Below are 112,301 nucleotides of genomic sequence, written 5' to 3' on the forward strand. Positions count from 1 at the left end.
TTGTCCATCTTTAGTCCTCACATAATCCTCAAGCTCATTCCTCAGCTTTTCCAGGAAAGCATTCTTCTCCTCAAACTGATACTTAGCCTCTGAAAGCTTCATCTGGACTCTCTCTTCGCGTAAGAGATCAGCTAACTGAAGCATTTCCCTTTCCTTCTCTACCTCCTCGCGAACTTTAGCCGATTCCCTTTTCAGTTCCTCCACCTGTGCTCTATCTTCCCCGATGCCTCTAGCCAGTTCATCACAAATTTGCTCCAGAATCTCCTTTGCACGCTTCTCCCTTTCAAGCTCTTTGGATGTTTTCAAATGGGAAGCTTTTACACTGGCCATCTCTTTGGCAATCTTCTTGTTCAACCGTTCAGTTTGCCTTCTCAACTTCTTCTCCACCGCAAGCTCTTCTGCCACATGCTTTATGGCATCATGAACCCTTTCTCGTTCTCTTCTTTTCCAAACAGCCTTCTCTTCTCCGAAATGCTTCATGACATACTCCATATCGTTCTGGTTTGAACGCTGTTCTTGGATCAATTGATCAATTTGGTGGCACACTCGATCAAGCTCACTCCCCAGAGCCAAGACAAGGGGCATGCTTGATGCTTGCTGCTCTCTAAGGCACATTTGATTTAACACCTTCAGAAGCTTCTTCGATGTAGATAATCCACTTCTAGCTTCCTTCAGACGGTTCTTAACACCACCACTGCGTTTGCCACGATTCTTCTCGCTTTTTAACTGATTTTCCACCTCCTGCGTTTCAACTTTTCAACATAGTTCAGTTTCATCCTTCCCACCAACAGAAGCAAAAGAACAAAACACCGATATGTGCAACAAAATTATAAATTATTTAATTAATCAGATCTATATCTAAAGTTTCTTGTCGTTACTATTTCAATTGAAATGAAAATCTGAAATATCTAATCTAGATACAGGAGACCATGTAAAGGGCATAAAATAAAGGTTCAAAATGAACAATAACAGTCTAATCTTTAAACTTGTGATTTCCAATTTAGGAGCAGTAAGTTCATCGTTGTAACTTGAAAGTTCAGACAATTCACTATATTTTAAGACAGAATCCTTGTAAACAATTTAAAAGACATCATGGGCACAATTTGTATTGATAAGAGGGTTGGGAGAATCACACCAAAAGCTAGTGAGAAAATCCAAGTCCTTATGAACCCCACACCTCACCACATCCCCACATACCAATTGATAAGAATGAACTACACAACAAAAAGTCTCACGTCTAGGAGAGCCCAAAGCCTAATAAACCCCACACTAAAATCCCGCACTTCCAATAAAGGACTCTAGTCTCATGTCTTGTCTTGAAATTGGATCCTTACATAATCTACCTATCTTCTATGTGGTCCATGAAATAAACCCCCCAATTAAAATAATAAATAAACACAACCGGAAGAACTTTGTGAAAACGATGACCAACAACTTATGCTTACCAAATTTCCAATTAGTCTGATAAATTCACTCTTTACCTCAATTAAATTATCATTGCTGTGAGCATCCAGAGCATCCAAATAGTAATCACCCGACAGAAGCTGATGAGAAAACCCCGACACTCTTCTTTTGCAGCTATCCCCTTCAAGACCCTTCATCCTCTGCACGAACAGAGGCAACCCAAAAATCACGCCACACCCAATGAAGCAACATAAGGAAAAAACAGAACTTTAACACGAATTTACCTCAGAGGCAGGACTATGCGATGGATCTGACATCTGTGACCGCAAAAAGCCCGATCTGGACAACCCCGAACCTTTCTCTCTGCCTCTACCCTTCTCCTTGCAGCCTCTCATTTGATCAACCTCGAACTCCTTCTTGAGCCGGGAAGGAGGCAAATCATTGATTTCCCAGAGTGTAGCAGCGAGTTTCCTGGCTGACACAGAAAGCTCCCTGTCCTTGGAGGAGGGTAACATGGAGGCAGAAGAATGCAAAGGCTTGGTGTGGTGTGTAGGAAGAGAAGGAGAAGTTGTTTTGGTCTTCCACATGGGAACTGGGGTGCTGGACCCTCCTTTCTTCCCAACCAAAATGGCCCTCTTGAAACGGTATCTTCTGACAAGAGATGAGGAAGAGGAGGAGGAGCAACCTCGTTTCCTAGTCTTGCTGTGGTTCTGTGTGAGACCTTCTTTGAGGTTGAGGTTGTTGTTGGTGTTATGACACGAGGGCATGGTGATGAGAATTGTGTGAAGGAGTTTGAGGTACCCGATAATCCCGGGTGTGCGAGATTCACATGAGGATTCGAGATAAGGGCATGGCATGCAGTATGTGTAGAGTGAGTGTGTGTGTGTGCGCGCTAAGTGCACAAAGTTCCTTGAAGCTAGGTGCCAGTTGTGGTCAGCATCATCATCTTCTCTCTTTTTTCAATGCTAAAATAGACATTAGACTATTTGGCCTTGAATTTAGCAAAGTGGGTCATCAAAGATCTTCTTTCTAGCTTTCTTTCTCCTTATGCTTGTGCTTGTGCTTATGTTCCTTCTTCTTCTTCCACTCCTATTATTTTGAATGGCTAAAGGAGGTTGATGAGCAGGGAAAGTAGGAACATGTCAAAAAATGGAAAGATACGTTTTTGATGGAAAAGAAACTAAACGAACCGCAGAAGAAGCTTTAAGTTGAGTTTGGTGAGAGAAATTGAGTGTGTGAGAGGGAAAGAAAAAGGTGAGGGAAATCCTGTGAGAGGGAAGGGCGCACACAGTCTATTGGTCATTGGAAAACCCACTTAAAAAGAAGAGACAACGTGGCACACACGTGACCTGCATGTGCTTTCAATCAGGAACGTGCATGTGTTGTGTTTGTGTTACATAAAACTTCTAGGTTCAAGGAAACCTCCATGCCTCCAATCCAACACTATCTACTAATATATATATATATATATATATATATATATATATATATATATATATATATATATTTATTAATTATTATTATTATTATCATTTAATATTTCAATTCATTGTCCTGATCTATGGCTTCATTCTCTGCACTGCTCTCATTCATTTCCTCAACCTTCTTATTCTGTAATTTTTTAATATTATGCATTCTGCATTTAGCACTTAAACCCTGATCACACCTGGAATGTTCTTCAAATCTGTCCATCATTGCACACTTTTCACCGTATCATCTCACCCTTTTCTTCAACTGTATTATTACTTTAATCCTAAAATTCTATTTTAAAGCTACAATCTTTCATCAAATTTTAAAACAATTTAGGGTTTTAAGAAAGTTTAGATCTTTATTTTATAAATTATAGCTTGAATGATGATATCATTGTGAAGAGTTTAGGGTTTTAAGAAAGTTTAGATCTTTATTTAAAAATAATATTTTTAAGAATTAATGTGATGGTATTATGCGTTTTAAGAAATCTTAATGTGTTGGGTTACTGTATTTTAATGATTTTTTTTCCCTTTTATCATGTGGAATATTTTCTTTCTTATCTCTCTTATGATTGATTGAATATATTTTTGTTGAATAAAAAGAGCATGCTGTCCAAGAATAATTTATTTTTTCTCTTCCTTCCTGGTGTCATCAATCCTTGAAGTTATAACTTATTGTAATTGGACCAATCCCAATAATTTTCTTGATATGATTGAAAGATGATTAATAGTAAGATAAAGTTTAATTATTGTCACATCTCAGCATGTGGAGACTAGTAGTATAGTGATGCATTGAATGCTAAATCATTAGTAGTCTTGGGACTGATTTATTGTTTTCTTAATTTGAGGAATAGCAAGATTAATCAAATGGAGATAACCCTGGCATTACAACCAGATTAAGACAGATTATAGTGAAAAAAACCAAGGTAAAATCATTGAATAGAAGATAAAAGAGATGTGCTAGTTTGAAACACAATTAAAAATAAAAAATGCATTCATCCTTATGTGTGTAAAATGTTATCCACTATTTTATTTAAGTAATCTAGTTTATATAACTCATATTTTCATGCATATTCTTAATTTTTCCCTTCATAAGTTTAGTGTGTTTTTAATCTGACTCATTCTTGGTTCTTAATTAGCTTTTTCAACTATGACACATCTTCAAAATAATGCTTTTACACGTGTTCAATTTTCTCATTTTATCTAATGTGATATTACATTTATACTTAAATTTTTAATTATCTTTTTCAAACCACATTGGTTAGTCTTCTTAAAAGAAAACTCATCAAAATCTTTGTGAAAGAAAATTCATTTCAGAAACACAATAATAATGAAATTTAAACTTAAATTACATAGAGAATTTAACATCACTTTTAATTAAAAAATTTAAGATAATCAATTTATAATTATTTTTTTATAAAATACTCTATTTTCTCATTTTTATTTACTATAAAACTTAAAATTACTATTAAACATTCAACTATTATATATAAAAAAAGTTTTCAATGAACACCTACTGCATTTTGTTTAAAATGTTATCTATAGAAATCATTTATATCTTCCATTGTTAATACATAATGTAATTTCTACATCAATAAACCATGACAAAAACCATTCAATATCTATCCACTTAAACGAAAAATGCGACATTCATATTACATATCCTTCTATAATTAATAATTGCAAAGATAGTGGTAAAGAAAAACAATTTAACTCTTTTCAATTAAAACAACAATAAAAAAAGGAAAAAGAAAAAGTTGAATATATATTTTTGCAATTAATTAAGAAAGAAAAAATGAAGAATGGAAATAAGTTTGGGAAAAGAAAATAAGAAGCAGTTTAGGCGAAAAGAAAAAAGAAGTACGGAGTAATAATTGAGGTAGGTGTCTAATCTCACACCACTGCCACCTTCTGCATCTTAAAACTCACAATCAATCATCTCAACAAGTCACCGGTTAATGCTTTCTTTTTCGATGTGGGCTCCAACAAACGCTTCAACTCCAACTTCCTTCCCAATTTTTCCATTATCGTCAGTCATCCTCTGTTTTCGTTTGGACATTTCCACGGAACATTCATTAACTGAATTCAGTTATCAAGAAATTTGAAATGGGTGTTTGGAGTTGGTGAAGACATTATTAATGGTTGAAGAAAGTGAAATGGTAGCTTCTTAATGTGAAGATTGCCGACAAGAGACGGTAGCTAGATGAAGCGATTGATGAATGAAAATATTGGTCCAATCGCTCCTTCAATTGCAAAATCAATCAACTCTTTCTCTCTGTCTCTTCCTACAACACACCACTCACCGCAAACGGAGAACAAAATTCAATGTACTTTTCCTCAATGCAACTGCCAAACGCTACCCAACTCTATTCAACTTCAATCTCTCTCATTAGCTACTAAACAATTTCTACCAAACCTTTCTCATTCATTTCCATTTTTCAATTACAATATAAAGTATTCTTTGCTTTCAAGTATTATTTCATTCCAAAGATTAAGGGTGTGTTAACCTAAGGGAGTGAATTTGAAAGAGAGGAAATAGATAAATTTGAAGAAATTTCACAATTGTTTTAAAAAAGATTGGAGATGATTGAAAATATATTTGAAAATAAAGTTTATGAAAGTTTGAGTAAGATTTGATCAATGTGATAAACAAATAAATGTTTTAATAGAAAGAAAATGAGATTGACAAATTGTGCTTAGTAATATAAAATGTTTTTTATAAATAATATATTTATTGGTAAAATTTATGAAAGTTGATGTAAAATTTGAGCAATGTGATAGACAAATAAAATGTTTTAATGGAAAAAAAAAATGAGATTGACAAATTGTGCTTAGTAATATAAAATGTTAACTAATAAAAATTAATAAAAAACTAATAAAAACTAATAATATTATACTTAAATAATATTTTATTTAAGTAAAGTGTAATGTTTTTGTTTGAAATATAATTTTTTTAATGTTAATAGTATTATTATTAATTTATTTTATTATTTATGTTTATTATCATTTCAATGATATTATTATTAATAAAATAAAAATTTGGAATTGAATACATATTTCATGAATTCAATTAATAAAACAAAAAATTTGGAATGGAATACATATTTCATGAATAATTTTATGCATTGTGAAAGTTGAAATTATTAAAATTATTGAAGTGCAAGCTAAAATCACTCCAAATATTTGCATATGACTCCTTATTAAAAAAAACTGTTATCTCGCAAATGATCGAAAATCATTGTCTTCAAATGTTTTGAAAACAAACAAAATTTTAAAAATTAATCTATTTTCGCTAATGCTTCTAAACAATTAAAAATAGACAACAACTATAACACCTCAGTGTTGAGCTTGGACCAACTAGAAATAGAATTTGAATAGAGGAGTTATTTATCATATTCACCTTTGTTTTGTCTTAGCTTGTAAGTGATAGTACCGATTGGATATCCTGTTGATTGTGGTTTGATTTAAATGTGTAGTATCTTTCCCCAGCATCATCTGCATTAAACCGAGAAAAGGAAGTTCTTGTTATTACATATCTTCTTTTACAAATTGTTTTGGCTAAGGGTATACTGAAGCTTTGTGCATTTGTGTTTGTAGGATTGGACCAACCAACTTCCTAATTTAAACCAAAAGAATTGAATCCAAAAGCTAGGAGAACAAGGTTGTCAAGAAGCAATATTTGAGCACGTGAAATTTTCTTGCAGGATGAACCAGGATCGTAGCATAGTCTTCATTCTTTTGTAATTATTTGTGTCATTGGGCTTGTAGTAAGTTTCTACTTGGTTTTATTTTTAATTGTAAAAGGCCATTAAAAAAAGTCTAAGTGGTTTGGAAGAGTCCTTGGTGCTCTTTCAACTCTTGGAAAGTTTTTCTTAATTGATTTAAATTTGGCATAGCTTAGACGGTGAATGTGTCTTGTTAACAAAAGCTACAAGCCTTGCCATAGGATTAGGATCTAATATTGATTGCAATTTTTGTGTTTCATGTGTTTAGAGGTGGTTTAGGTTGAAAGAGATTAAACTTTAAGCCTTGTCACATTAGAGTCTGAAATCAGGAGTCTAGTTTATTAATTTTCTTCAATTGTTTGTGTTTGTAAGTCATGTACTTCGGTAATTTTAGTTTAAGGGGTAGTTAGTTAGTAGCTTAAGACATTTCTGGCAATACAAGACTTGATACTTAAGCAGCCTCATGGGCTCACCTCTCTTACCTGAGACTTGTCTAAGTGTGAAGCTTATAACCCTTTAGATTAAGAAAACTTTTAGAAACAAATGATGTCGTGTTATAGGTCATCTAGAATTAGAAATTTTGATAAGCAAATTCTTTTAAAGACATTAAAAGGAAGCTTGAAAAAGCTAGAATAAATTGTACATTTGATGAATTTGATAGGATTAAGGATGATTTGTATAATCAAGCTAAGAGAGAAATTTCATTCTTTGGTAAGGATATTGGTGCACTAACATACTTAGCTTGGGAAAAGATAGAAAATTGATGAAATGCACCCATTCATTGGTAGAAAAAGTGAATCTGAATCCTATGGTTCCATTTTTCTTTCTAGAAGTAGTGAATCCTATGTCCTTAGTTTATACACTTCTAGAATTGAAGAGCATGCAAGATAGTGGTAGGATGAAAGGCAATTTAGTGTTAATCAAGGTAAAAAATCATTCATTCATGATTAGTTGAATTAAAAGCTTGTATGAGAAGGAAATTTGTGCCTCCTTTAGTTAAGAGAAACCTATAATTAATGAGAGATAACATTCAAGATGGAAAAACATTTCTTAAGAGTTTAGATTATTATGGTTTCCTTCGTAGAGAAATAAAATTTGGAACAAGAGTTAAGGAACTCATGGATAAGAAAAGAGAAAGAGAGATTAAAAGGAGAGAGTAAGAGAGAAAAGAAGAGGAAGAGAGAAGAGAAGAAAAATAAAAGAGAGATAGAGAAGAAAAGGAGAGAAGAGAAGAATAAAAACAAAAAGAAGAAGAAAAGAAGAGAGAAGGGCAAGAAAGAGAAAAAAGAGAAAAAAGAGAAAAAGAGAAATTGCTGCTGATGTCAACTTTTACTCCTACAATAACCATGGAACCCAAGTTCTCAATCTTTTAATCTTTCCCAATCAATTCTAAGTCTTAAAATGTTAATTTCTCTTTTAAACAAATTGTCATTCCATTTTCTATATATGCAAACCTTTTCAAAATATGACAATTATAATATGAAATTCTTATTATGGAAACAAGAAACTCAAGATAAAAACCAAGTACTTATAATTTTTCACAAAATTATAAAATCAAATATTATAAGTCCTTGTTCTAAAGATATTTTCTTAAAAAAATTGATTATTAAAACAATATTAATTGAAGATATATTTGGTGCATATCGTATATTCATATTTGCTGAGGAGGTCGTCATGTGAATCTTAACAAATAAAAGAATAAAGTTTTGATTTTGTTTGTTATCTTTATTATATTTGAAATTGCTATTTTTAATACTTATAAAACATATAAATTTTGATTTTAATCACTAAAGAATATTAATAAATATTTAATTTTCTGATCTTTAGAATTTTTTTGGAAACATTATATTGCAACATTACGATTTATCTTTTGAAATTATTCTTTAACATTTTATTAACACATACTGTTATAAATATTAAAGATTAAAAATGTGGAATTTTTATTTTAGAAATACCTGAAAGAAAAACAAAAAATTTCATAACTAAAATCAAAAACCCCTAATTGTGCGCAAACTAAAAACTATATAAGTCATTAATAAATTATAAATAGTTATTTCTACTACTTTATACCTGTCACTCCAAAAAATTATATACTATTGAGATGAAAAATTACTCAAAGTACTTCATTAGAATAAAAATAAAATGTAATACCACTTTTCCATGCTTAAGAAATGCTCCAATAAAAGTATTGGCTATATAAAAACATGATTAAAATTTTTGTGTAAATTTATTCCCACCCCACAATTCTGTAATACATCTTACAAACTTTAATTGCAGAAAAGTTACATAAAAATGATAAATAATCGTTCACAAAAAATATTCTTAAATCTCTTAAAGTCGCATATCTTCTTTCTGATGCACACCATCCCTTTTTTGACTTAAGACATCTCTACTATTCACACAAGTTTCTCTATCCAAAAATGGCATACTCATAACTACAAATTAATTACAAAAATTGTTCATCTTCTTCTGTTGAGTAACTCAAAGATTGTGTATGTGGGACAATGCTTTATGAAAGAAAGAATGATGTTTTAAAAAATTGTCACTAAGGTTGTGTGTTTCATAATTGTTAAGTGCAACTTTGACCACTCATTGTTTCTTAAGAAACAAAATAAAGTATTGATGTTTGCTAAAAGTTCATGAATTAATAACATTGTGTTGTGACCATAGCTTGTAATTAGTTCTATCAATGCCTTCAACACAAGTAGACTTTCACATGCTATATCTTTATGTAGTACATTTTTTTTCTTTAAAAACCTTTAAAAGAAAAAAGATATATAATAAATAATTATTAAACTTATATATAAACTAATTTTAACCAATAAACATTTGTTTTCTTTTAATATATCTTATTTGTTATATTTGTTGTATTGTAGTGACTAGACATTGAAGTAATTAATGCAATTCCTAACTCTTAGATTTTTAAAATAGTGGCATAATTGAGATGTTTTTTTTTCTTGGTCAATGTATACAATGATAGATTAGTGAAACTAAAGAGTAGCCTTTGAAAAAATTTGTAGGAGTAAAAGGTGGGACATTGATGAGGAAGCAGAAAGTACAACAGCAATAATAATATACAACATTATGAATATTACACAGATTTCTAAGGTAAAAGGTAGCATATAGAGTTATACAGCATAGATTGCAATTGCAAGGCACAAAAGGAAAAACAAAAAGAAAGTAAAAACAGACCATAGGTTTGGAATTCAAAAGTAGTCTTCAGTCCTTCCCTTGAAACCAATTTGCCCAAAAGTGAGACACAGGAACAACCCAAGGTGCCATGTAACCAGCCATAACCTGGGAATAACATTGTCTCACAAATAATTATTATGTCTTATCTTTTCCTAAATGCTTTAACATTTTTATAAAGTATTTATATTAAACAATTGTATTATAAATCAGCAATGGTCCCATGGTCTAGTGGTCAGGACATTGGACTCTGAATCCAGTAACCCGAGTTCAAATCTCGGTGGGACCTTTTTTAAACTTTTATTGTAGCTATATTTTTAAATGTTATTAGGTCCATTACCACTGAACAAAATGGGCTTTACTCTGAGCCCAATAATTTTTGTCTTTAAAATTAGACAAAACTATTATAAATCTTAACTAGCCAAAATAAAAAAATTAATTATCACTCGTTATCATCTTCTTGGCTCATTGATTAATATAAGTGACATGAATAATTATATGTTAAAATATCAGTTAACAGGAATGTAAGGGCTTTTAAACTGTAAATATATCTCTGGTTGGAGCTATTGTTGAAATTAATATAGTAAAGGACAGGTTCTTCAATTAGAAAAGTTTATTTTAAAATATATTTTTGAAGTAAAATAAACTGTTTAAATATTTTCATTTCAAGAACAAATTAGGAACAAAAATTAGTATGAGTTTTTCATCTGATTATATAGTTTTTCAATGTTAAAAAAGTCAAATACTTATTTAAAACCATATTTTTTTTTAAATGTAAAATTTTACTCTTTTATAATTATTTTATTTTCATATAATTATTTTATTTTTGTAATGTATGCTAAATAAATATAAGTGTGATTATTGCCATTATTTAAGAAAAAAGAAAGGATGAAGTAACTTACCAGAACTCGGAAGTAAGAGCAGGTGGAGTGGGGAAGTGAGCAAGCTCAGCTCCAATGCTGTCGAAGAAGAGGCCAGTCAGACTTTTACCGTTGATAGCCGGTATGCTGGAAGGTGCTAGCCATCCGATCAACCCGAACCCGATCACACTGTAATCGGTCCGCAGCCAATTCCTCTCAAAGCTTCAATCACCGTTCACAAATGTCATGATTGATTCCATTTTCCATTTTCTTTTAATTTAAAAATTACAGAAAATTAATCTCTTACTGAAATTACCATGTCACCCTCCCACCATTTCCCATTGCCACACCTTGTCTCAAGGGATTCCTAGCACTCACAGGAGCTCTCACGAACCCTGCAACACAATTCACAAAACACAACATCATCTCTCGCATCATGCTTTTCTCGATCAAAATCAATTTTATTAACTTTGTTCAGCGTACCGGAGGTCAGACGAGATGCGGGGGAGCCCAGTGTTGCGCCACCCAATCCTGCGACGGTCGCCATGGAGGTTGTCATTTTCGCTCTGCTCTCTCGATCACCAGTGTGAGGAAGTAGTGGCTGTGGTAGTTTTTCGGTTCCGATTCTTCATATTCTTTTCCATTCTTCATATCCTTTGAATTAGATTGGGTTTGGATTGCGTTTGCATCAATGCCAACGTTACTCAATCAGGTTGCGCCACGTGGAGTTTAGAGATAAAGTGGGGTCTACATTAATCTCTTGTCCACAGAGAAAAAACCATTGTCCATGTGGAAGAACATGTGGCATGCATTCAATCACATTCAATCTTCAAAATGGTTTTTATGTAAATTACAAGGAATAAAAAAAACAATTCTGTTTAAAAAATCAATAAAAATCACATATGACATTGGTTTGTTATTGAGTTAAAAAAAAATACAAATTAAATATATTTGAAACTAAAATATTTTTTCTATTTTCTATGTGTTTACTGTTTGGCAACTGAGTAAGAATCTCACAATTCAACTGAAAAATAGTCATTTTTTCCGACAATTAAAATTCCTACTTCCACTACTTTAGGCATCTATAATTTAAATTTTCGAAACATTAGCTTTATAATTCAGTCTCCTAAAGCTTATAAAAGTAAGAAAAGAATAATAATCAAATATTAAACGAGAAATAATTTTTAGTTTATATTGCATAACTTTATTGTGTAGATCAATTTAGAGTACCAAGCGTGGCTCAATTTATTTAGTAATGAAGGGGCGCTTCTTTATCCATTTCATGCTTTTCTAATTGTACCTCCAATTTTTTCTTTCTCGTCTTCATAATAACAAATCAGATATTATAGTTAAACAGGAACAAAAATAAAAATAAAAGATGTAATGTTAACGGAAACAAAAAAAAAATCAATTAATGTTTCTAGGGTGTGTAATTGTCAGAATTTAGAATCTGATGTCTAGTTAAGTGTAGTAAATTTTCAAATTCAATAAAGACTAACAAAAATAAAAATTTACAATTAAATGTAAAAAAAAATTAATACAATAAAAAAATTTAACATATTATAACATCTCATTCTAATAATAAAAACTAGGTTTAATACCTCTTTTGGTCCCTAGAAAGGGGGCCAATGTTCAATGTGGTCCCACCTTTTTTTAGAAGTTCAATGTGATCCCATCTTTTGTAAAAAGTGTGCAATCAAGTTCTTTTTGGAAACGGCGTTAAGTTTTTAACGGAGCAGTTGACAGGGTGGACTGAAGTTAGCTACGTGGCTTTGTGTGGGTAATACGTGGCAGTGAGAGGGTGATACGTAGTTGTGAGAGGGTAAATCAGAAATTAGGGTTTGAGTTGCAGAGAAATTGGGATTTATTGTCGTGTTTCTTCTGAGGCTGCAGTCTGCCTCTACACTGCTCTCAAAGCGAACATTTTGGGCATCAACCTCAACCTTCCCATCTCACTCTCCTTGCTTCTCAATGTTTGCTCCAGAACTGCCCCACGTGATTTCCAGTGTGCTTAATCACAACATATATCATATCATCTTCATCTACTTTTCTATGTCTGGATTTCCTTTTTCTTCTGTCAAATTTCATCAACCTGTGTGTTTTCTAATTGATTGTACGTGCATGAGGGTTAACTTCTCCCCCCTCCTTATTCCTTTTAGTTCCATGGTTAGTGTGTTGTTGCAATAAGTATAAAGTTCCTGATGCTATCATTTCTGTAAATCGTAGCCTGGGAACCAAACATGATGAATGTGGGTGTTTTTGAGACATGATTATTTTACAATAAACCTTCTTAATTTGTTTCTACCTTTTCCTTTTTCTCCTTTCTTAGTTAAATCCCTTGGCCTTTTCATTGAACTTAAGCTTGCCGCAACAACATAAAAACAAGTTCAGTAAAAAGAATTAACGGAAAGCAAACAGTACACACTCCTTGTTAATAATATCCAAGACTTCAATTTCCATGCCTCTAATCGTGGAGGAGACGCAGGAATTCGTGATTGGCCGTTTGGTTGTGTCGCCGGAGATCTCGAGGAGGAGTTTCGCGTGTTTAACGGGGTAAAAAGCAAAGGTTCGTGCGACGATAGCAGCAGCTCTAGCTCCGATTGACGTTACCGGATACACCCTGACCGGCTGTGAGAAGTGCAACCATGGTGGACCTGGAAGAAGGAGAAAACCCATGTCAGCGACGTTCGCAGCTCTGGTCACGACAATAAATCCCAATTTCTCTGCAACTCAAACCCTAATTTCTGATTTACCCTCTCACAGCCACGTATCACCCTCTCACTGCCACGTATTACCCACACAAAGCCACGTAACTAACTTCAGTCCACCCTGTCAGCTGCTCCGTTAAAAACTTAACGCCTTTTTCAAAAAGGACTTGATTGCACACTTTTTACAAAAGATGGGATCACATTGAACTTCTAAAAAAAGGTGGGACCACATTGAACATTGGCCCCCTTTCTAGGGACCAAAAGAGGTATTAAACCTAAAAACTACTAAAATAAAGTATTACATATATAATAATAGAATCAATAAATGAAAATAAATCCTACACAAGACAAGAAATCTACCTATGTAAAATCATCCATCAACCCATATGTTTTACCCTCAACTTTCGTTAGAATAATTGAACGTCTCTCTAAACTCACATCATTTAGGTAATCATCGCAAAAGAAAAAACAACATATAGACAGACAACAGAAAAGAATGGTAAGCTAGTGGTAAAATAGTTTATCATAGTAAAATAACATTACATCATGTATTACACTTCACACAATATAAACATTCATCCTAATCATGCAAGAGACTTAGACTGGACTATCCAAATTAGTATGAATGTCGAGCTATGGCAGTTTGTGCACTTGTCATGGTGAAACAGCGGGTCCACCCCAAGCTATCACACAAGGTTAGTCCGTTATCACTCACCTTGGGTCAAGGTAAAATCCCTAGATTAGGATCTCCTACTATTTTCACGACATGCCTCACTCATCTTTACTTGAGAATGAATGACATTAGAATGTCAGGATGAACTCAAAGATTGAGCTTCCTATATTCATACTTACAATACTTGAAACCAATACCAAGAAGTCCCACCTTGGAACTCAATTTCACAACTTTGAAACCATTAATATCACTTCACATTCACATAGTATACCAATACATGAAGTTACTGATCATACATTAAAAAACCAGAAACACTCTTATAAATCATCATAAATCACATGAATCAATAAACATCCATCACAAAACCTTAGACATCCATTAAAAATCACAACACCTAAAAACCACCTAAGGAGGTAGGGGAAGCTGGCACTCAACACCCTAGCTTCTGTTACCTGGTGCTCAGCACCCTGAAGCTGGTGCTCAGCGCCCTAGCCTTTGAAAACAGACGCCAGACACCCTGAATGGGGACCTAGGCACTGTATAAGAAATTAGTACCCTTTTTGGATCACTTTGCACACTTCTCTCATAACTTTGAATGGTTTCTAGGACCTTCTAAACACCCTAAAACATCTTAAATTTGATCCCTAACTCAAAATGACTATTCCAAACCAAATTACTACCTTAAACCATACCAAACTCAATTTTATTCCTTACAACCCAAATTTCTACAACCAATAGCTTAAACAAGTCTTAGTGGACTTAATAACAGACTTCCAACCATCACAATCAGTCATCACATCTAATTCAAAATTTTACTTGTTAAAACCCCTAAATCTAGCAAAAACCAAGTCAAATTCATCTTATCAACTATCAACAAATCCTATATCATGTTTCCTACCTTTCTCAAGGATTTACATCAGTTTCAAATGACATAAAAACATTACCAAACATTCAGTTTTACCTCATAATTACTTTCATTAGATTTTTCTTTATAGAACCTCCAAATTACCTTAAAAACAACTTTATAAGTACACTATTATGACTTACATTCTATTTTAAACTTCATAGTAGTTGATACTAATCATAAACAAGTTACTAAAGACCTAATGAACAGTCCAAAACCACTATTCTTCTCCTTAGACCAATATTTCAATAATTCACTGCTCAATCTCCATTCTAGACTGCAAACCTACCCTTTTCTAACAATTAATGCCACTCAAAGACCTATAACATTTTAATAACTTCATAAATACATTCAAACCACCATTATACTTATCAAAACCACTATAGAACTCAACATAACAATCATCAACAGTTCCTATAGGTTTTCACATCAATACATAAAATTTTTAAGCAATTTAACACACCAAGAGTATTATATCATTTTACTCATACAATTCAAGCACATCATTCTCTAACAATCAAAGATTTTGAACAATTTATCAAGTAAACTTTAATTAAACTAGCTTCCATTACCTTACACCGAAGCAATAGAGCTTTATAAACACCAAACCCCTGCTTAGAGCTCACGGAACTTTAGAAACACTTACAAAACATCGAACAGAGATCAAGGAGAGTCCTTAAGACCTCTGATCAACAGGAAACTAAGAAAGAACATTACAACTCACACATGACAAGAGATCATTAAACATGATCTCGATTAATAACAAAAGGAGAAAAATGAGCCAAAACTTTCTTGCTCTATTGAAAAATTGATCGGGTAAAAGCATAGACCTCGTTGTTGTGGTCATTTAGGTACCTCGTGATTGTTCAAAGAGATGACTCAGAAGTTAGAAAAAGTAGAGAGAAAATAGAAAACTGAAGAGAAGAGTTTTTAGAGAGATAATTTGTGTTTTAGATAATGAAAAATGATATAAATTTCTGTTTATATTACGAAATCTTTATTATCAAAATAAGTCGTCCTCATTAAAATAAAAAACTTATATACTTTATATACTCAAATTTCTTGATTCTTTTCCATATAATCAAGTTTTAAAATTTAGTATACAAAATAAATTGATATAATCAGATTTTAAAATTCAATAAAAAAAATTTGACAAACAAATTTAAAAATTAAGTGAAAAAATATTCATACCAGATTTCAAAATAAATAAATGCTTTTCGAGTATTCCCCGTCTGAGGATGAGCACCATAATACCAAGTCATGATGCCTGATATCCAAGGAGAGGAAAGCGATGCCTGAATGCAACAGTGTGAGCAGTCAATTTATCAATAACCATGAACACTATCGACTAGAAGGATACAATGCCATGTTTTTCAGCAAGCGGTACAATAATTTCTATATGTTGTAATAATTCATTACTTTTCAAATAAAGCTCCCAGTGTGTGCCCAATCACATTACTAAATATAATCAGAGGATCAATACCACTGATCTGCGACGGCACAGTAACACAATTTCTTGGGTAACTGAAGCATCATGTTAACGAGTTTCTACCTCCAGATGAAAAAAAAATGAAATCCGTGAACCATGGAGTCCTACTCACACACCCATTTATCTATATGCGTATGAAACTTGTGAGGCTATAGTCTTTTTTGGCTGACCATGAGGTTCCTCCTCATCAACTTGCTTTAGTTAAATGTTTAATTATAGTATAATAGAAATTGTGAATAATGACAAGCTTACCCGATTTCACGGATTTCTATTTCTTTTTATCAGATTTCAAAATTTAGTATTCATATTTTTTTTCAGTGAAATCGGATTTTAAAATTTAATTATGTGTGAATTTGTTTGTTAACTGATTTCGAAATTTAGTTATATGTGAATTATTTTTCATTTAATTATGAAATTCAAATTTTGTGATTGCTCACTAAATTTGGAAATGTTAACATCCGTTTTAGAGAAGGGCAAAATTGGTATGGGATGGTGTAGGGAACATTCGGTGGTGGTGGTGGAGGGAGTAACTATCAAATAATTAACCAGGTTTCTTTTTCGATTCACATTTCTGGATTTTTTGATTGATTAGTTCTTCTAAATTATATTATCCGATTTGTTATTATGAATAGGGTAAAATTAAAAAAGGAAAAAGTTTGAAGGTGCAAGAAAAACAACATGTGGTGCAGGAAGAAGTGCCCGTAAGGAAGATGCTACAAAATGTACATTGTGAAATAAAATAATTGGGTTCTAACAATATCCTGGTCAGGAAGCCCAATGCAAACCGTTTTACTTATTGCACTCTTCCCTCAATAGTCAACCGAACGATGACGTATAGAAAGTGTTGGACACGGTGAACAACACCTCCACGCCGGAACAGTTTAACAACACCTCTCCAGTGACTGTACATTAAGGTAACTAAGTCTACAGCAGAGTTAAAAAGGTCAGAATCCAGCGAGAAAGCAAAAGAAGAGACAAGCAAGCAAAGCGAAAAGTGTTGAAAGAAGATCACGTGCCTTCTCCCACCTAAACTTCCTTTCTCTGCTCTCCTTCATCAAGCACGTGAACTTCTGAAACCTCTCCTTCTCCCTCACAGCATCCACTCTCTTCCTCACTCCACACTCCATCCCTCTCTGCAGAATCGCCACACCCTCCTTCCCACTCAGCTGCCGCCCCTCCGTGTCCTCCATAACCAGATTCACCTCCCTCACGTGCACTTCCCCTCCCACCTTCCCGCCGCACGTGATCTTCACCACGCACTGCACCCTTTCCCTCGCCATCTCCGCTGCGTACAACACCTCCACCTCCCGTGTCAGCCAGTACCGCCGCGCCAATACCGCCCTCCGGCTCGAAACGTTCGCCGCACGCTTCCCTGTAGGATCCACCATAATCCAGCTCACGCTCAGACTCTCCTCCAACTGCTTCAACCACTTCTCTTCCTTCCTCGTGAACTTCAACGTCGTGGGAATCATCTGCGACAAAAAGTAACCACCAAAAGCTATTTATAACTGTTTTCGAAAAATAATTCTCGTCTTTAAATTTACTTACTGACATAAAATTATTCAGAAAATCAATTATCATCATTAACTGTGTCATCAACTACCCATAAAAATATATTTTATTTCGTTATTATTTTGTTTCAAATATCATACCTCCAATAAAATAATGTGGATACTATCTATTATTAAGAGGAGCAATGACAATAAATAACAGATTATAACGTTTAATAAATTCCCCTTAAGGAAAAAAACGTACTTCCGTCCTCTTCATGTGTTATTTGCAATTTTCTTATTTTTTTATCCGACTATTATGTAATTGCCTTTTATATTAATTAACTTATATTAAAACACCGATTAATTAGTTTAATTCGTAAATTATAAATGTTATCAATTATTATTTTACCAATGATAAAAATAAAAATAATAATTGCAACTTTGTTTCTCTTTCATTTTGTATTCACAAATTTCATCATCGTATTATATATTATTTTATTCAAGTAATCTATTGGAATCCTAATTCCATCATATTCATTTATGTCATACCATAAAAAGTAATTTAATTATTTAAAATTTAAAAAAGTAAAATTAATGCAAGATGTTAAATTTTGAAAATTTAGATATTAACACCGTGGAAATAAGAATAAGAGATCAAGATTGTAAATGACAAATTAAAGGGAATAGAATTTACGCATTGCCCAAAACTAATAATTCTACGCTGTTGTTCACTTTCCATACATTAACTATATAAAATTCATTTTAAAAATTAATATTTAAACAAATCAAGGTAACAACTTTAGTTGCCCTATTATAGTTGTCACGTAAAAAATTAAAATAATTGTCATTTTAACTTTTTAGTACATTCTTAATTATTACTTTTCATACATACCTTAAAATACACGCACATTGTCAGCATAAATTAAGACTTGATATTAATAACTTAAAACTACTATTTCCATTAATCTATTTATAAATTATTCTTTATTAGTATTTCCTAAGACAACAATCATAGTAAATCAATAAACTTTCTTAATAGCTGTTAATTAGTTATTTAAAAAGTTGTATTTAGAGATCCAGCTAGTATTAAAAATATGTTTAACTACCTCGTTAGGCTCGAGAGCGTCCACCCACAGCGGCGAGGAGAGGAACCAGTCTTTCTGCGTTTCGATGCGTTTTACGCGCGAGAACACCGGCCTTCCCTCGTAGTATATGTCCACGGCTGAGATAAGCTCCTCCGGCGGTGGAGGCGGCGGGCGGGCGGAATGCAGAGAGAAATGATGAAGGGAAGGGAAGGCGTCGGAGTAGATGGAGCGGTGACCGCCGGGGATGGTGGAGACGACGCGGCGGGCGATGGGGTCGCGCAAGGACGGCCACGTGGCGGTGCAGATTTGGCGCCAGAGATCCTCTTGTGTGCAGAGGCGGTGCATGAGGGAGGATACGGACGCAGCGGATGCCAGCGTGGCGGCGTCGAGGCGCTTGAGGATGTGCGCGTGGATGATGTCGGAGTGGAGCGCGGCGAGGATTGAAGTGTTTTGGGTTTTTTCCGACGGTGGCGAAGTAGTATGAGGCATGATTGCTGCGTTCCAGATTCTCAGTTTCTTCGCGTTGGAAGAAAGCACGTGCAATAGACTTAAGAGAGTGACGATGTGTTGAGGGAGATACGAATGGAAGTATGATAAATATGAAAGGAAGAAATTGGAAACGAATGACTGAAAACACTAGTCAAGTCAATGGTGGCTGTCAAAATCCAAGTCAGCTTTCTGCACTTCTCGTGGTAGATCTCGTTAGTCATAAATTGGGAATCATCCTAGAGTTTTCATCCGTTACTATCTATTAAACACTATTTAAAAAAAATAACATTAATTCAATTTTAAGAAATTAAAATATTAAAATAGACCGTGTTTGACACCGAAGTTAGTTATCTGGAAATTGTAACTGTTGGACCGTGTTTGACACTGGGTCAGTTATTCCCGTGATTCGTGGCATGTGGCATTGACCGATCCTTGTAACTGTTTACTCTTAACTGCTAAATTAAAAATGGTTCACTGCTTGTCGAGCGCTTGGTGCATCGACACGGACTATATGTCGCGACACCGTTGCTGGCTTGTCGACTACCAATGTGTCGACATCAACAAAACGAGTGTCGACATCAACAAACGATTGGCGTTAAGAAGTGTTCGACACTCCTACGATTGTGACATTGCGATTGTAAGATGGGTCGACAAGCTGTCGACCGTTGGTGAATTCAGGTGTCGTCCGTGGTACTCGTCGAACGTTGGTGAATTCAGGTATCCTACTATACACTATCTATTAAACACTATTTAAAAAAATAACATTAATTCAATTTTAAGAAATTAAAATATTAAAATAAACCTCTTAAAAATAAATGTCTAAAAAATATATATTAAAGAAAAAAAAACACACAGTAAGAGAACATTAGAGTTTCCGATATGAGATAAGCTTTTCATTGCTGGTCGACAATAGCCTTTATTATTTTGTTTAATTTAAACTAATAATATATAACATTATATTGAAAGTTTCATGTAATATAAAATTTAAAGAATTAAAAGCAGTGATGAGATAGCATAATGGTAATGTTCAATGGGCATACGTCACAGAACTTGGCCTATATTCCATTTTGGCGGCTTAAGGGCAAGTAATCAACTACCTAATTTCAAATTTTCTTTTGCTTACTGTTTAAATGAATTCACAATCTTAATATTTTTTAATAATAAAAGAATGAAATACCATATTAATAGTCAGAGAATAATTTAATATAATGTAATCTTCAAAGCTTTGTTTCATATATACAGCAAGACCCGTCACTGAAACTCCTAAACTAAAATTTGACTGCTATTTATTGAGTATCTTTTTAATTTTTTCTTTTCAAAGATGGAGGATTGTTCAAAAGTTGATGAGATAAGTTGCAGACCTTTTTAATGTTGTTTTGCATTCTATTTCTTTCCCATCTAACGTAATAAATATTATTATAACTTTTCCACTCGTTTTTATATTAACATGTGAGTCTGGCAGAAAAGTAAATATATAAATTAAATGGTAAAAAAAATGATAAATTTAATACATTTTCTCTTATTGTTTAGCAGGTGATGGGTACATGCTGCATTTGTGAAAACATTTTGAATGAATAGGATAATTGCTCGCACCAGTGTTGTTTTAATAGTATTTTATTCGTGTAGACTATTTTGTATAATTTAAATTTGAAAATAAGTAGAAGATTATAAATATAGAGTCACGAATTCACAAATTGCAACACATTATATATATATACACATACATACATATATATATATATATATATATATATATATATATATATATATATATATATATATATATATATATATATATATATTTAAGTGGACGTTTATGGCCAAATTGAAATATTCAAATTTAAAAAATAAAACCCTAAAATTGAATATAAATTTAGAAATCGTCACATTATATTATAGAATATTTGGATGAAAACTACCTTTGATTTAAATAGGAAACAAAATTTGTTCAATTGTATCAATGTTACACCAAAAAAATGATAATTTTAGACGGTTTGAGATGTCATTTGTGGTAACTAAAAGTTGTGAGAAATTTTATTTTCAGCTATTAAAATAATTACCTGAAATATGTGTCAAAATCTTCTTACATTATTTTTTGTTAAACACCTTTAGTTGTCCTTATTTATTAGAGTTTTTCTAGTTTGATCCGTGTTCTTTTAAAATTTCTAATTGAGTCATAAATAGTGCCAATTTGAATCAATTGGCCCCTGCCGTTAATTTGGCTTAACGAGGTTAAGTTTTTGCTGAGATTGAAGGTTGATGTGTCAATTTTTTTACACGTGGCATACTGAAAATTAAATACGTGGAATTTGGTGATTAAAAAATATGAAAGGAATGTGCTTGTGAGATTGTGAACCTTGCACAGACTAGGTGGTGTTGTTCTTCTTCGTTGCGGTTGCACAAAGGTGGACATTGATGGAGAAAGGAGATCTTACAATTTGGATTTTCGCTTGATGGTTGTGAGACGCAGCGATGAAGATGATTGTGACTGCTGGTCCGATTTCGCCCAATCTTCATTAGGGTTTTTCAATCAACTAATCACCGTGCTGCTTTTTAAAAGAAAGAAACATCCAATGTGCCTCGTTTGCTACAAATTGAAATCAGCGTCTCTTTTTCTTAAAAGAAAATGAATGCTAGCCAAATGAAATCAATGTTTTCTCTCCCAGCCAAATGAATAAACGCCTTTCTTCTTTCTAAAAGCAAAATGAAAATGAATGCCCCCTGTGCACCGCTTCTCACCAGCAAAGAAAATTGAAATGCTTTTCTCTTCCAAAATTAAAATCATTGTGCACCACTTTTCTTTTGAATTACCGCTTCATTCTCAAAAGAAAAGAAAAGATGTGTTGCTCCAATTTTTTTCCTTCGCCGTAACGTTGTGTGCATTTTTTTTTAAATTGAAAATGATAATGTTGCTAAGTGGGTGGATCTAGAGAAGTTTCTTCTGCAATGGAGAAGTTTCTGCATCTTTGCGATTTCCGACTCTCTAGGTTTTTGGATTTGCAGGTGAATCTGGGTTTGATGATGAACGCGAGAATGAAGCTGCGCGATGAAGATGATTGTGGCTGCTGGTCCGATTTCGGCCAATCTTCATTAGGGTTTTTCTGTGATTGGGTTTTCCTTTGCAGGTTGAAGAAAATAGATGATGATGAGCTTAAGCACTAGTTACGTTGGCCATGGTGGCAATAGGTTGATGGTGCACGAGGAAGATGATGGTGGTTCTGCAGGATTGGGTTCTCTGGTTCTGGATGGGAAGATGATTTTTTTTATTTTTTAATCAAAATGTTAAAATGTTTTTAAATTCCACGTTGAGATATCTGAATGCGAGGTTTAAAAAATTTGCCACGTCAACTTCAAACTCCAACAAAAACTTAATTCCGTTAAGCCAAATTTAACGGTAGGAGCTCAATTGATTCAAATTAGCACTATTTAGGACTCATTTGGAAATTTTAAAAGAACGAACATCGAACTGGAAAAACTCTACATAAATAAGGAAAACTAAAGGTGTTTAACCTTATTTTGTTAATAACTGTCGATTTTTGTTGTTGTTGCAATAAATGCAAGCTGTTTAAAAACACTTATAATTACATCAATATATTTAGTATATGAAATTCGTTAAAATTTAATATTTATTAGCATATTAAAACTCCTATAAATATTTATATATTAACCAGTATTCACGTATCATAACTCAAACCAAGTTAACTATTAACCTAGAACAAATTACAGTAAAAAAAATATCTTAAATAATACAAATATAAAGTATCAAATAAATATGTTGATATATATAGCCACAAAAACAATATTTAATTATAAATTTAGTTTCTGGAATCATTATTATTTTTAAAATGTAATTAAAATTTAGATATCTAAAGTAAAATTTTATGATTTCTTTAATATTATAAAAACAAAAATTAAATATGACGAGTTACGTATTGTCAACAAAATGTATCCGTCGGCTTTATGACCAATGCAATCAATTTATTCTCTCACTTTGAAGAAAAGCATCACAAGATAGAACCAACATGACTCAAAAGTTTGAAGTTTGGAAGATGTAAAACAAAATTAAGCATGAGAACTTTTATTTATAATTTATTTTTTAAACTTTTTTATATAAAATTATCTATTAAATTATTATAATTAATTTTATTTGACTTTTATACTGTTTATCAATTCAAATTGTATTTATAGTTTATTTCATTCATTTTCATTATTCATCAAAAAGTTAAACATTAATCTCATTAACACTACAAGAATGATTGAGATTACTGACGGTCATAATTCGTCGGTAATGTATAAAATTCGTCGGTAATTAGCATTTACCGACGGCTTACCGACGGCCAAAATATCGTCGATAAAAACGTTGTCGGTAAAATTTATCGGCGGATTTTGGCCGTCGGTAATTACCGAAGGCTTTTGGTCGTCGGTAAAGCCTTCGGTAATTACCGAAGGATCTAGGCCTTCGGTAAATCCGTCGGTAAATGTCGCGACCTGATTCATCTTCTTCCTCTTCCTTCGTCGCTGTGTAATTTTTTTTTTCATTTCCACGAACTCCGCCACCAAAACGGCATCACGCTTCCAGCAAGCTTTGAAGAGGCAACCTTGGTCCAACAAGTTTGGAGATGGGGCTGGACACGCTGGTAACAAGGAGGGTGCACACGGAAGTTGAGCTTGCAAGGAGAATCCAGTAGCTTGATTGCAGGTCTAGCTTGAGGGTCCAGAAGAGGGCAGTGTATCCAACCCACGTACAACCTTCACGTTTCCAGCGTCCAACGTTGGGAGTGTCCAGCAACACTTGGAAGCACTTCACGGGCTGAAGGGGATTGAATGGAAGGGGGTGCATCAATTAGAAGAGGGGAGCGTCCTTGGAGAATTGCACGTCCACAAGAAGTGATCCAGCAGGCTACACGTCCAAGAATGCCACGGTCCAGCAGAGCAAGGGGCTTCCGCGGAGAAGGAAAGGCACGTATTGGGTTGCCACGTCTAGTGGTGGTGGAGAGAACGGTGGTAGAGAGAAATGAGAGGAGAAGTGTTTGCCACATATATTGGCACTGGATGCGAAGGTGGTTTCGAAAAATTCTGATTTTTTACCGACGGCCAAAAGCCTTCGGTAAATCCGTCGGTAATGCGCATGTCACTTACCGACTGCCCTAAGCCTTCGATAAATTCGTCGGTAATGCGCATGTCACTTACCGACGACCCAAAGCCTTCGGTAAATCCGTCGATAATACACATAAAAACACCGTCGGTAATTCCGTCGAAAATTAAGATATATCGACGAATATGGATCCGTCGAGAAAAATCCATCGGTAATATTAATATTTTTTGTAGTGTAATAGTTATGTAATTCAATAAAAAAAATCAAATAATAAAATATATATACTAACTAGAAATTAAGATAAAAAGATTGATACCCATAAATGAAATCTGTCAAAACTTAAAAAAGAAAACTCTGAAATAAAAGAAAAAAATGAGAGACAATGAATGAAATCAAGGTGAAATTACTTAGAAATAAAAAAAATAAAAACAAAAATTAATTATAAAATAATAAAAATAATTAATTATTCTCTATTTTTTTCTAAACAAAATTATAATTTATTGAAAAACAGTTTAAACTTATTAAATATCATTTCTAATACCAATAAAATTACTGATAATTTTGTCGTTAATTTTTTATCCTCCCGAGAGGATAAAAAATTAAGGTTTTTTTTATAAAATGTATCTAGGGATGACAATGGGTCGGGTCAGGCACGGATAATGCTACTCGTAACCCGACCCGACAAAAAAAAATTCACCCCTTACCCGACCCACTACCCGCACGGATACCCGCTTAAAAAATATCCGCGGGTATTTTAAAACCCGCGCATACCCGCAAATATTTAAAAAAAATATATTTTAATAAATTATTAAAATAATTTAAATAGAATTACAAAAAATATATAAAATATAATATAAATTAAACTAAATATAAATTTAAATTCAATTTTAATTAAATTTAATCTTATAAAATATAAATTAATGTTAATTTTAATTATATTTAACTTAATAAAATATAAATTAAATTTTTATTTTTATTTTTTGTGGGTAGCGGGCATCCGCAGGTACGGATAGTATAATACCCGCACCCGACCCGTTTATAAGCGGGTATTAAAATATCCGCTACCCGCGTGTTGCGGGTAATAAATATCCGCGGATATTAACTATCCGTCGCGGATTTTATCCGCGGATATCTGCGGGCGCATATTTTTTTAGCATCCCTAAATGTAACTTACTTGAGGGGCTAAAAACAAATTCTCTTAATAGTTTAGGGACTAAAAACATATTTAACCCTTTTGTTTTCTCAAATACAAAGTTATAAGTAATTTAATAGAATTATATTGAGCATTTATTTTTTTAAACACAATTTTATAATTAATTCAATAGAAGTATATTATTAAAAAATATTTGAAGTCTTTTTTCCTTAAACATAATTTTAATTCATTTAATAGAGAAATATTGGTACTAAAAAAATTAAGTCTTATTTTTTTAACCTAAAATAAGTCTTATTTTTTTAACCTAAAATAAGTGTTTTATACTTTCTTCATTCTTAAATCAACCATGTATAGAATCAAAATTTGTCACAAGAAGTACTTGTTAAAAAAAATGTGTGTGAATACCTAGTTTTGTTCAAATAGATGAACAAAGAGGTACGAAGTTAAGACAAAACAATAAAAATAAAATAATAAACTTAATATGAACTTTTTTTTTCTAAAAAAGAAAGGAGTTGTTTTTTTGTTTGTTTTTATTGTTGTTTTATTTCATTTTTCTTTATTTATTATTATCTTACTTTTATCTTTATCTTTATGGTTACTTTTCTATTTTATTGTGTTTTTATTTCTTTTTCTTTTATTTTATTTTTGTTTATTTATTTATTTATTTATTTTCGTTTCGTTTTATTTTTATTTTATTAAAGTTCCCTTTATTTTAATTAGCACTTATTTCTCTTCTTTTTTTAAAGAAATAAAATAAAATAAAAAATATTCTGAAATGTTAAACCTATAATATATAAGTATAATCGTGTCTAATGGTCTTGCTTTTAATGTAAGTAAAAAAAAAAGGAAAAAGAAAAATAAAAACGAAAACGAAAAATGGAGAATACGATCAACCACACTTTTAGAACCCTGTCGAGTACAACCGATTCCCTGCAGCAATGTGTATTATATGCATCGTATCGGGGTCTTTGTTCCTGCTGCTGTTGCTGGGAAGAGTCCCTGTACATGCAGGTGATCATCAAAGAGGAAATGTTGGGAGAATTGGTAATGCGCATGTCACTTACCGACTGCCCAAAGCCTTCGATAAATCCGTCGGTAATGCGCATGTCACTTACCGACGACCCAAAGCCTTCGGTAAATCCGTCGATAATACACATAAAAACACCGTCGGTAATTCCGTCGGAAATTAAGATATATCGACGGATATGGATCCGTCGAGAAAAATCCATCGGTAATATTAATATTTTTTGTTGTGTAATAGTTATGTAATTCAATAAAAAAAATCAAATAATAAAATATATATACTAACTAGAAATTAAGATAAAAAGATTGATACCCATAAATGAAATCTGTCAAAACTTAAAAAAGAAAACTCTGAAATAAAAGAAAAAAAATTACACACAATGAATGAAATCAAGGTGAAATTACTTAGAAATAAAAAAAATAAAAACGAAAACTAATTATAAAATAATAAAAATAATTAATTATTCTCTATTTTTTTCTAAACAAAATTATCATTTATTGAAAAACAGTTTAAACTTATTAAATATCATTTCTAATACCAATAAAATTACTGATAATTTTGTCGTTAATTTTTTATCCTCCCGAGAGGATAAAAAATTAAGGTTTTTTTTTATAAAATGTATCTAGGGATGACAATGGGTCGGGTCGGGCACGGATAATGCTACCCGTAACCCGACCCGACAAAAAAAAATCCACCCCTTACCCGACCCACTACCCGCACGGATACCCGCTTAAAAAATATCCGCGGGTATTTTAAAACCCGCGGATACCCGCAAATATTTAAAAAAAATATATTTTAATAAATTATTAAAATAATTTAAATAGAATTACAAAAAATATATAAAATATAATATAAATTAAACTAAATATAAATTTAAATTCAATTTTAATTAAATTTAATCTTATAAAATATAAATTAATGTTAATTTTAATTAAATTTAACTTAATAAAATATAAATTAAATTTTTATTTTATTTTTTGTGGGTAGCGGGCATCCGCAGGTACGGATAGTATAATACCTCCACCCGACCCGTTTATAAGCGGGTATTAAAATATCCGCTACCCGCGGGTTGCGGGTAATAAATATCCGCGGATATTAACTATCCGTCGCGGATTTTATCCGCGGATATCTGCGGGCGCATATTTTTTTAGCATCCCTAAATGTAACTTACTTGAGGGGCTAAAAACAAATTCTCTTAATAGTTTAGGGACTAAAAACATATTTAACCCTTTTTGTTTTCTCAAATACAAAGTTATAAGTAATTTAATAGAATTATATTGAGCATTTATTTTTTTAAACACAATTTTATAATTAATTCAATAGAAGTATATTATTAAAAAATATTTGAAGTCTTTTATCCTTAAACATAATTTTAATTCATTTAATAGAGAAATATTGGTACTAAAAAAATTAAGTCTTATTTTTTGAACCTAAAATAAGTCTTATTTTTTTAACCTAAAATAAGTGTTTTATACTTTCTTCATTCTTAAATCAACCATGTATAGAATCAAAATTTGTCACAAGAAGTACTTGTTAAAAAAAATGTGTGTGAATACCTAGTTTTGTTCAAATAGATGAACAAAGAGGTACGGAGTTAAGACAAAACAATAAAAATAAAATAATAAACTTAATATGAACTTTTTTTTTCTAAAAAAGAAAGGAGTTGTTTTTTTGTTTGCTTTTATTGTTGTTTTATTTCATTTTTCTTTATTTATTATTATCTTACTTTTATCTTTATCTTTATGGTTACTTTTCTATTTTATTGTGTTTTTATTTCTTTTTCTTTTATTTTATTTTTGTTTATTTATTTATTTATTTTCGTTTCGTTTTATTTTTATTTTATTAAAGTTCCCTTTATTTTAATTAGCACTTATTTCTCTTCTTTTTTTAAAGAAATAAAATAAAATAAAAAATATTCTGAAATGTTAAACCTATAATATATAAGTATAATCGTGTCTAATGGTCTTGCTTTTAATGTAAGTAAAAAAAAAAGGAAAAAGAAAAATAAAAACGAAAACGAAAAATGGAGAATACGGTCAACCACACTTTTAGAACCCTGTCGAGTACAACCGATTCCCTGCAGCAATGTGTATTATATGCATCGTATCGGGGTCTTTGTTCCTGCTGCTGTTGCTGGGAAGAGTTCCTGTACATGCAGGTGATCATCAAAGAGAAAATGTTGGGAGAATTGGTAATGCGCATGACACTTACCGACTGCCCAAAGCCTTCGTTAAATCCGTCGGTAATGCGCATGTCACTTACCGACGACCCAAAGCCTTCGGTAAATCCGTCGATAATACACATAAAAACACCGTCGGTAATTCCGTCGAAAATTAAGATATATCGACGGATATGGATCCGTCGGTAAAAATCCGTCGGTAATATTAATATTTTTTGTAGTGTAATAGTTATGTAATTCAATAAAAAAAATCAAATAATAAAATATATATACTAACTAGAAATTAAGATAAAAAGATTGATACCCATAAATAAAATCTGTCAAAACTTAAAAAAGAAAACTCTGAAATAAAAGAAAAAAAATTAGAGACAATGAATGAAATCAAGGTGAAATTACTTAGAAATAAAAAAAATAAAAACCAAAACTAATTATAAAATAATAAAAATAATTAATTATTCTCTATTTTTTTCTAAACAAAATTATAATTTATTGAAAAACAGTTTAAACTTATTAAATATCATTTCTAATACCAATAAAATTACTGATAATTTTGTCGTTAATTTTTTATCCTCCCGAGAGGATAAAAAATTAAGGTTTTTTTTATAAAATGTATCTAGGAATGACAATGGGTCGGGTCGGGCACGGATAATCCTACCCGTAACCCGACCCGACAAAAAAAAATCCACCCGGTTCCCGACCCACTACCCGCACGGATACCCGCTTAAAAAATATCCGCGGGTATTTTAAAACCCGCGGATACCCGCAAATATTTAAAAAAAATATATTTTAATAAATTATTAAAATAATTTAAATAGAATTACAAAAAATATATAAAATATAATATAAATTAAATTAAATATAAATTTAAATTCAATTTTAATTAAATTTAATCTTATAAAATATAAATTAATGTTAATTTTAATTAAATTTAACTTAATAAAATATAAATTAAATTTTTATTTTTATTTTTTGCAGGTAGCGGGCATCCGCAGGTACGGATAGTATAATACCCGCACCCGACCCGTTTATAAGCGGGTATTAAAATATCCGCTACCCGCGGGTTGCGGGTAATAAATATCCGCGGGTATTAACTATCCGTTGCGGATTTTATCCGCGGATATCTGCGGGCGCATATTTTTTTAGCATCCCTAAATGTAACTTACTTGAGGGGCTAAAAACAAATTCTCTTCATAGTTTAGGGACTAAAAACATATTTAACCCTTTTGTTTTCTCAAATACAAAGTTATAAGTAATTTAATAGAATTATATTAGCATTTATTTTTTTAAACACAATTTTATAATTAATTCAATAGAAGTATATTATTAAAAAATATTTGAAGTCTTTTTTCCTTAAACATAATTTTAATTCATTTAATAGAGAAATATTGGTACTAAAAAAATTAAGTCTTATTTTTTTAACCTAAAATAAGTCTTATTTTTTTAACCTAAAATAAGTGTTTTATACTTTCTTCATTCTTAAATCAACCATGTATAGAATCAAAATTTGTCACAAGAAGTACTTGTTAAAAAAAATGTGTATGAATACCTAGTTTTGTTCAAATAGATGAACAAAGAGGTACGGAGTTAAGACAAAACAATAAAAGTAAAATAATAAACTTAATATGAACTTTTTTTTTCTAAAAAAGAAAGGAGTTGTTTTTTTGTTTGTTTTTATTGTTGTTTTATTTCATTTTTCTTTATTTATTATTATCTTACTTTTATCTTTATCTTTATGGTTACTTTTCTATTTTATTGTGTTTTTATTTCTTTTTCTTTTATTTTATTTTTGTTTATTTATTTATTTATTTTCGTTTCGTTTTATTTTTATTTTATTAAAGTTCCCTTTATTTTAATTAGCACTTATTTCTCTTCTTTTTTTAAAGAAATAAAATAAAATAAAAAATATTCTGAAATGTTAAACCTATAATATATAAGTATAATCGTGTCTAATGGTCTTGCTTTTAATGTAAGTAAAAAAAAAAGGAAAAAGAAAAATAAAAACGAAAACGAAAAATGGAGAATACGGTCAACCACACTTTTAGAACCCTGTCGAGTACAACCGATTCCCTGCAGCAATGTGTATTATATGCATCGTATCGGGGTCTTTGTTCCTGCTGCTGTTGCTGGGAAGAGTCCCTGTACTTGCAGGTGATCATCAAAGAGGAAATGCTGGGAGAATTGGTAATGCGCATGTCACTTACCGACTGCCCAAAGCCTTCGTTAAATCCGTCGGTAATGCGCATGTCACTTACCGACGACCCAAAGCCTTCGGTAAATCCGTCGATAATACACATAAAAACACCGTCGGTAATTCCGTCGAAAATTAAGATATATCGACGGATATGGATCCGTCGGTAAAAATCCGTCGGTAATATTAATATTTTTTGTAGTGTAATAGTTATGTAATTCAATAAAAAAAAATCAAATAATAAAATATATATACTAACTAGAAATTAAGATAAAAAGATTGATACCCATAAATGAAATCTGTCAAAACTTAAAAAAGAAAACTCTGAAATAAAAGAAAAAAAATTACAGACAATGAATGAAATCAAGGTGAAATTACTTAGAAATAAAAAAAAATAAAAACCAAAACTAATTATAAAATAATAAAAATAATTAATTATTCTCTATTTTTTTCTAAACAAAATTATAATTTATTGAAAAACAGTTTAAACTTATTAAATATCATTTCTAATACCAATAAAATTACTGATAATTTTGTCGTTAATTTTTTATCCTCCCGAGAGGATAAAAAATTAAGGTTTTTTTTATAAAATGTATCTAGGGATGACAATGGGTCGGGTCGGGCACGGATAATGCTGCCCGTAACCCGACCCGACAAAAAAAAAATCCACCCAGTTCCCGACCCACTACCCGCACGGATACCCGCTTAAAAAATATCCGCGGGTATTTTAAAACCCGCGGATACCCGCAAATATTTAAAAAAAATATATTTTAATAAATTATTAAAATAATTTAAATAGAATTACAAAAAATATATAAAATATAATATAAAGGTTTAATACATAATTTGGTCCCTGCTTTTGGGGGTTTTGTTCAAAATGATCCCACCTTTTGAGAAAGTTCAGTAAGGTCCCATATTTTGGTTTAAAATGTTCAATTCGGTCCTTTTCGTGGACGGCGTTAGAAACTTAACGGTGGTGGTGCCACTGTGGCGAAATTTGAGTGAGCTGTTATACTTTGATGGTTACGTGGCACTGTAAATTGGGGAAATATCCTAAATTGGGGACCCTAAAGTGGAAATTAGAATCAGAAGCCCTAAATTGGGGGAAAATCCCTAATCTTCTCCTGCTTCTTCTTCATCTCTACTCCCTGCAACCTCATCCAGACTAGACACACCTTCTTCACATTCCGAACCAGCACTGCAGCAACTGCGGTTAACACTCTTCTTCTACTTCTTTTTCTCCTTCGCTAGACGATTGATTTCAGTTTTTGCTTGGTTTGGCAGCCACTCCACGGTATTGCTAGCTTTGTCAAAGCCCAACATATCTTGCAAACCAAAAAACCTCCTTGCAACATTAAGGGAAAGTCTCATCCTCCTATCTCTCAGTCCCCTGTGATGCTGTTGGAGAGAATTATGAGAAAGACTAACCGCTTGAGGGTCGGGGTTTTGATATTGGGGATTTTTCCCCAATTTAGGGTTTAGGATTATTAAAACTTTAGGGTTTTCCCCAATTTAGGATATTTCCCCAATTTACAATGCCACGTAACCATTAAAACATAACAGCTCACTCAAATTTCGCCACCGTAGCACCACCACAGTTAAGTTTCTAACGCCGTCTACGAAAAGGACCGAATTGAACATTTTAAACCAAAATATGGGACTTTACTGAACTTTTTCAAAAGATAGGACCATTTTGAACAAAACCACCAAAAGTAGGGACCAAATTATGTATTAAACCTAATATAAATTAAATTAAATATAAATTTAAATTCAATTTTAATTAAATTTAATCTTATAAAATATAAATTAATGTTAATTTTAACTTAATAAAATATAAATTAAATTTTTATTTTTATTTTTTGCGGGTAGCGGGCATCCGCAGGTATGGATAGTATAATACCCGCACCCGACCCGTTTATAAGCGGGTATTAAAATATCCGCTACCCGCGGGTTGCGGGTAATAAATATCCGCGGGTATTAACTATCCGTTGCGGATTTTATCCGCGGATATCTGCGGGCGCATATTTTTTTAGCATCCCTAAATGTAACTTACTTGAGGGGCTAAAAACAAATTCTCTTAATAGTTTAGGGACTAAAAACATATTTAACCCTTTTGTTTTCTCAAATACAAAGTTATAAGTAATTTAATAGAATTATATTGAGCATTTATTTTATTGGTTTAATACCTCTTTTGGTCCCTAGAAAGGGGGCCAATGTTCAATGTGGTCCCACCTTTTTTTAGAAGTTCAATGTGATCCCATCTTTTGTAAAAAGTGTGCAATCAAGTCCTTTTTGCAAACGGCGTGAAGTTTTTAACGGAGCAGCTGACAGGGTGGACTGAATATCATTACGTGGCTTTGTGTGGGTAATACGTGGCAGAGAGAGGGTGATACGTGGCTGTGAGAGGGTAAATTTGGTAATATTAGTGAAGTTAGGAAATCAGAAGTTAGGGTTTCAGGAGTTTTAGAGAAATTGGTAATTTGGGATACGAATGGCTTCTTCTGAAGGGTGTTCATCGTGTTCGAGAAGTTGGGGCAAAGGATCTTCTGGGTGGTCCCATGGTTGTGGTGTGAGAGGAGGTGGGATAATCCCTACTTGTTACTGTGGTGATGTTGCTGTAACCAAAGTGGCGAGAACTACGAAGAATGTTGGGAGAAATTTCTGGGGTTGTCCACGTTACAAGGTTTGAATTATACCCTTTTGAGTTAAAGTTTTTTTGAATTGATGATGCATTTGTTGATAGAATCCATAACTTGGTGAATAACAGGGTGGATCTGCAATTGGCAGCTCGTGTAACTTTTTCAAGTGGTGTGTTGAAGAGAAAGTTGATGAAAAAGATTGCACAATGGTGAGGAGGATAAGTTAGCTGGAAAAATCAGTGCAGGACTTGCAGAAAATGATGAAGATCTTAGTTGTAGCTTTGTGTGTGTGTATTGTGGTGTGCCTTGTTCAGGTTCTGTCTAGGTTCATTTAGTTAGATTGTAAGGTGTAAGATGAATTATGCAATTCAATGTATTACGTATTGACTATTTTAATGAGTAAATTTTAGTGATTAATGTTCAAATCAGTCCCCTTGATGTTTTAACAATGTTGAAATCAGTCCCCTGATGTTTTAAAAATGTTGAAATGAGTCCCCCATTTGCTTTAAAACTGTTCACAAAGGTCACCCAAATAATGCATATGATGCTGAATATTGGCACATAAAACAAATACATAAAACAAGCACATAAAACAAGTACATAAAACAAATACATAAAACAAGTACATAAAACAAATACATAAAAGCAGTTTCATTCATTACGACACATAAAAGAAATACAGAAAATCAGTTCAGTAAGTAAGTTAAGTATGTATTACACCACCATGTAACAAATAGTACATATTACACCACCACAAAATTTAAATATCTAATAACCCAATTCTTCTGACTTTGCATCTAAGTACGTTTTCTTCTGACTTTGCATTTTGTTGGCCGGGATGATTGGGGACTTGATGGCTGTGATGGTTCAGGGGTTGGTGAACTTGGAGGTGGCTGTGATGGTTGTGTTGTTTCTGCTGGCTGGGGCTTTAAAGGGCAGTTACTCTTGTTGTGCCCCATCTTACGACAAAGACTACATTTTTTCTTATGGCCACCAACACGCATTTGAGTCTGATCTTTAGTTAGCTCCCATGCTTCCAACCTCCTTTTTTTCTTTGGCCTCCCAGGCATCTTCCTGATCAGTGGTGGTAGTACATCATTGAAATTTGTCTTTTCCCATAGTAGGTGGCCATTGAGTGGAAAAATGATGGACGCATAGACCTCTTCATAGGTGGATCTTGTGAACACATTGGGGACAAAAGTCTGTGGATCAACGTTGGAGAAGTTCATTGCTGCAATTGCATGACAGCATGGAATGGCACTAATCATCCACTTTCTGCAGCTACACTCCTTTGTGTCCAGGTCCAGTGTGAACTTGTTCCCAACTGAAGAAGTATGCCTAACCTCAAAAATCTTTCGTGCAGACCAGCTGAAACAAATGAAGCACATCAACAATGTAGATAAATAACTTGTATATAAAATAAATTGAGTTATATTACCTTGGCACCCAATATCTTGACAGATTACATTCCTTCTCAAGTCTCTTCTTTATCTTTGGGCATATTGTGAACTCCATAGATGCCACCTTGGTTCTATTGGTGGCCCACCTTTTCATGAGATAAACTCTGATATCCTCCATCATGGTTATAATAGGTTTTCCTCTTGAATGAATAAGAACACTGTTGAAAGCTTCACTGATGTTGTTATCTAGTGTATCAGTCATTGCTTGACCTGTGAAGCGAGATCTTGACCAAAACCTGTTGCACACTCAAATGGGTTACAATGCATCAGGGACAGTAAATTGTATGTAATGGCTAATGGGTTACCTCGGGGGAATGGCTATGAGGTATTTATATGCTTCAATATTGACTTCTTTAATTTTCAGCATCTCTCTCTCCCAAGCCTGTGGATATGTGCTTGTGGCAGCTGTCCACATCAGATTTTTTAAAATTTGACCACCAAACCTTTTTCTAAAGTTTGCATACAGGTGCGTCATACAGAATCTTTGTTCTGCCCCAGGAAGAAGCTCTTGGATAGCTGGGACCAACCCCTGCACAAATAATTTTAGTCATAAAACAAGATCCTTTAACAAAGCATTAACTAAAATTGAATATAAGGTGTATATTTACCTTCTGCTGGTCTGACATCCACGTGCACCCCCCACATACTTCACTACCCCCGAGGTCTTGAATTAATAATTGCAAGAACCATGTCCAGCTGTCTTTGTTCTCCACTTCTACTACTGCATAGGCAAGTGGTAGCATTTGATCGTTTGGGTCCCTACCAACAGCAGTGAGAAGCTCTCCCTTGTAATAACCTTTCAAAAAACATCCGTCTAAACATATTATGGGCCTACAACTTTTGAAGCTGTCTTTACAAGCTTTTAGACAAACATACATTCTTTGGAAGCTTGTATCACCATTATGAGAGTCAACTTTAATCTGCACTGTTGAACCTGGGTTACACCTCAACAACTCATGTCCATAGTCGTATATCCTTTTATACTGTTCTTTGAAATCTCCTTCAAGCTGTCTTGTGGCAATTAACTTTGCCCTTCGTGCCTTGGATATTGACACATTTGTATTCCATTTTCTTAATGCTTTAGTACGAATATCATTCACCTTTAAGTTAGGATTGTCAACTAAAGACCTATCTATTTCTTCACTCAACCACTGAGCATTCATTAGTTTGATGTTAAGTTGCCTACTACAACCGTGAGTATCAATTATCTTCCTTAATTGCCAAATTTTCCGTGATGGCAAGTACCCACAGTAAGCTACCCATGGGCACTTCCCTTGGCCACCCATGCAGCGCACCCTCACCCTACGCTTATCATTCTTCACAAATTTTAGATCCCTCCCAGCATGAACAGCATACCTTCTAATAGCATCCTTAAACTCTTCCTTCCCACTGAAAATGGTGCCCACTTCCCACTTGTAATCTGCCATGGACTTCTGTTTTGTATATTTTGAGAAACCACCCATACATAGTCTATCCTCGTTGTCATCCTCACTTGAACTGTTTTCAGGAGTTACAAGCATATCAGACTCCCAATCATCATCTGACAAACCCCTGCATTGTTGTTGGGTTTCTTCATCATTGTCTGCATCCACATACTCATCACCACTGAGATCATCCATTCCAGGTTCATCATCACTGTCCACGTCCACTTCCAATTCTTCTTCAGTATGAAGCTCCCCTCCATCCTCAATGTTTGCTTCCAATTCTTGTTCACTATGAACCTCCCCTCCATCCTCAATGTCTGCTTCCAATTCTTGTGCAGTATGAACCTCCCCTCCATCCTCAATGTCAACTTCCACTTCTTGTTCAGTAGGAACCTCCCCTCCATCCTCAATGTCAACTTCCACCTCTTGTTCAGTAGGAACCTCCCCTCCCTCCTCAATGTCCACTTCCAATTCTTCTTCACTTTCAACCTCCCTTCCATCCTCCCTTCCATCCTCAATGTGCACTTCCACTAATCCCTCATTCTCAACCTCAACATCTTCTGCATCCTCCTTGTCATCCTCCCAGACATTTTCATTCTCACCATCCTCCTTGTCACCCTCAAGATGTGCTTCTCCTCCAACGTCACTACCCTCACCACTGTCTGCTGGACCTTCACATAGGTACAAAATCTCATTGTCATCATTTTCTACAATAGCTGGTTCGTCCACCATGCACAACATACAGGTTCACTTTCCCCAAATAATTAGCCACCTTCATCATGTTGATGGCTCCTTTATCATCATCAAGCTTATGTAAAACATGTTGGATATTGTAATATAATTCTTTTACTTCCATGTAACCCAGATCTTTAAGTGAACCTAATACTCCAAAATAACACCATTTATCGGGATCTACGTCCCAATAAACTATCTCCCCACCCATATACTTAAAGGGGACTTCTTTGATCAAGGTCCCACCGTGATGGACCACAACCTAAAACATGTCATCACCCATCCCTACCCCAACCCTGCAAATGCAAACGGGGACCACTAATTTAAGTTAAACTAATATCTATGGGACCACTATCAACCATCAAAACAAGACAACTTTTCACCCCTACTTAATCCCCTAATAAAGCGACAACAGTGATAACATATACAACAAATACATATCATAAAATTATCAAACATAAACCCTAACCTGATTTGCGGTTTCCAATTTGAGCTTCAGATTTGTGGTCTCCAATTCGCGCTTGAGATCCTCAATGTGCACTTCCTCCACGATGATCAATCCCAAATTAGCAATTTCTCTAAAACTCCTGAACCCTAATTTCTGATTTCCTAACCTCACCAATATTACCAAATTTACCCTCTCACAGCCACGTATCACCCTCTCTCTGCCACGTATTACCCACACAAGGCCACGTAATGATATTCAGTCCATCCTGTCAGCTGCTCCGTTAAAAACTTCACGCCGTTTGCAAAAAGGACTTGATTGCACACTTTTTACAAAAGATGGGATCACATTGAACTTCTAAAAAAAGGTGGGACCACATTGAACATTGGCCCCCTTTCTAGGGACCAAAAGAGGTATTAAACCTATTTTTTTAAACACAATTTTATAATTAATTCAATAGAAGTATATTATTAAAAAATATTTGAAGTCTTTTTTCCTTAAACATAATTTTAATTCATTTAATAGAGAAATATTGGTACTAAAAAAATTAAGTCTTATTTTTTTAACCTAAAATAAGTCTTATTTTTTTAACCTAAAATAAGTGTTTTATACTTTTTTTCATTCTTAAATCAACCATGTATAGAATCAAAATTTGTCACAAGAAGTACTTGTTAAAAAAAATGTGTGTGAATACCTAGTTTTGTTCAATAGATGAATAAAGAGGTACGGAGTTAAGACAAAACAATAAAAATAAAATAATAAACTTAATATGAACTTTTTTTTCTAAAAAAGAAAGGAGTTGTTTTTTTTTTTGTTTTTATTGTTGTTTTATTTCATTTTTCTTTATTTATTATTATCTTACTTTTATCTTTATCTTTATGGTTACTTTTCTATTTTATTGTGTTTTTATTTCTTTTTCTTTTATTTTATTTTTGTTTATTTATTTATTTATTTTCGTTTTGTTTTATTTTTATTTTATTAAAGTTCCTTATTTTAATTAGCATTTATTTCTCTTCTTTTTTTTAAAGAAATAAAATAAAATAAAAAATATTCTGAAATGTTAAACCTATAATATATAAGTATAATCGTGTCTAATCGTCTTGCTTTTAATGTAAGTAAAAAAAAAGGAAAAAGAAAAATAAAAACGAAAACGAAAAAGGGAGAATACGGTCAACCACACTTTTAGAACTCTGTCGAGTACAACAGATTTCCTGCAGCAATGTGTATTATATGCATAGTATCGGGGTCTTTGTTCCTGCTTCTGTTGTTGGGAAATGCCGGAAGAATTGGTTTTGGTAATCACAAAAAAGGGAAAAAAGACAAAACAAAAGCAGAGAAAAATCCTAAGTTGGAGGCTTTTTCTCCTTCTTGATCTGCGCATGCAGGTTCTTTGGAGTGGGAGCCATTTTGAATCCGATCATCACAATTCATCTTCTGGCTTCCACCTATCGCGCACCTCATTACTACAGCCTAACCCCAAACTCTTAGACTCCCCTGACTTTCAACACCATCATCATTAACCTTTTACGGTCTTTCACCTACAAACAAAAAGAAACAATACAAGGCCACAGGGAAGAAGCAAGAGCATTGACCGGCGATTACAAACCATAGCGCAAAAGCCAAAATAACTACATAGAGGTAAGTAAGTCTTACAACTCCAGCTTACTGCCATTGTTCTTTGTTCGCTCTTGCATGTATGAGTCTGTGTTTCATTGTAAGAGCTAGCATTTTTGTTCCTGCTTGCTAGTCCAGATTGTTGTTGTGTATCCGAATCTATGTTTCGCCATGATATTATATTTTTATTTTGACTCTGCTGCTTGGGCACCGTAATGTCCTCACCACCCGATCATGATTAGCCACTATCCCTATGGGCTTGACCTTTCATTCTTCCTTCTAACACCGGCACAGAACCCTTCAACCACCAAAAACCCCAAAAGCCACTTTCCTGCAAAGACAGAAAACATAGCACAACAGAAAACACACTCCAGTTAAGAAAACCTAACCTCTCCTTATTGTGTCGGCGACATATCTGTTTGGTCGCGATGGGAGCCATGGTCTCCCGGGGTTAGGGTTAGCACAGGTAGAGGTTGAACCGCCATACACGGCGCGGTTTCCTCCGACGTAAGCAACGGCGGCGGCAACCGGCCTCGTTGTAACGGTGAAGACGTGGCACGAAGGAGCACGGTGCTTCTCTCTCGCGCGAAGAAGAGAAGGAGAGAAGAGAACCTGGCGCCGTGGCCGACGACGGCTCCGGCGGAGCGGCATCACTAGCCCGGCCCTGGCTCGCGGCTTGCGGCTTACGGCGGCTGGTCTAGTCGACGGCGGCAACGTTTCGGGCGCAGGCGACACCACGGACGGTTACTCTTGGCTGGCCAAGGAGATGTGCGGCGACGCTGGTCTGGAGACATAGAGCCGTCGGGGATGATGAAGAAGCCACTAAGTCTCCTTCGGGTTCTAAGCGGAAGAAAGAAGAAAGCCCCAAGTGCTTTCTGATTCGGGAACAAAAATGAGTCTTGATGTTGGACCAATATTCACCAGCGGTACCCCTACAAATTAGCTATTAAAAAATTGAAAAAAGGTTTTCACTTCTCCTTTCTCTTCTTCGTGCTTCTTTTTCGCTTATCTCCTTTGGGTTTCTCTTTGCTCTTTCGAATTCATTCAAAACTGTTTTCATCACCACCTGTGCGTGTACTTCCGGCGGCATTGCCTCAAGCACTCGCTGTTCCGTTCGTCTACTGGTTCTGGTATCCATGTTCCGTCGTTCCCTCCTTCTCTTCTCTTTAGTTTTTTTTTTTAAACCCTAAAGGAACGAAAGTGAGGGTTGCGGCGTGAGTGAAAGTAAAAAGCAGTCCATGATCGTTTGGCATGAGGAATGACAAACACCGAGAGAGGGAGTGGCGGTGTACCAGAGAGGAGGGGCTGGAATTGGAAGACAAAGCGAAAATAGGATTTTGGAACAAGGGAAGGAATTGGAAAAGATGCTGCTACAAACAATCTTTGGTGCATAGATAGGCATCTTTGTTTTTACTACATAAAAAGGTTTATTCGCCCTTTCTATAAGTTCTAATGATATTGAATTTCATATATTCAATTTGTCGTCGATTTTTTATCTTTCATTATTTTGATCATCCTACAATATTAATAAAAAAATGCAGTGTTTTCTTATATTCCGCATGAGGCTCGAATTACCTTTTAGACAATTATGTCAGTTTATGTGTACATGTTTTAATTCATTTTTTTTTGGGTGAATTGGCCAAGCAACTGTGCTGACTGTTTGAGTGGTGCATGGTTTGTTGGTTGGTTGATAAGCATATGATGCTAACCAATTTTGTTAGGCAGGTTCATACAGACACATGGTACACGCATAATAGTAGGTATGGTTGTAGGAAGTTAAGATGTAATCTGTGTCAAACAAAGACACTCATCTTCCTCCTGGTGGTCTAAGGAGACATTTAGAGGATCTTGGAGATTTTCTTTTCTCAGATGTGAGAAGCCCTTCTTTACTACAGGGGAAGTTAAGATGTAATCTGTGTCAAACAAAGGCACTCATCAAATCTTCCTCCTGGTGGTCTAAGGAGACATTTAGAGGATCTTGGATATTTTCTTTTCTCAGATGTGAGAAGCCCTTCTTTACTACAGGGGAAGACCGCAGATGGAAAACAGAAGGTAAAGTGATATATTTTTTGTAACTTTTAATATATTTATTACTTTTCAGTTGATGCATTCTCTCTATTCTTGTAGGTCCCTGAGATCTTTAACCGTGTGAGGCAATCAAACAGAATGCAGTTCACTAGTGTTTCAGAAACATCAAGCAAGGATGTAAGCCACAAAAGAGTAATTACCTTTAATGTTACTTTTAATGAGTAGAAACATTGTTGCTTAGCTAGTAGTTTTTAATATGATCTCCTTTTTATAGTTTATGGATTTATTTTCTTAGTTTCAAGTTAATTGTGTTGGCTTCCCCATCATGTTGGAGACAAAAGGTTTTTATATGGCACTGTCCTTGTTGAATTCTCATCAGATGAAGAAGTAGAAAAAATTATGAAAGAGAAATTGGTGTATGTCGGGGCTGAGTTATAATTAAAACTCAAGTAACAACCTTCAAATACCTTTACCTGAGATTAATTAATTTCTAAAACATGTCAGATGCTTTAGTACCACATTGTCCTATTGTCATTTTATCAATAATTCAAATTCACTGAATTGTTGATTATAACTTATACTCGTATTATTGAATTTGAGAATTTTAGTATTTGAAACAGTTAAACAGAATGCATTAATACTGTGTCAGATAATATGGGGATATACTTAATGTTTATATTTACTCAATTCAGGAAGGACTTTGATGCAGAGATGGAAAAAGAATTAGAAGATTTTAAAAAATGTGGTCCACCTTTGGGTTCAAATCACCAGAATAACTCAAATGAAGAGGAAGAAAGGTAAAAGTTGTCAATCTTTTTATTGCCCCAAAGGAAACTGTATACATACCGACTTGCAGTTTTTATTCATTTTCATAACAGCTACCCTAAAAGCTTATTATTTCCTTCAAACTAAATACTAAGATTCTATTTAATAATTAAATATTTGTGATAATCAAACATATAAAGCTTAATATAGAAATTAAAATTAAATAAAATGTAAATTAACGAACACAAAAGAAAGAAAATATGAATGAATTTAATAGATAATTGGAGACACAATAGAAGTTAGAGCACTGCAGGGAGGCTCTAACACAAACTTCACTTCTGACATCTCCAATTCAAATATACATGCTAAAATGTACTTTATAACTAATTTGTTGCTGATATTTGGTAAATCCTCTGCAGGATGGAAAATCATCGCAACTTGAGCATGTATTTATTCGAGGCAGCAAAGTCAGGTATGGATCGTACATTACTCAGCAACTTCATCATTTTATGTTCCAAATTATGTTTCAGAATATAGTCCTTAGAATATTAGTGTCATAATTTTGAATTGTACTGTTGTATACAATTTGGCTGCATATTGATTGGTATAATAATATGAATCTCATATGCCTTTGAGTGCTTGGTTGGTTTAGATTTAATCATTCGCGAGGTCCTTGTTTGGGGTGAGAATCTCAAATTGGTCATTTTCTTTTTTGACGTCTCAATTAAGTCATTATTTTGTGAAAATTACAACAATTACACCCCTGACGTTAAATTGGGTCTAACTCGTTATTGTTAAGTTGACATGGCATGGGGATGTTGACTTTAAATGATGTTATACACCCAATCAACCATTGGGAGGCAGCCACCTCATCAAATCTTGCTACGTCAGCTTCATCTCTCTTTCTCTTTCTCCTTCCTTGTGCTGCCATCAATATCCCTCAACCAACAACCACCTCTTGTCGCCACGAGCTCCACCATGTGCTACCACAATCCTTCAACAACCTTAATCGCGAGCTTCCCAAATCCTGCATCTCTAGAAACCTGCAAATCAGAAACCCAATTAACCCCAATTTTTAGAAACTCTCAAATCAACCATGGCAGCACCACAATTTCATTACAAACTCAGGCGACCGTGACACAATTAGTTCGTATTAGTAACCATTCTCTCCGTCGCAGCAACACCACAACCATGAAAAACAACCACCATGAGCATCCATTTGCATAGAGAGAAACCTAGAAACTGAAGAAAAACCCAATAGCAAAAAGAACTCACCATCTTTTTCACAACCTGCGAAACCCATTAACGCACCATTGTGAGAACCCTTCCTCGCGCATCCACCAAATTGGACCACCGTAACTCACCCGGATCGCAACCAATCTTCTCCTTCCAGAGCGAATCCACCAAACCCAATCGCAGGTTCGTCTCCCCTCGAGCAACCACCACTGTGAAGCCAACCTCCATTCTCGTTCCCAATTCGCACTGCACAGAAAACCCATAAACCACAAAATCACACTCAAGCAATCCATGAACCCTTCCTCGCGAACACCATAAAACCCATTTATTATCGCTCCACCACGAGTTCCATAGCTAGAATTCGCGACACCCTAACCTGCAATAACAGAACCAAACAAGAAACCCAAAATCGTGACTTTGTGCTGCCATCAACGAACAACACCCTTCTTCGCGGTGCAATCAATCCCACTGCACAAACCCTAATCTGTGCAACGTCAGCATGCCACGTCATTTAAAAAATTAACAAAATTAACATAAGCATGCCATGTTAAAGTGAGTATAACGTTGTTAGACCCAATTTAACGGCAGGAGTGTAATTGTTACAATTTTCACAAAATAAGGACTCAATTGAGACGTGAAAAAAGAAAATGACTAATTTGAGATTCTCAATTCAAAGAAGGACCTCGCAAATGATTAAACCTTTGGTTTTATGTCTTCATTTCTTAATTTGTCACTTGATGCATTCAGTCATTCTATTTGATTACTTTATTATTTTATCTTCATTCTTTTAAAATGCTTCACAAATTATTAAATTAGACACTATCATCTGTTATATTAGAATTGGGAAAATTGATGTTTTGACCCGATTTACAAAAATAGAAAATTAAAATAATAGTTCTAAATTTTAAAATACTAAATAAAATACTTGCTTTGTGAACATTAAGTCACTTAAATAAAATTAATTTTAATTTTTAAATGAAGGGTTTTATATATACATTTTAACGCAAGTATATGCTTTAATAAAATAATATTATTTTAAAATTTTTTAAATTATTATTATAATTGTTAAGAACAGGTTCAGTCTAAGTCTATTTGGACTTGTGATTAGTGTGTTTTAGTTTAGTATACTACTCTTCCGGTTTGACTAGACTCAACTCATTTTATAGGTTGGTCCATTGTACAGACTTTCTATGTGAAAGCTATTTTTTATAATATTTGAATCTAACAATTTGATACACATTATTATAACAAATCAAAAATTTGTTTGGCAATTCGCAATCCGATAATTGTAGATTGCATTTTCTGTTAGTGCTTTGATGTGATATAGAATGTCTCAGGTTTATGGTCATACCAGACATGCTGAAGAATGCTCTCTATGTTTAAGCGTTTGGATGCAAGAATTAAGGTACCCTATTATCATCAATCGATTAAGTAATCCATATTTGTTTTATGTGTTCTGTATTTTATACTTTCTTAATCTTTTGAAGGGAAAGAGTGCATCACTTGGAGTTGGTAGGGGCAGAGCAGTTGCGATTCGAGCAAAGGTATTAACCCAATTTTCGCTTTTTCAAACTTAGTTTATTAATATAGAGCCAGCCTAAAAAGATTGCTTGTTCATTCCTACTACTAATACCTAGGATTCCTACGGCCAAAGTAACATTTTGCGTAACTATAATTCTCGCTTATGTAGGCGCAAGCTGTTGGCCGTGGAGCTGCACCTAGGAGGGGTGTACCACCAGTGCGGAGATGATCACCATTCGTATCATCCCTCTTTTGCCTGTCTGTTGAATGTGATAATTTGGTCTGTTGTAGTCTTTTGTAAACTGATGAGAGAAAGAAATTCTAATAGAAATTGCTTATACAGGCTTCATAGATTACTCTTTTTAAAGAAGGTACTGAATGCCAAATTTTTTCTCACAGCTTCTAATAATTTGATCTGGTATTGTGTATTTCGATGGTTGGATTTTGTTAATGGGGTTGCTTGGCAACTTTCAAAACTAGTTTATAACATCACAACATAGAATCAGTAACATAGGGAGGATAGTATGGTAGCTCTGGAAACTGGTTTAGACCGTACTATGATATGCTAGTCAATATGAATTTATCTTAATGTAGCCAATTTGATTTCCTTTTAGAATCAGATTTGAAACTTTATTTTCAAGACTTTTGGGGTGAAATCCTTGTGTTCCACTAAACAACATGAACAGCACTTTAGATGACAATATTAAAGTCTCCATGTGCTGAAGGAAATGGCATCGTCTCAGTGCAGTCACAATTACTTTATCATTTTTCAGCTGTTGTTGGTTTATCCTCACGTTGCAGGCTGAAAAGATAACGCTGAAGGTTGTTGACAGCCCCCATAAAATATCTTGCATACCAAACAAAAATAACTCACGATGGAAGTCCTATTATTATTTATATTAGCAGCCATTTCGGATAATACCACGCAATTCCATTTGTTCTAAACCTGGCCATTTCCTAATATTATCTGAAACAGTTAATGCATACCCTAATGGCAATGGTAAGTTATTACTAGCCAATTTGATGCCCTCTTCATATATTCTTTAAGAAAAATCCAAATTTTGTATGGTTTTGGTAAGTTAATGAAAACTGAAAGAAAGACCAATACGTCGCAAGATTTTTCTTTATTATGCCTTGGTCTCATCAGCTTATTATTGAGCCGCAGTACAGCATGGATAACAGGACCTTGCTCCTACATTTTTCACATGCCTCAGACAAACCCTAACATATAACCTGTTAATCTCCTTCGTCCGTTATCATATTTTTAAATTCATCTCAATACATTTAGGCATTGGTCAGAATTAGTATCACTAACAGCAAAATTAGTGCACAGTACACTAGTTATGTTTCACGTACTATTTTCTGAATACGGCACAATATATACTGAAGAGAAGTTAAACTGGAATTTCGACAAAATCAGAATAAATTATGTGTCCATTTTTTTTTAAATTATGATTTCCTTGAAAAAATGTCACAACTTAAGATTAGAATTTCAACTTTAAATAAAAAATAAATACAATTTGCATAGCCACTCGAAGCGGGAATTGAAACATATGGGAAAATAGTGATTATTTTTAAAAAAGGTTTATTAATAAAAAATTTAAAGTAAAAAGAAGAAAAAAAATGTAACCAATGAACGAAATTTGAAGTCTGGACAATACCATGAAACGATCAAGTCGTGTGAAGTATTTGAGCTCATACAAGCACAACACCAGACAATGCAAAATGTACGAAATATATATATATATATATATATATATATATATATATATATATATATATATATATATATATATTATGTTAAACAATATTATTGTTCTAAAATAGGTTAAGTACAACTCGAAAAATGTATAAATTAACAGTTAAAAACATAAAAATAATAATGTGAATTATAAGCTAATTATTTAAATTACAAATTACCATGATTCAACCTATGGAGTACTAACAATTCTAAAGAATAATAATCTTATAATAACATATTGGATACCATTTAAAGAAAAAAAAATGTAATATTCCTTTCCAAACCAATTGTCATAATTGAAAATTATCAAACTTTTATCTCACATAATCTGTTAATTTATATTTATCGTTCCTTTTTTGGAAATAAGGACCAAAGCCTACGTCCATAAATTCTGAGTCCAAAATTGCAATAATGATTAAAATTTGGTACACTTTTGTTAATATCTATTTTTTTCAAAGGTGATGATGCTGTTGCGGGTAAGGTAGCTCAGATTGTAGGGGTTCCATTCCATCTATGTCATGGAGACCCTTTCAAGGTTTACATTACCCCCCACTTGTTCCAGCCTTCAGTTCCCAAAAATCTCTGCATTATCTCGTTTCCCAAATGCTATTTCCACAACCACTCCACTGGTTTCAGTGCTAAGAGTAAGAGCTGGTCCTCCTTCAGGTTAGCCACTCTGTTTCTTGGTTCCCGATTGGACATGTTTAATCACTTCTTTTTATGCTTTGCTGAGAAAGTTAGCATTTTGAGAGAATAAGGGGTTTGGGGAAAGGGTTATAGGCAAATCAGACTTGCTGTTTCAAACTCAGAATGGAAACTGTGCACATGCACAATTCTCATAGTTACGAGTACTTATATACGCATATAATTTGTCTGAACTCCGAAGAGTGTTTCCCTCTGCTGGAGAAACACCATCTCCAGTTTGATTGGGAGATACTTTGTACTACAGTTTGATAACTTAGATTCTGGATTGGAAAGATTCGTCGAAGACGCTCTAATCTTTGCCATTCGGAACACTTGGTTTTTAAAAATAATAATTCTGACTTGCTAGCTCCTCATCGTTGTTTCAACTGAATATTTTGTCTGAGAAAACTTTTGAAAATATAATACGGTGCTTGGATCATTTAAAAAAACATTTTTTTTTTGTTACATTGCATGATAGCTAGGTTTAAGATTGACTGAAAACGTTATCTCGTGTAAGTAAATGTATCTTTTTGGAGTTTGGATAGCAAGAGAATGAGGTTGGACCGTTAGAAAGAAGAGGAATTTCAAGTGTAGTTTTCTTGAACGAATAGTTTTTTGATACATTCAAATCGAGGGTGCATCAAAACAAGTAAACGACTGTTGTCAAACAATTGTTTCAGTTATCTGTAGGGGAATTTAATGATTTCCTTTCTTATGCTTATTATTGTTATTCATTTTGACTATTATTCTGTTAAAATATGTGTTATAGTGTAGACTTGCAAATTTTCTCCCCAGCTCTTGATTGAAAAGCTAGTGTGGTTGGACATTCTTATCACAATTTTCTTTATAACTCAAGGGCCTTCTTTCCATTAATGTAATGTTAGATATAATAACCATTCATGTTGTTTAAAACCTAATAGCCTAAGCTTTTTGGAGGACTGGTCATTGATATGGTATTAGAGTTCCTTTGATGCAGTACGCAAGACTTCAATCCTATCTGTCCGTTGGATTTCAGTACATGGTAGCTGAGCATAAGTATTGACACAATGTCCTAGCCTCAAGCCAAAAATAGAGCCTTTACATCAAAGGGTGTAAATAAAAATTAAATTTGGAGACACGATAGCTAAGTATAAGCATTGACTACTCCGGAAGGCCTAAAAGGGCTCTTGTCTGAGGGAACATGTGAGAAAAAACTTGCTGATCAGTTGTAGCTTAACTATTCATTGGGAGATATCTCATCCTTGTAGCTTCTATATCTATTAAAGTACATGTTTATTTCTATCCTTTTGGCTCCAACATAAGTAATAATTAATTGTTGTCAATTTATCTTTTTTTCCTGTCACTTGTAGACCTTGTTTATGTTGAAATCTAATTGGTTGAAACTTATATTTTTAGTGAGTAGTGCCGATGAGGATGTCCTGCAAATATTTTTTAAGGAGAGAGAATTAAATGGTGATTTTATATCAAGAACTTCTGATTTATTATGGAGAAGAAATTTCAGAAACTCTGGTGATTATGACATTGACACGCTGACAAATAATACTTCTCAAGAAACAGAGCAGGTGCAGTAGACTCTTTGTTTCCAATTTAATACATTTGATCAATTGTGCCAATTTTGGTTGTTTCTTGCCTTGTTCTGATTCATTGCAAGTTTTGTATGTTGATTCATTGGTCATTTAATTCAATTTTATGTGCTTTTTCTAATATTTGTAGATCACGGGAACTGACAATGATGGCGGTTTTTTGAAACTTACAAAAACCCAAGAGTGGTTAACAGGCGACAATTCTCCTCCAATAAACAAGAAGGTGACTGCTAAGGTATGCTTTAGACTAGTTTTTCATTTACATCCCATTGACAGGAAGTGGGAAATTTGTATATGAAATATGAAATTGATATGCTGCGACTCATTTTATTGTCTCAAAAATTTTCACATTCACCTTCTCTCGGGTAAATATATAATAACTTGGTCGTCATCCAATAATGTTGGATGCTTCACTTAATATACCAACAGATGTTGCAGGACAGCAGCGCAAGGCGCAAGAAACTGAACATGCTCAAGTATGAATCTGTACGATACCTCTCTTGACCTTGTTATTGTTCTTTGTTAGCTCAAGTTAGTGACATCAGTGTTTTCTTACCTCAAGGCTGTAGGTTTTGATCAATTAGAAGTTCTGATATTGTTTAAGCTTCTTATTATTTCAATTTTATTCTTAATTGTAGCTCAAGAGGGAATTACTACTTCTATCTGTGGGTATTGGATTGGCATGTAGTGGATATTGCTTGGTAATTTTTTCAGTACAGGTAAACTTTAATTTGCATGTTGTCTCAAAAAAGTCTCATCAATTTTCTATTGTAATTAGGAACCAGATCATTTTTGTGCTTCTTACCACTCAATTTTGTTCTCTTTCTTCATGACCAGTCTAATTTTAGATGGTTGTCAGTGTCTTACCATAATGGTTTAACTTCAAACACTACCCCAAGGTTTAAGTTTCTTTTTATTTCCTTCACTGATGTGTGCCTCTCTTATATTTTTAGGCTGCTATAAGTTACGGGATCGGAGTACTTTTCAGGTTTGTTATTGCCTTTTATCATATTGGTTATGCCTTATTGAAGTAATTGTTAATGCTCTAAGATACTCTACTAAGACCATTAGAGCATCTCCAATGCAGGGGTTATAGTCAAGGTCTTAAGTTTAATATTTGAGTCTTATAAGAAGCCTTCATCGTAGCATGTTGATAGAGAGTCTTAAATTTAAGACCCTGGATCATTATAATAAAAAATATATTTTTCATCTTTTGAAGGTTGTACTTGCATTAAAGTGTAAGCAAAAAATTATAAATGTGAGTATTATAAAACTCTTTCATTGGAGCAAAACTTACAAAATATCTTTAAAATGTTGCGGCATGGTAGGATCCACATAAAGTAAAATAAGAGCTCATGGTATGACTCTTGCATTGGAGATAACCTTAGAGCCTCGGTTGATATTTATTAATCACTGTTTCTCCTTGTGGGTGAAGGAAAAAAAAAGATGTAACTGTCCTTATCATTCCTTATTAGTATACTTAACTGATATATCATTTCAATGCAGTTGCTTGTACCTTCAACTCTTGTATCAACATGCAGACAACATATCCAATGAAAATGTTCCTCAAATATTCAAGAAAAAGAAATCAAAGAAGTACACATGAAAACTTGTGCTTTGAGTTTGATGTAATTGTTCCAGTTAACATTCTCTGTAGTTGACATTTTCTATTCCCTTGTTTTGGTCAAAAAAATATTTCTTAACCAGAATTGGTATAAGAAGTGAGGACCTTGAAGATTTCTTGGAGAGGTCAATCAAGGGTAGCAGTATATCACTTTCATCTCCCAGGCTTGTTATTCCAGCAACAATATATGGACTTTGGGTCCTGTTTCATCAATATTTTCACAATGACTTTTTTGATTTCCAGGTAATCCTTGGCAGCATGTATATCAAAAAATGTTTCTTCAGCCACTAAGCATTTTCTATTTGAATAAATTTCACCATAAACACTTATAAAAGAAGAAAAGAAGAAAGAAAAATGAATTGAACTTCTCATATAAGAGTTATACACTTAACTTTTGTAAAAATGATCTCATTTAATTTTTCTAAAAGCTAAAGTACATAAATTGATATAAGCTTGTAAGAGAAGATCAATTCATTTTATCTTTTCTTTCCCCTCCATTTATATTTGTAGAGTAGATTATCCAATCATAGTATTACTATTCATATTTCATCAAATTCATTGGTCATTTATTTATACTTGCTCTTGTTCACCCTAGCTTGTGCCAGCCATGTTCGGAATGTTTGTCTACAAGGCTGGTGTTCTGGTGCAAGTTTATAGAGACAATGAAGGCTTGCGGTTTGTGTTTCCAGAAAATGAAGATGGATCAAGCGATTGAAGTATTTATTTTCGTATGCTCAGCACTCAGCAGAGTACAGGACTCAGTACTCACTTTTACTTGGAACATTGGAAATGCTTAGCTGCACCCTTAACTGAGCACTACTGATCACCAGGTTACAACCCTTCACTACATTCATCTTGAATTTTAGAACGATGATGCTATTTCATTACAGTAAATAGTAAAGAGTGTATCAATATCTTGTTCTTGAAGCTAACATTTGTTGACTGTTGAAAGTTATAAGCTAAAATATTACATGCACTTTCATTCATCCTATGATATTGTCTTGTCACACTAAATAGTCTAAGTGTGGAAGGATCATCCTTTATCATTGATGTTGGATATAGTAATAAACATCTTACATTTACTACTTTTCACATCAAGTTTCGATTATTGATAACAACTAACTCATTAGAGTTAGTAATCAATGCAAATATGTAACTCAACCATTCTCGCGTATAAATATTATAACTCTTCTCTTATACAAGTATCCTTTCCCCCTTTTGTATTGTTTACTTTCCAAAATTATATTTCTTATCTGGAGTCAATGTATGGGTTAAGATATAAAAATACAAATCTACTCATTATTTTGTCTAATCCAAATGTTTGTTGTTTTGCCAAGTTTATTTTTCACGTAAATCACAAATGTTAATGTCTATTTTGAAATTAATTTATATATCCGTTTGTTTTATTTTTAATTTATGGCACTTATATTTATAACCATAAAAGAAGCACCATATTTTATTTTTAATTTTACATATTATATTGTATTTTAAATCATAGATGACAATATATTTTTCTAGTTTTAGTTTAATTTGATTGATTTATTATGGCTTAAGTGCTTACTTCGTCCTCATGTTAAGAGGCGAATTTCTGTTTAGTATCCGATTTTAAAAATGAAGACATTGGGTTCCTATGTTATGAAAAATGTATGAATAAGGTCTTGTCCGTTAAGTTGACAGCAACGACGTTAAGTCCATGTTGATGTGGCCGTACTTTTTCTCTTCTCTTTTGCTGTCCAACTTTTTCTATCTCTTCAGCTTTTTCTTTGATGATTTGTTGAACTTGTTCTTTCTTTGTGAATCTTATTTATATATTTTTCATAACATAGGGACCTAGTGTCTTCATTTTTAAAACCGGTTACTAAACAGAAATTCACCTCTTAACATGAGAACAAAGTAAGCATTTAAGTCATTTATTATCTATTACACGAAGTTTATAATTTTAATTTTTGTATATCTTAAAGACGTAAGCAGCCCACGAACTATCTTGTGGTGTTAATGACTTGTCAAATGATGGTTTACCGTAATTTCACCCTTAATTCTGGTCAAACCATCTAAAATATGTTACTCAATTATCCAAGACACGTTTATATTTATCTAATTTTTTATTTTTTATTTTTAAATTCTCTTTGACCTAGGTAGGAAGTTAACCCTTGCAAATGCTATTAGCGAAATAAAACCCTTCTCAAAGCATCGATTTCGTTGTTTAAACTTTTTATGCTAACTTTATCAAAGTTTTTGTATCATGGTGTAAAGTATTATTTGAATCATACCAAATCAACTTAAAAAAAATAAAAGAAAACCTCAATAAAGAAGCTTACTATATAATTTCAAACAAGATATCAGATAAAGAGTATTTCTCTTAGCATCTCTGTACCTTCTTCTTTTTGTATCTCAATAAGAATGAAAAAAGTTCAAATTATTTATTGGTGGAATATATTCTTAAAAGTATACCATTTAGATATGATAAAACATCCTAGAGTCAGAAGATATAAAACATAGGTATGGAGATGCAAAAAGATTAAACTTTGCAAGGTGCGTTGAAAATGATGTATCCAAGAGTAACATTAAGCTCAACCACGTGTCACTCTGTCACTCTTTCACCGTTTACTCTAAATATTCTTCTTCAAACCCCAGCAGCATCTCTTTTGCAGGCGAATTGGAAGTTTGATACAAACACGTGAGATGCATAAATGCTTCACCTCAATCCAGTTTTCACTTTAATGTTTCTGTCCATTCTACACGTGTAAGCTGTTAATTGATTTTAAATGGTGTTACCACACCCAATAGTTCCTTAAACCATAATAAAACATTTTCTTAAATATAGACGGTTTTTATCACTTTTAATAGTTTCTTACTATTTAGAAATTGAGTTCTTGTTTTCGATATGATAAAGTTCTTGTTTTCAATATTGAACTTTTATAAATTGTTAGATATATATTTTAAGAAGATAACTATATATACAATTTCTCAATTTAATAAGTATTAAATTATTAGTAATTAATTTCCCAATTTAATAAGTATTAAGTTATTAGTAATGAACTATGCTCTTCAGTCCTTTTTATAAATAACCAAGTTGATTGAAAAACATTTTAATTACGGTATTAATAAATATATAACTTAAATAAAATTTAATTAAAAGTCACCTTTTATACTAAAAATTAAGATGATAAAGTGAGTTAGATTTGGCAAATTTAAGGAATTCAATTATTATTTTCTGTTTTCCAACTTGTTTTGGTTCGTGAACATATTCCTTAAATTAAAATTTTAAAAAATTACATTATTTATTTTATTATATTACTCAACAACAAAAAATATATAATAATATTATAATTTAAATCATTATAAATATTTTTATTAATAATAACAAAACTAATTTCATATATAAAAATAACTTATAAATCAAATTTTAACTATTCATTATAAAAAAATAACTTAATATATAAACATAATAATTTTTTAATTTATTTTATTATAGACATCATTAATCAACTCAAAATTTAAAATTACTTTCATAATCAAGTGAGCTTTTTAAAACATATATTAAAATAAAATATAAAACTATAGGAAAAGTTAACAAGTTTTATCAACAACTAATTCCTCCTCGTTATCGAAGATACATGGACACAATATTTATATCAGATACGATATATATATATATATATATATATATATATATATATATATATATATATATATATATATATATATATATATATATATATGATTTTAATTTAGATTCACGTATATTATATGTACATGATTTTAAAAGTTATTGTATATTTTTTAATATATGTATATATCTAATCTAAATTAAAATCATATATATATATATATATATATATATATATATATATATATCAAAATTATCAACATAAAATATTATAAATTACTTCTATCATACAAATATTATTATTTTATAGATTAAATGTTTTATTTATAAATATTGATTAAATATTTTAAAATGTCATACACGGGATATGTGTTAAACACAAATACACAACTTAAATTAAAATATAGGTCATCGCCATTTTTACATGTCAAAAGAAACCACATTGTTACCTACTACTATAAATCAAAACTTAAAAAAGATTTAATTGTAATCTTACTTTTATTTAAATTTTCGCATAGTTTAATTCTACTTTTATAATTTTAACCTCCATATTTTAACAAATATAATGTTTATCTAATTTTTAAATTTGAATATACCTATTTGTTTTTATTTTATCTAATTAAATTATTTTTTATATCCTAAATCAACATGGTTACTTTAGAGATTGATTGAAAAACTAAATAAAATATACATCAACTGAAAATTAGAAATACAAATCATATTTAAATTTTTTAAAAATTAAAGAAAAAAATTACCAACAGAATTTAAAAATCAAGTGAAAAATATGAGTGTTGTTGTTTACCTGAAAGAAAAAGAAGAATTAAAATGTTAAAATGAAAAAAAGAAAAAAGAAAAAGAAAACCCACTAATGAGTACTACTACTACTACTACAGTACAGTCTTCTAATGATTTCAGTGTAAGTGACCTGGTTTCTCATCTTCAATCTCTTGAATCAGCGTCGCTTTCTCTGGCATCATTTTGTATTGTAGCTACCTTATGCTCGGATGAAAAATAAATAATTAATAATATTATATTGATCGATACAAACAGATATATTTAAGCGTAGATCGGTATCGTCTTCTTTTATCCACTTGTCGATCGCGAATTTGGAAACCCTAATTCGCAGATCTGATCTTACCTTGCTCCATGGTTATGGCGCCTCGGAAACATCGCGAGCGTGAAATGCTGTTCGACTCCGTCATCGCGCTCGTTTTCATCCTCGTCGCCTGCGTCGACCTCTGCGACGGCGCCACTGTTGTTGATGTCTACCGCCTCATCCAGTACGACATGTCCGGCGTTCCTTTCGGATCTCGACTCGCCAGCCTCAACCATCACGCCGCCTCGCTCCACTTCTCTCCACACACTGATCTCTCTCGCACCGTCCTCCTCATACCACTTCGCGAACTTAACATGTCTTTTGTTAAAGGTTCTTCTTCTTTCTGCTTTTTTTTTTTCTTTCCTTTTCTCAAATTTTACGTTTTGGTTTGATTACTATTTATTCTGGTTAATTCTGCTGAGACTTATTTGTTGCGCGTGACGTAGTAGTTGCAGAAGTTAGTAACGGCGTTTGAGAAGTGGCAGAAGTGTTACTTCAGTGTCACTCTAGATTGGTTAAGATGTTACGCATGATAGTCTGAAAGGAAGTACTTTACATGCATACCTGTAAAATTGTCCTAGGGTGCGTTTGGGTAAACGAATTAATTAAGAACTTACTAAATGAGTGTTTTTAGTGTGCAATCATTTATGTATGCTATTTTCATAAACTATCCTGAAAAGTTGTGGAAAGGAGCTGAAAATCAGCTCACAAACATATCATAAACTATTTTAGTGAGCTGTATTATAACATTTACACGAGTAACTCTGTGTTGAGATGAGCCCTAACTAGCTGTATAAACTCTTCGAAATGCATCCGTAGTAGCTTATATGTCGTGGTTTAGGTATGGAGAAGCTCTGATTCACTAGTTAAGCAGGACAAGTGATAAGTTTAATGTTTTTATAAAATGGAGTAGTTATTGCTGTGTTTGTCCTGATGTTATTCATTTTATTAATAATTTGAACTGTTTTATTTTTTCTAGTGAATGCTGAACATTTCTTGTTCCTGTCATTCGTATTGATATCTTTATTTGAAGGATTTTATTTTGTCTCATTTGTTATTTAACAATATCAAAATCTTGTGACTGCAATATGGCAGAATATATTGCTGAAAGCAAGCCTCTTGGGGGTTTAATATTTTTGCTTCCCCGGCTGTTCAGTTTTGAAAACAAGGATGGTAAGGGGAGTAACAATCGAGATGGGAGTACAGAACCGCTGAGGAATGTATTGGCGGAACTTGAACAAATACTCATACACGCGAACTTACCTGTAAGTATATTTCCTTTTTGTTGACTGTTTTCATTTTTTTTTCGTTTGAATATCCTATAAAATAAAACATTTGCCAACTTGAGAGGAGGAAGTGACGATCAATGAATTTGTTCTTGAATTATGAATTATGAATTCCTTTTGAAGTAGTTGTGGTGATTTTATTCAGCTACTACTATGTTCTCAGGTTTTATTATATCTTTATAGTGGTTCATGCAGTGATTGACCAACTGAGCTGTGTTCAACTCCAATCACTTTTAAACAAATTTATTGCTTTCTATCATTCAGTCTAGGGTTTAGTGTTTGTTTGGTAAAAAGGGTAATTGCCGTTGTAAGAGTTCCACCAATGTGATGACGATTAAAGACTTTGGATAGCCTCATAATGTGCATGTTAATCTTGTTTGGGTTTCAAATGTTATTGCATGCATGCAGTGGTGGTCCATAGCACTGTACATTCACTTGTAGCAGATGATTTGTTTATGGTGTTTAATCTTTATACACCGAGTACAAATATTTTTACAGTGTCAATCAATTAGAAATTGCGAAAAGATAAATTTTAAAGAAATTATTACAAAATTCAACAATTTTAACATAACAAATTATGATTGAATGACAGTGTAAAAGACCTTACACTTTCTGTGTTTTAATTAAATTCTTATTTTTTTATCTTTGGGTTGTGAACTTGTGGTAAATGATCATAAACTAACTTACAATTTATTTTGCTATGACTATTCTTCTCTAGTTGTCTTTGCATGCATATTAGGTCCTTGACTGGTTCATCAGTGCTGAGATATTTTCGAAACTGGAAAATTTTCTTAACACTTATTTTCTGCCTAGCTTCTGCTCGAGCATAATTTTTCAGTTTATATCATGGAACCATTTGTGTAGCATGTCTCACAATCATTTCACAGCATAAGTAACGAACTACTGAAGGTGGTTTCTCAATTATCTAAGAAGACTTGTAACACCGTGCTGATTATTATTATTAAAAGTAAATTACAATGACACACCTTCAGATATTTTCTCAAAGTACACTTGCTCCTTCTTCCTTTTTTACCATTCCGATGGCCTCCCTTATCAGGGGTTATGCAGAATGTTTTTAAACTTTAATGGGATGTACATGTAAGGGAAAAGATTTACAAATATTTGTCTTTGGCTTGTGTTACATGACATGTTTCTTTTTTTGTAATGTGAGGAAGTACGTGTCCTTCAATTATTTTTTGTCCCCACCCACCCCCGTTTATTACATAATCATGTACACCTCTATCATTTTACTTGTTATTTTGTGGGAGATGTAACTTTTATGGTGTTGCATCTTGTTGCAGTATCCTGTTTATTTTGCATTTGAGGATGACAATATTGATGCTGTGTTAGCTGATATCAAGAAGAATGATGTCACTGGTCAACCTGCTACTGCAACAACTGGCGGGTGAATACAAATCTTAAATGAAGCTTTCATTGCTTTAAGGCTTGACTGATTGGACCGCATATGGGATTACCTTTTATATTTCCAACTCCTGGGCATTACATTTTTGTGTTGTTGGATGCCTTCTGTTCTATTTGTTTGAATTTGAATTGTCTTATTCATTTCCTAATTGCTGCTGTTCTTATATTATTAAATTCTCTTTCCTGGACTTCCTTACAGTAGTTACTTAATTTGCATGTTTGTTGAGTTATTGTATTACCATACCAAGTTTATTTTTCTCTTGGAAGTAACATTTTGAATGATTTCTTTCCATTTTTTTTGGGATGTTGCAGATACAAATTTGTTGTTTCAGCCGCAGAACCAAGGAAAGTTGTTTCTCCTCCTATTACAAATATTCAGGTGTTTGTTCAACCTTAATTTTAGATAAATGCAATGTGATTGAAAAGCCAAATCAAACTTATGTTTCTTGAATGCATACCATAAATTTATTTCCTTCTTTTTTTCTAATTTTTTTTGTTTAAATTCTACAACAACTGGTTCAATGTAAGTCTTGGTTAACAAAAACACCAGATTGCTGCAATAATCATTCTAGGAAGCCTTGAGTAAAGATCTAGATAATTTGGAAGAACCCTGGGTTCGAGCATGAACTAATAACCAGAGAAGCATACCGTGAAAGATTATTTTTTAAAACCTCACTTAGCAAGTTTTGGACTAAGTTACAAGGAATTGTTTCACTTGGAATATTTAACAGGCGATCATGTCACTTGTTACACAGATCTTGTCTCTTTCAGGTGTCTTGTTGGGGTGAATCAATATAGGAAATAATCTGCCAACCGTGAAAGATTATTTTTTAAAACCTCACTTAGCAAGTTTTGGACTAAGTTACAAGGAATTGTTTCACTTGGAATATTTAACAGGCGATCATGTCACTTGTTACACAGATCTTGTCTCTTTCAGGTGTCTTGTTGGGGTGAATCAATATAGGAAATAATCTGCCAATTTTTGTGTTTTAGTGTTTTCCTTAGGATTCTCACACATAATTAGTGCAAATATACTGGATAATCTACAGGTATAAACAGCTTGGAGTTCTTCTGTGATCAGTAACAGTTTAGCTGCATGTATCAACAGAACTGATTAATTCTTAATTGGATAATCTGCTTGTACTATTCTTTAAATAGAACTCGTGTGAATGTATCTTTTATATGGTTGCAGGGATGGTTGGCAGGACTGAAGACAGATGATGATGCTCATCAATTACCCACCATAGCGATAGTGGCATCATATGACACCTTTGGGGCTGCTCCTGTATGTTGTTTATGAAGTTTACCTTTAAAACCAAACTGTTCAAAATAATATGATTATCATGTTAAAATATCTGAAATTGCAGGCATTATCGGTGGGAAGTGATAGTAATGGAAGTGGCATTGTGGCTCTTCTTGAAGTAGCTAGGCTGTTTTCTCTCTTATATTCTAATCCAAAGACAAGAGGGCAATACAATCTGCTGTTTGGGCTAACATCTGGTGGGCCTTACAACTACAATGGAACTCGTAAAGTAATATATATCATATTTGGAAGTTCATTTTTTTGCAGACAATTCTTTAACACGTAATCAACCTTCCCTTTTGTTCTGGATTTTTTTTTACATAATTCTGCATTTTCAGTGGCTTCGAAGCTTTGATCAACGGCTGCGTGAGAGCATTGACTATGCTATTTGCTTAGATAGTATTGGTTCATGGGAAAATGAATTGTGGATTCATGTGTCTAAGCCTCCAGAAAATGCTTTCATTAAGAAAATTGTGGAAGTAAGTGAATGGTCCAAGTGGTGCAGGCTTTACTATAATGGATTACTTGCAGTTTTATCTTTATGATTTCTAATGGAAAATTTTGTGTAGGATTTTTCAAGTGTTGCAGAAGAATTAGGTTTTAAAGTCAATTTGAAGCATAAGAAAATAAACATTTCCAATCCTCGAGTAAGTGATAAATTCTTGGTGTTCTGTTTCACTTTCCAAGATCTTTAGTAATTTATACTTAGCTTTTGCTCAATATCAATTTGGTTGTATTTTCACACAATTGCCATCATCACATTATTTTATTACAGTAGTACCATGTACAATCACCTTATATGTTGTTTACATGTTTATAAAAAAAGGTCTGGAAACTGTGATGTATTTGCTCCTCTAATTTCATTTTAGTCTGATGTAAGCCCTTATGTTTTATTACTTAAGCTTCCTAATAGATTACACTTTATACTCCTTCTCATATCAGCTCGTGCTTCATGTCTTAGTGAAAGATTTCCTGATAGCAAGCACTTGCTTCCTCCATTTTGTCTAAATGCTACTTCTAATATCAGTTATTAAAGATGGTCATCTGCTGTAGGTAGCTTGGGAGCATGAACAGTTTTCAAGGCTGAGAGTTACTGCTGCCACTCTATCCGAACTCTCTACAGCACCTGAATTGCTAGAAAAGGCTGGTGGTTTGGTTGACAGCAGGTTCATATCTGGACCTAAATGCCATAATTTTATTACTTTTTTACCTTTTTGCTGACTGAGCTTCTGCAGGCATTTTGTTAATGAAGCAACTATTGTCAGGAGTGTGAAATTAATTGCTGAAAGTCTTGCGGTAAGATTTGTTTACCTCAAAAAACTAGAAGTCATTGTTCATTCCCTCACTGAAAAAACAAAAGATTAGGAATGTAGCCTCTCAATGTCCTTATAATTAATTCTCCTTCCAATCATTTGGCATAATAAGAATCATGAGGGAGTGTTTTGTTTGTTTGTTTGTCCTGGGCACTAGTTCTAGTATTATTCACTATATTTGTTGCAGTGAGTGTGTATTTATATTAATTTCAAAATTAATCTTTTGTATGATTTTGTGTACAATGTTTAATGTGAATTTGTTTGGTAGATATTTTTTTATATGGACTTGGTCATTTAGATCTTTTGAGGTTTCTATTGTGGCCATTTGAATTCCTAAATGGTGGCATTACTTTGCTCCATTATATGCTTAAGAAAAAGGCTACCATGCCATAATTTTACTTGGTTATTTACCCTTGGATGAACCAGCGGCCCTTCAACTTTGTCTATTCCAAAAAAGACCCTTGAATTGAGCTAATTAATACCTGTTTAGCACTGTGCATGTCGATGAAACTGTTCTATTAATGACGTGCTGTTTATGATATATATATATATATATATATATATTAGCATTGCATTAAAAGTTGCTGATGAGGTTTTGCTTAGTTGATTCCTTATATTTGCAAAGTTTACACTCTTTAGTGATTCATTCAAACTTACAAAATGATCACTCTTGCACAAAATTTGCTTCCTTTCTCCTTCATTCCTGGATTCGAATGTTCTGGCTTATTTTTCTATTTTTAACGTTGTTATCTGGATTGACATTGGTTTAATTATATAGGAATTGTGGCAATGCCAAAGTTGTAGATATGAGAGAAGCTGTGCAGTATCATAAAAAATATTTTTGAAATTTGAATTGCTCATGTCATTGACATTTTGAGTGTGCCTTACTGAAGATAATCATTTTTGTGCGAGCCTATTCTTTGGCTATTTTCTGTTCTATTTAATTTTTGCGTCTAAAACCTACTGTGAAATTATAGTTCAAAATAAGAACTCTAAACGAAAAGTAGAAGTTCTAGTTTTCATTTCTTTTTAGACTCGTGAGGCAACATTGAGAGAGTGGAGAGAGTAGTTATTTTTCCAAAGTTCTTTTTAGATATTTTTCATTTCTATATAGATCTTCAGAAAATATGTTTGTCTACATTTTCTTTCAAGAAAAAAAACCTTAAAAAAAAAGGGTCAAACACTACATTGGTTGACTATTGCAAACTGGCTTAATTAGCAGACTAGAGCAAGATTACTTAATAGATGTTCATTTTATGATTAGTTGTTTTCCGCTTAAAGAATTGGCCAGAAACAGAAATTGCTTTATAAATGTATCGGATTCCCAGTATTTCTTTTTAATGAGAAGCCAACTTTGTTCTTTTAAACAGTCTTCTGATCTACTTTTTGCAGAGGCATATTTATGGACACCAAGGAAAGAACATCCAGATATTTGCAGACAACACCAACTTGGCTGTTAATCCTTCTTATGTTCGATCATGGTTAGATGTTTTGTCCCAAACACCTCGAGTAGCTCCTTTTCTCTCCAAAGACGATCCTTTTGTCATGGCACTGAAAAAGGTATTGTTGCATGCTTTTTTGCTTTTTTTTTTACTTTGTGAACATGCCATTGTAACGCATCAATTTGTCACGGCTTTTACTGTTTTTTCAAGTTAAAGGATCACCCCAATACAACGGTTCTCGTTGTGGATCAGCTGAGAGAATCTCTGTAGCTTAAGAAGCACAGATGGGGAAAATTTGTATATCAGTTGATGCGAGACACCAATATGATATGATACAGATGTGGAAAATATATAAGTCTTGAAGACAACACGACTACAATAGAAAAAATTATAATGAAAAATGAAAAGTAATCACAAGAAATAATTGATGTTCTAAAAGTATGAGCTACATTGTAAACATAGTAGAAGTGCTTTTTGATTTATATAATTATTACGGTGTTTCAATTTCTATTGATATAAGATAAAATTGGAAGAAAACAACTGCACTTATTACAAGCATCTTTGCAGTGTCCAACATGAAGACAGTCAAAACAACACAGATTGTCTGCATTTTAGTTTCTGGCAATATTCAAATGTATGCAATTTTAATTTGGGTTGATAAGGGGATTTACATATGCTAATATTGTGTAATATTTGTGGAGAAAACGGCTTTAAATATACTTTCTTGTTTTGTACTAGAAAGTTGTAATGAAACTGCATTCGAGTTAGGTTGAAGGCTGCTCATTCCTCGATTCTCAATATCTGGAGTTTCACTTCTGTACTTACCAAGTGTTTTTATATGCGTATATAGGAATTAGAAGATCATACTGACGAGGTAAATCTGCATAAAGATGTGCTAGAGGGAGTGTTCACTTTCTATGATTCAACCCGGGCAAAGCTGAACATATATCAGGTATTTGAAGTTATTTTCTTTGAACCGTGTCTGTATATAAAGTTTAGCCATTTTAATCTACATAATGAATCATTGATGAAGTCTTGGTGATTAGACGATCTTCCGTCCTTCCCGAGTCCTGACCATGTTTATAATTCAGTTATCAATTTCTCGAGGGCTCATAATGTTTTTGGTTATTTGACCGACCTGTTTGCCCTTTTTTTTTAAAGGACATCTTTTTCCAGTTTAAAAGGAGTAAAATTTCACAATAAACAAAATCTGTATCATTTTTCCAAAATATGCATGTTTGATTCCTTTTCTTTGGAAAGTTTATTCAAAATTTCTTTGAAGAAGCTGTACAAGAATTTTAATGCTCCAAAATAAGTTAAATCCAAACTTAGATTTAAGTATTTACCTTTTGGCTTTGGAATTTCATGTTGCATTGAAAGAAATTGTTGTGGTTTTACAGGTTGCCAGTGTCACATTTGACTTGCTGTTGCTTCTAGTATTGGGATCGTATTTAATTGTACTCTTCAGTTTCTTGGTCATCACCACAAGGGTAATCTATTTATTTATTATCTAAAATCTTTTGCAAAATTTTAGGTATCCAGTTTGTATGCACTCAATCTAACCGATGCTGTCTGACAGGGTCTTGATGATCTAATCAGTCTATTTCGGCGGCCTCCATCTCGAAAAGTGAAAACTGCATAGTAAGTGTGGCTACCAGGATTTTGTCTACGTAGTTCTCAAGATTTAAAAAGTATCCTAGGATCCAAGTTTCTAATGAAAAGCTCTGTAGCGGATTTTTTTTCCTCATTTCCTGAAGTTGGTTGCTTTAGTGGTTAAAAACAGTAAGATTTTTATTTTTGGCTGTGCGAAGTTAACAACGCCAAAATTTTGATATTTATTTTTCGCCCGTTTTCATTTGGCGCATTTTTGTAGTGTAAAAATTGTTTACTAATTCATGCCTTGTTAACAAATGGTTACCCTGGTTATTATAGGCAAGGCTTATTCACTTAGTTTTAGCTCAATAAAGGATCCATTCGGTTAATTATAAAATATAACTTTACTTACTGCTTGCTAAATAAAATTATTCTGTTCGGAATGGTGTAACCTTTGTACCTTGTTAAATGTGCTCGCAAGTTTACCTTTTCTGAGTTAGGATTAATCTAATCTTTTACCAAAAACGAAGAAACTGGGGAAATTTATACAACTTTATGGAAGCCAGGGATTGAGGAGGATAATGGTGCATAAAATTCGATGACATACTCACCATGAACCGATTTCTAAAGGTATGGTCAGATAGATAAGAAATTTTGTTGTTGAAGTGAGGATATTGCATGGCACGTAAGAAGCTAAAGTGAATGGTCTTAAGCGTTTTATATGTTGAAAGCTAGAGTAGGTATCAAAATGCTAGGAATGAGGAAAGAATTACAGTGAACAACATGATTATATAAGAAAAAGAAAAGGCAAGATTAAGATGAACTACTTATAAGATGAAGAAGGAGAACATTATTTTTTAAACTTTTCAAAGATGTACAAGGATTGAAGAATACTCATGTTGGAGGAGGGTTAGAAATCTGATAGGATGAATGAAACCGTAAATTTTTTATTAAATCTTGGGCATTAGAGAGAATTGCCTTTTCTTTTAATCTGTAATAAGGTCACACTCGATAACACTTTATTGTAACTATTTAACCTTTTTACTTATCACACTATTATACAACTCATCACCACATACACAAAATAATAAAACAACCATACAAATACACAAAAATTTAAACAAGAAAACATTAGAGTGATAATTGTTTTATATGTACGGCTATTATCAATACCAAAATTTTCCTATAAATGTTTTAAATGTGCCTATATATATGAAAATTAAATTTTATTTTAAATAATTTTGAAAACCTTTTTCAAGAACAGCTTTATATTCATAGATACATGCATGTACATATGTATATTTAAATTTCTAGTAACTTAAATGAAATTATATATATAATGAAAACATCTAATAAAAAAATTCTATTTATTTTAAGAAAATAAAGGATTTGCTTTTTTCTTATAATATTTATAAAAAGAACAAGATATTAAAGTAGATAAAGATAAAATATGAGAACTACGTATAAGATGACATATTGATCTGCATTAGAGCCAGTAGTTAGAATTTATTAAACTAACTTATTATATGATAGGTATCTTGTAAAACTATCTCTTAAAATCTCTCATACAAATTAATAAAAAATAGATTTTTAATACTCATGTGAAATATAAAAACCTTATATTCCTTACCAATATAAATTAGTACAAAATCGATCTTAAATAAAACTCAATTTTACCACGAAAAAAGAAAAGAAAATGCATACAAATTAAAAGAAATGGTGAATAAACTGTCCAAAGATAAAAAAGGAATAATTATAAAAAAATTAAAATCTAATGTTTTGAAGAATCCTAAACTAGGGAAAAAAGACTTATTAAAATAAAACCTGGCCAAACATATCCAAAATTGATTCTGAGCGACGGATTTTATATATAAAATAGCTAATATCCTATAAATATTTGCTTCATGATAAGCGGCCACTTAATTTTAAAGGAAAAGTAATTGTTTTGTTTTGTAAATTTGAGGAAAATAAAGTGGAGAGGTTAATGGTTGTATAGTGATGATTGATGAAGATACAACAGGGTATTATATTTATTTAACTGATTTAGTTGCAGTTGAAAAACTAAACAAATTTATTTAAGTTGAAGAGATATGTTGTGTCATTCAGTGGCCTTGCCCTTACGTCTGCTGCTACTGCCGGTTTCTAAGAGGTAACAAACCATGGAATCAACATCATCCCCAAATATGCTGTAAGCTTCAATCGCTTGGATGTATGTGAATCCCATCGACAGTAAAATTTGCATCCCACTGCTCAGATCACAACCATGCTCTTTCCCATCTTCTGTCTTCCGCCCAGTGCCTGATGATCCTGCTCCTCTCATTAACACACTAAGTAACTTTTATATAAAATATTTCAAACTATAAAAACTATTTCAAACTTGTATACAAAACTCACTTGCTCCAGATGACGATGGTTCAGCGTTTGAGGTAGACGATTCTCTGTCACCCAGCTGTTGCTTAAATGTACTACTATCTGAAAGGTATTCCGCTCGAGAAACTTCTATCACCATTCGTTCAATTTCCTTTTCTGTCAGCTCAAGATCAGAGTAAAACCGACCCTCAGCTAAAAGTGCCTGTTGAAAGCAACGAGATAAAAATTATTGTTGCAAGAGTTAAGAAAAAATTCGCCATTCTCACCATTTCAATTTGAAATACTTACGTTATTGATCTGTTCGTCCTGTTGAGATTTAATAGCATCTTTGACTTGATCTTTGTCGACATTTGTCTGAGTATCATCATGAAACACATATGGACATCACTTATTAGCAAACAATTTGTTAATGTCACAATTTGCATAGTTCTGAGTCCTTAAATTATTATGTATAAGGTTTTATATAATTGTTTATTATAGAATACAATATTAAGTTTAATTATCCAGTTGATGTCGGGTAAAATCATAACACAGTAGAAGAATGACAGAAATAATAGTCAATGGTACTTACCCCACGAAGACTGCTGAACCCAAGACCAGCACCAATTGCCAAGCGCCGTGGGTCAACAAGGGAATTGTAATGGTTTCCATGATGATAACTCAATCGAATTGGTGGTGTGTCAGTGTTGTAACTTCCATGAAAGATATTGATAGGTTCTGCATAGTGATTGATGTTATTATAAACTGGTTACATAAACAATCATACATAGATTCTGCATAATGATTGATGTTATTATAAATTGATTATATAAACCATCAGACATCAAAGTTTCAGAAACTCACCTACGCTGTATGAGTATATGTGAATCGGTCGATTATACATTTCACACATGGCTTGAATCTCAACATTGTTTCCATAAACCTGTAAAAAAATGAACACAAAATAGCTTTAAACACATCCAAAAGACCTATATTCCCAATGGAGAATAATGCACCCGATTTTTTTCCAAGAAATTCATATACAAATGTTCTATAATGGATAAGCTCCCTATGTAGGAATAAGAGCACAAAAATACTTGCCGTTAATCTCATAAACTGAACACCAAAGCATGGTTAGTTAGAGTCCACAAGGGCACTAATCCTATTAAGGTCGGAGCACATACACAAATTCATTTAATTATGAGAATATCATCTGAGAAGAGCCATATGTAAATATTGATGCTCACTTCCTTTAAAAGTAAAATCCACATCAACATGAATAAAAATGCAGGCATGAAAAAAGAAAAAAAAAGAAGAAAGCTTGTGATTATATTAAGTTTGCATGAAATATACAAGGGAATAAAGAAATGAAGTTTCTTGAACAACTGTCAATCAGAAAAACTAGTCTCAACACATTTAAGTCCCGGATTGAATTATTTATGACACAGAAAACAGTCTCAACACGCAAGTACTTGATTGGATTACTTATAATGGAACTTACCGGTTCCAACTTCAAAATAACTCATTTGAAACACTGATGTTAGAGACACACCAAAACCTAGGAGACATAATAGACATTTCTATCACATTTCTAGATTTTCTCTTTTGTGTTGGTAATCTATGCCACCACAAATTAGGCTAACCAGAATTCAAGCCGCGATTCACCTAACTCATTGCCCCATGTCATTCAAGGATTGTTTCCATTATGCCAACACACGATATTTCACAACATTTGGGTAAAGACAACACTCGATTATTTTACACATTAATGAAAGGGGGTTTCAATCTCTTAAAACTAAATCATCACATCATTGTAGACACAAAGAGTTAAGAAAGAAGATTCTAAACCATCAATCAAATAGATAGTTCTCAAGCGAATATAGAACATAAAAAGGTAAAAGGGTCGAGAGCTTGAGACAAGTGAACAACCAGCACAAAGATTAACAAGTGTTAAATCATTTCAGCCACCCATTACATTAGTATTGTGGCTATGGATTGTCCTGGATCTCTCAAATTCAGGGAACTTGTGCATTCTTTCCGTTCATCACATTACAATATTTTTAGTATATAAATTGTAAACTGTAGTTTGCCAAAAATAATTTTAGAAAAAAACCTAACCAGACTGCCACACAATCAATAGCAAATGAAAAGGGAGAGAAATAAAGCAATTATATCCTAACAAAAAGACCTAAAATCCCAATAATAACTTCAAGTTTTCCCTTAGAAACAAAATGCATGTCAACTGTACTGTCACGTACCTTATCTCTTCTTTTTCTCTTGCAATAAGATGTGAACCCTTCAGTTATAAACTGAGAAAAGTGATCTCTCTCTTGCTCCTGAAGATAAAACCACAAATATACTTATTCCTCTGAAGTTCAATAAAACTCCACCAATATACGTGCATGAGAAAAATCTATGAAGTATGCACATACAAAAATGTGCCAGCATTCAGTTGAATGTACATACTTAAAACAATTTATCAATTGAATTAGGCATATTTATGAAAATTCAAACAACAAAAAATTTCTAACCAACTAAAAGCAACAAAACAGGACATAAAATTGTTCAAATATACATGTATTAACCACTGACAAATAAAAAAAATCAAATAAATAAAGTTACAAGACTTTCCTGGATCCCTAAGGGCACCACCAACCACAATGGTAAAACATTCCATAAAAAATTGTGAGCTTAGGGTCCATATTACTTTTTCCTACACCCAAAAAAAATGTAGTGTTCTAAAAAGACATGATTAGACCATTGCTAAATGTATTAATTAAATATGATTAATTCTTTATGAGATAAAAAAGCTAAAATGAACTAAATCCTTTGGTTGATTTGTTGATTAAAATCACTAAAAGCCATTAAAATTAGATCAACTTCTTATCATATAATTAGAAACATATTATACGGACCAAAAGCACATTCAGTGTCAATATTTGTCACAAATAAAAATTAATACAACATTATCATACCATATAATCTATACACATTTGTCTGACCAAATCATACACTTCGGAATCCCCATACACCTGATCTGCAACCGCTCGGAAAAGACAATTTCCATCTTCCATCATTTTTTTTACTTCATAACCTTTTGCTCTTCTGATATCAATTTCAAACTGCCGCTCTCTTTCCTGGAATAAATGTCAATGGCAGTTCAATTTATTAATACATACCTCGACTTGAAAAACTTAACAAAGTATCAAGACACAGCCCAGCACGGAATTGTTCGATAGATGATGAATGATTAATATTGACAAGAGCTCCATACAAATTAAACAGATCCGGAACCATTATCTAACTTAATGAACTAATAGCATATCTACAGTCTAACTTAATGAACTAATAGCATATCTATAGTCTAAACAGATACGGTGTTGTCAAATATGCCATTATGTTATTCTAATTAATATTATCCATAACAAGCAAGAAATGTTAAAGGTATAATTCAAGCTTAATCATAATTATTCTCTTATAAAAAAGGAATTGGCTAAATTATCAATATCATTCCTTCTTCTTATAATCAACTCGCACACTATGGTCTAAAGAAAATCACATACCAATACTCATAGCTACACTGAAATCTAGTAAAAAGGATTCATCAACTTACAAAATCATCATAAGACGAAACCAGACAAGGCTTCTGTTCATCAGCACTATTGTACCCCTCACTCTCGTTATGTGACCGGGGAGAAGACGGCCTAGACCCAGCAGGTGAAGTCCTGGCCGGAACAACCGGCCATGCAGATGTTCTCCTCGACGATCCCACACTACCTGAAATCAAACTCCCGGCCACACTCCTCCTTGCATTCAAATTCCCTGCCAAAGAAGGCTTGGGAGGCGGCACCGGAGGAGGCGGGGGACACGAAGCACCGCCAACAGGTAAGGAAGAAGAATCCCCACTCGCACCCTCACTCACTGCAACATTCCTTTCACCAATTCTCAATCCACCTAATCCCTTCACAAACTCTTCCCTTATATCACTCTCAACAACAGTTGTAGGCACACCATCATCACAAGACCCGTCAGCCTGCTCAAAATGAATACTCTCCTCACTCTTCCCCTTATCATCACTCTCCAAAACGTCATCTCCAACAACCACCTCATCAGTAATGTCCGGCGAGACCAAAACCTGCGCCTCTGCACGCGCCGAGGGATTGGTAGACGACCCACCGCTCCGGTTTGCGTTAGAAGAAGAACCACCGCCGGAAGAACCCCTCTGAACCAACACACGAGTCATTGTAATTGGCAACGCAACACAAACCCTAATCTTGGATTTTCAGAGGGTTTGGATCATTAGTTTGTCACGTGTTCTGGCCTTGGGCGCAGTGATACCAATCCCTTGAAAGAAAGAGTCGTTGCAGCAGCAGTGGTCCTCGCAAAGCGATCTCTGCATTCCCCTAACAATTCTCATCAGACCCAACCCTCCAACTTTAAAGAAGAAAACCTTTCTTTTTTTGTTAAGAAGACGAATTTTACCAAGATTTTCCGCCGCCGAAAAATCAAAACCCTTCGCGACCCCAACCTGCACGCATCGAAACCAAAAACAATTGGCGTGTCGATCCAAGGAACGAAAGAAAAGAAAGGGGAAAATGTAATTGCAATTGTAGTTATTAGGATGAGGAATACGTTGATTATGTGAAAATTGAGAAAAAGAAAGAAAGGGAATAATGCGAGATGGAGTGGTTGAGTGACTGACCTGAAAAGAAGGATTGATTAGGGTTTTTGAAAGAGAAGAATAGAGAAAGGAGAAAAGTGTGGAAAGGTTTTAACGGTGAAGGAACGGTGAGTTTCAACACCAACGTCCTCTTCCTCACCACCTTACACCTGGCCACCCACCCACACTTCATCCCACGTGCCACTTTCACTTCCTTTGTCTTTTCTCATCCCAACTTACCTCACCCTACCTCTATGTAAATTCTTTTCTTCTTCCCTAAGATAAATAATATCATCAATTACTTTTTTTTATTTTAATATATTTTCAAATTATTTTTACTATTCTTTTATTTGTTAGTTCATTAATTTATTTAGATATTTAAGTGGTAATTTGTGTCTATATATATTTAAAGGTTTTTATTCAATTATTTTCTTATATTTTAGAATTTATTTGATTTTTTTTTCTCCATCTTTCACCACTTTTCTTCACCTTGATATACTTAGACTACAAAAACCCTTATTCAAATATTTTTTATGTATCTTTATGCAATTATTTTGAAATGCATCAATGAGATACATTTATATTTTTTTGAGTTGTTTCAAATTATAAATTAACTTTATAACCAATACAATTTTCAATTGTCGGAACTTAAACAATTTGTTTAACTTTATATTCGTTCTAATATATTTATTGGGTAAGCTAGTATCATTGAGTACATCCTAGTTTAACTTTATATTCGTTCTAATATATCATTTCTAATATATTTGTTGGATAAGTTCGTACCTATTGAGTACATCATAATCCTATACATCTATCATAAACATTAAGTAAATATGATATTAGATTACAATCCTCAAACATTCAAAATTCAACATTTTCAATATAGTAAATTGGTAAACCAACCATCTACCTTTAAACATCGCTTTTCCCTCTCTTCCTCTCTTGTCTACAATTTTTTTCCTTTTTTCTTTTCCTTCCTCTTATAAGTTTCTATGATTCATGGGTTATTGTTTAAATCATGGGTTATAGTTGAATGTGTCTCTTGACAATGTGAGTTATTTCATATTTGAAGATATTTGAAGATATTTGAAGAAGCTTTTATGATATGTAGGAAGATGAAGATGAAGATGAAGTGAGGTATGATGGTTCCTTGAAGTCAATAGAAAAATATGGTGGGAGGTGAAAGAAGTGGAAAAAGGTAAAGAAAAAAAAACAAAGAAAATTCAAAGGGAAAAGATAACAGCATAAATTTAACAGAAAGATCATTAATATTTTTTTAAGTAAAGATTCAACTAAGTCAAAAATTAATATTATAAAATCTTAAATATAGAAACTAAACTTTATTTATTTTATCTGTTTTAAAAAATATAATTTACTTATATGTTCAGAATTTGTTTTTAGTCTATTACAAGCTGTAACTTCGTCTCCAAACCCCAGTGGTGTACTTTTCTTTTTTAAAATATATTAGTAACTCCTTTTAATAGAAAAAAATATCATACATGCGACACCTTTACCATAAAACCTAGAAATAAAAAAGGTCAGAATCAAAATTACCACATATACTAAAATTAATTTTGATCATAATAAGGCATTATACGTAATTACATTATTCATTTAAAATAATATACACGCTACTCAATTGAATTGCACATATAAAATCGTTCTATTATCTTAATTTAAAATATTCTCATTACTAGGTCATATCAACATTAAACAAGAATCAATAATAAGAGCTTAAAAAAAATTCTAAGAAATGCCATACATGTAAAAGTAGCAACATAATCTAATTGCCTTGATTTTAAAATTAATTATTGAAATTTAAATATTATTATGAAGTAGTTGTTGGGAAGAACTCACTCCCACTTGCTCCACATTGCACCACAATAAAAATAAAGTAAAAGATTTGGTTCTCTTCCTTTTACTGCTCAATGTCCGGGAAAGTTTTGATAACGACATCATGTTCGTACACACGAAAATTCAATTATGGATTACCATGATACATTGTTTCTCTTATCATAGCCTTTAAGTTTAGGTGCTAACACAACATATATCTGGAATTGGTGTGGTTCAATGGGGCTTGAAAATGGAAAAGGAAAGTCATATCTCATCTCGGTACGTCAACCAATTACCAGAATTTTAGTCTAACCAACGCTGTTAAAACTCCCCTCTAAAGGTTTCAAAAGCACATAAGGCCAGTCCGTCTCAATTTACCAATAATTTAGGTCATTTGCATGAACCTGGTGTTTAATTCAAACATAATCACATTAAATGCTATGAACAACTTGGTGTTTTCAAGCTAGTTTAGTAACATTATATAATTAAGTAATTTCCCATTTTATAGTGAACCAAACCTCACATTATAGATTATCTTGCCTGAATAACACATTGGCGACTTTTCTTTGCCAAAGATAACACCGATTAAAATAAAGAGAACGGGTAGAAGGACTTTTTTAAATGCAATTCTTATTTGCCTCATTCTTTAAAATGGAAAAAGATGTTTACTTTACATGACACATTCAAAATTGGTATGGTGATAATGATTACATGCATACCATCTGTATTTCCTATTCATGGTATGAATAAAATATTATGTATCAACAATATCGTCCAATCAAACAAAATGGTTACCCCCATTAGACAAAAATAATTCCGCAAAAAGTATATTGCCAATTTCCAATTGCATTTCTATACCTTCAATTTCCACCCTCGGGCACCAAGCGCTTCATGAACTTTTTTGGCGGCATCAGCGGTATCGGAAAGGGGTGGATAACTCCAACTTTCTGATATCTGAAATTTAAGTAAAACATATATCCATTACCAAATAAACACCTTTGACAATAAGAGTGATTCCAGACATGAAATCTTTCCACAATAATCTTCAACCCTTGTGTTTGATACAAAAATCACTATTATAACTTACATCCTCGGAACCTGTAAAAGGACGAACAACTCCCATCTCTCTCAAAGATTTGTGAAATTCATTGAACTTCCATCTGCATCGCTCAACGCCCATAACATAAACAGGCTTCCTGGGGATAGAACAAAATAATTAGGTAACATTAAATACTTTCACCAAGAGCAATTAAATAGAAACATTATTCTAATAATAGAAATACTAATACATGCATACCCAGTGCTGCAAGCTTCACTTATCATGCTAACTGAATCTGCAGTGACAACAAATGAGTCTGCCCAAGCTAAATGGCCCATGTGCAGGTCAGGTCCTGAAAGTTGTCACTGTCTAAGTTTATCTGTTGAACCAAATTTTAAATGTTGGAATCGAAACTGGGACATATATTTACCTTGCCAATCACAGATATAAACTTTTGGGTTATTCCCAAGTTCTTTTACTATGATATTGGACACCTGTTTAAACACCAAAGAGAGAAATAGTATGAAGAGACGGACAAGTTGGTGGTGTTATTATCCTAAGAAGCTACGAGGAATGAAGGACTTTACCTTCTGTGGTGTCCTCTCCGAAAAGGATATCCTAACACTGCCACAACTAGCTAGAACACTGAGCAAAGAAACTGCTAACTGCTTGGCAAGGTCTACACCATAACGACAGTTCCCTAAATCAATTGTGGACATCAGTCAATACCCCCAAATTTTTAGCCACAGAACATCCTTCCTCTCTAGGTCTTAATGACATTTCAAATAATCAAATTCACAATAGAAATTACTTGTTGGTCCTCCTACGTTGACCACAAGCAAGGGCCTCGGAACATTTGAAAACTCGTCATGCCAAGTAGCAGCAGCACTACGTATTGAACTGAAATCTACTTGATGTAACGCCCCCATAGTAAGAACCTGAGCATACAATTCCACATAAGAGTCCTCATTCAGAAATTGACAGTAACCAACATCAAAGTAAAAAGCTATTTATTGTCTAACATACGTACAATATGCATACCACATGACTATCTGGAGGATCACGCGGAGTTATCCAACTCCGAAGAAACCGAGGAATCTTTTTTTGTCCTTCTGGAGTTAAAGGATAATAATCATGCTTGGGTGTAATTACCATGTCAAAGCGATTCAAAATCGATCTTGGATGTTGTATCTGGTCATGAAACAAATACAATCAGACAGACCAAGATAAGAAATCAGAGCAGATGCTTTTACATCTTACACAGTAATGAAGGCAAAAACACCAAAATGGTGCAATTTTGACTTCAAAATTACCAAAATGGTGCAATTTTAAAATCGTGCCAACTTAGTATGACTTCATTTTGAAGAAGTCATGCCAACTTGGTACATTTCAGTTTGTTGTAATTTTTTTTACTTCTAATTAAAGTCGTGCCAACTTGATACGACTTCAGTGTGTTGTGATATAAATTGTAGTCGTGGCAGTGTATTTTGATGATATAAACTAAAGTCGTGTTAGTTTGGTATTATTTTAATTTGTTGCAATTATTTTTTTAATTTTAATTGAAGTCATATCAAATTAGCATGACTTCTTTAAAACAAAGAAGTACCAAGCTGACACAACTTCAAAACTACACCATTTTGGTAATTTTGAAGTCAAAATTGCACCATTTTGGGGCTTTTGCCAAAAATGAACACCAAAGCAATATACAAGAATGATAAATAACATTACAGCATAGGCAACGAAATTTTAACAAGATGATAGACACTAACATATATATACAAAGGCCCCATTTTGGAAACAACAACCAGATTTTAAATTGTTAACTACACCGGATAATGTAATCATACAGGTGTGGTTATAGAAATCATCACTTTAAAATTACATACTACATCGACAAACATCAACCTTCAATGACAGAATGCTCCCACAAACAAGACCACAACTATAATTTAAAATCTTGAATGTGATACATAAGAAAAGTAAAGAAAATAAAGTAGACTGAATAAGAGTTCATAAGGGAAATAAATCACAGAACTAAGTTTTTTGGATTTGTGGCAGGATCCTGCCAAAATTGTAAACCAAGATCGTTTCAAAGATTGAAATTTGACATGAAAAATTTCCATTGATTACTCCCAGTGTTTTGGATTGCATTCACAATTCCCTCTTTCATCAATCACCAGCTTAATTCCATTCTTCGTTAATTTAAACCATTGAACCTAGTTTTATCTCACTTCATTATTGCAAAACCAACCAAACTATGGCGGTCATGCCTGATACATTCTTGCCCAGACATGCACTTATTTAGCATTAATGCCACTGAAATAATATTGATTGCTTTCATTAAAGCATGTTCACGTTATAAGTTGTTCTTCCAAATTTTGATGTACAAACTAAAAACTTGCATAATTTACAAGACATCTTACAAAATTAAATTAAAGATTAATATGCATGAAGTCTGCAAACCTGAACGACAAACACATTCTCCGATGCTAAGCGTTTTATGGAACTTGCAGTAGAAATGGTGTCTCTTCCACATGCAACAACCAACAATGGTCCCTCCCTGGATAAAATACCAATCATTTTATTCTTTGTAAATGGGTGAAGAATCAGTTGCAGATGGTGATACAAGAAAGTGCTAAGGAATTCTACAAGAAAGTTAAAAACAAATCACAAGATTAAGTTTTATCCTGAGCACCACAACGGGAAGACAAAAGCACATTAATGCACTGGAAATCTTGTAAATTTAGTACATGTCTTAGTTGTACAAAAATAATTATTACAACTTACGAGAGAGAAACACTGCCAAATAATTCATATCACGCATCATATTAGGTATATTTGTAATGTTCATAAGAAGTACACTGCTCTGAGCAAGTAAGATTATTAATGGCAAGGTTACTCAGACATTTGAATCACTAGATCAAGAAATGAACAACAAAGTTACTTAGACAATTTATACATAAAATAATACACATCAATAACATTAGTCCACAAACAAAAGAATAGGCAGTTACTTCTCATAAGTTTCACGAGCAAAACTAACTATCTGCTTTGCATCAGCTTCCAAGACAGCTAACAAGCCTGCACTGACACCATTTTCTGAAGGTAAAGGCGTAAGCTTCTTTTCCTGAGATTTCAACATAAGCTGAGAATAACCTTGAATCATTCTTACTATATAATCTATTTTCTTATGGAGCGAGACTGGAAGCCATTGAAGCCAATCATTAATTCCCCCTTTTGGTCTGGTAACACGCTGCCAAAAAGCAGTCATAAAATGATAAGTGAACTCATTCAGCTGTTAAGAGGTGCGTTCAATTTGAACATGACTTGACAAAATATAATGCACTAATGCTTTATAAAGAGGATAAATAAGATGCCTAAAAATTAACAATAGCCTTAACATTAAGCTCATAAATATAGCCCCAATAACATGTGTTAGTTGCACACAATGTCATGTGACAAAGACATTAAGAAATGCTTATTGCAATGGCAAATAGCATGCGTCAGTATGAGGCTTCTCGCAACGGTACTACCTCAATCAATTCTTATTTCCCTTCTGTTAAAAAAATAAAACTCAAATAAGAGAAAATTTACTTTAAAGGAAAAATTTAACGTTGTCTTCATTTCCTCCAAACATAATCTAATTTAGAAGCACCAAACAGTGATACAAGGCAAGTACGGATACAAAAGTGTATCAGATTGAGATGCTACACCAACAAAGGTATACAAATATGCATTTTACTATAATAAAACATGTGGAAAGCTCATTCTCTCTCACAGGAAATATTCATTTGGCAGTAACTAACATAACAAAAAAGAAAAACACTTCTTTATCAATTTAGTGTTTCTAAACTATGCCAATTACCCAATATTACTTATAGATAAATCCATATATAGATGTTGTTTTCACTCAATAATTTGCTTTCCCTTCTAAACACAGATACCAAGCATGCAAAATGGGTACTTCAGGTATGTTCTGTGTACAGGTTTGCGATTCATCCATGTGCTTAGATTATTCTTACAATACCTTCTTTAAAATCAACAAGTTACACGGCACATGATGCAATGAATTCAGTATGCAATACATAGGGTTACTGAGCGAATAAATTAAAACGCTCTAACAACATTTTATATTCCTACATTGTACAAACTTCTTCCACAACAAATCTTGGAACAACAAAATTCTATCCTCTACGGATGAATGTTTGTACATCCAATATTAAGAAAAGTAACCTAAACCACCAATTCAGTCCTCCCTTAGTCAATTATTCCCTATCAGTAGTCATCAACACAACACTAATCTCGCTGTAATTCACAATTGCAGGCATCAGGGACTGAATTGGTAATTTTTCTTTGAGGGATCAAAACAACTAAAACTACATTTTTTTCAGACAATAACTTCGGTACTAAATATTCTAAAAGCTATACTGTTATCCCCAGTCACGCCATTTCTCAACCAAGTCAAACGCAAAGTTCAAAACTAGGCAAATAATACTACTTAGTTATTATGTTAGGAATGCGAAGAAAGGGTTGCGGAAAACCAAAAAGAAAATAAAAGGTCATGCATTCTTACATATAAGACGTGCTTATCGGCGAGGCCAAGGGCACGAACCAATCCGACGCTCTGATTCTCCGAAGCGGCGGAGCCGTTGCCGATTACAACGGCGCGTCGCACGAACGTGTGAACTCCGGACTCGAATATGTCCGGAGTTCCTCTCCGGGCGGTAGGGCTCGGCGGCTCCGGAAGCTGAATTCGTCTCATCGCCTCGACTTCGAACGCACAAGGCAAAATCTGAACACGGTTTCAGTTCAAGAATACGGAAGACGAATTTTCTCGAGAAGGTGAAACAAAAATTCTGATTCCTCCAGTGCCAGAGTCGTAACTTTGAAGTATGCAGATTTGGCCTATAAAAACTCATTCCCGGCAAAAACCGCAACCGAAATGTGAAAGCCCGTGAAGCAAAAGGTAAGGGCCTTGAAAGCCCAGTACTTTCTTTTATTTGCAGGCTATTGCTTCCTGTGGCATTACTTCTGCACAGTCCCCCCAATTACTAACTGCACTTACAATAATTAGAAATGATTCAAACACTTTCCCCTCACATTGTTGTTGTCGTGGCTTCACATCATTAAAGAGAAAGAAGAGAAAACACAACAACTTGTTTCAAAAAACACTTCCCGAAATGTACTGAAACACATTATGCATTATGGAAGATATATTTCGGAAAACCTATTTTGAAAAATTATTTTCCAAACTGCCTTTTATATATTTCAAAAATATGATTTTGGAAATTCTGTTTCCAAAATTTCATTTTGAATATCATCTTAGAAATTTCAAAAATTCTGATTCAGAAAGTTTTCGAAATATAAATTTCGGAAGTCACTTTTTCAGGAGATAAAATGGTTATTTTAAAAATTTCTGAGTGTTAGAAGAAATTGTGAGAGTACATATAGAAAAAATGATCTTGATATTCTAATAACGTATTTTTAACACTGTTTTGACAACGCCACGTGTCACATATGCATTGGTTAAATTTTAATTTTTTTTTAAAACGTGGAGATCGAACTAACTAGGTTTTGTTTTAAGTGAGCATCCAAAAATACCCCTGAGTTGTTTCATTGGAAATCAACGTCTCGTGTCCCTGGGTCTTCATTTTGCTTTCTCTGTGATGGTTGTCTGTGTCTCGTGTCGTCTCCCTCCATTTTCGTAAAGATGGTGTTTTTCGTAGACGTTGTAGTGCGAAATGGCAAGGTCCGGTGAGCATGGCCCGACGACGAAGGTAAATGCTTTATCCTTCCATTTCCTTCCATTTCCTTCCATGTTTTTTGGGTTTGGGTTTGGGGTTAGTATTGTCTTGTTTTGGTTATTGGGTTTAGTTGTTTTGCTTATTTTATTTTGGTTGATGCAGTTGACTGTTCGTCACTCTTTTTCGACAAAGTATATATGTACTTTGAACGAACGCTTGATAGACGAGCATCGGTCAGTGATTGCGAAGACTCCATTTGCGTGGTTTTAGATTTGAGTGTAAATGTTAAACTAGGTAGGAATATATTGAGTGAGTTATTGGTTAAGTGAGACTCACTCACAACTTGTCCATTGAATGTTGACTACTTTAATTGAAACGGTTACCACAATGTTTTTTCAGCAAACTCACTCACAACTTGTCCAACTTGGTCCCCCCGCTCAAAATGTGTTCTTCCCCACTTCTTGGGGTGACCTGACATCACCTAGAACCCTCTACCACCACTCAAAGACCAACATCTTACAAAGACAATAATAACTCTGACTGAAACTAACAATTTTTGCCAATGATCACCCACAGCACCCTAGCTGACTACTTCAGTTGAACTTTATGTACAAAAAGGTGAATTCTCTCGCGTAATCGTTTACCAGGCCAGTGTAAACGATTACCACAGTGTTTTTTCACCAGACTCACTCAAAACTTGTCCAACTTGGTCCCACCACTGAGAAAGTGTTCTTCCCCACTTCTTGGGATCACCTCACATCACCTAGCACCCTCTACCACCACTCAAAGACCAACATGTTCCAAAGACAACTGGAACTCTGACTAAAACTAACAGTTTTTGTCAATGATCACCCACAACACCCTAGCTGACTACTTCAGTTGAACTTTATGTACAAAAAGGTGAATTCTCTCGCGTAATCGTTTACCAGGCCAGTGTAAGTGATTACCACAATGTTTTTTCACCAGACTCACTCAGAACTTGTCCAACTTGGTCCCACCACTGAGAAAGTGTTCTTCCCCACTTCTTGGGGTCACCTCACATCACCTAGCACCCTCTACCACCACTCAAAGACCAACATCTTACAAAGACAATTGGAACTCTGACTAAAACTAACAGTTTTTGCCAATGATCACCTAGGTCACCATAGTTGACTACTTGAGTTCAACTTTCTGTACAAAAACTTGAATTCTCTCGCGTAATCGTTTACCAGGCCAGTGTAAACGATTACGATAGTCTTTTTTCAGCATACTAACTCACAACTTTTCCAACTTGGTCCCCCCACTAATAATGTGTTCTTCCCCACTTCTTGGGGTCACCTGACATCACCTACCACCCTCTACCACCACTCAAAGTTCAACATCTTGCAAAGATAAGTGGAACTCTGACTCAAACTAACAGTTTTTGCCAATGATCACCCAGGTCACCCTAGCTGACTACTTCAGTTCAACTTTATGTACAAAACACACATTTGTCTCGCGTAATCGTTTACTAACCCACTGTAAACGATTACCAAATTGTTTTTCAGCAGCCAAACTCAGAACTTGTCCAACTCCTAACCAGTAATGACCCTTAAATTCACTTATGAAACCATTTCCTACATTTCAGATACTTATTATAATGCTGCGTTCTTTTTTCAATATAAGACCTTTATTCAATATAACAAAGACAACGTGAAAACAATTAAATTGAAAATCCAACCAATCATCTTATTACAAAAACAATGTCTACATTGTCAAATTACAATATGTACATATATAAACATTGTGTGTTACAATCAAAATTTGTTCATGTGTAAGCAATCCTAAAAAATGCCATATTCCGCTAAGGCTTCCATTCGTCTTATGTTGTCGTTTTCGAGGATCCATTCACATATATATATTTCTTTCTAATCCCAAGCAGTTCCTCCTGCAACCAACATTTTCCCCATTACAAACCAACACACAAAACAATTTTAACAAACACTACAAATGGTACTTACAGTTGTATATTGAGGCATGCTTTTTCCGTTGTACTTTTCCTCTCCATCCCAAATTTCCATTGCTTTCAACATTATCACTCCACAATCATGCCTGAAATAATAGACCGACCAAATGAAATCACTTTTCACACCATATATTCATGACAACACAAAATATTACAACACTACAATTCATAAAACTTACAAGTTTGGTTGGGATGATATATTTGCTTGTTTAACAGACAAAGGGCCAATAGTACCTTCCGGTATATTCAACAAGATGCAAAAAAATCGTGCCATATTTTCAACCTACCAGTTAACAAATACAATAACATGTTAAACAATATAGGGTTATATGACAATCACAGGGTCATAAAGATTCAAAGATGTGGAATCTTACAATAGCTGTGTCAATCCTTTTCCGGTCTCTGATCCCCTTACCCAATGAGTCAATCACAAATATCTCTAATGAACTTAGTTTCACTGAATAGCACCACCAATGATCATCGTGGACAAATGGCATAAACAACTACAAACAATAAAAACAATATCAAAAACACATTTCCAAGAAAAAATGGACAAACATTGCAAATTAAAGGTTACTCACAAAGTCAATTGTGGCAATGTCTCCAAGTCCAAAATGATCTGAACACAAATAATTGTTATAGTTATGAAGCGTAAAAACATGACGATTCTGTGGACGTCTCCTATAATCTGTAATGATATGGTGCTGTGGAAAATTTCAAAATCATCAATCCAAAATCACTTACAGATCATTTCTACAATCAAATATATGATACGATAACAATTTTTATTTACCGAGTATAATGGACTAAAATGAATCCTCTTAACAACACCGGACAACCTTTTCTCAAAGTACATAAATATCGTACAAGCAAATAACACCACCTACAAAATTTATCCATTTATTAACATAAACTACAACATTAAACACAAACAAACCTGACAATACTAACCATGTTATCAACGTATTTTATCGGGGCCAAAGTGTAAAATGAAGTGGTGCTCAAGGTCTGCCCAATTATCTCGCATACAACCCTAAACATATAAATATTAGTCCATCACAAACAATAAAGTTTCGCAAACCACAACTACAATTCACAACAAATACCTGTATACAGTGGTGTCTCTGACGCTGACTGCATTGTACAATTGGTCAACATCAATAGTGCTGCTTGGATCACCAACAAAACTACGCAATGGGGGGATCACCAATGGTACGACCTCCCGTTCATCTTCATCATCATCATGAATTTCAATACAAACACTTTGATGATGACTTCTTGAAACTATCTCATCTTCATGTGTGGTTTTATCCTTCCCTCTTACTTCCATATATGTACCTACAGGGTCATCAGTTGCATTACCATGACCTTCTTGTTCAAATCCACAATCACGAGCACCTGTAGGCATTTCGTGACCGCCAACTTCAGGTGCTTCATCAATCCACCACCAACTTCTTCATCAGTACGACATGCATCTTCTTCATTAAAAATTAGATTTTGACAAATTTCAAATAACTCCCTCGTAAGAACTCCAATCTTGGCATTCAATGCTATGATATCTGCATTGTTTTTCCTCAATCTCTCCTCGACACCTGCTTCCCATGTGCCGTCATTAAAGGTTTCGTCATCATCTTTGTCAACCCTGGATCCTTCAGCCAACGATCCTTCACCCATCCCTCCGTCATCCATGTGGAAAGCAACACGGATTTCGGGCAGATGACGATCTTCCTTTCTTACATACCACTTCATATTTAACTGCACAAATATCACAACAAAATTTTACAAATAAGACAATCAATTTTTACATCAAAAATAACGAAGATTCAAAGACTTACATCTCCGGTCTCAAATATATGTACAATTTTTTGGGTCCTTGAATTATACGAGAACTATCGCATTAATTATGCGCAGGAACATCCTGTGAGAAGCATGACCATGTAAAGAAAGTTTTTCAACCGTCCAATCCTACAATATCATAATATTATTTAATCAAACCTAATTGACAATGTTCTCCATTCCATTAACATAATAAACTGTAAATCATGTTACCTGCAACACCGCCACATTGCCACTAAGAGTGAGTGACTGCGCGATACATCCTCTCATAATTTTCTTCATACATTTATTTAAATTCTGTACAATATGTTTATGTATATTGGTACACCAATCGTATAGACACAAACTATGTAAGTCATCTAACACTGCAAAAGGCATGTTACAAACATGCCTTGACTTCCTAGGAAAATAAAAAGCAACCAAACAAACTAATATATATAACCTACATACTACATCAACCTCAATGTTTCTATCATGCACAATCACATTAAACATGTCCGTCAATTCCTTCAAAGTGATGGTTTTTGATTTGAACATTTCACCAACCAATCCAACAACTAATTCATCAAACGGAATCTCTAAACCACCTATTTCTAAACATGTGCTCATGAACACATCAATAACAGAAAAGGGCACCAACTGTTGACTTACTCTAAAACTATTATCATGCCCGGCCCCACCTGCAAACCATAACCTTCAATAATTTCAAATTGACCTCCACAGGGCTATGAATATTCAAACACCACATAAATGGAGTCATCTTAATGCGCTCCACATGACACTTTTCTAGTAAACGATTCATTTCAATAATGATCGATGAGTCCATCGAGGTAAGAAGGCGCCACTACACAAAATGATGATAACTTTATTAATAACTACAATTTTATAATAGTAAATTATTTATAAAAAGAAAATTATAATTTATCTTACACTTCGTTTTTGCCCTTCCATTGCACCTGCACTAACAAAATAACAATCCACACTCGTTAAATCATTACGGTTACTGAAACACCAAAAAAACAATGTAAAAGATAGAGTTAGGGTTCGACCATTATGACTTACAACAAAAACACCACCACACATCAACGAAAGAAAACAATGCTCCATAGCCTCGTCGAAGAGACGGAAGTCCACAACAATGTGACCACACCGAAAACGGCACCGGCCTTCCAACCACAAAAAAGATAGAAGAGAACAACAACTACCACATGAAAGAAGTGAAAAACCAAATCCCACAACACGCGAAAACGCAACTAGTTTTTGAAAGAGAACATACAGGATAGAACGAGAGAGAAGATGGAAGGGATGAAAGAACTCCAGAGGTTACAGCGAAAATAAGAAAACGAAAACCGCGAAACCAATTTCGTAAAGTATTAAACTTTTCTTCCAATTTTTCCCTCGGCCTGCCTGATAACTTTTCCCCATTTTCTTTTATTTTATTTTGGCCAATGTAAAGACGTCATCTGACGTTGTCAAATTGTTGGCAAAGATTTATTTTCAACGTAACATTTTCCAAGAAAAAAAGTCTTGTTTAAAATTGAACGGTTCGAGGTAGAGTTGGTGATAGTGTAGCTTCTGCTTTATTATATATATAATGACTCAGAGGGCTTTTTGTGTGAAGGGATATGTGATCTCAGACTATTTATCTGCTTTCACTCAACAACTTAAGTTTTTGGTATTTGGGAAAGTTGCTGCTTAGCATGTGTGATGAGTTTTTATGCAAGCACAATATGTTTTTGAAACATTCTTAGAATTCATGTTGAAATCAGATTTTGTAGAAAATTTGCTTCTAGCATGCATTGTTATTAAAAAATATGATGTTCAGTTATGTTAAACAGACAACTTTATGCATCATTGAATCATTATTTTCTAAAATGCATTGAAAATCTTTGTTTATGTTAAACGATATTGCTTTGGTCTTTACCAGTCTATTGAATTATTTGGATAATCCAATATATTGTTAGGATCATTCGTATTGTTTGAGGCTCTAACTTCTAATAAAAGAAAACAATTACCTGTTCATTTTTATGTTTTGCTAATATTCAATTATAATCTAGCAGTTGCCTACAAAATAGATTACTGTTCAACATCTTTGTCATGTTATTAAAAGTATAACGGTGAAATGGGTGTTCGCGATGACAATGACTTCATTTGAACAAAGAAGGCGTAGCCACAGGAAAAAAGGTATTTGTTTGTATTGTGACCGTGGTCACAGACTTCGTTTGCGCAAAAAGAGAGGTGGAAGCAACGTGTAATTTAGGATTTGTTAAAGAAAAAAAGGAACAATTAGAAGTTTTTATTCTCATAAACTTTAGTATTGGACCAATAATTGGCTCATACGGATTCCCAGACTATTAAAATTTTATTTTTATTAACCATTAGACACTAAATACTAAATTTAGAAAAAAAATTATTATTTTTGATTGATAAATTTATGTTGATAATTAAAAATTTAAAATTTATGGGTAAAATGTATCCATAATTAAATTTTATTAATAGATTTATTCTTATTGGTAAAATTCTGTAAGTAATTAAGAAAAAAAAATGTAGTGTTTTTGATCTTGTCGGAGGCATAGGTTTCCTATCATTCCATTAACGTCCGAGAATCAGGGCGTCTGCTATGCATGCAGAATTGTGAAGTGATTCCAAAGGGTGTTGAATTTGGAGGGAAGAAGAATGTGAGTGAGTGTATGTGAAAGAAGCTTACGAGAGACTTAGGAGGAAAATCCACATGGTTCAGACTTCAGACTTACTTTTCACACACATGGTTGCAGCCGCCAATGCATGAATCAGCCACCAAAGTAGAACTCACCCATTAATATACGCAGCCCTAAACGTTGAAAGATATTATTAGTTTCACCCACCTTGCCGCAACTTAAGCTGGCAGCAAACAGTGCAAACCCTCCTTTTTGTTTTTCCTACTTTTCCTGCATTTATGGTTTCATACCACTAAATGCCCAAATCTCATCTTTTATATCTCTCACTCCCATATCCACCGTCCTTATGGCGTCAGGCTGCCCACCGTTTTATCCACTCCACCGCATCACGGTGCTGCTCCGCCATCTTCGCCAGTCAACCTGGCTAACCCACCTCCACCGCTACCACCCACATCCCCAGAGCCGCAACCAGGTGGAGCGACTCTTCCGCCACATCGATCAACTCCAAGATTATATAACCCGCCACAGGCTCCTCCCTACCGTGCCGAGTCACCGTCCTCGTCGTGCTCCCAGCCACCACAACAACAACGGCCACGTTCTTCATCTTAATAACCACCATTTCGTGGATCTTCGAAGGACCCACCAGCACCAGCTCCGGGAATCGCTCACCAGAATCCGGCACTGCATAAGGCCCCTCCGGCAGTACCTTGTTTTCTACCAACCCGACCAGCTCATACGCTATCACCAAAGCATGAATATCCTCGACATTTTCACTACCCACCTGTGAAACCCACCGTGACCTTCTGCATGGTTGTGCTGGCTACCCTACCACCAACCCTTTTAGTTTGCGGACAATATAATATCTAGCTCAGCATCAACGGGTTCTTCTGCATTACTGTTTGCTACTACAGTTTCTCATTCATCGACTCAATCAACTCAAGAACTCTCACATAGTACAAACTACCCTCATTATTGTTATATTTCAGGCAACCCCATAAGGCCTGTCTCCAATGCATGGAAATAATAATTAATTATTCATACTTTGTGGTCATTCCATCTCCAGAATGGTGTTTGGGTTGACATTTGCACCATATGATATTCCAGTTTTTGGGTTTTTTATGGATATGTCTCCTTCCTTTGTGGCTTTCTGTCGTCGTTAAACAAAATGCTATTATAATTAAAGATTGAACAAAATGTATATGGATGCATAGAAGAGATAAAGAGATAGTATGAATCTGATGTAGCTGAGAAAGCGGCAAGTGAACAGGTGTTTTTGTCAAGGGGAGGCCCGGAAGGGGTGGCCAGTGCTATGCCAAGGGTACACCGTTTATTACTTTTAGTTGTAACAGTTACATTTATCATTTTTCTTTACATCACATCATATTATCTGATATTTTTGTTCTCATAAGAAAAAAAAATAATTGACACCAGACACTACTATTTAACAACATTTTTATAAGAGTAAAATGCTCTTAACAAAATATTTTTTTTATACTTTTAAAAGAAAAAAGATAAAAAAAAAAGTAACGAAAGATAATATAATAGAAATAAGAAAAAATAGTGTCAAAGTACGGTTGTCCGATGAGAATGATGGAGAAAAATAATAACAGGTAGGTATTAATGTATAAAATCAATGAGGCTAAGAATCAGGCGAGGTTATTCCTATCTGGGTTGATGTTATTTCACAGTCAAGTGAAATAATTTCTCAAAGGCTAGAGCTACACTGTTGACAACTTCAAAAGTTAAAGAAATTAGCTATAGGTTTATTTCTCAACCTCCCATCTAGCCATCATCCAATATATATTTTAGAGAAAGATTGTTCACTTTGTAATGATTTTTAACAATATCAAACATGAGAGAGTCCGTGGCATGTTTCTTGGAGTCATCTGCTTTCTATTTAAACTACATGCAAGATAAATATTGACGTCTAACAATGCTTTCACTTAGAAATATTTGGTTGGAATTGAATGCCATTTATACTTGAACATAGGAAGACTAGAATTGTAAACTAGACAGGAATGCTTACGGAAAATTATATTTTAACAACTTATTTTGATACTGTCAAACTATCATGGGTCGATTTTTGTTTTATTTTTCATTAAATTTGCGTGAAAAAGAAAGTCTGGAAAGAGAAGAAACCATGGAGCGGGTGTTTCAAATTTTCAGCATTTGGTTTTTAGTTTCCAAAACCTAGGTCCAAGCTTCCTTATAGGAAATCTCTCCGGGCAAGTCTTCATTCCTTCCTTCTGTCCATTTTTGCGGAGTCTCGAAGGGGCATGGAAACACATAGAACTCCAGTTACTTCGGAAATGATAAGATCTTTGGCGCAAGAACGTAAGAGGAGGGGTTGATCCGTATCATCTTGACTTGGTTCTGATTTCTCTATTTTTTAAGAAAATCGAGTCCGGTTCTTCTCCTACCCGTATCGAATAGAACATGCTTAGACAAATCTTCTTCATGGAAAACCTGCTTTATTTAGATCGGGAAAATCATATGGTTTTATGAAATCATGTGTTATTTCTCGAATCCGTGGTCAATCCTATTTCTGATAGGAGCAGGTGACAATTGAATACAATTTTTCCCAGCGTAATAGTGTGAAAAGAAAGCCTAACTCCAAGAAGTTGTTTAAGAATAGTGGCGTTGAGTTTCTTGACCCTTTGTCTTAGGATTAGTCAGTTCTATTTCTCGATGGAGGCAAGGGAAGGGATATAACTCAAAGGTAGAGTGTCACTTTGACGTGATGGAAGTTATCAGTTCGAATCTGATTATTCCTAAACCCAATATAAGTTTTTCTATTTGGATGTCGTGATCGAATAAGAATTGATGGAATAATATAATAATGGAGAATGGATAAGAGGAGAATGGATAAGAGGCTGGTTGGCATTTGAGCATCCGTTCGTTATTTGTCTCTGTTTTGCCGTCAGTCACTGTTTCAAGCGATTTGAGAATAAGCTAATTTTACTACTGAAGTTTTCTTTCTTTTAGAGCATGTGAAGGTGAGAATGTCCTGTTATTAGATCTCTAGCATAGAATTTGATCGAATGGGATTAAAAGAGCTCATAAGATAAAAAAAATCCTTTATTAAAGAAACTACAAAACTAAATATTCCAAAAACCTATGAGTCAAGACTAATCCATAAACTTTTTTTTACCAAATTTTATGTACAAAAAAAACAGAGATTTTTATGTTACAAAAATAGATAAAAGATTATTGAATTTCTATTTTTGCTAACCAAATCAAATTAGATGATTGAATTTCTAATTTACCTAATCTAATCAAATTAAATAATCCAGATTATTAACAACAATTTTTTACCTAAACATCTCTCCAGTACATTCCTAAGTGCAACAGGATCAGCCCCTAACATGCAAGTAATCTGTTTAACCAAAATAACCCTGCACTAGACACTCTACCCTGAGTTAATTTCCAACAAAAGCCACCGACTTAACCATTTAAACAACCAATAAATTTTCAGTACTGGATTATAATAAATCATGACATGACCAATACGGTTCACGCTGAGGCCAAGTCTTATTCTCATTTTGTAGTTGACTAACATTCTCATACGAATGGTTATGCTAACCACTTATCAACCAATTACACATTTTAAAGCCGCGGTGACGGTGCTGGTCACCTATGCCAATAAAGACAAAATAGAAAGAGACTCAAGACAATCTGATATCAACTTGAGATTGAAAATATAAAATAATTCTTGAGAGCTTATTGATCCTCTCATAATCTTCTATTTATAAAAATAAATTGATAAAGAGTACATGATAATTAAGGTAATCTTAGACACAATATAATCATAATAAATAGGGTAATCTAGACACAATATAATCATGATAAATAGGATAATCCTAAACACAATATAATCATGATAAATAGGATAACCCTAGACATAATATAATCATAATAAATATTCTAACACAATCAAAAGTGTTGTCTGTGCAAAGCTTGGATAATAATTTCTCTTCTAATCCAAAAACGTTACTGCACTAACTAATTCCACTTATTATTCTTGTTTGTCCAATTATTACAGTCACAACACAATAATTATTACACAGTCACAACACAACACAAGAATCATTGTTGAAACTTGGTTCGGAATCAGCAGATTGACTTTTACACCCAATAACACCACTGTATGCTAGAAGAAATCAAACAAATTGGATCCCTTCATGGTTGAACCTGCAAGAATAATATACCATTAATAGTTGGAACAGAATCAACATAAGGTTCTTCTATAATTAGTGTGTATATGATGTGCAAAATGCAAACTACTGACAATTTGGAAATCAACAGAATCTTAATTTGAACAATTAAGATTCTTTACAAGAGATATATCAACAGACTTAGTGAATTAAAATAGGTAACCATCTGAAGCAGTTTTAACCTCTTAATCAATTTATCTTCTTTTTTTTCATTAGACCAGGAAGTTAAGTTCTAATTTTTCAAGCAGCCAGCAACCATGTTATGTCTCTCGTACAGCTAATATGTTTATGAACAGCTAATTATCTTTATTTATATAGCAGGTAGTACAGAGCTTTGTATCATTCAACCATAAATCACTTACATAGAAAGCACCAAAAAATCTAGTCCTAATATTACAGATTACCTTTGACTCACATCAATTTCAGTCAACACTCATGCTTATATGCATTATGACAGGATATGTCACCAATATCATGAAGCATTAGAATCACACAATAACAACCATCCAACCTTTAAACATTTTAGCTTACCTCGTCATCAAGTCAGCATCAAGCTTATTGTAGATACAAATTAGAGATCACAGACTACATACTATTCTCACATGGTCAGAACATTAACTAGGCAGTACTTACAAATCAAATGACTTTAGACAAAGAAGGTTTGCAATTCATATAGAACATCCAATTCAGTGACAACTCATTCATTAGGAGCAACAACACATCAAGCCTATTTGTTTAATTCATTACTTCACACATTCACGGTTAACAAATCAAGCCTACACATACACAACCTGCATATACAACACGACAGTCTATTTGTTTACTTCTCCTTACCAATATCATCTTGTTAGTCCGTTTAATCTTTGGTTAATTCATTTGATAAGTAATTGACCATATCAAGATAACACTTGACTTGACATGAACTTATGCCATTACCCAAAATGCACAGTCCCACTCTAGTAACTAATGAATCAAAGCACATAAAACATCTACTTTTATATCCAAACCACACAGCCAGAATAATCAATTTCAAAGGTTACTTATTATCAGTTAAACACTACTCATTCAAATATTATAGCCAGGACTCACCCATCCATCCATTTTCCACATTTACGATACAATTCAGCCCCTAAAACTGCCGTTCTATACTACTCGTTACATTAAAATAAAATACCCAATTGAAACAATCATTTAAACATGACAGCATAACACCCCTTCTTATATCAAATACCCCTTCCTCCTCCCTTGCATTACTCGAATTAAAACATGGTCAAAACAATAAGGCACGTTCAATTCGTCACACCCATCAGTGAACACATTATCATAGCTTTTCTCGCCCTTACTACAGTCCAATAACACTAAAAGAGAATCATAAACCAGTTACAAAACACACATTTGAATAACAAAACTAATGCAAAGAGGGTTGGCTCCCCATACCTGGTTTTCTTTTCCTCTTTATAACACTCTTGATTCGGATCTTCACCTCTTTTGCTCCCTTACTCCTTTGTTCATTTCCTCCCTCACCAAACAATGGTTCTCTCGGTGTATTACACTCCCTTACTCCTTCGTTCACCACACAGGATTTTGTACACATGACTTTTAGCCCATCACAACAAGCTATTACCATATTAACCACATAATATTAGTGAAAATAAATTTCAATAACGACTTATATATAAAAGTTATATTAATTTCCCGGGTCTTACATTTAATAACATTCATATATATGTTTTTTTTTTTTATATTTGTAGAATGGTGCAAAGAAAAAATCATTTTATGACATAATTTATTGACTATAATTTGAGACATTAAATCAGCTAATACGAATACATATATCATGTTCATAGTAAATAATGGATGCAGGTAGAGAAAACCTTTACTATCTCCCATCATATTGCAAACATTGTTCTATCAACATTTGATTGACAAAACTATTGAACAACTTAATTCCTTGATTTAGTTGTTGTAGTTGTGTGTATATCTCCACACATTGGGGATGAGAATGATCTTCAGCATTGAAAGCATGTACTTTATTCTTCACTTCTATCCAACTCCAACCTGGAACTTTTTTCACTCCCCTTTCTCGCATCATCCTTGTTATACTAGCCTTCTCATTCCACATCTTGAATCGTCCATACATTTCAGAGAGTATAACATAAGTGCAGTGGTCCTCAGGCTCCAGCTCTAGCAAATTTTTTGCTACTTCACTAGCTAATTTGATATCACCACAAAACCTACAGGCACCTAACAAAGTTTTTAACACCATTGCATCAGCTTCAAAAGGCATCGTTTCAACCAAAGCTTTTGCCTTCTCAAGTTGCCCTGCCCGACCATAGAGATCAATTGCACAAGCATAGTGCTCCTTACGTCGTGGAATTCCAAAATCAGACTCCATAGACTCTATAATGTTGCAGCCTTCTTCTACTAGCCCATTATGACTGCACGCAGTTAGAACTGCAACAAAGGTTATATGATCAGGTTTCACCTTTCTCTCATTCATTAAGTAAAAGAGGTCAAGCGCAAGGTTTCCTTGTCCATGTTGTGCATACCCAAAGATGATTGAATTCCAAACAATCGCATAGTCTTTGGAAGTTGCTTCAAAAGATTTCTTAGCATCTTCTATTATCCCACATTTAGAATACATGAATATAAACGAACTCCCAACATAATTATTGGTATCAAGTCCTACTTTAAGTGCTAAGACATGAACCTGTTGACCTAACTGTAGAGTTGCTAGGTCCGAGCATGATCTTATGACAGCCGAAAAGGTATAATGGTCAATTTCTATGACCAGATATCTCATTTGTAGAAATAACCTAAAGGCATCTTCAGTCAAACCACCTTGTACATATCCTGCCAAAATGGAGTTCCAAGTGCAACCATCTTTGACATTCATTGAAAAGAATATTCTTAATGCATCTTCCATTCCCTTATCATTAAATCTGATGTACATGGCAATCAAAGCATTGGAAATAGGAACAGAATCTTCAAGGCCGTTTTTTATCACCAACCCATGCACACATTTTCCATTGCTTTTACGCTCTTGTGCAGAACAAGCACTGACACTCCCTGTGTAAGTATAAGCATCTGGCTCAAACCCAAAATTCTGCATATCAACGAAAACTTTAAATGCAAAATCTTCTTTCTCGTGCATCAAATAAGCAGCGAGCATGGAATTCCATGTAACCACATCGCGACAGGCAAGAGCACCATCAAATACTCTCTCAGCATCTTGCAAAGAACAACACTCTGAAAATGCTGTGATAGAAGCATTGCAGACAGTATTAAACGATTCCAGCCCATGTTTCAATATTTTACAATACAACTGCATTGTCAACCAACAAAACTCAGCATCATCAAGCAACGTCAAAAGTGGAGACACCGTGCCATCATCAATTTCTACACCCTCAAGCTCCATACAATGTAGCACCCAGAACGCCATGTCACGATCACCAACTCGTGAATAGCCAGCAACAAGTGTATTCCACGACACGTAATTGCGCTCTGGCATGTTCTTAAAAACAATGTATGCATCGTCAACTCTCCCACACTTGGCATACATATCCAAGAGAGCACTACCAGAAAACATGTTTTCTACTAACCCCGTCTTGAGCATGACAGAATGCATCTGTTGACCAAGTTTGAGCTGGCCAGCTAGGGCAACACCCTTGAGAATGCTTCCTAATGTATGGCTGTCAAATGCAAGTGCAGACCATCTCATTGCACTGACGATTTTCCATGTGGTTCCCAAGTGACCAGAGTTTGCATAAGCAGAAATTATGGCGTTCCAAGACACTGTATCTCTGTGGGGCATTCCATCGAACAGTTGGTGAGCAGAGGTTATATCTGTGCATTTTGCATATGATGATATGAGGTTGTTGGCGATGAAAAGGTCTGTGATGGATCCTAACTTGATGGCTTGGCAATGGGTTGCTTTGAGGTCAAGCCTAGTGAAGAAGTGCAACTTCTTCATTCATAAGGGATGATGATAGCCTTGTTCCAAAAAGTTGCCTTTCAAGATTGAAATTTCACAGAGTTACAACGGACAACAACAAAAGAATCTAGGAAGAATACAACCAAGAGAAAAACACAAAAATATATGGAAATTAGCAAACAATGGAAACTAAATCACATTAATTGTCAATCACTAATTACTCAGATAAATAACCCATTCAACTATGACTGCAAAAGCGCTAAACATAACTATGCAGTGTTACTTGTGATAGTTGGAAATATTACATCTCTTCTTGTAACGCTTGTTGAACCATTCCTGCCTAGCTAGACATCATGACATGATCAATTGCCTGTAGTGCTTGGTTAGAGAAAAATCGCACATCAACATCAGGATCCTCACTGAGCTCAACTAGGCATGGACGGATAGTCTTCACCACTTGAATGGCAATGATGTTCGTAGTAATAAAGATGAACAGAGGATGAAAAACACATGTATGATACTTACAGACTGATCAACGATAGGGAATATGAACTCTAATACCTTTGCCACATTGAACTGTATGTTGAGCACTCTACAAGGGACAAAATGGAAGTAAATATGAATCAGAACAACTGTATTGACTCGTCCAGTATGGTATATACCCAACACGCAAAATAATGTCAATAAAATAATAATAATAATAATAATAAAAGCAATGAATAAAATTAAGCCACACGAAGTACGTTGACCATAAAGTGACTGCAACTGACGTCAAAACATATGTCCATAGCATGATAATTGTGAGATAAACTGTAAAAGTCAATGAAACCTACACTTCACATACATATTATCTTGTCTACTAGCCCTACACCTTCAAGAGCATCTGTATATGCCCATTTGCAGGCTGCTTCAATGCCTGCATATCTGAAAAAACCCACTACAGTTTATCAAAACATATTTAGACATCAAAAAATGAAATAGCAGTAACAACGCCTAAAGATTGGGCTAAAGGAGAGTTAACAAAAGTTTCAACCTCCAATGCAAGGACAAGAAACATATCTATTACCAAAACTAATGAGCTCATTCGGATCCTTAGAAGAGAACTGACAATGAAAACAGATCCTTTATTTAAAAACAAAAATCAACATAAAAGAAACAATAGCCTTGAATAAGATTGAAATAAAGAAAAAGAAAATGAGAAAACTTAATAATATAACTATACAGTCATCATCTATCTATATTTTCAAAGAACTCAGGACAAATTAAATCAATCTATAGGCAATAAGGATGTAATGCACAATCTATAAACAGCATCATCATACAACTTGATAATTTGACAACATAAACATAGTATTTTCCACTACAGTACATGCAATAGATCTTCACAATGCAATGCTTTACAAAACAAAATTTATTATTTCTGTCAAAATAAAATATAAGTAGTGCGTGTTTGGTAGGATTGTTTTAGGGAAAACAGTTACTTATTCCTACAGAAAATCTCAGAAAACCAGCAAAAGTAAGCAACCATCTCTCCTAAACAACCTGAACCAAATATTGACCGACCAGAGCACCGAATGCAATCGTGCATTAGTCAAAGAGTCCAGACAAATTAATACAATCCCATCCCTTCAAACCAATACATTACAAAATTCATTAGGTACATAGACATTATTTTCCTCAACTTACAAGAACAACACAGACTCTTAACTATTGCATTAATTACATGAGGCTTCACCTCATTAAAAACATGGACCCACCCTTTTCACCGAGAAGCACATTAAATTTACCCTTTAATTTCATATCAACCAAACACACAAAACAAAACCCACCTTCGCCAGGCACATAATCCCCACGCTTGTAATAAGCAGGGCTCGTTGCAGCCCTCCATTCTGCAGTCCCCATCCCCTCTAAGTTCACCAAAAACCAAACTAACGACTCACAAATACAATTCAAAAGAAAACAACACAGTTTAACAATTCATTTAAATTCCTATACTTCTCACATTTTAAGCTTTACTCCCTAGACCACTTTCTTCGAGCTGCTTATCACCATCAGAAAATCAGGGTACCACTTTTATATTATCAACGCCACGGACCAAAACTTAATGTAATGTAATGTACCACTTTCATGCTTGTTTACAAAGATGAAATGTAATGTACGGGTGTCATAGAATACTCCTAAAAAATAACTATCAACAATGAAACAAAATGCTAAATCTATGATACGTTTTCGTAGAATATATTACCTTCGTGTTAACCATAAGCTCTTTGCTAAGAACATTACGAAATTGATTTGTCAAATTGGAAGACATTGCACTCCAAAATCCAAGCCTGTTAAATATTCCACTAAGGAAAAATCCACTTAGCAGAACACTATTACATATTTCTATCACGTGAATTACCTCTTATCCCCATGTTTCTCTTTATTCCCCTCTTTGGGTGTTAATTAGAGATTGGTGTCGACATATTAAAATTATAAAAAGGTATTTTGTTTTTTCAATTTTTTATTCAAAAATATTGTTAACCGTTAAGGGTAATATCTATGTCAAAGGTAGGTATACGGAAAACTAGTTGTTCAAATTCATTTGTTTTAATTATTTAAAATACCTTCTTAATACTCTTCGAGGATCAATTTGAGATTAAGCAACGATTGATTATTTTTAATCTAAAATCTTAAAGATAATAAATTAATTTTATTTTTATATATTAGTCAATTTTTTCTTGTGTTCAATCTCATACTTACAATATATTTATATAAATTCATCGGTTTAAAATATATAACTAAGTTGCTTGAACTAAAAGAAAAGAATCAACAATGAAAGAAACTCATGCTATATAATGGAAGTTAATGTAACGTTGATGTAAAAAACCAATTGAAAGAAGAGCTTGCTTGTCATGGAACACGTTTGGAAGCATGTGAAGTTATTGTACCTGCTGCTGCTGCTTCATCATTATCTTCTTCCCGTCAATTCAGAACACCAAATAAACTTTCCTAATATTGGTATTTTCCTTCTCATTTTTTTTATACCTGTGATTATTTAAACTTAATTGGTAATTCAACTTATTATTAACTCTTTTTTTTCGGCATGTTTGATTTTTTTTATCGACAAATTTAAACCCAGTTGATATTGAAAAACAAATATGTTTTTTTGTGAGAAATTTTTCTAACATATACATCATCTAAGGTTTCTAACTTTTGTATTATGGAAAAATAAATAAGTATTGCTTATTTGATTCATTTATTTAGAAGGTAACTGTGTTTGGAATTTATTATAGGCTTTGTTCACTTCAATGGATTTGGAAAAGAGTGATTGAAGAGATTTGAGAAGATTTGGAAATAAATCTTTTTGTTATTTATTTGAGTGAATTTGGAGGTAAGTAAGAGTGGATTTAAAATTAAAGTTTGTGAGAGTTACTATAAGATTTGATTGATACCATAGATTAAAAAAATTTACTTCAAAATTCACTTTCACTTGCCTCCAAATCCACTCAAATAAACAACAAAAATATTTACCTTCAAATCCTATCAAATTCCCTCAATCACTCTTCCCAAATTCATTTTTTCAAATCCATTGAAGTGAACAAAGTCTTAATGTTTGTGTAAGATGATTCTTGTATTAATAAAAAGACATTTTCTATTTTGGTGCACGCAACATGATTCTTACTCTTTTTTTATTCTCAACTTGAAAACAAAGCAACCAATTTTTTGCTTTTAATAAAAAAAAATTGTTTAGGGATTTTCAAGTAGGTTGTGCCTTTAAGTTGTTAATTAACTTCATTAATGTTTTTATGATTTAATTTTGTTTGATTAAAGCCCTTATTTAACTTTATAAAACATTTTTAAATAGTCACATTATAAGTTTAATGGAAAAATACTTATTATTCGTGTTGGACACAGTGAAGGGAAGGTTTAATACATAAGATAGAACATGCATCCAATTATATTAACCATCATCATTCAACAATTACTCCAATAAGATATGTTAAATTATCGTCAAAATTTCACAAATGAACAAATTTCTATCAGTCAAATAAAATTTATTAACGGATTAATAGAAATATTTGATAAAATTTGTTAGTAAAATTTAATGATAATTTATAGTTTTATTATGGATGAATATTTATATTGGTGAAATGAGCCTTAAATTTTGCGCTTTTAGACTTTGATAATTTAGTAGTAAAATTTGTCCTAAATTCATTGATTTTTTTTTTAAATTTATTGATAGATTCATTAGTTATTTTTTTTTAAATTCATTTATAAATTTTTAATAATTATTATTTTTTAAATATTTTTTGATAAAAATAATGATAATTGATTTTTTTTTAGAATTGGTTAATAAAAATAATATTAAATTTCTTTTGTTAAATTTAACAATATTTATTATAAATTAATTGAATATAAATAAAAACAAAAACAAAAAATGGTGAAGGGAAGAAACACAAAAAACAGAAAGAACTAAAAGTAGTACAGATACCATAATTTTTTATTTATGGCTAAAATTTATTAATAATTGTTAATATATATTTTCTATCCGTTAGTAAAATTTACCTATAAAAATTTAACAGACAAAATCTTAATCATATGTACAAATAATTTGTCGGTATCTATATTTTTAGTAACTTTTTTGCATTAAAAACAAATATATTTGTAATTAGGGTTATCAAATACTCCATTTGTAATAAGTTCAACAAATATTGTAACATCAGTTAAAAGATTTGGTTTTGGTGGTGGAGGACATGGATCTGGTGGTGGAGGACATGGATCTGGTCATGCAAGCAGCATGGGAGCGCACGGTGGTAGTAATGGTGAGCATGGAAATTTGCCACACCAAGAAGATGGAAGTATAGTCCCTTTATATGGTGCTGCTGCAGGTTCTGCTCGTGACAGAAACAATAATCATTACCATAGTAAAAGTAATGCCATATCAACTTATGTATGCTTTTATAATTGTCTTCTCTTTTTTTCTACAATTATAGGAATTTTTCTGTGTACCTAACATAACCATATCATATTGTCATTATTTTATGTAACCACATGCGATCATTATAAAAATTAATTCTCTTATATTAATTATGCATTTATCGATTTAAGGATTTTAAAATAGAAAACCAAAAAAATAATCTTATTGAAGAAAAATAAAATTCAATGGTCCAATAAAAATATAAATAACTTTTACACGAAAACTTACGCTTCGTTAAGTAAATTATTACTGCACAGTAAAGGCAACAAAGTGTGATAAAGAAAATATGAAGAATTGAGAAGGGAAGAATTGGATAATTAGAAGAGAAGAAGAAATGGAAGAAGCACATAAATGAGACAGTAAGAAGAAAATGATCTAAGCGAGCATAAATGAGATTTGTAGAAGGAATATATTGATATATTATAACTCATGTAATTAGTAGACTTGTAGTTATGGTAAAAGTAATGTCACATCAACTTATGTCTGCTTGTGTAATTAATTGGCTTCTCTTTTTTTCTATAGTTATAGGAATTTTTCTATGTATCTTACCATAAACATATTATATTGTCATTTTATGAAAATGTAAACACATGTGATCATTGCAAAATTAACATAAAGAGAATTAATTTTTATAAGTGATTATATAAAATGACAATGTAATATGATTATTGTCAAGTATATAGAAAAATTATCATAACTGTAGAAAAAAACAATTATAAAAACATCTGCAGTACTAACACCATATAAATTAAAAAAACAGGAAAAAAACAATTATAAAAGCAGACATAAGTTGATGTGACATTATTTTTATCCATTATTCACAAATATTTTTTTTAGATATTATCAACTACTATAGGATTTTATTTATAAATATTGGGTTAGATGTATTTTTAGTTCCTAAATTATAAAGTTATTTTGTTTTTAGTTTCTCTTTTAAACTAAGGAACTTTTTGACCCTTCACTTTTAGAAAACCATAATTTTTCGTTCTCAAAAATCAACGGCGTTAAAAAGAATTTGAGCTAGCTAATGTAAGACCCGTATAAATAAAATGATTTCTTACTTTAAGTATTTTATTTTGTGGTATTAAATAATAAATTGTGATGTGAAACAATGTTGAGAAACATTTAAGAAGGGAAGAAATTTAAATTAATATTGGTTTTATATTAATTTTTGAAAAAAGTTGAAAGAGTATTTAAATATATTTTTTGCGCTACTTTATCGACGAATGGAGTTTGGTCTAGTAGTTGTTGTGAGTGTGCATGGGGTGGGGCGTGTGCTTGGTCACAAGTTCAAGCCCTCCTAAGACAAAAAGAAAATACTTTAGCTCTCTTTAATTTCCACCTTGGCATATGACATAGTGTGTATGATGGGTAGAAGGTAATGTTGTTGCATGTTTTCTTTCTTGTGTGTTGGAATTAAATTTAACATGTTGATGCATGCACTTTTCTTTCGGATTTAAGTTTCATGTGTTGTTACATGAAGAATGAGTATTCACATGTTCATTTTCGTTTTTCTACTATATGGCGTATTTAATGGATTATACATGTTTATATTTTATGAAAAAGTGGTGTTGTTGTAATGGGTATACATGTTGGATGTATTGAGGTGTTGTTTGTGTATGAAAAAGTGTCATGGATACACTTTAAAATCATTTTGTATATTTTGTTCTTATTACCTTACAAGAATTATATATTGTTGGGAGCACTTATCTACACTCTTTAACCAAGAGTGTCGGTAAGAGGGTATTGAGAATTCTTTTCCATTGTTGGAAGGGGAAAGAATGAGTTATGAAAATGAAAAGAGTGAAAGTGATATTTTGGTGAAGTTGGATACATGGGATTGATGAAAACAGTGAAGATGAATGGAGTTGGTGTCATAGGTGGAAGAAGATCATGAAGGAAGAAGTGAAGAGTGTATTGTGTGCATGTGTTACGTGGAAGAGAGAAATGAATGGAAGCATGCACACAACTCTTCCACTCTTTTCTTTCCTTTTCTCCTTTCTACATTAAAGCTCACAGTCCACACATTACACATAACATTTTATTTTTTATTTTCTTCTTTCTTTACTCTCCCAACCTCGTTTACGTACAAACACCCTCACACACTACCCTTCTTTCATTTCACTCTTCTCTCTCTTTCATTTAATGCCCATGGCCCCACATCTCTCTACTTATGTTATTTTATTTTTCTAATCACTCTCTCCGCACTCCACACCTTAAGTTGTTGCAGCACATTAACCTTCCTTTCCCTCTTTCTTCTTTTCACTTTATGTCAACGTACACACCTGCTACGTAAACTTTGGGGAGAGGAAGAATTATTTTGTTTTGAAAAGTCAAATAAAGTGGAAAGTGGGGTCCACAGTTTTGTGAGAAAACAGAAGTGAGTGGAACTTGTGTTTTAATTGAAAAAAAAAATAGAGGAAATAAGTAAAAGGTTACGTAAATAGTAAAATGAGAGAGAGAAAGAGAGTTTGATAAGAAGTGGGTGGTCTCATGTGGGAAGGGAGTGTGTTTAGAGTAAAAAGGAGGTGTATTAGAATTATGTGTTTTCTTTGATGTTGGGTATTAATTAAAAAGTGGGGGTGCACTAGAAATGTTGTTCTAGTTGATGGAAGTGTGAAATTAGTAATTTCACATGGGTGCATTAGTAGGAAAAATAATTAAATTAATTTATTTAATTATTTGTGATTTTAATTAATTGTTGGTCAATGAATTTGTTGACTTTATATATGATGGTGATGGTTGTGATGGTAAAGTTGTGAAAGGAAGTGTTCTGTCATTTTCTTAGAATTTTTATCGAACTGATGGGGTTCGTATTGCGATACGATAGTGTGTTGAGTTCTCTACGGAGACTGAGATTCGAGTGTCACCCTATCTTCGTGTGCGAGAATTAGAGAGGGTTGGATGTCTCACCCAATGACTTCGGCTCGTGTGAGTATAGTGCTCGATGGGTGTGCTTAACCGGAGTTTTTACTCGTAATTCCTTGAGGAGTCGAGGGAGATAGGTTTGAAGTTGCGATGGAAGACGACTCAAATCGTCCTGTTTTGCGAAACAGGTTTGGTACAACAAAATTCAAGGAAACAACAGAAGCTTGTGAGAATGATCTGAGTCATTGTTTTGAATATCGTGATGTATTGTAATGTCATGACTATGATAGTCTGGGTGGTGATTATCTGGGTTGCGAGTTGAATAATGCGATGTATTGTAAGGTTATGACTAGGATAGTCTATGTTATAATGTTATAACATTGAAATTATATACTATGTTAGGTTCTTAGTTACTCACCCTTTCCTTTTGTGGTTGTGGTTCCACCTACGATGATCGTACCTGTACGGGAGTATATGGCGTTGCAGATAAGGCAGAGATGGAGTAGAACGACGAGATATATGGGAATAGCTACGGACAATTTATCGTGTTTTAAAGTTATTTTATGTTTTTGAATAATGGATTTGATATTTGTAAGGTTTGAACTTTATGTTGTAAGACGCTTAAACTTTTGAGGTTTTGGTTATGCAATGTTACTTTTAAATAAAAAAAAATGACGTAAATTTTGGATTTTGTTATTTTCTAGTGACACTTCGTTAGCGGTGTTACAACTAACAGTAAAATAGATAATAGATAATAATGTTAAATTTTTTTCTTAACCACCCAAACATGGACTTAAAAAAGAAGAAATGCATTAACAAACATTATAGTCACACTGTGCTTTTTACCGTTTATTACTTTTAGTTGTAACAGTTAGGTACATAAACTACATTTATCATTTTTCTTTATATCACATCATATTATCTATCATAGTCATATTTTCGTTCTCACCACATCTTGTCATCAAAGAGAAAACAGTCACAATATAAACGGAAAGAAAAAAAAAAGTTAATTAACACCGGCTACTAGTATTTAACTCTGTATAAAAGTAAAATGATCCTAACAAAAATAACTTTTGGATTTTTAGAGGAAAAGAGAGAAAAAAAGAGATAATAAAAGATAGTGCTAAATGGAAGTAGAAAAAAATTGTGTAAAAATAATGGTGGAGAGAAATAATAACAGGTAGGTATAGATGTCTAAAATTAATGATGCATGATGTATCATTGTTATAATGTAAAACATTGATCTATAGCCAGAGGCTACGAATCAGGCGATGTTATTCCTATCAGGGTTGATGTTATTTCGCATTCAACTGAAATAATTTCTTAAAGGCTAGAGCCATTGCTGTTGACAACTTCAGCAGTTAAAGAACATATGGTCATAGGTGTAATGATTGTTCACTTTGTAATGATTTTTAACAATATCAAACATGGGAGAGTCCGTGGCATGTTTCATGAAGTCATCCTTCTTTCTATTTAAACTACATGCAAGATAAATATTGACGTCTAACAATGCTTTTAATTAGAAATATTTGGTTGGAATTGAATGCCATTTATACATGAACATAGGAAGACTAGAATTGTAAACTAGGCAGGGAAGGCTTAATTCCCAAATGGGAGTGCCTGCAATCTGTGAAAATTGTCTTTTCCAAATAAAAGGATGATCAACTACTTTCGGCAAAATATCATTAGCAACTTCTGATAGCCATATTGGTTTATAGTACTTAAAAAGGTAAAGTCCTAACAAAAACTTCTCACCAAAAATTGCACATCTTTTTCGACTCATCCAAATCATCGCAGAGAATTTCCTGATGCTTGATTTGCCACACCATCAATAGTCTCTGTTGTAGTTTCGTCCTGCCAGTAGCCGAGCCCAAATGTAGTGCATTCTACATAATGGATTTGACAGGCATTCTTGATATGGCCAAACAAATCCCAGTACCTTACCGAGCAATTATCACAACAGATGCTTTAGTTTGTTGCCTATTCTGAAGCTAGAAGACTGCTTCTCCAAACGATACTTTTACTTCTTTCCAGTAGCTTTAATTTCTTTTATCAAGATTCGTCACCAATAAGTTTACACACACGTGTATCATTTTGGCAATGGATTATCTTATCATAATAAATCAGATCATTGCAGTGAAAATCTATAACCTTCCACAACTAAATGGGGGGAAATAATCATTCTCAACTCAAATTTAATGCGTAAAAAATTGAACTTAGATTATGAAATATATTAAAAATTCACATTTACAGAAGGATGATCCATAATCATTGATAACCTTATCAGGCCGCAGCATGAAGTTCTATAATACAGAACCAGGAACGACATAGAAAGGAAAATACATGTAACCGTTTGAGTCCTTTATCAAATTTATCCTCTCAGCTCGTAGACTCTGGAATACTAAAATGTCCTCCAATGTACATATTGACAGGAACGATTATGACGCTTGCAGAGCTCAAAATAAATAAACTGACAGGGTGACAATTAGGATCTGCAGGACGGTAGAGAGATGCCTCCACAACAAGCAGCGATTATTAAATACAGAACAACAACAATCAAGCATGTCAATAAGGCCCTGTCAAAGACCAAAAAATACAGTCAAGAAAGTCAGCCCCGTGACTTTAAATCCAAATAATTTTTGGTATCCCAGATATAAAATGTATACTTTCCAAACTGTACTTTATTGTGTGTAACGTATGAAAGAAATTTTACTCACAGTAGTTTAAAATTTTTCATCCAAAGAGCTCTTCGAAGGCGCTTTGACTGTTTCCTAAAGTGAAATGCACTGTCTTGCATTGTTGCTGTCTTATCAACAAGAAGCTCGATCCGGTCACCTCTCTCCAATATTTTTTCAATGTTGTCCACCATGATAGTGCGTATCTGTAATATAGAATGAAAGTTCTAATTACCAACTATGAGAAACTAAGGGGCTTAAACAGACAAGACACATAATGTGAAACATCAATAGAATAAATAAAAGTACAGCATATATACATTCTAAATCCAAATGCTCTTCATAAACATACTTGTAAATCAATTAGTACACTACAATTTCTAGGAAAAAGGTAGACAACTTTTCCAATAAGCAATTTTTCCTATCACTCCTTAAGCACCTTATAAAGGCACCGGAGCATTCCAAGTCAAGAGGTATACCACCTCTGCTTGGCTAACCAACTTTCTATAAAGATAAATCCCAAATGTAATAGCTCATCATGGAGTTTATTTTTTGTTGAATAAAAAAGCTGGAGCACAAACAAATATATGACATTTGAGTTTTTCTTTGGTCCCTACGACAAACCACATCAGTAGTTATTGTTAATTTGATACATAACCAGATCATATGTTGGATAAAACTATCTGTCACTTACATTCCATAGCAATGAAAAAGGAAAAATTATCAACAAAAAACAAAGATGCATATAAAACAGATTACACCTTCCCCTATCACATTCTAAAACTTTATTTCTCCCTTTTTACACTGCTATATAAATAAAAGGGAGAGCCTAAAGGAGAAAGACAAAAATAGGGAGGGATAAAGTTTTTTTTTTTTGTAATGTACTTGCCTCACCAACTTCACCCCTCACACGATTGAGGGTATCGGCACTTTGATTACTGGAAAAGAATTCCATTTGCTGATGCAAAACCCTTGAAAACTCATCATTCATAGCATAAGCTGGTGCATAATTCGCAACTCTACTGTAGTTCTTCATAAACCTCATTTGGATATCTTCCAAGTATGAGAAAGGAACTCTCCCTGGATACAGAGAAAATGAGTCATATCAAAGTAAGCACTTGAAAACAAAGATGTAACAGTAGTAGTATACAGTTTGGTTAATATTAAGTGATAGTTATTGTTGACACAGATTATATATTAATCCCTAAGTCAGTGTTGACAATAAAAAGGAATTGACAACGTTGACTAGTAATGATTAGATTGAAGAACTATGTCTGTAGTGAATTTTTGAAAAACAGTACCAAAATCTATTTTCTCTCACAAACGTTTTTAGATATTTGGAGCCTCAAATAGAGGCGAAAATTTATCAATTTTTGTCAGCTTAAAAGGTTAAAGTGTGTGGTTGGTTCAGTTCCTTTGGAGGAATAATCACTTATTTTTGTCAGCTTCATGACAGAGCTTTCAAAAGAATGTGACTATTTCCCCAAAAGTAGCCTATACCAATTATCAAACATGCCTTTAAAACGATTATCTATATGTTTTTCTATCAATTATAAGCATATCATTACTTCTTGCCAATAGATTTAGAAATCATTGATCATTTCCTTGTTCAGAACAAAGCTGACAATTTGGACTCAGTTGGTAAAGAGAGGAGAATTGTTGATAACGTCTTCTAACTCAAAAGTCAATATAGTATTAGAGAAGAATGTTATACGTAGTTAAAAGGGTCATAATTTAACCCCACCCCTCCCTTCTTCCTCTATGAGATAGCATTAAATCTATCCATTTAGGCATTGGCAGGAAGGTTTTTCATGCAGAAAGACTAATGGTTAATTTCAAGATAAATAAAACATGGAGTACTCTAAAACGTAATAAAGCATTGAGGATGATATCCTATTATTAACACTCGAAAAACAGACCCTGCCAGGATTGCCATAGAAGCACTATTATTAAAGTCTAAATTTTCTTAGTGATCTAAGAGCGCATTCGTACATACAAATTAGGAACTGTCAAGCAGGAGGAAGCTAAAAAGATATAAACTACGAAACTTAACACAAAGGGTAGCCCTTGGTTTTTGAAAAAAGTTCATTTGCTGCAGTAAAAGACTAGTACGTGAGATAGCACTTGGGCTAAGGTTGAATCTGCACTCCTTTGGAGTTATCTACTTGTGTATATGATTATCCGCAACAGGACTTCCCCTAATTTAACAAGCTAAAGTAATGCAATCTCGCTCATTTTCTTCAATTTCTTTCTTCAGTTCCTTGGCCATAAAAAACAGTCTAAATCATGTCTAGGTGGTAAGATATTTGACATCATGACGTTTATTCAAAGTAGGGATTAAATGGTCTGTTTTGAATCACATTAAAAAATTCACATGATTCCTAAATTCTATAGTTACAAAACGTCTTTCAGAGGCATTAAAAGTGTTGTATTGTTAGTTGTCAACCGACACCTCACAGACATGTCAAATAAGGAAATCTTGAACAACAGGGGAACTCATACTAAGAGTATGTCAGTCCTCAAAACTCAGTAGAAGCTACAGACAACTCTCAACACAAACAATAAGCAAAACAGTTGAATTTCCAAGTCAATGAAGAACCAACAAAGAAACAAGCTTGCAGACTTCAATTACAACGTTGTTCAAATTACTAGACCAACGCTGGTGATTTTTAATAATTTTACAATACTTCTATACAAAAAAGCAATGAAATCCAAACACTTTATGTTCTAAAGAACAATTGCCTACAATACAATTAAAGATATCAAGGCCAACCCTACCTATTTCCTCTCCGGTCAAACCCTAGGGTTTTTAACTTCTTCCTTCTCTCTTACACACGTTCTCAATTCCGATCCTGCTTTCTTTGGCTTTAAAAAATAGGTCATGGGGAAATTTTCGTCCAAGAAAAACAACGCATCTCACTCACACAGAGTTCAAACTAGCATCTAACACACGCCACGTCTCTTAGGTAAATCCTACGTTCTAAAAGAAAGTGAATCGGATCGTACAACGATGAAATTAAGACTACGATTAAGAAGAAGAACTCACTTCCGAAGGTGTCGTTGGCCATACAGACGTAGGTGATGCCGTCGGATCGGAGTATGTGAAAGATGTAGCGATCCTGAGAGAAGCAGAGCCTGGAGTCGGACTCCGCTGGAAGCTTCTCCAGGATGCGGCGAGCGACAGCGCCGGTGTTGCCGGTGACGGCGCTGAACTCCGCCAGCACTACCGTGCCTCTGGCCACCAAGGCGTAGAATATCGCCATCGGCGAAGAGCTATCCAGAAGAACAGGGAGATCGTTCTCTGCCGCTCCTCCCTTTCTCTCTAGCTAGATCTTCGAATTAGTTAGCACGGCAACATTGTTGTTAACAAAAACAGATCATTTACAACTTCATAATTGAAATTCGTACCTATTACTGTTACTTAACTTTGGAAAATGTTTTTTTACACCAACTAAATATTCACAATCTAATTTTAGAAGTAAAATAATAATTAAAAAAATAAAATTTTATATTATATAAAAAAAGAATAAAAAAATAAATGTAAGGTGTTTTCTAATTATTATTATTGTTATTATATTATCTATGTAATCTAACATAATATTAAAATGAAAATAAAATAAATAAAGGATATATTTTCTGTTTTGGTGAGCACGATACCTTCCGTGATTGATTAACCCTTTAAATCCTAAATTTATAATTTATTATCTATAACATTTATTTAACTTCTTTCTCTTCTAATTTACATATTTTTTTCCAATTTATCACTTTAACATTAAATAAATAATAATTTGTTTGATAAAAATATAATTGTGACTTTTTATTACTCTTTTTTCTTTATCAACATATTTTATTCTCAAAATGTAAGTATTATGTGTGAAGAAGTTGTTATTTCATAATTTTCTTAATTATATGCTACACAATTTATTACAACATTTTTCACTAATAAAGTGAAAAAATTGTTATTCCATGAACATCAAATTCGTAATTTTTTTATTATATAATTTTTCTTTATAGGATATATATATATATATATATATATATATATATATATATATATATATATATATATATATATATATATATATATATATATATATATATATATATATGGGTTTGCTAACGTACGTACGTCTGTTTTTCAGTTGTTATATTTTAGCAGTGTGTATTGGATTTTAGTAGACAAAAATACCCTTAGATCATGTATTCTAAATTTCTAAGGTTAAAGGTATTTTAATAATTTTCATTCTTAAAACTAAACAAAAGAAAAAAAACTCACCAAACCATTACTCACCTCCTTCATTCCTCACAACCCTTTATCTTTCATCTCTCTCACTCCAACATTTTATCTATCATCCTATGGTAGCCCAACTGAAAAAATCAGAAACATTGACTATTAAACAATCTTACAAAAAATGATTTTATAATGAGTTTTTATTTTATAATTTTTGTATTATCTAATTTTATCCAATTTTCACAAGCATAAATGAATTGGTAATTGACTGGGAAAAAATAAAAAAATACTCGTTGTTAAACAATTTCTTACAAAAAATGATTTTATAATGAGTTTTCATTTTATAATTTTTGTCTTATCTAATTTTCACAAGCATTATGACATAAAATGAATTGGTAATTGGCTTGGAAAAAAATTAGAAACACTCGTTAAACAATTTCTTACAAAAAATGATTTTATAATGAGTTTTCATTTTATAATTTTTGTCGTATATAATTTTATCTAATTTTCACAAGCATAATGACATCCGAAGGAATTGGTAATTGGCTTGGAGGATTTTTTTAGAGATGATGATTCAACATATGCAGATGATGAAATTAGAAATGTTAGTGAAGATGGTGAAATTAAAGAGATCTTCAATGAACCTTTGCCTGAAGGTGAATATGTCAAGGACTCAACTTTTTACAAAGGCAAATTGTTTAACGGCAAGTGTTTATGATTTTTTCAATTGAGGCTACAATAGGGATGACAGAGAAAATGTTGGAGTGAAAAAGATGAAAGAGAAAAGGGTTGAGAGGAACGAGGGAGGTGAGTAAGGATTTGGGGATTTCTTTTTTTTTAGTTTTGAGAATGAAAATTATTAAAATACCCTTAACCTTAAGTTAGAATCCATGATATATAAGGGTATTTTTGTTTACTAAAACCCAGTACACATTACTAAAATGTACTAACTTAAAAACAGGCATACGCACGTTAGCAAACACCATATATATATATATATATATATATATATATATATATATATATATATATATATATATATATATATATATATATATATATAACATGCACCATGTTTTTCTCTAATTAATGTAAATGTAATCAATCTGGTCATATAAATTGTAAATTGTAGGATTAAACTTGAGTGTAGTCAGTTTTCTATAAATATGATTTTCATAAAGTCAAGTTTATCAATTTTATTATCACATAATAAATCATGTTTTTTCAAAATATATAGTTTACTTTTGTCAGAGCCATTAAATTCCCCAACATAGTGGAAACCAAGTGTCCGAAATTGTCAGAACCTTTAAATTTTCGAGTGAGTAGAAACCAGGTGTCAGTGAAAGGGCATCTGAAATTCGGAAAGTGAAAGACAGGTGTGCAGCGCTGAGTGGCGAATCGGTTTAGTGACGGTAGTATTTAAAACAAAATTTCAAACTTCGTGCCACTTTTCTGCATGCACACCCTTCATCTTCAACCTTCTGAACCTTTCATTTTCTCCTCCTTCTCTCTACAATTTCCTTCTTCTCTCTACAAAATTTTACTCTTTTCTTCCTCTGATCAACATTCAGACAACGTTTGAGCTCTCCTGGCATCAAGGACTTTCATTTAAATTGATCAAGTTGCGGTTTTGAAGTGGTAAGTCAAATCTCGTTGTCTTTTAGGATCCATGCATTCCTGTTACATGCAAAGTATTGTTTGGTCTTGCATGTGTTCATCAAGCTCTTCTTTGAAACTATTTTCCATCTTTGATTCCATGGTTGGTTCTTCTGCACTAATCAGAATCTTATAGGAAGCCGTAGGAGTTACTTGGGATATATTCAGTACTGTGAAAGCTTAACATTTTCTGGGTTTCGAGGTAAGGGAAGCTTGTATAATTTAATTATGATTCTCTGTTTTGAATGGTTGTATGTTTAGATGATGTTTTGTTTGGTTATTTGATGGATATGAAATATTGGTGTTACTGCATGTGCGTCTGAAGGTGTTGATGATTGATAAATAGCGTGAACTAGGTAGGGATAAGGCTTGATCATAAGTCTGCAGTATTCTGTAGAATTATTACTTGTCACCGAGAGTCATTCGTGACCGTTCGGTTTCTGTTATGTGTGTTTGGTCTTAACTGAGTTCTTCTTCAGTAGAACTTCAGTTAATGACTGATCGGTCTTGTATTATTTATAATAGAATATAACGTTCGGTCTAAGCATAATTTTTCATTTCCAATTAGTAATCATCCTAGATAAGGTAATAATTATAGTTTAAGTTTTTCATATGATAAATATTCTCAGTTTGTAAACAATGTCCCGTTATTTCAGTGATCGGTCTTATTAATGTTCGGTCTTGTACTAGCATTAGGTTTCTTAGTATATTCAACTAATATCAATGTTAAGTTTCAGCCCTAAAGTGTTCGGCCTATACTCATAGTGTTCGCTCCAACGCATTAGTGTTCGGTTTAAGGTAATAGTATTAGACATAAACCAATAGTGATCGGCCTAAGCTCTTACTGTTCAAGTTAAGTCAATAGGGATCAGTCTAAGACAATAATGTTTGTTCTAAGTCATAAGTGTTCGGTCTAATATTCAAGGGTTCAGTTTAGCTTTAGAATTAGGTTGTTCGGATGTTCGGCTTCAAGGACGTTCGACTCATGCTTGAGTTGTTACTCTTCATATGACCGTTCGGTCATGTACACATATAGGGAATAATCTCCCGTTCGGTCTTGTTCACAGATTAAGTTAAGTTCTTTCGTTCGGTCTTATTTCTAAGATGTGATATTGTTTTCTTAGTTCAGTTTTGAATGTATTGAGGATGAAGTATGATGGTATTTGAAATGTGATATGAATTGAGTAATATGGATGTGAAAGAGTATTCCAAGGAGGAATATCTCAGGATTTGGTATTGAATGGTAAAGTATGAATGTGGTCATGCTTAGCTGACGTTTATCCTAATATTCTGTGATTACTCATTCTCAAGTAGAGAGGAGTAAGTCATGTGTGAGAATGACAGGAGGTCCTAGTCCATAAGGTGAACTTGGATGGAATAGACTAACCTCGGGTGACAACTATTGAGGGTATCCCAGTTATTACATCACCCGGGTGCAAAAATGTCGTAGCTACACATAATTCATACAGTCAGAGTAAAGTTGTCGGTCGTTGCATGCAATGATGAATGATATATGATTTTGATTGGTTGTTGTATGATTAAATCATGGAATTATATATTTTACTGAATTAATTAAATTACATAAGCTTACCCTATTTCCTGTCTTGTCTGTTTGTTCTTCCCATTGTCGTTTCTGTTACAATGATCATCCGGTGGATGTGAGAAGAAGGAGAAAAGTTGCTGGAAGAAGCTCTGGAAGAAGTGGAAGTGAAAGCTGAACCATAGGACCATTCGGTCGTTAGAATTGGTTTTATTTTGTATAAACGATCGGTGTAGGCTTAGTTTTGGAACCGTTCGGTTCATGCCGTCGTTTTGTAAGGTTTAAACTCTGTAGAATCTTAGTAAGGTTGTTCGGCCATAACTGTACCTTTTCCTCTTTTAACTGCATTGTAATATTATTAAGTGTGAGTATTCTATTATATAGTTTTACACTGTATTTTTGGGATGTTACAATTTTTATTCACTTATTATTT

At 33.3% G+C, this 112,301-nt stretch overlaps 11 protein-coding genes, 1 long non-coding RNA gene, 1 other non-coding gene and 1 pseudogene across 18 annotated transcripts in view; 5 read left to right on the forward strand and 9 right to left on the reverse strand.

Annotated features, from left to right (window-relative positions):
* The window catches only part of LOC124824972 (trichohyalin-like protein), a 3,726-nt gene extending 881 nt beyond the window's left edge, over positions 1-2,845 (reverse strand). Inside the window, exons 1-3 of the mRNA XM_047297500.2 lie at positions 1,689-2,845; positions 1,482-1,604; positions 1-741 (exon numbers count right to left, since the gene is read on the reverse strand). The exon at positions 1-741 is cut by the window's left edge and continues 881 nt beyond it. Coding sequence (XP_047153456.1) covers positions 1-741; positions 1,482-1,604; positions 1,689-2,261 — 1,437 coding nt within the window. The 5' untranslated portion in view covers positions 2,262-2,845. The remainder of the gene's footprint in view (positions 742-1,481; positions 1,605-1,688) is intronic.
* A 6,794-nt stretch (positions 2,846-9,639) lies between these two features.
* PSAO (photosystem I subunit O) lies at positions 9,640-11,291 on the reverse strand. The gene is made up of 4 exons (XM_047297501.2): positions 11,131-11,291; positions 10,964-11,042; positions 10,690-10,869; positions 9,640-9,895 (listed from the first exon to the last, which is right to left on the reverse strand). Exons 1-4 carry the CDS (start codon positions 11,204-11,206, stop codon positions 9,805-9,807), a joined length of 426 nt encoding a protein of 141 aa, XP_047153457.1. The 5' UTR covers positions 11,207-11,291; the 3' UTR covers positions 9,640-9,804.
* On the forward strand, positions 10,005-10,076 carry TRNAQ-CUG (transfer RNA glutamine (anticodon CUG)). The gene has a single exon. It is a non-coding gene; the product is annotated as a tRNA-Gln (tRNA).
* Positions 11,292-17,105: 5,814 nt separating the features above from the next.
* LOC124824970 (F-box protein At2g27310-like) lies at positions 17,106-19,589 on the reverse strand. The gene is made up of 2 exons (XM_047297497.2): positions 19,021-19,589; positions 17,106-17,893 (listed from the first exon to the last, which is right to left on the reverse strand). The coding sequence occupies exons 1-2, from the start codon at positions 19,486-19,488 to the stop codon at positions 17,366-17,368; spliced, it is 996 nt and encodes a 331-aa protein (XP_047153453.2). The 5' UTR covers positions 19,489-19,589; the 3' UTR covers positions 17,106-17,365.
* A 14,974-nt stretch (positions 19,590-34,563) lies between these two features.
* On the reverse strand, positions 34,564-35,712 carry LOC148201692 (uncharacterized). The gene is made up of 3 exons (XM_088108610.1): positions 35,532-35,712; positions 35,205-35,462; positions 34,564-35,134 (listed from the first exon to the last, which is right to left on the reverse strand). Exons 1-3 carry the CDS (start codon positions 35,699-35,701, stop codon positions 34,564-34,566), a joined length of 999 nt encoding a protein of 332 aa, XP_087964736.1. The 5' UTR covers positions 35,702-35,712.
* A 3,165-nt stretch (positions 35,713-38,877) lies between these two features.
* On the reverse strand, positions 38,878-41,153 carry LOC148201693 (uncharacterized). Its single transcript, XR_015785197.1, has 2 exons — positions 39,481-41,153; positions 38,878-39,365 (listed from the first exon to the last, which is right to left on the reverse strand). It is a non-coding gene; the product is annotated as an uncharacterized LOC148201693 (long non-coding RNA).
* A 50-nt stretch (positions 41,154-41,203) lies between these two features.
* LOC124824896 (small nuclear ribonucleoprotein SmD3b-like) lies at positions 41,204-45,342 on the forward strand (annotated as a pseudogene).
* Positions 45,343-47,176: 1,834 nt separating this feature from the next.
* On the forward strand, positions 47,177-51,715 carry LOC124824897 (NF-kappa-B inhibitor-like protein). Its single transcript, XM_047297405.2, has 9 exons — positions 47,177-47,398; positions 48,812-48,978; positions 49,130-49,234; positions 49,429-49,485; positions 49,638-49,718; positions 49,953-49,987; positions 50,506-50,595; positions 50,707-50,866; positions 51,219-51,715. The coding sequence occupies exons 1-9, from the start codon at positions 47,251-47,253 to the stop codon at positions 51,336-51,338; spliced, it is 963 nt and encodes a 320-aa protein (XP_047153361.1). The 5' UTR covers positions 47,177-47,250; the 3' UTR covers positions 51,339-51,715.
* A 3,431-nt stretch (positions 51,716-55,146) lies between these two features.
* LOC124824898 (M28 Zn-peptidase nicastrin) lies at positions 55,147-64,024 on the forward strand. Its single transcript, XM_047297406.2, has 14 exons — positions 55,147-55,659; positions 56,425-56,594; positions 57,917-58,020; positions 58,350-58,416; positions 59,230-59,322; positions 59,405-59,569; positions 59,679-59,819; positions 59,910-59,987; positions 60,394-60,506; positions 60,576-60,636; positions 62,046-62,213; positions 62,946-63,047; positions 63,496-63,585; positions 63,675-64,024. Exons 1-14 carry the CDS (start codon positions 55,380-55,382, stop codon positions 63,735-63,737), a joined length of 1,695 nt encoding a protein of 564 aa, XP_047153362.2. The 5' UTR covers positions 55,147-55,379; the 3' UTR covers positions 63,738-64,024.
* Positions 64,025-65,694: 1,670 nt separating this feature from the next.
* On the reverse strand, positions 65,695-70,862 carry OTLD1 (OTU-like cysteine protease family protein). 3 transcript variants are annotated; one of them, XM_047297408.2, is made up of 10 exons: positions 70,740-70,862; positions 70,520-70,565; positions 69,651-70,430; positions 69,013-69,174; positions 68,296-68,373; positions 66,902-66,980; positions 66,630-66,775; positions 66,347-66,412; positions 66,083-66,260; positions 65,695-65,995 (listed from the first exon to the last, which is right to left on the reverse strand). In XM_047297408.2, exons 3-10 carry the CDS (start codon positions 70,278-70,280, stop codon positions 65,787-65,789), a joined length of 1,548 nt encoding a protein of 515 aa, XP_047153364.1. In that variant the 5' UTR covers positions 70,281-70,430; positions 70,520-70,565; positions 70,740-70,862; the 3' UTR covers positions 65,695-65,786. The 3 variants fall into 3 exon arrangements, with proteins under 3 accessions (XP_047153364.1, XP_047153365.1, XP_087966394.1); XM_047297409.2 differs by having other exon boundaries at positions 69,651-70,440; XM_088110268.1 differs by lacking the exon at positions 70,740-70,862 and having other exon boundaries at positions 69,651-70,440; positions 70,520-70,720.
* Positions 70,863-73,194: 2,332 nt separating this feature from the next.
* ELM1 (fission ELM1-like protein (DUF1022)) lies at positions 73,195-78,606 on the reverse strand. The gene is made up of 10 exons (XM_088108267.1): positions 78,143-78,606; positions 76,584-76,822; positions 76,033-76,129; positions 74,611-74,760; positions 74,381-74,507; positions 74,157-74,269; positions 74,000-74,063; positions 73,828-73,921; positions 73,618-73,726; positions 73,195-73,484 (listed from the first exon to the last, which is right to left on the reverse strand). The coding sequence occupies exons 1-10, from the start codon at positions 78,329-78,331 to the stop codon at positions 73,383-73,385; spliced, it is 1,284 nt and encodes a 427-aa protein (XP_087964393.1). The 5' UTR covers positions 78,332-78,606; the 3' UTR covers positions 73,195-73,382.
* Positions 78,607-89,668: 11,062 nt separating this feature from the next.
* On the reverse strand, positions 89,669-94,931 carry LOC124824902 (Pentatricopeptide repeat (PPR) superfamily protein). Of its 4 annotated transcripts, XM_047297411.2 has the most exons (4): positions 94,783-94,931; positions 94,244-94,530; positions 91,442-94,015; positions 89,669-89,981 (listed from the first exon to the last, which is right to left on the reverse strand). In XM_047297411.2, exon 3 carries the CDS (start codon positions 93,975-93,977, stop codon positions 91,884-91,886), a length of 2,094 nt encoding a protein of 697 aa, XP_047153367.1. In that variant the 5' UTR covers positions 93,978-94,015; positions 94,244-94,530; positions 94,783-94,931; the 3' UTR covers positions 89,669-89,981; positions 91,442-91,883. The 4 variants fall into 4 exon arrangements, 3 of the variants coding, with proteins under 3 accessions (XP_047153367.1, XP_087964300.1, XP_087964301.1); XR_015784603.1 differs by lacking the exon at positions 94,783-94,931 and having other exon boundaries at positions 91,442-91,621; positions 94,244-94,609; XM_088108174.1 differs by lacking the exon at positions 94,783-94,931 and having other exon boundaries at positions 94,244-94,609.
* Positions 94,932-96,821: 1,890 nt separating this feature from the next.
* On the forward strand, positions 96,822-98,986 carry LOC124824894 (uncharacterized). The gene is made up of 2 exons (XM_047297402.2): positions 96,822-96,938; positions 98,645-98,986. The coding sequence occupies exons 1-2, from the start codon at positions 96,833-96,835 to the stop codon at positions 98,932-98,934; spliced, it is 396 nt and encodes a 131-aa protein (XP_047153358.1). The 5' UTR covers positions 96,822-96,832; the 3' UTR covers positions 98,935-98,986.
* Positions 98,987-103,960: 4,974 nt separating this feature from the next.
* VAMP714 (vesicle-associated membrane protein 714) lies at positions 103,961-107,811 on the reverse strand. The gene is made up of 4 exons (XM_047297414.2): positions 107,488-107,811; positions 105,331-105,521; positions 104,484-104,647; positions 103,961-104,342 (listed from the first exon to the last, which is right to left on the reverse strand). The coding sequence occupies exons 1-4, from the start codon at positions 107,702-107,704 to the stop codon at positions 104,252-104,254; spliced, it is 663 nt and encodes a 220-aa protein (XP_047153370.1). The 5' UTR covers positions 107,705-107,811; the 3' UTR covers positions 103,961-104,251.
* Positions 107,812-112,301: the final 4,490 nt, after the last annotated feature.

The sequence above is a fragment of the Vigna umbellata genome, chromosome 3 (assembly GCF_029865625.1).
Source record: "Vigna umbellata cultivar VRB3 chromosome 3, Vumbellata_1.0, whole genome shotgun sequence".
Taxonomy (NCBI): Eukaryota; Viridiplantae; Streptophyta; class Magnoliopsida; order Fabales; family Fabaceae; genus Vigna; species Vigna umbellata.

Excerpts from the sequence above, each read along its gene's own strand:
- LOC124824894 (XM_047297402.2), top strand. The coding sequence starts at position 96,833 with ATGGAACACGTTTGGAAGCATGTGAAGTTATTGTACCTGCTGCTGCTG. Across the intron at positions 96,939-98,644 it reads AATAAACTTTCCTAATATTG|TTAAAAGATTTGGTTTTGGT; the intron begins GTATTTTCCTTC and ends TTGTAACATCAG.
- PSAO (XM_047297501.2), bottom strand. The coding sequence starts at position 11,206 with ATGACAACCTCCATGGCGACCGTCGCAGGATTGGGTGGCGCAACACTG. Across the intron at positions 10,870-10,963 it reads AATGGTGGGAGGGTGACATG|CTTTGAGAGGAATTGGCTGC; the intron begins GTAATTTCAGTA and ends CGGTGATTGAAG. Across the intron at positions 9,896-10,689 it reads GCTCTTACTTCCGAGTTCTG|GTTATGGCTGGTTACATGGC; the intron begins GTAAGTTACTTC and ends TGTTATTCCCAG.
- ELM1 (XM_088108267.1), bottom strand. The coding sequence starts at position 78,331 with ATGAGACGAATTCAGCTTCCGGAGCCGCCGAGCCCTACCGCCCGGAGA. Across the intron at positions 74,064-74,156 it reads CGGAGAGGACACCACAGAAG|GTGTCCAATATCATAGTAAA; the intron begins GTAAAGTCCTTC and ends GTGTTTAAACAG. Across the intron at positions 73,485-73,617 it reads CTTTTACAGGTTCCGAGGAT|ATATCAGAAAGTTGGAGTTA; the intron begins GTAAGTTATAAT and ends CTTAAATTTCAG.
- LOC124824898 (XM_047297406.2), top strand. The coding sequence starts at position 55,380 with ATGGTTATGGCGCCTCGGAAACATCGCGAGCGTGAAATGCTGTTCGAC. Across the intron at positions 59,323-59,404 it reads ACACCTTTGGGGCTGCTCCT|GCATTATCGGTGGGAAGTGA; the intron begins GTATGTTGTTTA and ends CTGAAATTGCAG. Across the intron at positions 60,507-60,575 it reads GGTGGTTTGGTTGACAGCAG|GCATTTTGTTAATGAAGCAA; the intron begins GTTCATATCTGG and ends GAGCTTCTGCAG.
- OTLD1 (XM_047297408.2), bottom strand. The coding sequence starts at position 70,280 with ATGACTCGTGTGTTGGTTCAGAGGGGTTCTTCCGGCGGTGGTTCTTCT. Across the intron at positions 66,981-68,295 it reads AGAGAAAAAGAAGAGATAAG|GTTTATGGAAACAATGTTGA; the intron begins GTACGTGACAGT and ends ATTTTTTTACAG. Across the intron at positions 66,261-66,346 it reads AGGACGAACAGATCAATAAC|GCACTTTTAGCTGAGGGTCG; the intron begins GTAAGTATTTCA and ends TGCTTTCAACAG.
- LOC124824902 (XM_047297411.2), bottom strand. The coding sequence starts at position 93,977 with ATGAAGAAGTTGCACTTCTTCACTAGGCTTGACCTCAAAGCAACCCAT.
- LOC124824897 (XM_047297405.2), top strand. The coding sequence starts at position 47,251 with ATGGAGACCCTTTCAAGGTTTACATTACCCCCCACTTGTTCCAGCCTT. Across the intron at positions 49,719-49,952 it reads TGGTAATTTTTTCAGTACAG|GCTGCTATAAGTTACGGGAT; the intron begins GTAAACTTTAAT and ends TTATATTTTTAG. Across the intron at positions 49,988-50,505 it reads GGGATCGGAGTACTTTTCAG|TTGCTTGTACCTTCAACTCT; the intron begins GTTTGTTATTGC and ends ATTTCAATGCAG.
- LOC148201692 (XM_088108610.1), bottom strand. The coding sequence starts at position 35,701 with ATGACGCACCTGTATGCAAACTTTAGAAAAAGGTTTGGTGGTCAAATT. Across the intron at positions 35,463-35,531 it reads CTCATAGCCATTCCCCCGAG|GTTTTGGTCAAGATCTCGCT; the intron begins GTAACCCATTAG and ends AGTGTGCAACAG. Across the intron at positions 35,135-35,204 it reads TCAAGATATTGGGTGCCAAG|CTGGTCTGCACGAAAGATTT; the intron begins GTAATATAACTC and ends CATTTGTTTCAG.
- LOC124824970 (XM_047297497.2), bottom strand. The coding sequence starts at position 19,488 with ATGCCTCATACTACTTCGCCACCGTCGGAAAAAACCCAAAACACTTCA. Across the intron at positions 17,894-19,020 it reads ACGCTCTCGAGCCTAACGAG|ATGATTCCCACGACGTTGAA; the intron begins GTAGTTAAACAT and ends TTTTTGTCGCAG.
- VAMP714 (XM_047297414.2), bottom strand. The coding sequence starts at position 107,704 with ATGGCGATATTCTACGCCTTGGTGGCCAGAGGCACGGTAGTGCTGGCG. Across the intron at positions 104,648-105,330 it reads TGAGGGGTGAAGTTGGTGAG|ATACGCACTATCATGGTGGA; the intron begins GCAAGTACATTA and ends TCTATATTACAG. Across the intron at positions 104,343-104,483 it reads ATGAAAAATTTTAAACTACT|GGCCTTATTGACATGCTTGA; the intron begins GTGAGTAAAATT and ends GGTCTTTGACAG.